This window comes from Saccoglossus kowalevskii, chromosome 11 (genome assembly GCF_978046115.1).
Source record: "Saccoglossus kowalevskii chromosome 11, keSacKowa6.1, whole genome shotgun sequence".
Lineage (NCBI taxonomy): Eukaryota > Metazoa > Hemichordata > Enteropneusta > Harrimaniidae > Saccoglossus > Saccoglossus kowalevskii.
The window spans coordinates 6,872,857-6,998,475 of NC_140651.1; the positions used below are offsets into that span (position 1 = coordinate 6,872,857).

Genomic DNA, 125,619 nt, shown 5'->3' on the forward strand with positions numbered 1-125,619 from the left:
AACAGGATACGAAGTAATAAATACAGGGTGTGTAGCTGTATGGCGCCATAAAACAAGTTTTCACTAACGTTGCCTAATATCTCGTTATTATGTATCGCTCATATTTTCGAACTCGTTTACAATAAAAACGAGCGCAGTCGTCTCTTTCTTCGTCCGCATATGTCACACATTCGCATCATTTTCAAACGTTCGCATTATTGTAGTAAATGATGTATGTTGTTCAACAAAACTCTAATAAATCTCAAGTTCGGTCGTTCAGGAGACGACGGAAATCCCAAAACAACCGATTGCGTCAGACTCGTAGCATGAGGGCGGTTGCATGTGTCAACTTTGGCAGTCTCTCTATTTTACAAGACAATCGAAACAAACATCGCCCTCTGTGGCGACTCTGAATAAGTTACAGAATAGAATAGAGCCGAGATGCCTTACTGTACTTTCTGAATGAAATCATTTAAATATGCTTAAGCCAATTGTGATGATCCATATCATCACATCCTAACTGGCAATAAAATTAATTTTCGTCACAAGTCAGCAGAAAATGTACAAATATTCGCACAAGCGGCGAGTAAAACCGCAACTGAAGTGCGGAGGAAATGATTTAAGATTCGCTCTTTGTGAAATATTGGCCAAACATCGCAAACTTTCTGAAATATAAGCTTTCATAAAGCTCCAAAAGTGATTCTAGTTTGAAGCATTTGCTCAGTCTGGCTGCAGATAGAGCCGATCTACAGGAAAAATCATAATCAGCTTTTTTCATGAAAAACAAAACAAAAACAATAGTCAACTCAGCTCTGACCCATGCTTAAACAAGTAGGTCATGATTTGATTTTCGAACCGAGAGTTTAATTTTCCCTCAGGTCTATTGGCCTGCTTGCATAAAACATTATTGTCAATCATGCGATGTCTGTCAATATACAACACCCAACTTGAAGGGTAAGATTGGGAAGGTAACACTGAGTTCAATGCGACGTATTGGCTTGAGTCTATCACTGCTATCATTATTACCAAACGCTTCAGCGTGGTATTAAGAGTTTGTTTTCAGGGGTGGGTGATACCAAGGTGGGAAATGGATGCACATATGGGGTTAATTCCTTGAATTGCAATATAGAGGGTTCAGGCTGAAATACAATATATAGTGTTTTCATGTTTCGTCTGATATTTCTGTGGTATTCTGCTGCTGTAAGTAATGCACGATTTGTTCCGAAATTCAGTATATTGTGTGTATTCCAGGGTTATTCGTTTTTTGCTGAAAACACCCCTATTTTTTAGTGGCAGAGTTTGAATAGTCTCACTCCCACTGGGAAATCTGTATTGTTGCTTGAATGTGAGTTAATTAAACACATTTTCCAGACCGGCGAAAGAGTATGCAACAGCCAATTTTAACAGCCTGTCACGTGATTTTAGTCTGAATGTCAACATGAAGAGGCTAGTCCATTTTACGCAGGAGTAATTGGGAGTAGAATATGTGAGGAATAGTATTAACAGAGATGTGTATAGTGAAAAGTAATATCTATCCTTCATTTACATCTCTGAGCATTTCTGTTTTAGTATATTGGTTTGAAAATGTTGAACTTGCATGATTTGCAATGTGTTTTTTTAATGGGACTCCCCTATTGATCGAATCCCGGGTTTGAACGAGAACGGCACACCACGTGATTCGTTTGAATACAATGCTGATGGCAAACATGCCGTGTTACTGCGGTACTCCACTGACGGGATGACTTACTGCATGCTACAACTTCGCTTGTGATGTTGCTTGTTAGCCATGGATTACATGAATCTTGATTACCAGTCTAATGTTGCTCATTTGACGTTGGTAATCTTTATTTGGAACTGAGTAACTTCCTGGTACTTCGTACTATGATAAAAATCAGTCAACATACATCAAGTTCTCTCAATCGTAGTATTCCATGTGATGTACACCTAATATGCCAAAAATGTTGCTGAACGATTTGAACTGAATAAAAGTAGCAGACGAAAATTTGTTTACAAAATAAAAATACTTCGGTTGCCAATGACAACCGGTAAAAAACAAGCAATATGTTTTCGGCTGTTATCATGGAAGGGACATGAACGTGAAGCTAACGTCTGTTTATAACTAAAACCGGGCACCTTATACGAGGTTTGCAAAATAACATGGCAGTCATTAGAAGTCACTTTATTTTATTGTTAGGACGTATTCAGCCGTTAAATGTATAATTTCCAATCGTTTTGCGATAGTATTTTCTAGATTGGAAGCAGCATTTACATTTTATTCAAAGTTCAAAGCTGCGTTGGGATTCCGTTGACAGTGGTAACAATGTCGGCGCCGGTGATCTCTTACCAGTGCGCAACGTAGCCAAAATAAAAGGCATGATCATTTGGGCACTGCTATTACAAGACTTTGGCTGTTGCCATGGTAGCGGTGGGTCAGGATTGTTTTTCCAATTAGTGATGGTACGACCTGCCTGTCAAGTATGAACCGTGACAAAATCAGCCAAGCCAAAAAAAAATCACAGAAGAGTTAAAAAGCCATTCCTGCTGAACAGTTACTCTAACTTCGGGGTCAACTTTCTCATTAATGAAAAAAGATATCAAAAATTCAAATAGTAACTTTTTGCCCACACTCCAGCCGAGTACAATGAGCTATGTCTGAGATGTTGTATCACAGGGAGTTGGACAAACTTGTGTATTTTAATAAATTATTGAATAATAAAATGTTATATAACTTTTCTTTTACCCCCCTTCCCTTCCTGGTATCTATTTCAAGTATTTTTGTCAGGTTCAAATCGTTCACCAGCATTTTTGGCATGTTAGATGTACATCACATAGAATACTAGGATTGGGAGAACTTAATGTTTGTTGACCACCTGGAATCTGAGTTTTATAAATCTTGAAGGGCTCTCGGAAGATCCACCCGCTGCCTGGACCCGCAGTAAAATCTCCGATTAATATGGAGCCGCAACCATCAACATCGATATACCATGAGGTTTCTGCTGGCGACGTTGCGGCGTTACTCAGTTCCAAATAAAGATTACCAACGCCAAATTAGCAAAATTTAACCGGTAACCAAGACTCAGTCTATCCACGACAAGCAAGCAACATCACAAACGAGGTTGTAGTGTGCAGCTCACGAGTCAGCGACGACCGATTTCAACGAAAGTCATTCCGTCAGTGGAGTACCGCAGTTGCACGGCATGTTTGCCAATGCACAGATCTGTGGAGGAACTTTTAACTTCAACATCAACCGTGTATCGTAGTCGCCCAGTTTAAGTTCTGGTTCTGTCGTGGTCCCAACTAAAGGGCGACAGTCGTCGTGTCGCGTCCTGTTCGATATGGGACTCACAGCGACGTATACAACGCGTGTAAAATACATTGTTTATTTACATGAAATTCGAACACGCGCTGTGCTACGACCACCGCGCTTAAACATTCACGAGTTATTTATTCGGACAATGACTTAAATTAGACGTCTGATTATTTTATTTTCACACGTACAGCGACACGCGTTCTACACTGACAAGCGTTGCTAGGTCGCAGCACTGTCTTGGAGCATATTAATGGGCAATTGGGTTCCCCGATCTAAATTTCTATCCCGGTTTGTTGCACGTTCTTTTTTTAATATGAAATAATCAAATATGGGACATGTGTATAATAACAGAACCCCACACCCTCCCCGTGGCTTCGCTCGTGAAAGTACGGCAGCAGGATACACCGCATCACTCGTGAAAATAACTTCCATACGCAATGAAAGCCACGGGGAGGGTGTCTGTCATAATACTTCATTATCACTGAAAACATTTTTCCCCTGAAATAAATTCCAGTGAATATGCCATTTCCCTCATACTATATTGAGACACAGCGCAGTGAAAATTAGATTCACATGTAATGCTTGAAAACATGTCAGCAAAAATAAATTAAGTGAAATTCTACGTGACTTCATAATAGTTGGAAATGAACACATTACACCCGACCCTACCACTCCATATACAATGTAAACTACACCCCAAAACATCCTTTCACCCACAGTTACTACCGTGTTTCACCAGTGTATTCTATTTGACGTCAGGAGAAATTGAAATAAACAAATTAATTATAATTTCAGCCTCTAGTTTACCACTGATTAAATAAACTACCTAGTCTTTATGTCAACTTGCAGTTATTCGTTGCCTACATCAGTGACTTCAAAATATATGTTTCAATCCCAGGAATTTCACTCGCTGTTAATTGCATGGGAGTGGCAGTCTTTAATGAATTTCTATTGTCATGTCAATTTCTTGCGATTACTCGAACATTAAAATGTAACCACATACCGCCTAGGTGCTGTAATTAAATCCTGGTGTAAGCACCATATGAACTATGAACAATGCATGTGAAGCAGGCTGTGGGGTATATTCAATCCTATAGATTTCTCATTGTTTGGTAACTATTTGCTGCAAATGCAACAAAAATCAATATAAAAAATATTACCCACACAGTATTCTACAGGTTACTTGTATACTTATAGTTGTGGATTATGCGACCCGTTCTGGTGGTGGCCAATTCACTGGTGAACATTTAGTCATGTCAGGATTCCAGTTCAAGAACATGGCGATCAAAGCAATCTGTTTGTGGGCTATGTGATGGTGGGGAGTTATGTTATCAGTACTGGAGGTGTATTCACCTGGATTTAGGGTGGGAGTAATGCTCCTCAGACAGTTATTAACTGATCCCAAAAAAGATCGGCTCGGCCGTGAAAATGGGGGTCAAACAGCGGCGCATACCCACTGACTTCAACAATGGGAGGACATCCGTACAACATCTCGCCACCACACCATACCAAAATGTAACGGTTTATATGAATGCCTTAACGACTCCTAACGTCCATGCTGAAGTATATGTATAGCGAGAGACCCAAGGAGTAGCATAATTACATAGCTCCATTGTCATTTGCTTACAGGGAAGTGCCATAGGCGATTGTGAGTTTTTTCTGTGCAACCTATTGGTTAAATCGCCAGGGGTCTCATCTCCAATTTATGGCGGGAGAAACATACCATTTGTTTCAAACGTGAGCTTGCAAATTTCTTCCCAACTTAGCAGAAACTACTGTCTCTCTATATGGATTACAAACATGTTAATCCCATGAAAGTGATCTAGAAAACCCAGCACCAACATGCATTTTAAGAGCTTATTAACATACTGAGCAATACGCAATACTTCACCTTCCAAATTTTGACAGAAGCTTATGTTAACTTAACGGTAACACGGCATGACGCACTATGCTACAATTGAAAAGGAATACCTTGCCTTCTTATGATTAATCTCAGCCCTACTTATCTGGTAATATTCTGGATCAGGATTGATCACCAACATTTAAGTGAGTCGCATCATGTAGTGGTCATCATTTATGTAGTAGTTTTTTTTACCAGATTGTCAACATAAATGGAAGCGATAATTTGGGTGAAGATTATCTGAGCAGGAACAGAATCTCAACAAGTTAAGTATACGAGGGATATAATGTGTACATTTTGACACAACTCCAATCATATCATTTCATTACATTTTTTAAAACTTTTATGTACAAACACAAGAATTAATGTGTTTAAAGAACATGCTGATGTGTACTTTTAAACAGTTGCCTATAATGGTGTAAGCAGCGCGGAGTGTCTACATTATGTTCTCTACTGAATATATATATTCTCATTGTCTGAAGGAATTGTTCAATCGAGTCTGTCTATTACCTTGGGATTTTTGTGGTTTTACGATCCAAAGGTGATATATAAATGAAAAATGGCAGGGAGAAACCCATGTGAATGCCAAGAGAATACGATTGTTCCGAGGTCTCTGCTTGATTCTATCTTCACGTTAGAAGCAGGGGTTTCAATCACAGACCTGTAACAAGTGTCACATGTTCATGAAGACATGCTAAATTTATGTTACAATATTGGTTCAACATTTGCAAGATTGTGTCAAGGTCTATTCTCAGTCACAATATATTTCCGCGTCTGCAACTTTGAGAACAAAAACGAAGCCAAAAGGCCCCAGTGAAACAACATTTCGCTGAAAAAGCACCGTATTGAAGGTAGTCTGTGAATTTGTATGCGAGAATATGTTAAGTTGTGACAGTGATCAATTGAAATTTGCACGTTATTGGTGCACACAATTGTTTTCTGTAAATGTTTCATGATGTCACTACAAATTATTGTGGATAAGTAGACATTGATTTGATTAAATCAGTAATGATCTGCGATGTGATTCTATGTGATTCCATGTTGTGACTCCAACATATATTGGACAATTATTGATATTGATACATTTTTACACACTGGTGTGCCACAGTGCGCCCAATAATGTTACATACATTATTACAAATAGTGGGGATAAAGAACCCACACATAAGGAAGAGATTCTAGGTGAAGAGATTTCTAACGTTTCGCGACATTTTAGCCATTTTCAAAATCACTGACAAGAAAATGATGGTTAATTCTTGTCTATATGGGGCAATTGCCTTGTAGTTTGGTTACACATTGGCGGCAAAAGTGGGATTTTTATTGGTGATGAAAATAAAAAGCACAGCATATTTTTAATAAAACACAGTGAAACTTTAGAAGCCCTGCAAGAGAGTAAGTCTAAATACATAGGTAGCTTAAAACAGACACTGTATTGTACATAATAACTGTATTGAAAACGTAGATTTAATAAACATAGTGGAACTATTGAAGCCGTACAAGGGAGTAAGTCTAAATACATAGATAGCTTAAAAGGCGGCAGGCGTCGTACTGCGCATGTGCGACATTTGTGTTGAAAAACATTGGTTTGTGGTTAAAGTCATCTAATGGAAATCACAAGTATGAGGTTTGACCTGGACACAACTTCCACTAATTACCACCAGTGAGTCCTTCAATACCTTCCAAGCACCTAAAAAATACCTAATTAGTGCTTGGTAGCGTCTCAGTTTATATTCGTTGATCTGCATTGATCAGTCAAAGTCACCATCTTTGTTTATATGAAACCCATATATCTCGTGCATGCATGGCACGACGACTACCGCCCTTTAAAACAGGCACTGTATTATACATAATCATGTCTGAAAATATATATTTAATAAAATATAGTGAAAATATAAATGCTCTGCAAGTGAGCAACTCTTAATACATAGGTAGCTTAAAGCAGACATTGTATTAACATAATATGCTGAAACAGAAATTTAATAACACACAGCGGAACTATAAAAGCCCTGCAAAGAAGTAAGTCTAAATACATAGGTTAGCTTAAAACAGACACTTTATTATAAACAATCAAAGCTGAAAATATATGTTTAATAAAACATAGTCGAACAAAAGAAGTCCTGCAAGTCTAAATGCATAGCTTAAAACAGCTAAAATTCTATATCATAAAACTATCAGAATCCTAGCTCAACTACCATCATTTCATCATCATTCATACCATCATATGAATTCAAACATTTCACATCCATCTTTTCCCATCAGTTTCTTAAATGCATAGTTCTTATATGCAGGAATATAATAACAATCATGTGACACTATTTCCACTGAAAGTCCAGTATTTATACAGTTAGATTGGGAGTGTTTATTGCAAGATTCACTCGCAATATACTTGTAACAATTTTGTTTTCTTATATTATTTATATTTATCCCATCAAAACACCCTGTATTCACATGTTCCTCCAAAGCATCAGCATTATATTTGAGAGAATCATCACAATAGAATCCAGAGCTCATGGATGGATAACCTTCAACTTCTTCTGTTAACCTTTGATTCAAATCACCATTATATTCCTTTCCACCAAATAGTGACTTGGTTTCAGGCTCATCAGTAATTACCAGTTGGGGCTGTAGCATTGAAAAAGTAGCATATTTCCTTCTTTGGCTTTCCTCATTAATTTTGTTAGTGGTAAATCCATTTCTTTCTGATGATTCATGATGAATATGTACATAATTGAAGCTATTGCTAGATGGTAATATTTCATCATTTCCTGGTGGAACTATCTCTACAAACTCTGAATCATTGTTTAACTTACAACTCACAACATGTTTCCCACTAGGCATTACAGCTTCTTGTGTTGCCCAATTCTTCTCTTGTATGTCCTCCAATTTACTAAATTCATGATGAATATGTACATAGTTAAATTCACTTTGTTCCATTTGTTCTTCTCCTACTAAATAAGCTTTATTGAGAAGAGTATTAAAGCTTAGACATGGAGCATTTCCACTGCTGTTATCAATTTTTGCCTTAAACATTTGACTTTTATTAGTTTCCATAGATTTGGATTGATTACGGAACTGCAGGTTTTCTCTGATTTGTTGGGGCCTTTCTCGTCGAATATTTATTTGGCCTGCTTTGTTGAACTTTTCTTTGATCTGTCCTGTATAACTTTTCTTTGATCTGTTCTGTATAACTTTTCTTTGATCTGTCCTGTATAACTTTTCTTTGTCTTGCCTTGTTTACCTTTTTTTGGGTCTGCATCATTGAACTTTTTTTTGGCGTGTGCCAATGAACTTTTCTTATGCCTGGCTTGTTGAACTTTTCTTTCCCCTGACATATTAAACTTTTCATTGGCTGCCATCATTGAACTTTTCTTTGGCTTGCCCTGTTTAACTTTTGGTTGTCCTGCCTTGTTCAACTTTTCTTTATTATGAACCACTGAACTTTTCCGTCGTCTGCCTTGTTCAACTATTCTTTGCTGTTGGATATTCCTAATACTCTCTGAGTTGTCCATTACCATTATTTGAGTGAGCTGCTTGTTATTGGTAAATGTCTTTCTTCGACTTGCACTGCTTTCAACATACTTAAGTTTGTTATTTTCTGCAGTTGCATTTCTGCTGAAACTTTGTACTTTGACATTTGCTTTACTGACACTTCTAGTAACATGATGAACATTTGTTGTTGTTGTGCTTCTGTCAACTTGTGTAATGTTGCTGTTTGTTGCCACTAAATGACTGCTAATTGGCTGACATGCAGTCTTTGCATTCATTTTGGATTGTGCATCAATATTCATATTTAAATCACTCACAGGGGGGTGACTGTCTTCTGCATTCACCCTTCTGTCATCTGTAAAAAAAGAATAGTTAAGAATTGACACTCCAATCGGGTAGCTGAGCAATCAAACTACAGTTTGTGAATAATTCACAAAATAAAACAGCAAATGCCATCAATGAACATCAATGATATTTAAAATGGTAATGTTTGATTTGTATTTTGAGAGACTTTGGCGCAAATATGTATGCAAAGCTATTGACATATACTTGCTGTATACTCAAGTATGTCTCTAGCAGAAATCCAGCCCGATGGGGTTGCTGTATAAATAATAATGAATAATACTGAGATTGGTAACACAAGTACATTCCTTGGATTAAATTTAAATTTCATTTTTTTAATGTATGAAAGAAGGTATTTTACAATAAGGAAAAATATTAAATTAATTTATTGTTTTATTTAATAAAACAGTCCATAAATTTGTCTCCTGACATATATTCAAGCAATCCTTTCTAATGAATTCGGACAAATTACAAAATGGAAATGATGTCATTAAATAAAACAAGAAAAATAGAAAATAGTTAAAAATAAGTTATAAAACTATAAACTATACTTTGGCTATGAGTGGGAGTGACTTGGGTATCATCAGATACCATTTGGCAACAAACAAAGATGTGCTAATATCACTAAATCGACTGATGTAATTGTTTATATGGCACTTCCACATTATGTGACGACTAGGTCTAGTGTTCAACTTCTTCTCAAAAAATAACAATAGAACACTGGTCAGCAATATTTTTGTGGTGGTTGTTATATTTTAGTATGATGGGAGGTTGACCAGCTTGGTAAGATCCCTGCTCTAGTATACCCATTACACTACAATTTACAAAGCTGTACTTTACCCCAATTCTTTCCTGGTGTTTCTTGTTTCATATGTTTGGTTGTTTTAATATGTTTACTCCAGTTCCATTTCTTGACAAATATTTGACATATGTGACACCACTCATCCATAACATGTTCAGTATTCCTAGCATGTTTAGCTGTTGTTAAGTGATTACTCCAATGAGTACATAACATCTCTTCATCACAATGAGGACAATACAAAAGCTGTTCATCATTCATTGCTTGCATCTCTCAAGGAATTCCTCTGTAATTCAGTCAAGATCTGAGCTGATGAAGACATTACTAGAATATTGTTCCATAGACATACATGTAAACTAAATTTCACCCATTTTTTTTTGACCACCAGGTATTAATAATACTGAAAACTTTAAATCAGTGTTTTTATAGTTTTATTCATGATAGAGTAATTCTAAATGGATTCCAAATTTGTAAGTTTACGATCTCCATCGTCAGGCATTTACAGTCAATAGTTGTTTATTGAGTGCAGTTGCGCTATCAGCAATAGACTAATTATGATCAGAGAAATGGCGAAATTGAGAAATAATACAATTGAGATAATTAAAGAGTACATGTAGTAGTAGTATTCCAATGTAATCCCATATCCCATAATTTTCCCATATCAATAATATTAGCAAGATGGCGGACTGCTACTCGTACTTGTGCACTGTGCTTGTCTGATCAATCCTTGACTGACCAATGGTCTGTACCAGGAATGTGTGCTGAAGATAGATTATTGGATCAGAGATCCCAGTGTACATAGTTCTGTTATTTTATTTCTCTATTTTGCCATTTCTCCATTTCGCCATTTTTCTGATCATAATGCGCCTCAGCAATGCATGACAGGATTTTATGGGGTAAAGACAATAAATAATAAAACAACAAGTTGAAGATTTTGGTTTCTTGATAAAGTAACACATGGCCTGCTGGTGTTGATTTTCTCATTCATTTCAGCAAGATATGTGTTAATGCATATATACTTTCATGTACCATATTCCCCAGTGGCTGGGTGCTTGGTAAATTGTACCCATATATATGAAAAACAACCCCCACAAAACTTAAGAATTACAGAACATTACTCATTAGCATTTTTATTAAACTTTTCACAAGCATTTTAAATAGCCGTTAAAAGCATGGGCGACAAAAATTCAATGTAATTTATGCAACAGAAACATTGGTGGTGAGAACTATTTCTTACACAAACGTCTGGCATGGGACTGTCTGAGAAAACACTATCTACCTAAAGAATTATATGTGAACTTGTTCATAATCAACCAATTATTAACTTCAAAAACACTGTTGTTATCAGAAGTTTGCACATCATATATGTCATGCATTTGAATTAAAATAAACTAGTCTGTATATTGTTATTTGTTTATTTTCTTATTGCTATCATGTTCATTGTATTACACATAATTATTGTCATTTATTCAAGTTTCATTTGTGTTTATGTTCATTTCATAATTTACGGCCAATGATTAAAGTGATCGCCATTATAACCTGAGAATGACCACTTTATCATACGTGCAACTGCATGAAAATACAATGCGTGTACTCACTACTTGTTTTGGAAAATACATATATTTGATATGAGGATTACTGTCGAACATTAAACAATTTGATTTGTTGAATAATTACCGACTCGAACAATTAACTAGCAAATATTGAATATTTTTTGCAAAGTACATTTATTTGGAACAAATTTTAATGAGCACATGACAAGAATAACTACATTTTAGAATTTAAATCTCCAAAAGCATTGTTTCGTTGTAGAAAAACCAGTAAGTAATTATGTGATTCAGAATAGTTTCATTGTCCATATCAATAGTTATTACAAGAGTTTATACCAACACTGGCAAGGTTACAGAAAACATGATGTTATCTTGTTATTGTAAGGTCTGTGGCATCATTGTTGTGAAGAGATTGTACATAGTCGGCATTAGTAATTCCCATCTTCGCCAGCCAAGGACAATTTATTCGGCCAAAGTCTCAACATTAACCCTTGGCATATTTCACCACGATTTACTGTATGTCGCACGCCCTCAAACAATTATAAGATTCACTTGCATTATCCAATCAGAACTCATGATAGAAACGACACATTACTTGGTAAAAATTAAAATCTTGGAATATAGAAATCAACTTATTGAAACAATTTTGTAAAACCTTTGTAACATGATCGCGCATGGGTTCGTGGGCCGGTTATTAATGGTCAGGTTTAGCGAAACTGTGCGATTCGGACGATGAGTAATTCCCAATATTCGCTAGAGTTTTTATTGACTTTTGCTTAATTTCAGAATTCCTCACTCTTTTAATTTTTTAATAATACTGTTAAATTATGTGGTAATTTTGTTTAGCTATCTGATTATTTGGTTTCATTGATTCAATTTCGTTGCAATGTTTATTGTTCTACAGACTATATTGCAATTCCAAAAATATCATTAATAGAATGTGTAACATCATGTGAAACCAAGATCACATTGAGGATGAATTTTATTTTCTAATTGAATGTGATCAATATAAAACCAACCACAAAGAACTGTTTACATTAGTCAAAATTGGAATCCAACAATTTGAGCAAACCAATTCATTATGTTCAAGTAGCACAATTGATTAAAATAAGCTTTCTTTCATTATCAAGGCTTGAACTAAAAAAATGTATAGAATTATTTATCGTTTTTGACTGCTTGTTTTTTTTGGTAGCAGTTTGTGTTATTTCAGCATTTTTTTTTCTCTTTCTCTGATTCTACACCATTAGGTACTATTCTTATGTGTAATCACTCAAATCTCAAGGCACCCCTGCTCATTCAATCTTCAATTTTTATCTTTGTTTTTTTAATGCTTTTTTGTTCCCTTAATTTTTATGTAGTTATTTTTCTTTTACTAATATCTGATTTGTAACCCTTTTCATCCCCTCCTGGGGATGTTGTGTGTTAATAAATAAATAAAATAAATAGATAAACCTATCCCACAATGCATTGAAATTGTCAAAATCTATATTCCAAGAGATCTCTCAAACATTAACAGCTGCTTAGCCAGTCACATGACTATCTGATGTCTACGTTTGCGTTCTTGATTCCATCTTCTAACCTAACCGTGCGAGGTGGAGTCGATTTTTTTAGGTGTGCTCCAATTCACTGTTAATACATTCACGCTATGAGTAAACTACTAGTACATTAATTTATGCATAACCCAGAAACTTTGAGCAAATACATACTAAGACATGATATGCACATTGTCTTTAGGAGAAGTATTCTCTATAAGAAAAATAATGTATGTAAAAAGCAGCGCAATGAACTTTTCATTGCATTTCAAATCACAAATCATTTCACTAACCTGCATGCCTCGAGTCGAGTTGCCGGTCATTGACCCCGATATCAATACTGCCATCTACGAGCAATCTGACATTTTGAGCCATAACAACAACACAAAATGGCGGCTTAGATACGATTGCTTCGTCGTGTTGATCCGTTATAATTTTATTGGTGAGTATTTAAACTTCGTCATTTTTGCCCAGGAATTAGTTATGGTGCACATTGTATTTACGCTATACTAGTTTGTTTAATTTCAACGGCAACGGTGAGTTGAGCAACCTTGTTCCCCGGTATCAAATCGACTGTTTTCGTACGTAGGTTTTCGGTATCGGATTTGGATTGGAATCAGATCACTGGACACATTTCCACCGAGAAACCACTACATAAACTGTTTTCTCTAAGCTGTAATAACACTTCCACCAAAAGACCATCATGTTACACTAGGCAGAAGAAGTTTTCAATAACTAGAAAATATCTTCGGTGACGACAATTTCATTGTTGAGTCCACATTATGTAAAGGAACCAGGCTAGAGCCACTGAATTAATGGGCAGTCTAAGAAACAAAACATTTCATGAAAATTGCTGAAAATCTGTTCCACAAGTCCTTAGCCAAAAACTATAGGAATTACACTATGTTTTTTTAATTTTATTTCATTTCTTCATTTGTTGGTGTTTTTTTTTTTTAAGTTTTGGTAAATGCAAATTCAGATAAACATTGTCATTTATTCAACGCCAGAACCTGGTTGTTTTTAGCTCCGCTGTCATTGTAGATGACAGAGCGGAAAGGTTCATAATGATTGTCTATCACCGTCCGTCCGAATTAACTAAAAATGATCATGGATGTTAACTCATTTTATTCTGAAACTGTGGTATACTGTGGTTACTCACTGGAAACTATGAAAGTTTAGCTTAATATGAAATAAAACTCATCATATGATGTGTTATAGACATCCCTTGCATGCCTGGGCAGATTCTATTCAAACATAGTAATACATGTAATACATTGTGGTTAAATAATCAATGATTTTTTTCATAAGTGATTTTTCGGTCAGGGCTTACACTTAAATGTTGTAGAGAGATGGCAGGGCATTTTTAACAATTAGAAAACATGGAATATTTTATTGACAGTTTTTTAGTATTCCATCATTGTCTTTCTCTCCTTATCCAAGTGCGCAATGAATATTTTGATGCTAAATTATGCATGTAGATGTGATTGAAAGACCAAATGAGTGATGTACGGTACATCTTCAATCGAATGTCATTAACCCAAATCATTCTATTTGGTAAATGGTAAATTTAAAGATGCAATGAAAAACTTAAAAAGAAAAGGAATAAAAGCCTTATTCTCATTAAAGACCAAAATTGGATCTGGTAATCTGGACATGTCCATACTACTGTCACTATTTGATAAACTTATCAGACCAGTTATTGTGTATGGGAGTGACATTTGGGGAGAAGAAAGCTCTACAAAATCAATTGTAGAGGATGTTCAGCTTACATACTATCGGTACATTCTTGGTATCTCAAAAAATACACCAATCATGGCAATATATAGTGAATTGGGAAAATTACCTCTTGACTCTTTTATTAAGAAACAAATGATAAAATATGCCAATCGTATTGCAAATTCCACAAATACTCTACTTCAAGAAGCATACTATGTCAATAAAATTATTAAAAGTAAATGGTTTAAAAAACTTGATCTGATATTAAAAAATATTAACCATTCTTATCTTTTAAATGAAACAAATATTATCTCATTATCAAAATTAAAAACAATTGATGAGAAATTAAAAGAAGAGTTTACAACTGAGTGGAAAAATGAAATAAATAATGACAATAGGAAAAAATCAAATTCTAAAAATAAACTAAAAACCTACAAACTTTTTAAAACCAAAATAGAACAAGAAAACTACTTAACAATTATGAAAAACAGTGAACTTCGCAAATCCTTAACAAAATTTAGACTTGGCAACCACTGTCTGAAAATTGAAACAGGCCGGCATACAGGATTGGATTTTAAAGACAGAGTCTGCAATATGTGTGACAATGACCATGTTGAAGATGAACAACATTTTGTCACAAATTGTCCTCATTACAACGAAATAATAATAATAATAATAAAGATAATTTATTGCATCCTTAGAAATACAGTGTTTCCATCAGTTTATAGCAACAAAAGTAAGATATTAAAAAACAAAATAACAAAATAACTATAGCAAATAATAAATGATAGATTTTAGTGTTTTTGTTAAGTATCTTTCTCGTTTCTCATTAAGAACGAGCTGTGTATAAATTCTCCAACAAGTTTGATTACATTTGTGTTAGAATTTTTCATTAAGTATGTAAATTTCTGTTGGTCAGTTTTTGTTTCATCAGGAAACTGTATATTTGAGAATATATCCATTCGCAGTGTGTGATATTTTGGGCATTTGATGAGGAGATGCATTTCATCTTCTATGTCTGCTAAAGTACATTGTTTACAAATCCTGTTTTCCAAAGAAATTTTAGGTTGGGTATGTCTACCCTTTTCTATTGCTAGGCTGTGATTACTTGTTCGGAATCTAGAGACAGAAATTCTATGTTTTAGATTCAGTATAATTAAGTAACTTTCAAAGTTGTAGTTTGTTTTGAATTGAGTATATGTGTTTCAACTTAGGTTTATCCATAATTGTCTCCTTCCAGAATTCAATATATTTTTGTTTAATATTGTTTCCTATTCTCTTTATATTTTGTTTTGTTGCATTCAATTTGTCATTGATATTCTTTATATCTAATGTGTTATCTTCCTTATTTAACTCTTTGTAAATTGACATAATCCATGGGAGTTTGCAGTTTATCTGTTCATGGTATGCCTGTTTTGTTAAATTACATTCTGGAAGTTCTTTGATCCGTGCCAAATACTTTATAAGATTTATTTTGATGTCTACTAGTAATGGTAGTTCACCTATTTCTGCTCTACAAGCTAGATTTGATGAAAATTTATTCAATCCAAGCATTCTTTTACTAAATTTCAGATGGGTTTTCTCGATTGGTGTAATGTCCCATTTATTATTTTCTTGAATTTCGAAGCCCCATACATCTGATCCATATAATAGTATTGGTCTTATACATGTTTTGAATAGGTGTAACATTGTTTTGCAGTCAGTTTCTTTTGGCACAGAAGTCATCATTGCATATAAAGCTCTTGTGGCTTTGTCTGCCAAATTATTTCTTGTGTCGCTGAATTTACCATTCGACTGTAATGATACCCCAAGGTAGTTAGTTGTATGAAAATACACAACTAATATTTTGACCTTGATATGTAAATTTTTCAGTATTTCTCAAGTATCCTCTTTTAAATATTACAATTTTACTTTTTGACATATTCACTTGGAGTTTCCAATTTTGGCAATATTTCTCCAAATTATTGATTGATCTCTGTAGACCTTTATTTGTTTCTGATATTAAAACTAGATCATCTGCATAAAACAGTGAGCTAATTTTGATGTTATTAAGTTGAACTTGATCTTTGTCATTGTTTTGTATTGGACTATTTAAGTCATTGACGTATAGATTGAAAAGCATTGGACTCATAACACATCCCTGTCTTACACCTGTGATAGTTTCAAATATCGGAGATATCTTATCACCGAAACGAATGCATGCCTTTGTATTCTGGTACATATTTTGAATTAATTTGTAGATATTTCCAGTAATACCATTATTTAGCAGTTTATAGAATAATCCTTCTCTCCACACTTTGTCAAACGCTTTTTTAAAATCGATGAAGCAAGTATAAATTTTTTTGTTTTGTTTCAGATATTTATGAACTATTGTTTTTAAGACAAAAATGTGATCAGTTGTCCGGTACCCTTTTCTGAATCCTGCCTGATTGTTGTTTATGATATTCTTGCTTTCTATGAATTGGCATAGCCTAATATTTATTATTGTGCAAAATGTTTTGCCTATACAACTTGAAACTGCGACTCCCCTGTAATTATCTGGTTCAGATCTGTCTCCTTTTTTATAAATATGAGAAATTATACTGATATTCCATATATCTGGGTAAATAGCAGAATGTAATATATTATTAAATAATTTTTTCAGAGGTTTAATTAAATAATCTGAGCTGTCTTTCAATAATTCAGGGCAATACCCATCATATCCTGCTGCCTTTCTGGGTTTAAGTTTACTAATTGCTATTTTTATTTCCTTATCTGTTATTTCTTTGTTTAGTATGCATGAATTATTTATGTGTTCTATATTTTCTGTTGATTTAATTGTAGATGTCAAGTCATTTGGTAAATTTGTGTTTAAATTGTCGTTATTTAATTGTTTATAATATTTGATCCATTCTTCTGGTGAAATTGGGTTTGACCTATTTTTGTTTCAATCCCTAAGTTGGTTGATCAATTTCCAAAACTGTTGAGAATTTGCATTTTTTAAGTTTGCCAATTTTGTAACTAATGAATTTTGTTCTTGTAATCTCTTTTTCTTAACTAATTTCTTATATTTTTTTTTCTTGGCATAAAATATTTCTCTAACTTTAGCATCAAATGGGTACTTACTGAGTAAGCGTGCTGTGTTGGAGAGGTCCTTTTTAAGAATTACACATTCTCTATCATACCATTTCCTCCTATATTTTAGTTCAGTTTTCCTTTTATTAATGTTTCTTTTTCTTTTGAAAACCTGACTAGCGGAATTGTCAATTAATTTGTTAAAATCATTCACTGCCTCATTTATTCCATTTTTATCCATAGCATAACTATTATTTAAGAAGCATTTGATCTGTTCCTGACTTGTTTTAGATGCTAAAAGATAAGATCAAAAGAAAAAATGCTAAATGCTTTTAGATGCTAAAAAATAAGATCAAAACTTTACATTGTAGCTAATAAACGTATACCAAATTTTGACAAATTTAGTAATGAAAATAAATTCATATCATTACTAAGTGACGAGAAAATGTCTATTCCTTTAGCGCAATATTTAAAAAACTGTTTTAATACAAGACAGCAGCACCTACATAAACTAAGCCAGTAATACATTCCTTGTATTCAAATTATCTTTTTTTTTTTTTATGCCTTTTTGTTCCCTTACTTTTTATGTGGTTATTTTTCTTTTACTAATATCTGATTTGTAACCCTTTTCATCCCCTCCGGGGGATGTTGTGTGTTAATAAATAAATAAATAAATAAATTTCTTTTTCTTTTCTATTCCTCGTTCCCTAACTCTTTCTGTATTCCTATTTTGTCCGACTATGTTTCCATTTCTGCCTAACTCTGTGGGTTTTTTTCAATGTAGTCCCAATCACACACAAAATGGGAAAGAAAGGAAAGAAAAAAAGTGGGGGAGGAGGAGGTAAGAAAGGAGGCAAGAAGAAGAGTGGTAAGAAGAAGACAGCATCAGATCAGATGACATTCAAAGAAGCTATGTTAGGATATCAGTAAGTTGTATGTTCATATGAATGACTGTATTGTCTCCCAATTAAAGCATACATACGTAGCACAGTACATGTATAAGTCTATCTGTGTAAATGTGAAAAAAAAAACATTAGTTTTTGGGAAAAAAAGTCATAAAATTTTTTTATGTACATCATTCTTCACAATTTGGCGTACAATTTTTTGTCAGCCTGTCTCAATGACGGCCAGAAAATGGCAATGTTGGCAAGTTGTGTTATATATTTGGGCAGTCTCACACAACTTGAATAATACGCTAGTTTTGATTTGCAGATATGACATTCAATTGATTTATTCTACTATTTATCATCTAATAATAGTTCATGGCAAAACTTATACCGATTGTAAATGAATTACAAACGAACAAAAGAAAATCTAACTTAAAAGAGAACAGTGTCAGTGCTCACCCTCACAAATATACAAAATGACCAGAGAAAATGCTATATGGCAATCTGAAAAATAATATACTAATAATATGTATTTTCACCTGCACTAACAGAATCAGTATCAAAGAAAAAGCTGTTGAAGAATTTATGTTTGAAATTAAACAGCTTGAAGAAAAAAATCAAAGACATAAAGAAAGAGTGAGTATGAGAAGAGTGTTATCCTGCAGAGCTGCTGTGGTGTCACTAGGGGTAGCTGTATATAGCTATACTTTATATACACTTGAATTTTTTCACAAAATATGTTATATTACATATTACAAGATATGCAAATACACAATGATATTCCATTACACTCACTAGTTACCGGTACTCACTCAATTACAGTTCACTCGCTACTAACTATATTTCTGCTCAATAACTACTCGCTCATTACCCACTCACCACTCTACTCACTCCTTCACTACTCCCCCTCTACTTGCTCACTCACTCACTCACCCACCCCAACTCACACACTATTCACTCTGTCACAACTCACTCCACTCATGCACACATTCACTACTCACTTAATCAGTCACCATTATTACGCACACTCAATCACCACTCACACACTACACACTGTCACTACTTATTATACTCACTCACTACTCATTGACAATTATCTTAGAATGAAAGACTGAAGGAAGAACAGATGTATCATATTAAAACATTGCTAAAACAAGCCAAGGAAAGAGAGAAAGAATTAGAACAAGCCACCGTGGTTGGTAAAGAACAAGTAGAAATGACTATGAAAGAAAAATGGAGAATTGCTAGGGAGGAGGAACAAAAACTAGTTGGTGAGTCTATTCAAACTGCATTATTACGAGGAATATAAACTAGTTGGTGAATAACAGGTGGTCTATTCAAACTGCATTATTAGGAGGAATATAAACTAGTTGGTGAGTCTATTCAAACTGCATTATTAGGAATTTCTAAATAGTATATTCCAAACTTCTTTAATGAAATGTTACATTCTGACATACAATACAACGATCATGTTTTTTCTACATAAACTTCCACGTCTTATAGACAACCCCTAGTGCTACCATTACATACCAACTTTCACTAATATATATCATCCATCCCTTTTATATTCAATGAACCATTGATTTACAAATTAGATTTGAATTGAACTAGCTAATTTTGGTGAAAGAAGATTTGTCTGCAGACACACAGACAATTTTTAAATTATCTTTTTTCCCAGCCTTAAAAGAAGACATTGTTGTCGCAGAAATAAAAGTAGAAGACACAAGCAAAGAAGTGGTTATTTGGGAAGATTATAAAAATACCGGCCAGCACAGACATGCTAAAGTAATCAAGATATTAGAACAGGAATTGGTTGACATGCAAAACAGCTTTGATGAAATGAAAGGTAAGAACTTGATTCATGTTGTCAACACATAATGATTTTGATAAGAAACAGGAGTTCTTGTGCAAAATATCTAGATGGTATGATACAATCCATGTTGTTTGTCCTAATTATTGCAAAATTAAATTAAGATTCACACCCTTTATTTTTAGCTCTGCTGTCGACTTTGTCCAGCGGAGCTTATCATATGAGTGATTGTCCGTCGTCGTCCGTGTCAATGTTTTACTTTTTCGACCTCTTCTTGAAAACTACAAGCCTGAATGCTTTCAATTGCTTTGATATTATCGTAAAATCTGTATGAGAAGCCGCATCTCTAATATAAGTCGCACCCATTCTTTTTGAATAACTGAGAACGAAAACTTCACCATTTCTCATATGTGTAGATGCTCTAATAGAAGCTGCATCCCCTTTGTTGCATTGTACCATTTTAATAGAAGCCTCAGCTTCTAATACAGATTTTACAGTACATATATAGGTACTACATGTGGAGCTCTCTCAGATTTGTTCATTTTGTGATGATATCTTCAATTCACTAATTTTGGTTAATATTTTTGTCATTTTTGGTAAAAAGTTATATCTTTGACTTCTTTTTAAAAAAACGCAAGTCTGATTGCTTTGCTATTATATATATAGGTACTACAGGTAGACCTCTCTCAGATTTGTTCATTCGATGATGATATCTTCAATTCTCTAATTTTAAATGATTATTTTTGTCTTTTTTGGTAAAAAGTGATATTTTTGAATTCTTGTTGAAAACAGTCCGATTGCTTTGATACTATACATATTGTTCCTTTTCTAATGATATCTTCAGTTCTTTAATTGAAATGTTCATTGCTAACGAGATCTCAACCGACAGGCTGCTTGTGTTATTATCCTTAGCTTTTTATTACTTGTTAGCAAAAATGCAAATTTTCATGTATACACAATGTAGAATGTTGTACAATTTGTGACATCCCCATCTGACACTTGCTTGTCCTATGTGGCATGTATGCTGCATCTATAGCAGTATATAAATGTTAGTAAAAATAAATGTATAATATGTGCATGATATGGCAGTCATTGTATTAACTTGTTATAAACTATACCAGGGTTTTTTCTAAACCGGGGAACAGGGGTGCAGCGCCCTGATACTCTCGGCTGGCGCCCTCTTACTGAATTGCCTATTGAACTTTCAAGTTATAAATATATTTCTTGAGCTGCGCACTTCTGTGCTGCCGTACAACATGAAATCTTTCTCAAAAATTAAATATATTTTTCTCCTCAAAACTTCCCAGCAACACTACTGAAATGTGTCTGGACACCAAATACACTAAAATTACAAATACACCGTTAAAACGGTGCAGAAACCTTCCGATATGGCGTTTCCAGGTCGACCCGCTATGTTGTTTGTTTGCTCACTACTCTCGCTCCGCTCGTCGCCTGTGTGTGCTCCCTCTTGTTAATTTTTACTAGAAAAAACCCTGTATACCGTATTTGTTTTATCAGTAGCATATGCAGTTACGTGGTCAAACTAAAGCAGTAATGATCTAGTATACAATAAGAGCAATAATTTGGTTTATATATGTTTCTATTGGAGATGTTCTTCTAAAAGTGCAAATACAAAAGACTAGTAGCATCTAGTGACATTGTTAACTAAAGATAGTAAAAATATAGCAATAACAAATATGTCTATGTATGTCAAATATATATTTTCATAGCTCATTTAGAGAAAACGCTGGATAAAGCTAAAGATGAAATCAAGTCAACAACAGATGAAAAATTAAATTCACAGAAGGAAATAGCATCAGAGGTAGGTAACACTATAGTGGAAAGTGGAGTGTAAAGTAATCTAGGGTCAGCATAGTGTCATTTTGCAGAATTCTGATGATGATCTGAACATATTGTGCTTAAACTGAGACTGTCTTGTTCTATACTATATCCAGAAAACACATTTCCAGCAATCAGCTGTGGTTTTGCAAAACAGCTATGATGTCATTCATGGAAATAACCAATCAGCTCTGGTTATGCAAAACAGTTATGATGTCATTAATGGAAAGAGCCAAACAGATGTGTTTATGCAAAACATTTATGATGTCATTCATGATACTAACCAATCAGTGATGTGAAGAGCCATGGAAAGGTTTAGATTTTAATACAAGAGATCATCAAGTTCTTTTATTTATTATTCAGAAAGCAATGAAGACTCTTGATAAATGGAGTGCACAGGAAGTGATGGATAATGACTGGCTGAAAAAAGAGGTTAGTTATTGCTGGATTTGAAATGAAATTTGAAATGTATCCGTTGGGAACTGCATTTTGCCATCATAAATGTTGTGTTTTTATTTCATAGGCTGTAATTCATAGGGAAGAAACCATCAATCTCAAGGAACTTGTTGAACGACTTGAAAAAGAAAATTTAGAAATTATGAGTGAGTTGTTTGATTGTCGGATAGAAGATCTTAAAATATCTAGGTAAGATTATTCATTATAATATATATACTATGCATAAACAAGCACCCTAACTAGCAGTTTTGCACTGTTTTGCTAACAGAGTAGCAATATTGATATCAGCTTTCAGATGTTACATTTGAAATATCAATATTGCTATTTTGTTTGTAAAACAGTGAGCTATATTGCAATACTATTGGTTGTTTTTTTGTTCACTAGTAAGGGTTATCATTTTACATGTAGTGATACGTCATATTTACAATTGACTTTGGGTCAAGGTGTATGTGTGTGGTTTTCCTGACAGTGTCAAGTATGCTTGCTTGACATTGACATTGCAAAACATGTAGATGTTTATCATTGTGATGCTATGGTTCTGGTCAGTCCTGTGTCTACTAGATAGATTTAACATATTCAACTTTCCCAACTTGTTGACAGGAATTTTTATCTGACACAATTTGAAGACAATGAGAATATAGAAGAGACTGGTATTTTGGAAATGGATTTATCTCAAATTGATTTCAAAAAAGATGCAGCAATGTTAGCTATTGAAGCGCCATCTACCTACAGATCAGGTAAGTTACTTTGTTTCCAGTATTGTATTGTTACTCTTATAGACACATACATAATGTCATTGTTTGTACACATTGCTAGTACCGGTATAGGCAAGCTGAGATAAAAGAATAAATAATCCCTACCAGTAGTGTTTAAATCAAATTTTAGAACATGCTGGCCCAACAACAGTCTGTCTGATATTGTTGTTGACAGGAGCACTTCTAATCCTTCTGATGACAGGTGAGAATAACACTGACATCACTCTCGTCTTGTCAATCAACAAGTTCTTCTAGTTAGGGCAGATGCACTTGTGATCTCTTGGGTGAGCCAAACTTGGCCATTTATACAATTTTACTGATCTGCTTTATGCAACATGAGCTCATGGTTGGCGATTGCTGACATGTTCTGACAGTCTTGCTGCCTTTATTACAGAAGATTCAGGTGAGAAAAAAAGCCGTCCTAAAAGTGCAACGCAGTTAGCTGTTGAACGCAAGGTCTTCTCTATAAGTACTCTTGAAGAGGAAGATGAAGATGGGTTAGAAGACTTCATTAAAGAGGATCTTGGTTCTAATGATGATGATGATCTCAGTGCAAATGAGAGAGAACAAGCAGATGCATATTTAGATAATTATTTTAGTTTAGAAGATGATGACTATGATGTAAGTATGATGAATGTAAAATGATTATCTATTGGGTGATGAATGTAACATGCTTAGCTATTGGTTGATGCATGTCTTGTAAATATGATGAATGTAACATGCTTAGTTATTGGTTGATGACTGCTATGTAAATATGATGAATGTAACATGCTTAGTTATTGGTTGATGACTGCTATGTAAATATGATGAATGTAACATGCTTAGTTATTGGTTGATGACTGCTATGTTAATATGATGAATGTAACATGCTTAGCTATTGGTTGATAACTCTGTAAATATGATAAATGTAACATGCTTAGTTATTGGTTGATGACTGCTCTGTTAATATGATGAATGTAACAGGCTTAGCTATTGGTTGATGTATGTCTTGTAAATATGATGAATGTAACATGCTTAGCTATTGGTTGATAACTATGTAAATATGATGAATGTAACATGCTTAGCTATTGGTTGATAACTATGTAAATATGATGAATGTAACATGCTTAGCTATTGGTTGATGACTGCTATGTAAATATGATGAATGTAACATGCTTAACTATTGGTTGATTACTGCTATGTAAATATGATGAATGTAACATGCTTAACTATTGGTTGATGACTGCTATGTAAATATGATGAATGTCACATGCTTAGCTAATGATTGATGACTACTATGTAAACATGATGAATGTAACATGTTTAGCTATTGGTTGATGCATGTCTTGTAAATATGATGAATGTAACACGCTTAGCTATTGGTTGATAACTATGTAAATATGATGAATGTAACATGCTTAGCTATTGGTTGATGACTGCTATGTAAATATTATGAATGTAACATGCTTAGCTAATGATTGATGACTGCTATGTAAATATGATGAATGTAACATGTTTAGCTATTGGTTGATGCATGTCTTGTAAATATGATGAATGTAACATGCTTAACTATTGGTTGATAACTATGTAAATTTGATGAATGTAACATGCTTAGCTATTGGTTGATGACTGCTATGTAAACATGATGAATGTAACATGTTTAGCTATTGGTTGATGCATGTCTTGTAAATATGATGAATGTAAAATGCTTAACTATTGGTTGATAACTATGTAAATATGATGAATGTAACATGCTTAACTATTGGTTGATGACTGCTATGTAAATATGATGAATGTAACATGCTTAGTTTGTATATACATGTTGTAGTACATATGATGCCTGATCAACCAATCATTACATACAAGTGTGTTTTGGATATCTGTCCAAAAATGCAAATGCAAATTTGATTTCCCTTTATTCAGTGAAATTTTCCATGTCATTTAATTTTTCCTTTACATTTACAGGAATTTTTAAAGCTTGGGCCACTAGAGTTGAAGCTTTTGAGCATATCTGGCACATCTAAACCTTTACATGTACAAAAGAAAATCACAGCAGAAGAAGAAGATGCCAAGGCATCGGCACCAGATGAATGGCCTGTGACTAAAGAAATGTTGTACCAAACAGTTGTCTCACAGTAGCCCATTTACATGGCGGCGTTGTCTCCATTGAACACTATTCCAATGAAAGCTGTTTGAAAATAAAAATACTATTACCCTATTCTTAATTGTCTCCAGAAAGCTTACATTCTCAACCAAGTAACACCCATGGTTTGGGTTCACATTGTGAATGGTTCCTCATCACTGGTATATACACTTTTTTGTAATGACTAGTGTTCAACATTGCCATACATGATTCTGTCACTCATAAGAATATAGAAACTAAATCAAGATTATACATGACTCATTTACTGCTGTGTTTATTTGTCTTAATTCATACACCACAAGGATATTTGAAATATAATTTATAGACAATTGATTTATATAATACAGTTATAAACTCAATGAAAAATTGGTGTAGCCTTTATTTTTCTCATTTTTCTGACACTGTAACTGACACTATCTACTATACACTTGTTAACAGTGTCTTTGCATAATGTACATTTCTTGATGTGTATATATTAAAATTTGTATTAGTTAACGCACTGTGAATTATTTTAAATAAACATGTTTTTGAAAATACTGGTGTGTACTAGTATTCTACTACAAGTAATGGTTATTGCTGGAATCACCTCTGCTCACTTTCCTCAAACTTACATGTGACATGCGTTCAGAAATCAGATTCAAATTTTAATGGAGATTATTGTATTCCCTATATACAGCTTGCGCCACAATGTTTATATCCCATGATGCATTGCCAAGTTGATTTCCAATCTGCCACTACCTCTCAAACAAAATAACCAATTCACAGTGATTTGTATGGGGAAACATATCAACGGGAACAGCCTTGATTGGGGTGAAAGGTCGACCATATAGCTTCTTTATTGGTGGACAGCACAGACTGAAAAATACAACATGCACACGATGAATATACATATTGATGTTAAAAACAGACTGACGAAATTGTCTGATGTGTTTCTGTTACTGGCATGTGTTTTGATATTTCTATAGCTGTCTGTCCTAAACGATACACCTTATGTATTTGATTTATTTTATACAGTTGGTCTAAAGTATAGATTAGCTGTCACTGAGATACATCACTGAGATACATTTTACTTGTCACAGTTTGGGCTCAAGTAAGTTTTTCTCTACGGTATACAGTAAAATTCTTGTATCAGCGTATATACAATCATTTTCCCATGTTAATGGAAGATAATTAAAATGGCCGTTTTTTAAAACGTGATCAATGTCACTTATTTGTGACACAAGTCACAAATCCAATATTGTGCTTAATCTAAAATATGAATAATGACTAAACCACTGCTGTGGCATTGAATCTAATCTTCCAACAAGTGTATTAATGTGGAGAAGCGTGTGACAGTATCTTGAGGACCAATTTGAGGTTCTCTGTCTACAAAATAGATGTCTGTAATTACTTACTCTGTGAAGTTTTTCATTGCTTCACCTTGTGGTTTACAAGACACATAAACCAATCGTTTAATAAACTCACAATTACGCAAGGTTCTGATAACTTTAGAGTCTGGAAGGTGATAATTTGACAATTTATAGGATGTAGTAAGAAGACGAGATGCAATTCATGGAGACCTTTTTTGCCATCATTCTATTTACATAGATTATAGAAACAAACCAGGATCATGACATGACTCAAGACACAGAGTAATTATTCCTTTGGTGCTATATGCGTCTCTGCTGTAATCAAAGATGATAGAGCATACATTGTAGCTACTAGTAATAATATTACTGATTTATCATATACCTCATATTGCCCGACCTTGTAAAGCTATGGGAATTGCGCCCTTTCATCATTCAAAACAAAACTCACCATTCTAAATTAAGTTGCGTTGAGGTCATGCCATGGTAAAATTGTAATTACATAAGGTATATGATAAAACTTTTATGGACTGGATATGTTTTTTGCTGCCCTCGGTCAAACAGCTTTCGCGCCCTCACTCAGGCGCTTCCACCACACAAACCTTGGGTCGAAAAGCCGTATCCAGTCCATAAAGAGTATTAGCTGCCTTAACAATCTTCCATCAACTATTACATTTTCAAATTCTTCTTGAAAACTTTAAGCCAGATTGCTTTCATAATTCTTTTTGTGACTTGATCACATTTGTAAATAAAGTAATTTCATTTTTTATTTACAATGAAATTTTTTTTTTCATAAATGTTATTTTTGAATTCTTCCTGATAATACTACCAGTCTCCTTCTACATTTACATTGTATCTGTACTTGAAGAGGTTCCCTCAGATTTTCCATTATCCGGAAATGTTTTTGCTTATTAGGTTATTGCTTTTATTGCTTTCCTAGGCCACCTGCCCATATACAAACACTTCAAAACAATACTTAAAATGTAACAGCTACAAGTAGAATATGATAATATTCTTAGTTTTAAATCACACAGAATTAAATAATTAATTTGTTAACAATTGTTTCCTGGCTTCAAATGCTTACATACAAACATTTCGTAGAATATCACCATTTGTTGATTGTACAAGCCTTTGAAATTTATCAACGGATGGTTGCTTATTTACGACTTCACAAAATCCTTAAACTAGGCCGACTCTCTGATCATTCTTGGCAGATCTTATGATCATGCATACATTTGTGTAAATGTCAAGAATTACATTAAAATAGGTCATTAACTTTTTAACCGCCATACTTCCTCGCGCAAATTTTTTCTAATATTCTTCAAATAAACCCTAATTTTAGAGCCAACAGACCAAATTTGAGTCAACTTTCAGTTTTTACTCCAAAAATTTGACTAATTTTGTCCTAATCTTCTGAAGGAAAGTGCAGATTATAAACAGGACTAGTTTGTGAATTTTTGATGAAAAGAGAGAACTGGTGGTAAAAAGCTTAATATAGACTATAATTTGAAAATCATCGAGTAATATACTGGGCAAATTGTTATCTATGCACATACTTACGTAAGCCAGCTCTACCAGGATTCACTACAGCTACTATGTCAGTTTCATTCACCAAAGTTGGCATCAAGTCTGGGATGATTCTCTCAGCACGCCCACATAAGTATTCTGAATTTGTTACATCTACAAAAAGTGTATTACCAGTAAATTAATCAAGGTTTCATGTCGTGTAGCACATAATCCAGGTCATGGGGTGGGACGGGGGCTTCCATAGACCATCAGGAATATTTTGTTTATTTTCAATAAAAATAAGGCACTGTAGGCGAGGGTTTGTAAACCAATTCAAGTAAGGGTTGGACATAATATGTTGTTTGATTACCGGTATTATGTAATGTAAACAATAGGGAATTTGATGAATTTTGAATGCCCTTTTTATTTCCCCTCTTGTTCAGACAATCCTCTGGACAAGTGTTCTGACTAATTTATTTTTCATGATTTTGACCACAAATTCTGTTTTTGAACATTCAAACCCATTCTGTGAATCAAAAAATTAACCACATTTTAGATAAGCCACTTTAGTCAGATTTACGAATAAACATGACATGTCTTATGTCATCTTCATCATCTATTACCTCATTTAAAAACATGTTAAACAGGTCATTGATAATGACACAGTCCACGTTAAATTTTTGAAAGTTCTCTTTGTGCTCGTCATATTAAAGCGGAAGGGTTGTCGCGAGCGTGTCCTTGAAACTTGAGTTCCAAGTGGCATATACAACAGATTGTTTATTTACATCAAAACACGTGTTCCGTGTAGTAGTAATATGGCCAAAAATAAAAACAGCCGTTATTCGGCCATCTTTGATCTGATTATGAAACACACTGATATGTATGTGCCAAATACGAATGAAAATGGTACATAAATTGTGGAAATATAGTAGTAAGGCCAAAAAGTCAGATGGCTGTCAATCGGCCATCCTTGACCAGATCTTGAAACAAATTGTCATGGACATGCATCCTAACATGTATAAAGTACATGTATGTGCCAAATTTGAATGAAAACTGACAGCACGGTGTCCAAGATACCGCATAAAAAAAAAAAGATGCCTGCCAGTCGACCATCTTTGATCCAATTGCGAAATAAATCGTCATAGACATGTATCCTAACATGTATAATCTATGTACCAAGTTTGAATGACAACTGACAAAGCATGTCCAAAATACAATATTTTCAAAAAACAAGATGGCTGCCAGTCGGCCATTTTGAATCGAATCACTAAACCACTGCATGTGCACATGTCCCACATAAGGTACTAGGCACATGCAAAGAATGAACAGAATCGGTCCACAGGATTCTGAAATATGACTCTGGACAGACTGACACACGGACGGACACACGGACGGACACACGGACGGACGGACGGACAGACGAACAGACTCAGGAATTCACGGACGGTCGGGGACATGTATCCTAACATGTATGATCTATGTACTAAATTTGAATGAAAACTGACAAAGCATGTCCAAAATACAACATTTTCAAAAAACAAGATGGCTGCCAGTCAGCCATCTTTGATCCAATTGTGAAATAAATCGTCATGGACATGTATCCTAACATGTATAATCTATGTACCAAGTTTGAATGAAAACTGACAAAGCATGTCCAAAATACAACATTTTCAAAAAACAAGATGGCTGCCAGTCGGCCATTTTGAATCGAATCACTAAACCACTGCATGTGCATATGTCCCACATAAGGTACTAGGCACATGCAAAGAATGAACAGAATCGGTCCACAGGATTCTGAAATATGACTCTGGACAGACTGACACACGGACGGACACACGGACGGACAGACGAACAGACAGACGAACAGACTCAGGAATTCACGGACGGTCGGGGACATGTATCCTAACATGTATGATCTATGTACTAAATTTGAATGAAAACTGACAAAGCATGTCCAAAATACATCATTTTCAAAAAACAAGATGGCTGCCAGTCAGCCATCTTTGATCCAATTGTGAAATAAATCGTCATGGACATGTATCCTAACATGTATAATCTATGTACCAAGTTTGAATGAAAACTGACAAAGCATGTCCAAAATACAACATTTTCAAAAAACAAGATGGCTGCCAGTCGGCCATTTTGAATCGAATCGCTAAACCACTGCATGTGCATATGTCCCACATAAAGTACTAGGCACATGCAAAGAATGAACGGAATCGGTCCAAGGGATTCTGAGATATGACTCCACACTGACGCACGGACGCACAGACGGACGGAGACCGAATTATAAGTCCCCGTTTTTGGACTTCGTTCGAACGGGGACTAATAAGGTACATCTCATTTTTAATCCTTTTCATTAATGCAAACAGCAAATACGGTACCTCACAAGTGTTAAGTTTATAACATGCGCTCTAGTGGTCAATTACAAGTTTACTTTTGTTTTTAAAGGCATACTTTCACTTTGTACAGTAATTAAAATGAATATTTACAGAAACAAAACTACTAAACATGTTGTACATACAGAATCACTGTTTTATTGGCAAAATCACAGTATACATTATGTTTTGCATAAAGTCATTCACATCTGCAAATAAATAGAAAGAATTTTATAGACAATATATAAACAGCAAGGAATGTACTCTAATTGTACTTTGTAAATCTTAATGTAAGCCGACTATAAATACAGATACCACATGACTAGCATGAATTAAACATGGAATGTTACAAAGCAGGTGAGAATCCGTTAATGTTAACGTTAGAACACCACACAAGAATGATACTGTGCAGATTCAAGTCTGATAATTTAACTAATTCTAGGTTGGTAGTATAAATATCTGTTTGAAACTAAGACAGCACAGGACTGCAGTTGAATCAAAGCATATATACAAGGCAGAATTTTTTATGTCAAAAAAACCTGTCAGCTTCTCTCCGATTTGTCTGACTGTTAAGTGGCATAATCTTGTAAGTACCTTCGCACTGACCTCGGCAGGGACAACACAGGTATTAAAATTGTTTTTACTTTAAAATTATTTTAAAATTTGATGGTGATTCCACACCCTTAAAGGCCTTTGTGATGCACTGTGGACATGAAGGTGTGGCTATTCAAATTTTGGGTCATTAACTGCTTCTAAACAGATAACATTTAAAATCCGAAGTTTGAAAAAAATGGGAAGTTTAAGGTCAAAGATTTCATAGTTCTCTGGTTAAGGCACACCTTACATGTAGTTAAGAAACCATGACGATATCAATGTTAGCAATTAAATCCAAATTTGTATAGTGGATTTATTGTGGTCAATCCATTTTAGCAAATGTCACAAACTATATTACTAATATTTTGACCGCAGGACATCCAGGTATCATAAAATGAACAATTAAACAACAAAATGTTAGTTATGATATGATTACACAAATCATGTTCATTTCATTCCACAGAATTCATAAATACTGCAAACAAATTTCAAAGACTAAAACTTGAATATACAAAGTGAGCAAAGAGTAAATAAACCACTTGTATTACACCCATGTATTTCACTGTGAACACTCTATAGATTTCCATAGAAAAGTTTACCTCAATCTGCAGTCAAGAATAATAGTCAAGAAGAGCTAGGCATTAAGAACCATGTAAGTCCAGAGCAATTTTAACCCTTTACATACCATATTTACTCTATTGGAAGTGCATATATAAATCAACAGTTGCTTGTATTGCATACTGGATTGTTGAAAATATGACTTTTTGGAACCATAGACACCCCCCTATCAATTAGGTCATGCCCTACTAATAGAGAAAATACTGTACACCATACAATGTATATTAAGCAATTGACTCACAAAAAATGTTGAATCTCACTTAAAATAAATGTGTCACTAATTCATTACTAATAATATAACATCATGTACATGGTGGATTATGTTATCACTACATTTACCAGTAATATTTAGCTTTTTTTTACACCGATGTAAAGAGATCATTACAAAATGTACTGTATTCACCAGTAAATTAAATATTGGTGCAAATATACTGTACATTATGTAATTTTAATATACACATATATTGTCATCCAAAGCTAAGGGTAAACAATCAGATAATATCTTACAAATAATTGTCATTATAATTTAAAAAGTGAATATAAATAGATGTTTGTCCAAATTTCTGATACAAATTGTATTCTAGTAAATTTGTGTAACCTTTGAAGCTGTTAAATACACACTAATTAACACTGACCCTGTACAAAAGATGAATCACTGTTAGATGACCATAGTAGATGGCCATCACATGTTGTCATGGAAATGAGGCACCTAATCACCATCTCTAGCATCAGTTATAAAACGAATGAATGAACGAATGAACAAACAACTAGGAAATAAATAAATAAATAAATAAATAAATAAATAAATAAATAAGTAAATAAATAAATATTTTTGGTATAAAATTGAAAATCTCATAAAATACTAATCATTTCCAAAGCAAAACCTCTAATTATGATAATTTGGTTGTAATAATGTTTCATACATATTTAATGTGAGTGGTCCGTCATATAAAACTTAAAAATATTTATCTTATTTTTAAACTGGATATAAAAATTATATCACTCGGAAGGACACCAACAAGGCAATAAGCATCGAGTATGTATTGGTTGGCTCTTTTTGAATTATAAAAACAAATTTTGATACGTCTCAAAAAGCGACATAGTTATGGAGAGCCACAATAAAAATTTCATATTGTGAGGAGCCAGGATTACAAAGATCCAGAATTTGTTAGAACCAGGATTGATGGGTGTCATGATTGTGGAATGCCAAAATTGGTATGTGTCTGAATTTCAGAAAGAGAGGTTTGGTAACGGCTAGGATTGTAGGCAAGGGTTGAAGAGAGCCAGGATTTGGACAGTTAGGATTGGTGCCAAGATTGTGGAGATCCAGGATTACAAAAATCTAGGGTTGTTTACAGCCAGGCTTGGTTAGATAGGTGCCATGAACGTGGAATGCCAAGTGTTATGATTTGTAGGTGCCAATATTATTGAAAGCCAGGACTGGTAAGTGCTGAGTTTATGGATTGCAAGGATATGTGAGTTTCAGGATTGTGGACTGAGGTTGTAGAGAGCAAGGTTTGGTGTCAGAATCAGTAAGTGTCAGGACTGATAAGTGTCAGGATTGATAAGTGTCAGAATTGATAAGTGTCAGGATTAATAAGTGTCAGATTTGATAACTGCTAGGATTAATAAGTGTCAGGATTGATAAGTGTCAGGATTGATAAGTGTCGGGATTGATAAGTGTCGGGATTGGTAAGTGCCTGGATTAGTAAGTGTCAAGATTGGTAAGGCTCAGAATTAATAACTGCCAGAATTGGTTAGTGTCAGTATTGATTAGTGCAAGGATTAGTTAGTGACAGGATTGCTAAGTGTCAGGATTGGTAAGTTTCAGAATTGATAACTACCCTGATTAGTAAGTGTCAGGTTGGAAAGTGCCTGGATTGGTTAGTGTCCAAGGTTGGTAAGGGCCAGGATTGGTAAGTGCCTGAATTGGTTAGTGTGGGGTTTGTAAGTGTCAGAATTGGTTAGTGTTAGTGTTGGAATTGGTAAGTGTCAGGATTGAGCAGAATCTTCTTCCATAGTCCACTAAGTATATATTTACAGACTGCCATAATAAGTAATCTGTGACACCGTGGAAACTGGGCGTGATTTTCTCTTATCTTTGCTGTTTCCCCAATTGTAGTAGACATATCTTGGTGTGAATTCCATCTGTCCATGTGTGTATTCATCATCATCTTTATCACGGATATTAGTTTTACCAGAAAACAACGCTTCATAAGATGGTGGAGGAACTACGGGGGAAAAAAACTGACAGTTTACTAAATGTATTCACAATCATGTATTGAATGTGCTGCACTAATGACCTTCTGATCTTGCCAAGTTTGATTGAAATCAGAAATAATATATGACTCAGAATAATAGTTTATTTAGAGTTAATTTAAGAATAGATTGTTCTCACCATTGACTGCAGTGTTTTCAGTACCCTCTTCAGCTGAAGGTGCTGCAGATCTAACAGGAATATTACCAATAATTATTGGTAACTTACAGAATAAATGAAACACAGTGCCAACTACCACTGCTTCCACCTACAGATAAAACACAACAGGTGTTAGTAAACCATTGTTACCCATGTTAGAACAAGAACTGCATTCATTAAAACAAAATGGCTGCCAGTCGGACATTTTAACAAAATGACATGCATCAAATTCCCTAATGTCCAACTTATGTACCAAGTTTAATTTTGATGATTTTTCAAGCACAAAAATGGCCGACATTCGCCATCTTGAATCAGATCATGAAAAGAATTAATGTGCATATGTATAATATTATGTATGATGTATGTGTGAAGTTTGAATGTAATCAGTCCAGGCACGTTTAAGATATAGGTCCAGACGCACGGAAACACAGAAACACAGAGGCCAATCCATAAGTTCCCGTTTTCAGACTGCCTCGGAAGAGGGACTAATAATGTCACCATGGAAACAACAGTGATAAACAATAAGCGTTTCACAACATAAATATAAGCCTTTAATTTATTCACTAACATGTCAAATTCTTGTAAGTAGGTTTACGTATGTAGATAATATACAAATTTAAATCAAAGAAAGCTTAGAAAGAACTCCCGTGTGCTGAGAGTTTTGGAGACACATTAAAAATTAATTCAAAATTACTTATACTTGAGATATTGATGGAATAGCTGAAAACTAATTATGCAAATAAGGTAACTAATATGAATAGATTTAGGTGTAAAACTAATAAGGTCTGCACAATGTACCAAGTTTCATTGGAATGTGATTAGAACCCAAAAAATATTAATTATTATGCTAATTAGAGAATTAATATGAACAGATTTTAACCCAAAATTAATCAGGCTGTCTATTGTCCTAGAGCATTTATGTACCAAGTTTTATTCAAATGTGATAATCAATACTTGAGATATTAGTATTAATTAATTATGTTAATTAGGTGATTAAGAAGCATAAATATTTACCAAAAACTAATATGGTGCATAGTCTTAGGTTCATTGAAACGTGATGGGTACTCTTTAAAAGTTTCATTGAAATCCAATGAGTGATTTTTAGACATCAGTGCAACAGCCATAGAACAGCAAAAAATTAACTAATTATGCAAATTAGGTAATTAATAGGCACAATTTTTTATCTCAAAATTAATCAGGTCTCTGCATAGTCCTAGAATATCGATGTCGCAAGTCTCATTGAAATGTGATGATTAGTACTTGAGATATCAGGTGAAAAGCTGAAAATTAACTAATTATGCTAATAAGGTGATTAATATGCACAAATATTTACCAAAAAACTAATTAGGTCTCTGCACAGTCCTCAAGTAACTATGTACCAAGTTTCATTGAAACGTGATCATTACTACTCGAAATATCAAAAGCTGAAAGTTAATTAATTATGCAAATTAGGTAATTAATATGTACTGATATTACCCTAAAAAACATCAGGTCTGTGCAGTGTCATAGGACACCTATGTACCAAGTTTTATTGAAATATTATGATTAGTACTTGAGATATCAGTGGAAAAGCCGAAAATTGATTAATCATTATGTAAATTAGGTAACAGATTTTTACCCAAAACTAATCAAATCTGTGCATTAGTTCAGAGCATCCATGTGCCAAGTTTCATTGAAATCCAATGAGTGGTTCTTCAAAAATCAGTGGAAAAGTCATAGAACAGCTTAAAATCAGTTAATTATCATGCAAATTAGGTAATTAATATTCATAGATTTTTACCCAAAACTAATCAAATCTGCGCACTAGTTCAGAGCATCCATGTGCCAAATTTCATCAAAATCCAATGAGTGGTTCTTCAGATATCAGTGGAACAGTCTTGGAACAGCTAAAAATCAGCTAATTATCATGCAAATTAGGTAATTAATATTCATAGATTTTTACCAAAACCTAATCAACTCTGCGCATTACTGTAAAATGACTAATTTTCACTGGGTTTAAATTTCACTGATTTACCATTTCGGGCATATTCAGTGGGTTTTAAATTCACGGTTTCATCATTTAGATAATGTGTTCTATGCTAAATTTTACATATTCACTGTGTTTTAATTTAGCGCATTTTTCCAGTCAGCGAAATAAGCTAAATTAAAACCCAGTGAATAATTACCCCCTTTACAGTATCCCAGAGCATCTATGTACCAAATTTCATCAAAATTTGATTAGTGGTTCTTGAGATAATGGTGGAACAAAAAAAGTGACATACATACATACATACATACATACATACATACATACATACATACATTTTCTGATTTTTATTCCTCAATAAAAAATAAAAAACGTATTTACAAATTAAAACTCGCTAAACTCGCGAGTGGAAAATTAGCTAAAATCGATAAAGAAGATAAACGAACGATTACGAATTAAAAGGTAAGGTAGGTAACGATTATACAGTAAAAGTTGAAGTTAACACAGCGGAATAACATGATACGAGTAAACAAAATAACGAGTTGTATAAATGAATAATTAGCAAAATAGTAATAATAGCGTTTAATAACTGAGTTAACTAAAGTTCATATGAAAATAATAACGGTCTTCTTTATCGATTTGAGGTAGTCTTTTCCATTGTAATATGGTTGGCATGTGGTCATCTCGGTACGTTGTAGCACTGTATACGGGTTCCATCTTCAGGTGATTCCGTCTGCTATTTCCAGCTGTTTGTCAGTTACTATGGCGATGGCATTGTTGATGCAGTATAGATCGGTGAATAATTGAATGGAATTGCTGAGCAGATAGTAGTTAAACTCATTTTTCAACCGATTTCTAATCCTAGTTTTAAAGCACAGTAATGCATCAGTTTGGTCAAGATCTTTAAGCTTGTTATAGCGCGTAACGTGTATGGCCACCTTGGCCGTTGTAAATAGGTAGCATAACAATCTGTGCTCGTTGGTTATTCGTCTTGGTGTGGGCGGGCCAAATAAATACCACGTAAGAGGGATACCGTTTTGGTGGTCTTGTAATATGTTTATGATATTCTTAAGGGTACCGTGTAGAGGAGCTAATCTGTCGCATTCTAGAAATATATGGGAGAGGTCATCGACCTCGCCACAGAATGGACACTTGTTTGAGTCCCTTATACCTGACCGTAGCAAAAACACACCAGTAGGATAGCAGCCACGCGTTATCCGCCACTGCAAATCCCCATCCTTCTTTAGTGTGGGTGACAAATAGCTGTTTCCAAAGTTGGATTTCGTATCAGACGGGAGGGACAGGACATCATGCCACTCAGTGGTTACCTGTATATTTGGATGCTTGATATATTGTAAAAAAACTAAAAATTTGTAAAGTGTTCCTTTTTCGATTTTGTACAGAGGATAATTCAGGAGGACATCGTTTTCTTCATCTTCATGTACAATGTCGAACGAATACCTGGGGTCACCAGTACTGGCAGGTGTACTCGGGTCTTGACTGTTTTTAATTATTTTTTTCCACTGTGTGGGAATGGCTTTCATTATTACATCGAGTGCTAAATTTAGCACCCGCTTTGAGTATATAGATATTTTATTGTGAAGGATATCAGTGTCTAGCCATACACCATTATTGAGCAATTGGCCAACTTTAGTTATGCCGGCCTCTATAAAGTGGCGCAAGTGTAATGGTTGTTTTCGCAGATAATGCTGTACAAGTGGGTTGAAAAACAAAGGTTCCTGAAGAATATCACAATAACTAGACGGACATGTCTTTCTCTTACATGGAAGTGAGAACCATAGGTTGAGAAGTTCTCGGTAAAAGACAGGCGTGTTACGGTTGATTTGTGGGTATGTTGTTACAAATATTTGTTTACTGTAATTTAAATTTTGAATTTTCTGCAGGAAGTAATCAGTGAAAATAAAAGATGGATGATCAGAGTTTGAATACAGGTACCGTTGTATGTATTGAAGCCGGAAAGTGGAAACACGTGTTAACAAGTCTATCAGTCCTTGCCCGCCTTCATTCACAGGTAAGTAAAGTGTTTCTTTCTTTGTCCAGTGGCGACCTTGCCACAAAAAGTTTAAAAAAAGGTTCTGTAGCTTTTGTATCAATGATTTGGGCGGACACAATGATACGAATTTGTATAACAGCTTTGGCATGATTATACTATTAACAACTAAAGTGCGCCCCCTATAAGACATGTATGGCGCGTATTTATTGTACCTTTCAAGCTTGGCTTCCACCTTTTCAGTTATTCCTATCCAGTTGTTGTTTTCAAAGTCGGATGTATTGCCAAAGTATATACCAAGGATCTTTAAGCCATCGCTGTTCCATTTTATGTTGAGTGGCTTATCGTCACGGAACCTCCATTTCCCAAGCCACAGACCTTGTGATTTTGTAAAATTAATACATGCATTACTTGCGTTTTCGTATATATTTAACCAGTATTCTAGTTTGTCAAAGTCGTGGTTGTCCGTCAGAAACAAGCTGACATCATCTGCATAAGCAGAAAGGTTAACTTGCCTTTCACATATTTTAATACCTTGTATCCCACTCTGTGTTCTTATTTTATGCAAAAGAGTTTCAATCACAATGGTATATAATTGCCCACTGAGGCTACAGCCCTGTCGTATACCACGTAAGAAGCCGACTGGATTGGTAAGTGATGCGTTTATTCTAATTAGGCTCTGTGTGCCTGAGTATATGAGGCGGATGTAATTAATAAAAGTTTCACCGAAGCCAAAAGCGTCTAGGGTCCTGAAAAGATAGTCGTGGTGGACCCGGTCGAAAGCCTTCCGCTGGTCCAATGAAACCAACGCCAGCGGACTGTTATTGAATTTTGTATAATCAATGATATCGCGTATCAAATTAATATTATCGTGTATTTGCCTTCCCGGAACACAATAGGACTGGTCCACGTGGATTATGTCACTGAGAACAGAGCGGAGCCTGATAGATAACGATTTTGTAAGTATCTTGTAGTCAGCACAAAGAAGGCTGACTGGCCTCCAGTTGCTTAACAAATTATTGTTACCAGTTTTGGGTAGTAGTGTGATCTGTGCTCTGCGACAAGATGTTGGTAGAACGCCTTCTTCAAGTGAGGTACTAAGAACTTCAAACAAGTCAGGCCCTAACACTTGCCAGAAATGTTTGTAAAACTCCCCTGGCAGGCCATCGATGCCAGGGGTTTTACCATTTGCCAGGAGTTTTACACCTTTAGTAAGTTCATCATAGGTTAGTAGTGAGTCACATTTGTCTTTGTTTTCAGTGGAAAGTTGCGGAAGCCCCTCTAACATAACGTTCTGACAGTGGGTGGAAACAGGGTCTGGTGAAAAGAGATCTGTATAGAATTGTTTAGCAATTTTGCACATTTTTGGGGGGTCATCAGTAACAGTGCCATCTTGATTTTGGAGTTGGGAAATGACCTTTTTGCCGCCTTTATGTTTTTCAAGGTCAAAGAAAAAGGACGACGGGGTGTCATTTTCGTTTAACACTTGGTGGCGCGCTCTGATCGCCGCGCCTTTTGTTTCATACCGGACCATATTTTCCAACAATTCTTTCTTTTCATTTAACGCCCGTTCAAGTACAGGGTTATTATTTGCGTTTTTTTCCAGATCTGCAATTTCATTGAGTAAGTTATGTTTAACTGTACGGTGATTACAACTAAGTTTTGAAGTGTATTGTTTTGTAAGTAGCTGAATGTTACGTTTGCCTGTATCCCACCATAACTGAAATGACTGGAATCGAGACTTTTGCTTACGCCATGACAACCAGTATTGTTGGAGTATATCACAATATTCTTCATCGTCCAGAAGACTAACATTGAAGGACCACACTGGGTTTCGGTTTGATATGTTTTTGAGTGATAGTGTGAGAGTTACAGGACAGTGATCAGAAAACTGGTAATGTGACTGAATTGTTGCTTGGCTTATTCTAGACGCCACTGATTTCGACACGAAAAACATATCTAATCTGGAGTGCGTGTCATTACGGCTCCATGTATATTGTTTTGAACCTGTATTGGCGTGCCTCCATGCATCAGTCAGTTTAAATGCTTTTATAACATTGCACAGAAATTCTGAAGAAGGTCGGTGTGGCTCTGGATTATTACACCTGTCCATAGTGGGATCCACAGTACAGTTAAAATCACCTGCCATGATGACAGTGTCCGTGTTCAAACCATTTAATAAAGTTTTGAGCAACCTGAAACATTCCAACCTTTCAGTCCCACTAGTTGGTGCGTACATATTTATTAGGTGAACAGAATTACCATCAAGCTCCGCATGAACATGCAATAAATGACCAGCCAATAAATTATTCACAGAGAAGACTTCGACCTTTGACCTTGGATTAATCAAGATTACGACACCAGAAGAGTGTGAATTGTCATGGGAAAAAAACATTGGCCCTCGCCATACAACTTGCCATCTACCTTCATCGGAAGGTAATGTATGCGTCTCCTGCAGAAAGTAGACATTGCTTGGATGGTTTAATTTAAGAAAGTTAAAGACTTGATAGCGTTTGTACGCATCACGACAACCTCTTATATTCCAGGTAGTTGCTTTGATATTAGCCATTAGAGATAGTAAGATAATGCACACATAGATACTACCCATTATATATTTACAATGTATTTTATTAGTGAGACAATGATATATCGTTTAATTGTGTTTAACTCGTTGTTTCTTTCCTCGTGCAGTGGAAAGACCACGTTTCGTATTTATTACGTTAGTCCTTCCACTTTCAGGTGAGTCAATTTCATTATTTTCACAATTTTTTTTACCATCCTTAATATATTTCCACAGCCTGGCCGTCAGTCGCTGTACACGTATTTTCTCCCTCGAAGGGATATCTTTGTTTTTACGGAAATGATTGAGTGAGCGCACTAGGAGGCGCAGATCAGGACAGAACTTTGTAGCATCCTCCACCAGTCGTTTTGAGTTATATGAATCTTTTAGAAAGGACGTGATTTTATCGTCCTCTAATAATCTGTCTTCGTCACCCTCAAACAACTGTGACAGATCAGACATTTCAGAGGAGACTGATCCGACTTCGTCTGTATCGTCCTGTGTTTCAGTTGTAGAGGCATGACCCTTATTAAAAACGTCAAGTGAGACAGCCTCCGCGAAAGAAAAAGGAAAAGAGGAGGTTGAGGGGCGGGGTCGTACCACCTCCTCACCAGTAATACATGTAGACATGGATTGAGTTTCTGATAAAGGAGTTGAGCACTCAACACTAGTGCATTGACCTGATTGCGTTTCCATAGCAGCGCCATTGTCTTCCGTTGAGAAGGTGTCTGTGACATTCACGTTTCCATTGTTTTCGGTTTCTTTGTTTGTTTTTGCCTGCTCAGCTGCTTCAACGGATTTTTGTTTACTGTTTATAGTAGTTATTATTTCATTAGAATCTCCGATTTCATTTTGTACGTCATCGGAATTTTTATTACCATTTTCAGTAGTGGTCATTTCATTTATTGTACCGATTTTATGTTGTACACCGTTTTCCGTGATCTGTGTTTCCATATCGTTTTTATTACCATTATTTGTTTCAGACTCATTAATTAAATGCGTTCCTGTTTCAGAACGGTTTTGCGTTACAGAGATTGTATTTTGATTTACAGATGGTGGATTTTCTTGCAACGTGGTGCGGTCAATATTGTTTGGACAATTCCGCTGAATATGTCCTTTACGAAGGCATTTATGGCATATCGGCTCATCAGTAGAAAGGTAAATTCTATAGGTCCGTTCATTATGAACAACAAGAAACATACCTTCAAGCTTGCTTTGATCAGTGATGACGTAAACCTGTCTTCGAAAAGACAAAATGTGACGATGCTCAGGTTTCTTCAGACCCAGTGGTATCAATCGTATAGAGCTTACAATTTTACCATATTTTTTCAACTGCTCTTCAAGTAAAGTATTTGGAATAAATGGCGGTACTCCAGAAAGTACAACCTTAGTCGCTGGTTTCATCAGCGGTTCTACATAAACAAAAGTGTCACCAATGTCTGTAATCCCAGACGCACACACCTGTTCCACTGTTTGAACAGAATCCAAAAAAACAATAACATTACCATTAGCTCTCGAGGCAGCAAGAATTTTTTCTGTCCCTACTATTTTGGAAATTGAGTCAACGTAGGTTTCAATTGGAACCCCGCTCACCGACTCGCATTTGACACCATGATTTCGAGTCAAACTCAAAAGCGGTTTTACCCTGCGGGCAGCCATCTTGCTTGTTGACGTGGCAGACCACGACACCAGCACCAAAAAATATAAAACGCAAAGTAAGAGGCAGACTTATGCCTAAAACGCCCAAAACGATAACCAAAGTAACAACAAGATATTTACAAATAACTATGTATAGAAATAAAAACTCACTGACTTTGTAAAAACGGTGTTTTCAGCGATTTTCCAGGAGCTCGGTGTACGTACGTCTGGAGTAGAGAACATACATACATACATACATACATACATACAGACATACATACATACAGACATACAGACAGGGTAACTGCAAAGACTCCCTTTTGTGCTTCGCACACGGGAGTCAAAAAGAACAGAAAATGTTGATATGTTTTGTCATTTACATTACAATCAAACGATTTTAGTGTTTCAGAACTTACCTCAATTCTATAACTAACATCAATATAAGGAGAGCCTTCCAGACCAGTTGCTGGTAATGGAGGAATTAATAATAAATGTTTGCCCCAACTGATAGAATCATGAGGTTCACAGCTACCATGTTTTATTTCACTAACACACATCACTTCGCGTCTAGTTTTTTTATTCCCAGTTCCATCTTTGTATGCAGTGAAGCTGACTTCCTGAGGAAAAAATCAAATCCAGAGACTAAGTAACTGGCGGGCAAATGAACGAGTGGGAGTGAGAGTCAGGGAAGGGAAACGTTTTTGTTGTCTTCATTTCCAGTCCTTATTATTCTTTCTTTTTCACATTCATTTATTATTACATGAACTAAAATAACACTCTGAATAATAAACATTAATGAATGCATTTATTTCTTGGCATCCAGGTTTATACCTTCTCGTAGTCTATATAATTATTTGAATTTTTTTTGCGCAATATTTAATTGTTTGATCATTTATGTTTACTTTAATTTTACTGTGAAAGTAAATTTTGTATTTTCTATTCCACTATCCACACCCTTAGAGACACCTAACATAAATCAAGTAGTTACTTAGTTGCCACATGGACAATTGAACAAAACACAGTAATTGTATTATAAGATAATTCCATTTGCATTTGACTGTCACTGTGCATGCTAGCGTGTCTAGCATTGAATAGGACACTGAACTTATATTAAAAAGGTTTTTAGAATCAATTCACATTTAAGTAGTATATGTCTATGTACATTATTAACATCATATCAAGTATATATTTGATAGATGCTGTTTCAGAGTCAGAAAATATCACCAAAATTTACATTTTATCCAAAATTATTTATCACAGATTTCTATTTTCTTTTAGGACAGTAATCCAGATCTAGATATTTATGAGTTTATGATCAGGATTAAGTAGACAATAAAAATGAAACAATCTGACAGAGTACATGTAGATGTAAATCTTTCATTTTTTGTTTCAATGAAAATTATTAGCAGTGTGATATTTGTGTGATTTTTCATATTCATTTTGACTTTAATTTTTATCAACAGAAACCTTTATATCCACTCCATGATATTGTGAATATTGGTTAGTTAATCTCTAATCCCTTGACACATAGCTTAGGTTTAGAGAATTATAATAGTTGTATTACAGTACAAAGCTCTTTTTTGAGCTCCATGGTTACAGACACCTATAAAAGCTAAGAATATACTTCAATGGATTAATTTCTTAAAAGTACCAGAATTACAGTTGTGCTTATATCTCAACAGTTAATTGAAAGCCCACAAGAAATTGATAACCCAGTAAAATATCTGATGTTGTTTGATATAAACAGTGGAATAGAACAGTTGCTAGCCAAGACTTCATGACGTTCTACCGGTAATTACATAACAAAGCAATAAAGCTATTAAATAATGATAGACATTATTTTTTAAAATAAACTGACTCAACGCCGATGTTATTTTGTTTTATATACTATAAAGGGTTTTTAACAAATTTGGGAAATTAATCCTTGTGTTGCTCAGCGAAGTGGATGTTGATGTGATTTTGTACCGCCTGAGTGCATACTTTGCGATATTCTTGTAACAACCTTATTATTATACATCTTTTCCTGCGTGTAGTAGAAATATAATCCTCTTTCCCCCAATGCTAATAAGCGATTACGGCCAAAAATGGCAACGAAAAATATTTTGCGTTTTTCAGATGTTTGTATTCGGTGACTTGATTTGATTGCCATGTCTCACATTTTTTGCATCCAGCATAGACAAAGTAGAGTGTTCGAATATAACGTCAATATCTAGAACATGTCAATGTTGGTGACATAGTTACAATGTACATGATATGTTTTGGAACAAATGCTGATGCAGCTTTTTACGAAATGATAAATTCTATTCTTTATGGTACTGGATGTATAATAATGCATTTTTATCAAATTAAATAATTTTATATAAATATAAACCACAATGGCAGTCTTATAATTTTGCTAAAATTACAATTTTCAAATCACTTAAGAATTGACCTACCTGAATGAAAGATGATTTAGTTATTATTTCTCTTTCTGTAATGTTTTCTAGACTCAGTGTAATTGATACATGTTCCCCAGATGTATATCCCTTCTTATCTGTGCAGACATCCAACAGAATAGGCCCACTAGCACAGCACAGACAACAAATGCTTTTATCATCATGACCATGCACTGGATTCTAGAACAAAACATTTAGCTTGGGTCATATTGAGGCTAAATCACAAGTACTGTAGACGACTTTATTTCCGCTTTGAATTTATTTTTGCTATTTTCGCTGAAGGAATGCTTCAGTGAAAATTAAATCCAGGGAATATACTTTTTTTCTTCTGTCTCACATTCAAATCAGTGAAAATAAATTCCATACAAAACACCCGAAAATCTTTTTCAGTGAAAATTAATTCTAGCTATTAAAAATAAAGTATTTCTCAGTAAATACATGCATATAATAGTACATTGTAGATAGATAAATATTATGCTATTATGTATGCACAATATACATTATCTTATTTGGTCAAAAATACAATAAGATATGGTGGTCATATTTTTGTGGGTGGGTTTTTCAGAGTGTGCAGAATATGTGATGGTTGGATTGGCTGCAAGTAGGTCGGTAGGTATATTGATCATGTTTTGGTGGGTGGGTTGTGTTTCAGTGAGTGAGTGGGTAGGTTTGGTGGTGGTGGATTGGTGGGTTTCAAGTAGGTTTGTGGATGTATGTTGATCATTTTTTCGCAAATGAGTTGTTTTACAGTGAGTGGGTGGAATAGGTGGAGTTTGGCAGGTGGACAAATGAGTCAGGCAAGAGTCTATTTATGTAGCTGTTGTGTTTGGTGAGGTTAATAGTCAGGCAGAAAGTTCAGCAATCTACAAATTTGGCAAATTATCAGCTCATATGGCAGATAGCAATAAAACTATAGAACTGAAAAATTAAAAGCACTAAAACATCACTAATAGCTCTGATACATACCTGTATATAGTTTAATTTATTCAAATCCAGTGGAATTCCGGATACAGTGAAAGCTCTTTTGGTTGCTGGATCAAATTTCCATGGAATATCGATGTATGCTTTGATAAAATATCGGATGTATCCATAAGGTTGTCCCTCAAATGAGCAGGGAAGTCCTTCCGATGGAAGTTGGAATTTGAATGGAATTTCATGATCCCCAGCACATAATTCTGGATCTTCTCCTTCATTGTCATTCTTATCTGAAAATACAAGATACAAGACGATTTATAGAGTCAGTAAAATAGCTAAATGGTAATAAGAACAGTTTAAGTGCCTGAATCCTTAACAAAACATGCTCAGAATTACATATAAATTAATAACCCTGGTAAGAGCAATACTAAATATCATAATTGGTTTAAGTTGAACAACTAGATCATCTCAACTCCCTACAGAGCATACATCCTCATTGCCATATAGACAGTCACAAGGGTCCCTATTTACTACTGGATAATGAGAAGCAGTGGGAATCACTTACGCAAGGATGACATTACCATTGCTTTGCATTCCAAGGACTATGAAAACTTACAATCCTGTGATTGCTACTATAGAAATATGGCCCGGGAAATATTATTTTTTCATCTAAAAATTTATGATTTGAATCAGAATATGAATACAAAACATGAGAAATTAAAAGTAATGTTTCCCAAATTTCATCAAAAAATGTTGTCTCTTCACTGAGGAAAATTCACAAAAATAAGTTTTAAGAAACACTGGTAAAAATACTATTATATACATCTGCCACTCTATTACAGCAAGTTACAACACATCATAATTATGTGGTATTTCCAAGAACAAATGTTTTCAGAAACAAAGTTCCAATAATTTTCTTCATTTTTCTCAGTTCAAGGCTCCATATACCAAGCAGTTAGATTACAAAGATGTATAATAATAAAGTTATTGTTAAATATGCACCCAGAGCCCAGATAAGGTCATCGACCTATGCTACACGTTGATTGATCCTCCTATTGTACCTCATGTCTTCATGCATACTTTGCAGTACTCCCAATATTGTCAGGGAGGGGCGAATCTAGGATTCTGGAATGGGGGGGAGGGGGCGATAAGTTGGCCGAAGGCCAAGTTCGCGGGGGCTGATAAGTTGGCCGAAGACCAAGTTCGCGAGCGCGAAGCCCTGTTGGTTGTTAAAAATAGGAGGTGGGCCTCTAAATCTGCCCATGATTGTGAACTTACCTTTTCCCCAAATTGTGCATTTTTCTTCAAAATACATTTTTTCTGCTTTATAAATTTTCTCATCTTTTTCTTCTTTCCACTCTACTCTTGATTTGCCAATAAAATGAGCTCTGACACCTGAAACAAACAGCAAATCCTTGTATAAATATCAGGCATATTACCAGATTAATACTGCACAAAAAGTATGAAAGGTACAATAACTTTGTATAATGTATAAACTGCATGTATTGTTGATTCAGTACACGTATTGCCCATGGGGATACTGTGATACATGTTTTGTCTATGTAAATATTCTGATACACGTTTGCCTATGGGGATATACTTTGGTACATGTATTGTCTGTGAGGATACTGTGTACACATATTGTCTATCAAGACATCTTAATAGGTACATGTATTGTCTATGGAGATATCTAGGTACATGTGCATGTATTGTCTATGGAGATATCTAGGTACATGTGCATGTATTGTCTATGGAAATATCTAGGTACATGTGCATGTATTGTCTATGGAAATATCTAGGTTCATGTATTGTCTATGGAAATATCTAGGTACATGTTTTGTCTATGGAAATATCTAAATGCATGTATTGTCTATGGAAATATCTCGGTTCATGTATTGTCTATGGAAATATCTAGGTACATGTATTGTCTATGAAGATATCTAGGTACATGTATTGTCTATGGAAATATCTAGGTACATGTTTTGTCTATGGAAATATCTAGAAGCATGTATTGTCTATGAAGGTATCTAGGTACTTGTATTGCCTATGAAAATATCTAGGTACAAGTATTGTCTATGGAAATATCTATAGGTACATGTATTGTCTATGGAGATATCTTAAACACTTAAAAGATGCTATTCTCTTGGATAGGAATTAGAATGCAGAAAAATATTGTTAATAATAGAAATTTATACTGCGAACAAGGCAATAAAATACTTGTGTGAATTCAACATTTAATATACTGTGGAATACTTTATTTTCGCTTGGAATTCATTTTCGCTATTTTCACTGAACGAATGTTTCAGTGAAAATAAAATCCAGCGAGTACACCTTTTTTTCCTATATTTCAAATTAAACTTGTCCAAAAATCAGTGAAAATAAATTTCATACAAAACACCAAAAAAAGTCTATTCAGTGAAAATTAAATCCAGCTAAAATAAAGTATTTTACAGTAAACATTAATTTTTTTAAAGAATAAATCCACATGCAATATCTAAGTTGTGAAGAATTCTCATGGGTGTTATCTTAGGAGAAATAATCTACACAAATATATATGAAGATAAGAAGTCATTTTGATCTCCCTTGAGAAGACATACATCATACGGTCATTGACACCGCAGTTAGTTGATACATGTGTGAGTGGCATTCATTTTATAAATACTGCCTTCTAAAAAAAAACATCTGAACACTTGTTTTATTAACAATTGATATATTTGAATTTTATAAAAATATTGCTTTGAAGTAGAAATTTGTTTATTCTAGCTTCCAAAAATGATTTAGTTATAAAGAATTGAGCACAAGTTTAAAAAATGCAAATTATTGACTTTCATCTATCAAACTCCTTTTTTTTTCTCATAAATCACAGTCACATAAATAACCAATAAAGTGCAGATATTTCAGTTGATTTTGTATGCATGACACAAAATGATAATAAAAATATAATTTGTTGGTCATTTCACTTACTGAAGCTATATGCAAATACTAATTAGTGTAATTATCAAAAAAAAATGAAAACTAATAAAAACCCAATTCATATCAATTATTTATGTAAAACCCTCTACACAATACAATATACTTATAAATATGCATACAAGGTCAGAAGGCAGATGGGTTTTTAATGTGTTCTACTGGAATATAACCTTGGACTTATTCAGAGTGCAAGACAATTTTCACTCATTATTCACCTTTACTACCTCAGGACCAATGTCCTTGATTAATCATATAGTAGTAAAAAAAGATGACATCAATAAATGAAAGTAAATTTAGACTAATTCAACTTACTATGATCACAGGAGTGGCTGTATTCATTAAAAATATTACAATTGACAGACATAGCGTATGCATAATTATATATACAAACAGAAAGGTATTCAATATTAAACTCAAATTGATTTTTATTTTCACATTTAAAGAGTTTATTAAATTGGCAGGTATTTAGCAGACATTCCTAAGAATAGCATTAATTTAAATATTCCCCCCCTCCCCCCGGGTACCTTCAGTATTGAAGGTGGCTAGGTTGCTGGATTTTATACAGGGAGGTTGCTACTTGGATTTCAGTTAATGTATACAGTCAACTCATCAGTTGGGTTTAACAGTTTGTTGGCTAAGCAAATTCAGAAAACTGGCAATCCTGTTTCTAATTTAATAAATCTATTAGGATCTGTCAATGTATATTAACACAACATATTTATAATTTTCATTTTAATCTGTATTTATTAAAATATTCACCTGCACTAAACCAATCAATATAAGTATTTTACTAGGTCAAAGTTCATTAAAACAATGTGACTATTAAATCTCTTTTTTTATTGCAAGGTAATTCCTTTTTCATGAATAAAAGCATTTCAATAATGATCTCATATTCACTTTATAGATGAAGAGCTGCATGTTTTAATTTTATCAGTAAAAATTGGAAAATGTTGTAACAGTGCATGAAGTAATATAGTCACAGCGACATTCATAAAATGTTGTTCTTGATCACAAACACCATTAAACAATCATGTTGTGAGCAGCGTAAATTTAATGGTGTTTAAACCACACAGGTAGATTTAGAGGGAAATTAAACAACTTTAGTCCATTAAGAATTCCACTAAAAATTTGTATTTCTCGCAGCAAATTTTTCCCTCTCCTCCATTGCAATTTTTTTTTATCTTCAAATCCAATTTTTTTTCTTCACACTCCTCATTTTCAAATGGTTAACCCCTTCACTGTTAAAAAGGAAGATCATTTGAAATAATGAGTGAATAATTTAAAAGGTCAAATGTCATGTCAACTTATTAGCTTTTTGATAGTGTTATGTTGTCAGTTTGAGTCACCTTGAGTCTTTATCTAGGATCTCATCTCGTTTAGTAGTTATCCTTTCATTGCACATTATGGTAAAAAATAAATGAAAAAACAGAAAAGGTCAATTTTGTAAAATAACGCTCTGAATCATTACCCTTATGAATACAAAGTAGCAGACAGTAACAATTTCCGTTGACACAAAAAATTATTCAGAATTTAGTAGCCTCAGGAATATAGAATGTGACATTTCTATCTCACTACTTTTTAAAATGAATGTAGATAACAAATAATTGTGTCACAAATGTCATAAAAGTACGCACAAGTCTTTGGAAATTAAAACAAATAAAAATGTGTCAATTTGAAAAACAAAATTACAAATTCCTATTCATAGTAGTAAAAACCTGTTTATTTCAACAGTTCATAAACATCTTATCATCTTAATCTGTGTTAGAATAAGATATTCAACTACTTTCCATAAAAGTGAAATAAAGACTACCCGTCCATTCCTCAGAGTGTTCTCATTTATCAACGTATTAAGCTAGTCAGCCGTTGATGACATCAAAGCTATCACCGCCACTACATACTGAGTCATTATCTCAGCTTTACATCCATCTAATCACAGATAGCAGACAATCTGGCGTCGAGAACTGAAAATGGACAAATCTTCAACACAAAACTTATATCACAACTTGAATGAAAACACCCTTATTATTTTTATTTCGCTCTAATAGTCTAATAGTTACTGTCACCAAAACCACAAATTGTAATCACATATTTTTACAAGGTGAATGTAATGACATTTATATATAGAACAACAAATAAAACATATGTTGTGAATAGTTAAATGATGGATATGGTCAGACAATCTCTGATACTATCATGGTGATAAATCTACTCATCTACAATTGTATGTATAACTCATTTTTGCAATACAAACAAACAAACAAACAACAATTTTGACAGAAACTAAAGTATGTAATTATAATATCTCTTTGAACACCTTAATATCTGCAAAAACATTTTGGTTTTATTTTATTTCATATTCCCACTAATAGGAGTATTGATCAACTTTATTTTTAAAAAAAGGAGCATTTATTTTGTAAAAGCTGACTGTTTATTTCAGTATTCAAAGTGTGAAAAATGAAAGGGTTCAAAATCAAATGGGGATAACCAAATAATGTACCTATAGGCCAGTGCAAGGATATAACACCAAATAGTGTACCTATAGGCCAGTGCAGGGTTATACCACCAAATAATGTACCTTTAGGCCAGTGGAGGGTGATATCACCAAATAATGTACCTTTAGGCCATACAGGGTGATATCACCAAACAATGTACTTATAGGCCAGTGCAGGGTTATACCACCAAATAATGTACCTTTAGGCCAGTGGAGGGTGATATCACCAAATAATGTACCTTTAGGCCATACAGGGTGATATCACCAAACAATGTACTTATAGGCAAGTGCAGGGTGATATCACCAAATAATGTACCTAAAGGCCAGTGCAGGGTGATATCACCAAATAATGTACCTTTGGGCCAGTGCAGGGTTATATCACCAAATAATGTACCTATAGGCCAGTGCAAGGATATAACACCAAATAATGTATCTTTAGGACAGTGCAGGGTTATATCACTAAATAATGTACCTATAGGCCAGTGGAGGGTGATATCACCAAATAATGTACCTATAGGCCAATGCAGGGTTATTTCACCAAATAATGTACCCTTAGCCCAGTGGAGGGTGATATCACCAAATAATGTACCTATAGGCCAGTGCAGGGTTATTTCACCAAATAATGTACCTATAGGCCAGTGCAGGGTTATTTCACCAAATAATGTACCTATAGGCCAGTGCAGCATTATATCACCAAATAATGTACATATAGGCCAGTGCAGGGTGATATCACCAAATAATGTACCTTTGGGCCAGTGCAGGGTGATATCACCAAATAATGTACCTATAGGCCAGTGCAGGGTGATATCACCAAATAATGTACCTATAGGCCAGTGCAAGGATATAACACCAAATAGTGTATCTTTAGGACAGTGCAGGGTTATATCACCAAATAGTGTATCTTTAGGACAGTGCAGGGTTATATTGCCAAATAATGTACCTATAAGCCAGTGGAGGGTGATATCACCAAATAATGTACCTATAGGCCAGTGCAGGGTTATTTCACCAAATAATGTACCCTTAGCCCAGTGCAGGGTAATATCACCACATATTGTACCTATAGGCCAGTGCAGGGTTATTTCACCAAATAATGTACCTATAGGCCAGTGCAGGGTTATTTCACCAAATAATGTACCTATAGGCCAGTGTAGGGTTATTTCACCAAATAGTGTATCTTTAGGACAGTGCAGGGTTATATCACCAAATAATGTACCTTTAGGCCAGTGCAGGGTTATATCACCAAATAATGTACCTATAGGCCAGTGCAGGGTTATATCACCAAATAATGTACCTATAGGCCAGTGCAGGGTTATACCACCAAATAATGTACCTTTAGGCCAGTGGAGGGTGATATCACCAAATAATGTACCTTTAGGCCAGTGCAGGGTTATATCACCAAATAATGTACCTATAGGCCAGTGCAGAGTTATACCACCAAATAATGTACCTTTAGGCCAGTGGAGGGTGATATCACCAAATAATGTACCTTTAGGCCATACAGGGTGATATCACCAAACAATGTACTTATAGGCCAGTGCAGGGTTATATCACCAAATAATGTACCTATAGGCCAGTGCAGGGTTATATCACCAAATAATGTACCTATAGGCCAGTGCAGGGTTATACCACCAAATAATGTACCTTTAGGCCAGTGGAGGGTGATATCACCAAATAATGTACCTTTAGGCCAGTGCAGGGTTATATCACCAAATAATGTACCTATAGGCCAGTGCAGGGTTATACCACCAAATAATGTACCTTTAGGCCAGTGGAGGGTGATATCACCAAATAATGTACCTTTAGGCCATACAGGGTGATATCACCAAACAATGTACTTATAGGCAAGTGCAGGGTGATATCACCAAATAATGTACCTATAGGCCATTGCAGGGTGATATCACCAAATAATGTACCTATAGGCCAGTGCAGGGTTATATCACCAAATAATGTACCTATAGGCCAGTGCAGGGTTATACCACCAAATAATGTACCTTTAGGCCAGTGGAGGGTGATATCACCAAATAATGTACCTTTAGGCCATACAGGGTGATATAACCAAACAATGTACTTATAGGCAAGTGCAGGGTTATATCACCAAATAATGTACCTATAGGCCAGTACAAGGATATAACACCAAATAGTGTACCTTTAGGCCAGTGCAGGGTTATATCACCAAATAATGTATCTGTAGGCCAGTGCAGGGTTTTATCACCAAATAATGTACCTTTGGGCCATTGTAGGGTGATATCACCAAATGATGTATATTTAGGCCAGTGCAGGGTGATATCACCAAATAATGTACCTTTAGGCCATACAGGGTGATATCACCAAACAATGTACTTATAGGCCAGTGCAGGGTTATATCACCAAATAATGTACCTATAGGCCAGTACAAGGATATAACACCAAATAGTGTACCTTTAGGCCAGTGGAGGGTGATATCACCAAATATTGTACCTATAGGCCATTGCAGGGTTATTTCACCAAATAATGTACCTATAGGTCAGTGCAGGGTAATATCACAAAATAATGCACCTATGGCCAGTGCAGAGTGATATCAACAAATAATGTACCTATAGGCCTGTGCAGGGTTATTTCACCAAAATATGTACCTTTAGGCCTGTGCAGGGTGATATCACCAAATAATGTACCTATAGGCCAGTGGGGGGGTGATATCACCAAATAATGTACCTATAACCCATTACAGGGTGATATCACCAAATAATGTACCTATAGGCCAGTGCAGGGTGATATCACCAAATAATGTACCTATAGGTCAGTGCAGGGTAATATCACCAAATAATGTACCTATAGGTCAGTGCAGGGTAATATCACCAAATAATGTACCTATGGCCAGTGCAGAGTGATATCACCAAATAATGTACATGTACCTTTAGGCCAGTGCAGGGTAATATCACCTAAAATATACATGACAGTTAACATAATATATGCTACACTAAAACATTTTAGATTATATAGTTACTGAGATATATATATAATTTTTGTAACATTTAGACCCCCCCCCCTTGTAGGCTTAAAAAATACTTAATTATTTCATAGAAGATGATTAAGGAGTAAGAATTTTTACTAGTTCAATAATCAAACTGTACAGATTATGAATTCTCAAAGATATTAAATTTTGATAATTATTCTGGAGTATGAAAAGTGTACCCAGTGATTAAACACAAAAATAAATACATCAAAATGTTTGAAAGAAACTTGTTAAAAAAAAAAAGAACATTATAAAAATTGACTACTGGTAATTACATATTCAGGTAAATGAGATGTTTGAAATAATCCTTTAATGAAACCTACATAGAAAGGTTTATAAAATGCATATAGGAAGATTAAAACAAAAGATCAATCTTAATCAGAGTGACATATATAGCCATGAATCAATTCTCATAGTATTAAAAATATTCACGAAGGGAAAATAAGATATTAGCCTCTGATTACTAAATTGATGTCACCCACTGAGACGGCAACAAAATGAATGGAGCTGATGGAAATTGTTAGTCTTCCTTTAATAATTTATAAATTATTGGCAAATATATAAAAAGGCAATGTGGCTAACATTTGGACTAGTTTAATTGATTGATAAATACAGTAAGATATGATTTATTGCAAACAAAAAATTACATTGCTTTGATAAAGAATTTGGTCAAGGAATTAATGAAAACACTTTTAAACGTGCATGTTCTTTGCATTACCTGTATGTCTAGTTAAATGGACACAGGATGCGCACATATCAGCCGTTTTCATTAAGTCGCCTTTAACGAATACATCCTTAGGCGTCTAGCATGGATACAAATTGGAGTTATATGTATACACAGTACTTATTAACAAAATTGAGAGGTATACATGTACCTACAGCCATGTAATGGTTATTCTATTAGATTGTTTATCATTTATCATGTATTTTTCAGTGTATTCAACACAAAAGTAGTCTAAAACACAGACACAAAACTACAATGTGGTAAGTGGGGGTAATGATTTGAGGCTATGATATTTGGTTTTATAGTTATTTGCATAATGATATTGATACATTGTCATGGAACATCTTTTGAGTATTTAGACTCAATTCCAGGGTTAGCAGTTGAGCAATAAACACCTTGGCTACAAGCGCTCCTTTCCAGTGCAACATTATCCTCCCGGATTTGGTGACCAATACTCACTTGGTTCACTCTACTTTGAGAAGTCTCAGTTTACAGTGGGGTGTTTATGGTTAAATTTAAGAGTAACCCTGGTAATAGACCATTTTCTATTCACTACGAAATCCTGCATTATGCATATAATCAATCGTAAAAACAGGGAAATAAAGGTCACAGTGGTGTCAAAACTTTATGTGAGACTCATAAATGCTAAAGTAATAATTGGGTATTCCCATGCTTAATAATGTGGTGAACACATTTGATGATTTGGAAGAAATAAGGATATCTAAACGTAATATTCCCCTTTTTTAGAAAAAAAATTCAAAATCAATTCATTCAATTTTTGCAGCAGATGTTTAGTTCGCGCCATCGTAGCAGTATGTGGGATCTTGATGAAAAATCACCTATTATTGTTCTATTAATCATAATCATAATCTAGCTGTTCTTAGATTCATGGTGTATCTACTATAAATCTCATATATTTTCTAGCCATACAACAAGTTTCTAAATGATTTCTTAATAATACTGTATGTTATTCATATTGCAGGGCTTAGATATACACACTATTACCATAATTCAGCTGTATATAGTTTGCAAGGGTCTAAAAAGATTGTCAGCCAATCACAGTGATACAAATTGTTATTCATATTGCAGGGTTTTGATGTACACACTTTAACCACAATGTGTATCATTTCAGCATTACGAATTGCATGTGTCCAAAATTGTCAGCCAATCACAGCGACATTATATATAATGTTTGTTGGATCACTTGTTTTCTTCTTAAAATTATTATTATTATTTTCACTGATTCAATACTATCCTTCCATTTAATTAATAAATCTTGTATATCTATATTTGCATATTATCAATTAGGTTTGCCAAGTAGTTGTTGCCTATAGCCGGTATGAAATAAATCTACTGTACCCAAGAATACATCGTAATCAAGAAACATAGCTACCATAAATACTTGCGGTTTAATTTACCATAGCTGATAGAAATTAATTACAAAATCACTCTAAGGTACAATAAACCTACAACATTTTAATACCAGCCGTGACCTTGAAACGACCCCTGAATGAAGCCTCAGGAAATGCGGGAATTGTGCGATAAGGAAATATACCTTTTTAGTGACTTTGCACAGTGATTCATTGTCACAGTGATGAAGCAAGGCAGTTTACAGACTACTATTATGGGATATTGGGCACCATGGCGACTTTAGTCATCAGTCTTAGGTGAAAACAATGATAAGAAACATCTGGATTCAGTTTGGTTCTGATATCAATTATGAATTCAGACGAAAGATAACAAGTAAATCAGGGCACACTAAATTATGCATCTTTTACAATGTATATGTCTGATTAATTTTTTTAGATCGTATTTTCATTCTATGAAATCTACATACAGAATATAGTTTGAGAATCTTATTGCAAACAGTTAATAGAGAGTAAATAAAACAAACAATTTCATAATTAAAATAATGACATGCTTTATACCTCTAGCAAAGTTTCTAAATAAAGCAAAACAAAAATTAAGTATATGAAAGCTATTGGGAGAATCCTGTAATTAGCATTAAATTTTTTCCTATTAAGTTTTTAGCATCTCTTAATATAGTTTAGTTTATTTAGCTGCTGTATTTTTTATGATTTGTATTATTTTACATTATTTACCATACTGCGCCCTCTGATGGCATAGTAGTGTAATAAAGTTATTATTACTACAGTGTATTATTATTATTATTAGTAGTAGTAGTAGTAGTAGTATAAGCAATCAATGCCTACTATATAATAAATACTGGCAGGAGAGAGGAAGACTGAGGATAATAACATAGCACAATTATTACAACCTTGCCCATTAAGAATCTAGATAGAATAACAAATGGATGGATACAAGCTAATGGTGCATTCGCCATTCAATGCAATCTTTACGTTGCATGGCAAAATTGAGTATAAAAGTCCTGAAACAATGCTAGTATATATCAAAACATTTTGCAAAAAATACTTGCTAAATGTCAATGACTCGTTTGAAGCAACAATTATCACCGTCCCTCAACACTATATGGTGTTGAGGGACGGTGCAATTATGTATCACTTTCGAAAAACAAAAAGTTGTAAAAACTTATTTGTTTGTTCTTATTCAATAGTTGAATACCCACTAATGATCTAGTGTTGTGGACATTGTGGACGTTACCAACAACTTCTGCCAGAAAAATATTCAATGTTCATATTTTATTTTAAATGGAATAAATTTGAAATAAAAATGAAAACAATGTGACAATTAGCCTTCATTCAACACATACCGATAATACTATATTCAGTGAGCCACAGCTTATATGCAAAGACTGCAAAATATGGTATATTTCTACTGCAGATAAATAATACAGTGTTGTTTTAGCATATATCAGTAGTAATGAAAATAATAATAATTTTATTATACATGTATGACTGAATCATCAATGAACAGCTATGGTAAAAAATACAGTAAACAATGAATTCCAAATTCTGACCTGTTCACCTTTGACCTTTGAACACCAATATCAATTTCTGTCATTGTTCACAAAATAAACGTGCATATATTTTTTTTAATGATTTCTTGATAAATTTTTTTTTAGCTTTTTTGAAATTATGTCCAATTGGTCCATAATTATAACAAAAAAAGATGTTGATCTAAAATTATAGAGGGAAAAATGATGGCATTCAAAGGGTTAATACAGAAAGTCAGTGTAAGTCAATATTTTAATAGAAACTTAAACTAAGGTGATTGCAGATCATCTTTGGAGGTGAATGCCCTTTACTAAACTCTGTTTACTATTACAGTCTTCAATTACAGTTATGTCAATATAATAATAATATATATATTGCTTTTTGGAGAGCAATCAGATTTCAATTAGAGCTATGCGTCAATACATGCATATCAGATTTGGCTTGTGAATCTCTATTTCAAACTACTTTGTGCCGTTTCCATGGATACACTTGCACATTATGTATGAAAATTAGTTTAATATTGAAAAAATATTGTTGAAGAATAAGTTATTTATTTGTTTTATAATTTAATTGAAGAAATAATTTGAATTGAAGGAACTACAATTATATATTTTCTATTTATTTTTGATCGATTTGTAAACTAAACAAAATATTTTGCAGGGATTTTGTATTTTGCAGTTTGGTGGGAAAACACATGTTGGGTATGTGAATAGAATAATACTGTAATAATACAGTACAGGAAATCATTCAGTCTCAATGTGTTACTGTAAAATATAAAATATCAGATTTAAATTTGATTCAAATATATATTATATTGTTTATGTGTAATATTATTTGATTATTTACTGTTCTCTTTGCCAGCGTGTCAGTGTGGCGGTTAAACTATGGTGGTACACACACAATGTGGAATTAAATTGGTAATTTGAAATACATGTCAGTGCAGTACAACTACCATATTGTCTGTCGGTCACATGAAAGATTCCTAGAAGACCATATGTCACTTATAGCATATTCGCATTTATGTATCCCCTGAATGCAGATTTCAGCATTTGTATGATTCGTGTGCTGTTTTTTTTATTCACACTGGGGTTGTATTACTTTGTCAATTCACCTCAGATTGTCAATAGATGCATGGTTTCAATTTCCAGTTCATCAGATATCTCATTTTACACTGTTTGCATGTATTATTATACATTTTGTTTTACTGTCACGATTCAGTTTACAGTGAACTATAAGTAGCCAGAAAACAATATCGATATAACTTTTGTGTACGTGCTGCAATGTTTCATGTTGTACAATGAGAACCACCTTTAGGAAATATTTTCTCAAGAACCACAATTTTTTTGGTGTTAATGAACTACTTATAATAACATTTTTTGAAAAAAGAAAAAAAAATGCTATCAGTTTTGATTCATATCCGACAGATTGATTGATTGATTGATTGATTTCTTGTTTAGAAAAAAATGATTTTGTCAAAAAAAAAATATCAACCAATCAGATTATAGATGTCTGCTTATAGACAATAATCTTGATTTTTAGAAAAAGGAAATCACTGATCAGAATTTCATTAAATATAGCCACTAGCAGATAATAACATAGATTCATGAAATACAGCGTTACAATACAAGTCTCTGAGAAAGCCGACAACTCTATGATCTAATCAATACACACAATACAGAACATACGAACATACAAGACTTTGCACAAATCTACACACAGTGGTAATCATTAGCATACTACTCAAATGCACCTGTTAAGATTCAGACAATTTAATTCTTTCTCAACCATTATAACTGGTTTAACGGAATTGAATATATCGCTAAGGCTGTAAAACTTGTGCACAGTAAACATTTACTATACAAATATGATGAATACCTTCAAGGAAGCAATAACATTTATCTTGTCGGGGTTAGCACACTATGAATTTTTTATTTTATGCTGAGACATTAGTATTAACCCCTTGACCACTAAGTCATCTGTTTTTATTGTCACCATACACTCACAAAATATAATCCACATAAATTTTGTCATATTTTTCCAAAATTTGAATCAAGACCTATAAGAAATAGGACATTATGTCTATTTAGTCCAAAATTATTCAACAAATTATAGAAAAATACATAAAAATGGCAAAATGTTACACTCAAATTTTGGCGAGAAAAACAATGACACCCAAAATGTTACACTCAAATTTTGGCGGGAAAAACAATGACACCTAAAATGTTATATTATGGATTATGATGATATGCAAATGTGTGATATGAGGATAATGAATGAAATCAAAATTTTAAACTTATTGGAATCTAGAATTTAGTTTAGATTTAGTTTTCTCAAAAATAATTAAATGATACAATATTGTAAAACTATTTGAATTATCTATGCTACATTATATACTATGAATTGGACATTATGCAAGTTTTAACTATTTTTTGTTTAAATAATCGTGAATCTACATGAAACAGTCATTATTTATCACAAAATTAAAAAAAAAAGATTTTTTGGAGGGACAAAAAATAGCATTAATAGTTTGATAAAATAATGGAAATGTTAAGTGAAAATGTATCTGTTTAGATAAATCTATAGCCAATATTTGGGTAACCTTGTTAGAAGTACAAGTAGCTCTAATTTTGGAACAAATATCATTCATTCAGGTACAAATATTCCTTATTTATCAAGTAACCTTTTTAATTTTCTTTTTATATGTAGATTTGAAGACTTATATTTTCAACCTTGCAATGTGTCAAATAATCGATCATCCCAGCCTATCTATGCTTTAAAATCAAGTCATGTAAGAATATAAATAAGTGAGGCAATTAAAAGTCTGTACAAGGGACACAATACTGCTCATTATTTCACTGTGGGAAAACACTGCCTGCACTGAGCGTGGCTGTATTGCCAATTTTAGATGGGCAGCAATATACAGAGCTCAATAATATTATCATTTTTAGTCATTTTTTAATTATTAAATAATTACTTAATTATCCAGTCATCATAGACTACAGTATACATGAATTAATGAAATATCAAAGTGAATAAACTAAAATCTACTCTTTGAATAGTTGTCACTATGCTGTATTCACCTTTTGATTTTCATATAACTACACTTGAGTACAATACAATAGGAAATAAAAACTACTGATACACACTTAAAAACCTGACATATAGGTTGGCATAATGACATAAGTGTTACTGTGAAATATATACGGTATTAAACACATATCAATTGTATGATTGTGTAAGAGTGTATTAGATTGCAACTCGTATAGCACAATTTGTTACTCCCAATGTCTGAGAAATTCTTACAAATTAAGTGAGTAAAATTGAAATGGTTGCAGAAGATTAATGAATCGCTTCAGAACCGACAGCTGAAACATTATTCACTCAACGCAGTGATGAATATTGCCAAAGCATAAAACGGTGATTTAAATTGGCTGTTGGTTTCCTACGCTAATTTGTATATATTGCAACAATACCAAGTTCATTGTTATTGTATCTCAAGTGATGATTGGACTAAACCATTCATAAATAGGGATAAATCAGAAAGATGTAAACTTTTCTTGAAATTTAGCGATAGATTAGTGTACTAGAATCATCTAGATGGAGCTGTATTATAACACATATTTCAATACTATAGGTACAAACTGGTCTTAAAACAAACCAAAATTAATAATATATAAAGTAGAAAGTGAATAAGAATTGTACTTACCCCTACAAAGCAGTGGATCACTCAACTCAATCCTAACTTGACCTGTCACAACATCCCCAGCATTATATACTTCGCGATTGTTCTCAAAGATGATGAAAAATTTCTTCAGTCTTCCCATTTTAAAAAAAAGATGAATCGGTGTTTGTAGATCATGCAGTCAATTAAACAAAAATCTCCAAAGTTAAAGCGTTCTTGCTGTAATTATTCTGTGTGGATTGAAATCTGGCCATCAATTACGCCATACACCCAAAGTGTATTAGCACAGAGTGTAGACTGCACCCAAGGCATATGCATTAATAGCCCCAGTATCAAACCTTCAGTTGTGTGACCACAATAAAAAAACACAGCTAATACACTACAATTTAGCAAGCAGAGTTTTCAAGTTTTCCAACCGATAAAATCTTGAAAAATACAATTTCAGCGATAACGTATACTATGAGATGTATTTCCACAGCCACCTTATACTGATTGCTATGGTAACGATAGCTCTCTGCAGTCTCCTTAAGCGATGTGGATCATCTCATTTTCAAGCACACATGCAAGGTATCATCCAGGTTAGTATGTATACAAGAGAACATGGAATATCAATACAGTCAGTCAATAAGGCTTCTTTTATCCCTGTCTTCTCTGCAGTGAGATGTCAGTTCCTCCAATATACTAGACTACAGTCTTCATCTGGTAAACACGCACAATCTCCTTGAGTAGTTGCAGCAAGGTAATAGACTACACTCACTATGTAGAAATCAATACTTGGCACAATAAGACAGGATTGGCTCCTTGGTTACAACAACAAGGTGAAATGATCTGTTTTGGCAACCTTAGACATCCAACATCAATGAACATAGTTCTGTCGGCTTTGACAATTCTGTATAGTATGCATAGTCAAAAGAAGTGACTAGTACGGAATACCAAAGCATTGACTTTTATTAAATTATCATCATTCAATTGAAAACATCAATATTGAGTAGATATTATAAGAATAACATGAATATTAATCAGACAAAACCATATTTGGGTAAGCATTCATGAATATTAATCAGACAGCACCATATTTGGGTAAGCATTCATGAATATTAATCAGACAGCACCATATTTGGGAAAGCATATCATGAATATTAATCAGACAGCACCATATTTGGAGTATAAGCCTCATTTATATTCATGTTCTGACCTTACAAGCACACTACTGCTTGGTTTCAAAATTAACACTTATATACAGACTGTATTTGTATACAGTTTTCACTGTATTTTTTTTATCATTCACAACACAACAGTATAGAAGATATTTTTGCAGTAGATATTTTATCATACTAACGAAACACAATTTATTTTAATGTTATAAATGTTTACTCCCGATATAGATCTGATAATTCAAGAACTATCAATTACTGTCAGTCTGAGCTACAATTAGTTTTACAGTAATTTGACCTACTGTTGAATTAAAATAAAAATATTGAACATACATTTTCAAAATTCTACATGAAATGAAACCTGATTGAAATTTGAATGAAATTTGGCAGTACTGACATTTAGCCAAGTATTTTCCTCATGTTGATGGTGGGATTACCCATAATGCACTAGCCACAGTACATTTGTAAATTCCAAATTCTTTCTTTTTAAGATTTCTGCTTTAAAGGGACAGCCATTAGGCTGTACAGCTGTTAGATTTGTGTCCTTTCCAAATTCTTTATCTTTTAAGATTTTTGGTTAGAGAGGCAGATATTAGGGTTGTACAGATCATGAGATGTTAGCCTTTTCCTCAATTATATTTTCAAGATTTATGTTTTGAATAGACAGTCACTAGTCTGTGAAGCTGTCAGATTTGTGTATTTTCCTAATTTGTTTTTGAGATTTGGGCTTTAAAGGGCCAGGCATCATACTGTACAGCTCTCAGGTTTGTGAATTTTTTCAATTCTTTTTTTTAAAGATTTTTCTTTGAAGGGGCAGTCATTTTGGTAGTACAGCTGTCAAATTTGTGTATTTGTTCTTTAGAGATTTATGCTTTAAAGGTGCATATATAGTATGCACAGATTTGTGTAGTGTTCATGTTGTAAGTCAACCAGAAAACTGTTGAATGAGCACATGTGAAGTGCTGATAACAGTGTCCCCTTAAAAGTATATTTTAACAAATCAATTTCTCTCACACTGAGATATTTGCTCACTTGACCATACTAAAAATATTTTATGTCAAGTAACTACTTGATACTGATTTTAATAATTAACATAATGTCATGAATATGTTGCCAACCCATCGTCATGTACATGTATGTCTTGCTGCTACAATGTCACCATCAATGTCCATTTTGAGATAAATTTAAATGCTCTATGATCTCCCCAAACCAATAAAATACTTATATTCAGAAATTTTCCAAAAGATGAATATGCTAGTTACATGTATTATAAAGCCTGGCCTTAATTGTTGCACATTTTACCACTAGAGGGCAGTATATACAAATATTGAATACACCGATTCATTGAAAGATGCAATGTTAATTAGAGAACAATTTTTGTGCAAAGATTTTAGCCATGACAATTAATCACTACTAAATGTGAAAATAAGTTGTATGATAGACCCTACAGTTGTAGGTCTATGGTTATAAGTGTCAACTCGGTAAAGTATACGATTATACATGTATCATGAATTCCAAGATATCCCTTGTGATATAGGTATGGGTTGTCAAGATACCAGTTATTCACTATGATTATATCAATACAATTGTATAACACATTACATAATTTCATTTTTACTTCCATTCGCAGATTGTTCCCATGTTTGTACAGTATGTACATTTCAATGAATCTCCCGTAAATTGCAAAAATACAATAAACACTCTGTATTGCATTTTTGGCTATGCAATGAATTTAGCATATTCCACCACTAGAGGGCAGTAAATCTTGCATATAATGATTGGAATCCTCGGGGGCAGAGCTACGTCACAAAACATTCCACGTTGCTACGATGCGCACCATCGTACATGCATTTCTATGGGCTCTGTGCGCGCTGCTGTGAAACGCCAGCCGAGCCGATGAAACACAAACTCAACTTTGAAGTAATCCTGAACAACCAAATTTATTTATGTTACACACGTAGGGCTAATCGTGTTACACTGTTCAGAGAAGTCTCAACATGCAATCATTCTAAAGTACCGTTTTCTGCGAGTTTTGGGCCTTTGTTTTCACCGCGAGGGTTGCCAGGCGATGAAAATGCCCGGATGTTCGCCCCCGAGGATAGACAAATTTCTCGAAAGTAGCCAGACTGGGGGTGCAGAAATACGTCTGCTTTGTCATGGGGGAAAATACAAACACGTCAGTTTGCTGATAGTCGATTGAGGGTAAATTTTTTTTTTGACGTTGATAGGTACGCCCAGAAGCACAATATCACGTGTACAAGTTTACGTTAGACCACTAAACGGTATGCGCGTATATGCGGAACGCCGTATCTTCGACTTCAGTTTATTATATTTGACCTCTAGAGGGCAGTACATACTTACTATTGAGTTTTGCATTGAGTTTAGCATCGTCTACTGCCTGGCTGATCAATTCAATACCAATAACTTTCTTGACAGACTCCGCCATTACAATCCCAATAGTGCCAGTACCACAGCATATGTCAACTAATGTAGTGTCATTTGTGACTTGACACAAGTCTTTTATAGTCTTATATAAAACATTAGCTGCGAGTGTATTGGTCTGGAAGAATGAATCCGGTGAAATCCTGAACTTGAACTTGTTAAGTATCTTCTCATATATGTATGGTTCCCCGTAGAGTAATTCATATGGACATGATTCATGAGTTTCTCTCATATGAATGCTATTCAAAAAATAAAAATATATAAATTTTATAAATCAAAATGACTGGTAGAATTCAAAATGACCAATCCAGAAAACATATGGTGAACTCATCAAGAGTTCTAATTAATATTAATTGGTATCAGCAAAACCTTCCTTTTGAATAAATGGGAGGTGACAGATGCAATGTCACTTGCTTGTGCATGCATTATGAGCATAAACAAGGTGGAGCTGTTGAGCCAATCATTATTAAATATTTTAATTTTAATAAAAGCTGATGATTGGTATTTACAAATATTAAATAAATATGTTTATAAACTAAACTAAATTACATTGTAATGTAAGTTCTCATAGATGTGAATTTCTAACGAAAATTACTGAAAAATACTTTATTTTGGCTGGAATTAATTTTCGCTGAAAAGGCTGTTTTAGTGTTATGTATATAATTTATTTTCTCTGATTTTTGATGAGTTGAATGTGGAATATAGGAAAAAAGGTATATTCGCTGGATTTTATTTTTACTCAATCATCCCTTCAGCAAAAATAAATTCCAAGTGAAAATAAAGTATTTTACAGCATTTTTTATTGATTTGCAAATTGTTCAGCATGTTAAGATTGTTCTTTAAGGTAGAGATGCAGGTTCGTGGGCATTTTTCGTGAATTTTTTTTTTTTTGCTTTTTCTCACTAGATAGTCGGAGCATTGTCATTGTTGGAACATACTCAAAAATCAATTTTTAAATATAGGAAACCGAGGCACGCGTATGTGATTAAAAGTCCCGAAAGTTTGTTTGCGTTGCTCTTTGATTGACAAGTCACTGTTGATGTTATATGCAAATGATTGCTGGCCCCAGTTACGGAGCAGCCGGTGTGCGACTTTCTGTCCTGGCTCTCTGTTTACTTACCTCAAGCGCGATCAACTAGCAAACTACAAAAAACAGACAAGACGTAGACGCTTCCAGCATGCAAGCGGAATGAAACAAAACATACACTTGTAACTGATAAGTAAACTTTTTCACCCTTAAATAAATGGGTTTTTCATTTATTTTCATGTAGGAGGTAGCGTCGATAGGGCGATTTAATTTTCACGCAAAACAAGGCCACAATTTTTCTTGTTTTCTTGGTGCATAGATTTCAAGCTTTTTCGCATTGTGAGCGAAACTAAAAAATGTTTCCACAAATTTTTACTCAATGTGTTTAGGTACAGTCTAGTGTTTCAAAAATATAATAGATGCCAGTGGAACTCAAATATATATAAATGTACTCATTCTAACCTTTTCACCACCAGTTCTCCCTTTTCATCACAAATTCATAGTTCTGTTTATAGTCTGAACTGTACTTCTAAAGATTGGGACAACACAAGCCAAATTTTGTGAGTAAAAACAGGAAAATGACTCAAATTTTCTCTGTTGGCTCAAAAACAAGGGTTCGATTCCAGAATTATGAAGAATATAATTAAAAAGCACAGATAAATTTTGGCAAGAAAGTCCGTTGGAGAAAAGATTAAACCAAACTGTACAAAACAGACATGCAAAATATAAAAAATTTGCAGACTAGTCAAGAAAATAGAGTCAATTCTGAAATAAAGTATACATGTACCTTTCCTGAATATACAATGATGTGATATCATTTTTAAGACTGTGAAGGAAATGGTTTTTCAGTTCATCTTTATGCTTCCTTAGTTCATCCTACAATAAGAGATAACACTGGGAATATAGAAGAGTCCAATTCAGTTTATACAGTGTAAAAATATTAGACATTATCACTTTGTTCACTCTTACTGAGCATCCACTGGTGAAAATCAACTCCACTTGTATTTGAACAAATCTATATAATGCCATGATTTTTTTTATAGGTTACGTTAGCAGACACAAGTGATTACTTGAGTTTTCTTATAAATCTGAGCCGCATGCGATTCAACTCATTAAAATTTGCTCCAATTTTGTCATGATTTTTTTGCTATTTAAATTTTTTGAGCTTGCCAAAATGAAACATTATTACTACAACTTGTAGTTATCATGCCGTATATAAACCTGGAAGCTCCTTCAGTTTGGCAGTATGTGATGTCACACTATAAAAAGGTCATATGGAATTTTGCTCTGCCCTGAGTTACATCACCTACTATGACTATTAAAAAACTTAAGATGAGTTTTTATTTTTTATTTTCATCTTTGTATACAATAATTAACCTGTTTCAATAGATGGTTTTCCATGTACAAAATGTAGTTATTCCAGAAGGTGGTAATTTCATGACAACATGTGTTCAAAAGATGTACAAATATACGCATGTCATGTGAGTTTGATGGTGATAGATCTGTGCTAAACTGATTGAAATGTACATGTTTTAATCATTTAAGAATGTTGGATATATAACTCTTTTGTTGGACATTTTCTGTCACTAAACAAGTTTGCTTTTCCATACACACTATAGAGCTTGGAATTTTTTAAAATCAAGCCAGCCAACATGTACTGAGAACTAATTTCTAGAATAAAATCACAATATATTTGATAAAGATTCAAAGATGGAAAAAGTCTGGTGATAAAAACCCACCTTTGATAAATTCTGTGGATGTATTTTGACAACAACCATGACATCACCTTTAAGGTTGGTTCGTACAGTACAATGCCTCCAAAATCCACCATCTTGGAAATCTAACATTACATCCAGCGATGAACTTCTAAGAAATTTTTCATAAACCTGAATGATAATATAAAAGAAAGTTGCACAATGCTATACATCCTGTTACAATCCTTTTATAAGTGGAGTAAAGAAAAGCACGCTAATATACATCATAGAACAATTGAAAATAGAATTGACAGTTAGTCATGAGGTCAGTGATAATTTTAATCTGAAAAAAAATATTATTCTGTTTATTTCAGAGTGATGGTCGCATTTGAATGAATTACTTTGGAATCATTGGTCCAATCAGGGAACATACCCACTATGAGTGATCTTCTGATTGGTTGTAATGTGTTGCTCTAATTTGAATATCGATCATGCTATGTATTCTGGTGAACTTGTGAAATAATTAAACTATTATCTTGAATGGCATCATTTTAGTTCTTGCTGACCAAGATAAATTACTAATATCATTTTTTTTTTTTTTTGTCATTATTTGTTGTTTGTATTTCATCTTTATTGCTATAATCTGATACTGTATTTCTAAGGTTGCAATAAAGTTATATGACAGAACCCCACACCCTCCCTGTGGCTTTCGTTGCGTATGGAAGTTATTTTCACGAGTGATGCAGTGTATCCTGCGGCCGTACTTTCACGAGCGAAGCGAGTGAAAGTACAGCAGAATACACCGCATCTTGAGTGAAAATAACTTCCATATGCAGCGAAAGCCACGGGGAGGGTGTGGGGTTCTGTTATTATTACATATGTTCCATACTTGATTATTTCGTATTAAAGAAAGAATGTGCAAACCGGGATGGAATTTAGGTCGGGGAACCCCCTTGCCCATTAATATGTTCCAATATAAGTGTTACGCCCTAGCAGCGCGTGTCAGTGTAGAACGCGCCCGGAGAACGCGTGTCACTGTTTGTTTGAAATTAAAATAATCAGACATCTAATCTGAGTCACTGTCCGAATAAATAACTCGTTGACGTTTAGTTGGGACCACGGCAGAACCAGAACTTGAACTGGACGACTATGATACACAGTTTATGTTGAAGTTAAAAGTTCCGCCACAGAATTGTGCATTGACAAACATGCCGTGCAACTGCGGTACTCCACTGACATCCCGTTGACAGCGGTTGTCGCTGAGCTGCACGCTACAACTTCGTGTGTGATGTTGCTTGCTGGTCGTGGATTGACTGAGTCTTGATTACCGGTTAAAATGTTGCTCTTTTGGCGTTGGTATTTTTTATTTGGAACTGAGTAACGCCGCAACGTCGCCAGCAGAAACCTGGTATCTCGATGCTGATGGTTGCGGCTGCATAGTAATCGCTGATTTTACTGCTGGTGGATCTTCTGAGAGCCCTTCAAGGTTTATAAAACTCAGTTTCCAGGTGGTCAACATACATTAAGTTCTCCCAATCGTAGTATTCCATGTGATGTACATCTGACATGCCAAAAATGTTGTTGAACGATTTGAACTGGATAAAAATAGCAGACGAAAATGTGTTTACAAAATAAAAATAGTTCGGAAGCCAATGAAAATACCATGTTCATTTGCATATCGACCGTGAAAATACCGAAAACATTATTGCATGGGTGATATGCAAATTAGTTTGGGCCAAAATAAGTGACTGTCTAAAAGTACCGTTACTGTTGTTCAAATTTCATTTCACTCGGCAAGTATATTCATGTACCCCAAGGGGAAAATATCATACTTCTAAATATTGTTTATTTCGAAAAACTGTACTCCTGAAGGAACTACTTTGTTTGCTCTCAGACCTCATTTGCATATGGGTTGTGGAAATACCGATTTTGATTTCAGGGACGAATCAAAATAAACTGTAGTACATATGTAATAATTATTATTATTATTATTATTATTATTATTATGCGTGTACTTACTTTGGCAACCATTTTGTGTTTTTCATTGACATTGATGCACCTATCTGGTGAAACGCAAAGCACATTTCCTTCTGAAAAGTAAAAAATATAAGTAACATAACCAAGGATAATAAAGTTCTCTGTTTGCTACAGTAGGGGGAGAGTAAAGGGCGTCTATGTTACTATGGTTTTTCGAAAATTACCTGGCTGTTGCCATTTATGCTACATGTAATGTATAGTAATGTTAACAAATTCAACTACATGCATCTAGATGTGGTATTTGCTCAAATGGAAAATTTTAAAGAGGCCATGAGAAACTCGAAGAAAGGCCAAAAAGCATTTATTTACTTCTACTCAAAGAGAAAATTGGTTACAAACAAAATATAGGAACTACAAATTTTTCCTCTCTATCTGACAAACTCATTAGCCCAATTTTAATGTCTGGTGGTGAATTATGGGGTCACTCATGAGAGTGCCTACAAAACATCCGTAGAAGAGGTGCACCTCAACTACTGTTGGTTCCTTCTAAGAGTGTCTACAAAACATCCATAGAAGAGGTGCACCTCAACTACTGTTGGTTCCTTCTAAGAGTGTCTAAAAATACATCCAAAAATACTGTTTTCCATCGTAAATGGTCTTCTAGGCTCGACAAATAATTTGAATGCGTTGCCGATTCACGATAACAAAATAAATTTAGCGAATCGTTTTAGCATGTTTTTCGTGGATAAGATTAAGAAAATCAATCAAGGACTAAATCTAAATTTATTGAATGGAAACCGTTTTAACGAACTGCACAAGTTCTCTGGTGATGAATTGAAATGTTTTGAACCAGCCACGGAGGATGAAATAATTAAAATTATAAAAAAATCGTCGTCGGTTTCGTGCGATTTGGACTGTTTACCCACTAATATATTAAAAGATGAAAAGATCCTTTCTATCCTGCTTTCACCTATAACAGATATCATAAATGAATCACTTCGCACTGGAAGTGTTCCTGAGAAAATGAAATGTGCGCTGATTAAACCTCTGCTCAAGAAAGCATCGTTGGATTCAAACATGCTGAAAAATTATCGACCGATTTCTAATTTGTCTTTTATATCTAAAGTCCTTGAACGTGTCGTTGCATCCAGAGTGAAACAACATTTAGAGAATTATTCGTTGTATGAAGAGTTTCAATCAGCGTATCGGACCGCACATAGCACTGAAACGGCTCTTTTGCGGGTCGCTAACGATGTACTATGCAGTATTGATAATTCTAAGAATTCAGTTGCTCTCGTACTTTTGGATCTTTCAGCCGCTTTTGATACTGTGAATCACAGGATTCTCATCGATAGGTTGAGATCAAATTTTGGTTTAAATGGTCTCATCATCAAATGGTTTGAGTCGTATTTGAGTAACCGCATTCAAAAAGTGAAAATTGGAAATGTATTTTCTGATATGACGTCTATATTAGAAACCGGTGTTCCACAGGGCTCCGTCTTAGGGCCATTATTGTTCTCAATGTACATGCGTCCATTGGGCGAGTTATTGCGACGTCACGGCGTAAAATATCATTTTTACGCCGATGACACACAGATTTATTTATCGGTTTCTGAAGATGATCAAATTCGCGCCCGGGTGATACTTCAGACATGTATTCAAGACGTTAGCGATTGGATGTCTTGTAATTTCCTACTTTTGAATGTGTCGAAAACTGAATTTGTGTGCATGTCGTCTCGGAGATTCTCACAAGACTCGTGTCCTTTGTCTAGTATCGCAATTGGTGAAGAATTGGTTAGTGCTTCGTCAAGTGCTAGAAACTTAGGTGTCTTGTTTGATTCGCAGCTATCTATGGAAACACACATTTCTACTATTTGTAGATCTGGATATTCCCATCTAAGAAATATTAATCGTATTCGTAAATCATTATCCCAATCTGATACTGAAAAGTTGGTACATGCATTCATATCTTCTCGCTTAGACAGCTGTAATTCATTATTGTCTGGTCTCCCTGTAACTAAGATAAAACCTCTTATTCGTGTACAAAATGCAGCAGCCCGCCTTGTCACTCGTGCTCGAAAATATGACCACATTACAGACATTTTTATTAAACTTCATTGGTTACCAGTTGTACAAAGAATCAATTTCAAATTACTTTTACTAGTGTATAAATCTTTGTATGGTTTTGCCCCAAATTATCTATGTGAATTAATCGAATTTTATGTACCTAGTCGTAGTTTAAGATCTGAATCAAAGTTTCTTATTAAAACTCGTCAGGTGTGTAGTAAAAAGTCCAAGGTGTTATACAAAGACCGTGCTTTTGAAAATTTAGGTCCTAAACTTTTTAATGAATTACCTCTGTCTGTTCGTTCTAGTCCTTCAGTAGACATTTTTAAATCCAGACTGAAAACGCACTTATTTAAATGTGCTTTTAATATTTGACTGATTGTTTATTGTATCAGCGCCTTTGATCTTCATATGTTGGAATTGTTGCGCTTAATTAAATAAAGTTATTATTATTATTATTATTATTATCCATAGAAGAGGTGCACCTCAACTACTGTTGGTTCCTTCTAAGAGTGTCTAAAAATACATCCATAGAAGAGGTGCACCTCAACTACTGTTGGTTCCTTCTAGGAGTGTGTAAAAATACATCCATAATGGGTATCTATGGGGAGCCGGGCAGATTTCCACCAGATATTTGCATTAAAAGACTACTATGTAAACACCAAAATCTCATATTAAATATTAATAACTCTCTTCTAAGAGATGCTGTGCTAATAAATAAACAATTACCAATAATGTTCAGGGCTGCAATTTACTGGTAAGATTTCTTACCAGTCTATCATTTTATCGTGGTCAATTGTGAAAAAGGCCAGGGATTGCTAGATACCAGGACTGCCCACGACACTTTCCCCAGCAGACAAATTATTCAATAATAATAGCAGTTTTTGATATCATGACACAAACAAATGCATTATAAAGCTGGAACATTTAGACTACCATGATATTTCTTGCAAAGTATACTAGTACCAGCGAGACACTATCGCAAACTACACAGAGGGGATAGATGTGTTCATCAGCGTACCATGTTGATATTCGTCTTGTCAAAAAGAACTCGTTTCGAAACCAGGGATCCCCCACTTTCAGGAAAATGTCTGCAACCGTTCCAATAATTTTCGCTTAGTTTGTTAAAATTTCTTCCTGAACTCATCCATGTTTTTATGCAGAGTCGATGCTCACAGCCCTGATTTTCTGCACCGGTACAAACCAGCAAGCTGTAAATCGATCATCTCTGTCACAACAAATTTGATTTTTTTGCATGTTGTAGTTCAGTTGATCCCACGAAACAGTCTCCTCTGGTTTTCTATATTTTTTATTTGACTGCCTCAAACAATGCAATTTAATAGTTTTCTTTGTTGTTTTGGTTGGAGTGACTGTATTTGTTGTGTTCATAACGTGAACAACCAACGCGTTCAGGAGGTCAGTCACATTTAGAATAAATTTGCATACATTATGTTAATATAATTTATTTCGTTACGTCAGCATCAACTATGAATTATAAATATCAACTAGAAGCCTGCAGACGGGAATGTCTAGGATACACAATTACATTAGGCACGAGGACTGTTGACAGTCTAACCAAACGGTACGATGCAATGGAATCACAACTGACAACACCAACCAAGCTCACATTAAAAATACTATTACAGGTGCACAGATAAGAGAGACAATAACTATCCAGAGAAACAGTTCACTATATACTTGAAACAGAAATACTCTAGTAATTAATGGCAATAACAAATATTAACAAAATATTCAGGCAGCAAGTATAAATTAAGAACCTACAGAAATTTCAATTATGACATTAAACTAGAAAAATACCTTACCAAGTTAGAAAATATTGAATTACGTGAACAATTAAGTAAACTTTGATTAGATAACCATTTTTGAAGACTGAAACAGGTAGTCACACAAAACAAAAAACTCCAGCTTAAAACAGAATTTATGAATTACCTGTTATGTGATGAAAGGGAAACAGAAAATGAATTCCACTTCATTATACATTGTATTTTGTTCTATTTGTAAACAACAAAGTCAATGACTATATGAAGAAGCTTAAAAATCCATCCCTAGCTTCTTGAATCAAGACAATAAAACTAAATAATAATTAACAAAAACATAATTATTGAAAAAGCTAAATTTATTTTTTCTAATTTTTTTAGGTCATGTGATCTGGACATAATATCCTGCATTTACTCATTTGATGCAAAAATGTTTATTTAGTGATTTTTTTTTTTAGGTTCTATAAAATCATTTGCTGGCATCAAATTAGTCCTACGATTAGAGAAGTAATGCGTCACTGTAAAAGTAACAAAATGAACTACTTTGTATAAAAATGAAACCACAATATTAGTCTTGTTTTTGATGCAGATGACACTGTTCGGAAAACCTTTCTTGTCGGACAGCACTTATGTGGTTTTTGGTACTGATCTGTACCACTGTGTGCAAACAAATATGGTTTAATTGCTCCAGGGTTTTAAATATACAAATTGATTTTTGACCATTTCTGTATGGTCAAAATGGCTCCATGTCATGCCTGACAAGATGGACAATAATAACATGTTACATATGTGAAATTATTGCTTAAACTTCTGTGTTATTAAATAATTTATAGGCAACTTTTTCTGTGTCTATTTATTATGTGCATGAAGAGCCACTGTCATACTGACTAGAAGTTAATTAGAAAAACTTGGATTTCAATCTCAATGGAGAGGTTAATGTTTTGAAATCTGATAGGCCTCTGGCAATATATATTTGGACTGCACTGAACATCATTTTTCTTGTCAGTCTTGTAAAAAGAAAACTTGACAACATAACACTCACTTCGCATTTGTCCAATAAAGAAACCAACTGTCTTCCTGTCACCATGGTAACCTACTCCAACTGAAAGTTCACACTTGTTCCTAGTGCTTTCTGTTTGTGGCTGAAAGTAAAAATAAATAATTAGATAACACAGTATTTTGTACGGTCAATGAATGATTGACAACAAATATTGATCTTGGCCAGGGTAATGTTGATATTGTTGTCTTGCATCGCAATAATGTGCCTGTGGAATGCTCACTTACACATTTATGTTATTTTGTTTCAGTTGCTCTAAAATGATAATTTATATAAAAAAAATTATATATATAAAAAAAAATTCTGAGTTGCAGCCACACCCCTTCCACCTGCAGTTGTCACTGTGGGCTAGTAATTCTCAATATTGTCAGCAAAAGCCAAAGTATAAATTACAGAATTTACAGAAGTGCACATGAAAAAAAAAATGTATTTATCATATCTGTCATTTATATAAAGCATGTCTGCAACTAATATTGCTACATGTAGCACAATAACTTATATATTATAAAATTCCAACTGTTTTAGACGCCTATTTTAGAACCAAATTGATCTTTCACTCCTGCCTGATACCTATATTACCTAATATTTATGGTATACCTGGTAAATACTTACAGATGGTTTTGTATTTTCAATAACACAAGGTAGTCCATCATTCTTATTGGAAAATTGGATAAAGTCCAAATGTTCGCTATCACCAATGTAATGAGTTCTCTGAGTCAAAAGTCTGAGAATATCTTGATTCACACTGTATTTTAATTGTAGTTGTTGTTGATATGGTAATCTCCATAATGGCGTGACAGCATCTGAAAGTATTTTGAATAAATCCTCTTCACTGTACTGGCTCCATGCCTGCTGGTTGAAACAGGATTGTCGTTTGAAGTTTCCTTTTCCATGGTGATGTTGAACACACTGCACAGTGATCACATACATGTATATTGGTTGCTTCATGCCATATGCAGTTTTTCTAATGAAATGCAGCAGAAAATATACCAAGGTTGTATTACAAACCAAATTCATTATCCCCACTACCTTCAGCTCCATGATTCTAGCAACCTATAGCAACTTCAATAACCAAAAGAAGTAAATTTAACATTTTTTTAATTATATATATAATGCTTTGGTGCAAAGATTTTATGACTGTAACATTCATCAATCATTTGTTCAAATTTCAGCATTTCTGTTTTTACTATGAAAGTATTCCAACAATAGGAAAATGTGGAACTAAAGAAGTTAAAAGTTTGTTAAAAAAAGATTCCACATACAAAATGATACGAGCAAGCCCAAAACTTCTACATACACCTATGGAAATACATAATCATCATTAAACTAATCTAGCCCAAATAAAATCATTGATCAGACAATGAAAAAAAAAATATCAGATGGGGACTGGTACACAACGTTACATCGCCCACACCCAACTCTCACCACTCCCACTTTACTTTCTTAGTAAAAACAGAAATGCTGAAATTTGAACAAATGATTGATGAATGTTACAGTCTGCATCGTAAACTGTTTGCACCAAAGCATTATATAATTAAGAAAATGTTTAAAACCAAAATAGAACAAGAAAACTACTTAACAATTATGAAAAAGGCACAGATCTAGAAGCAGTACCTACACACGAATTGGTGACGTCATAAAATACATGACCTTCAATCGGGGTCGTTTCCTCGGTATATACGAATTGGTATATACAAATTACAATAAAGATACTTAAGACATTACACATAAGGTAAAACAAATCACGTGACAATATAATGATAATAACGGTAATAAATCCTAGCTTAACAGTTGAACAGAACGCTCATATAGTCAGTCGGGTGACGCCGAGGGTCACGAACTGTGTTGCAAAATGGCCGTGTGGTTGAAACTGGGTCATGGCGTGACGGGTGAGGAAGACATCATTAAACACTCAAAATCACAATAAAACGGGGAAGTGGTTGCATATTACGGCGTAGCTAACATGGAAAATAAAAAAACGCCCAATACAAACGACATGGGTTCGAATCACACTAGATACACACTCACCAGAACCGAAGCAATCAGAAACCAGCAATCGTTTTGGCTTTTCCGTTCAACTCATCGGAACACTGGAGTAGTTAGAAAAATGAACACCACTTAACGACCAACGTCGTGGCGTGGTACACAAGCGTGCCATCAAAATAAAACAAAATCAGCTTGAAAAGACAGTGGGTTCGAGTCCCGCTCAGAGCTACCGTAAAAACGTAAATCGAATAAACTGAAATCTTTCAAACCGTAAACAAGTAAACAAAGAACGTCGCAAAAAAATAATAAACCTCACAAAACTCCACCATACAAAACTGAATGAATAAATAATAAAATAACTAACGTCTTAAACTGGACGACGCGCAATTTGTTCAACAGTTTCCAGATTGTGACATGAGATGAGCAAGACCCAAGTCAAGGTAAGTTTTGTTAAAGTGTCGATGGCGTTCCCTATATTACGAAAACAATTCAGGCAACAGACGAATATCTTCTGTGGTGTTGTGGAATTTATACCGTGTCTGCGGAATTGTTGATTGAGGGTTCGAAGCCAGCAGTTAACATTTTGTTAGAAAGTTTCACAATTAAATCAAATATCCAATGATACCAGTATATTTATTTCATTATTTTAACAACTTGCAATGGTGGAAGTTGGTCAAACACGAGTTCTTACACCTAAATAAGTATCAAATATTTGTCGACACATTTATTCTCTCAACCTTGTAGAGGTGGAAATTAATTAAACAACAGGTATTTACTCACAAATATAATGGTCAATATTTGTCCATACATTCATTCTGTCAATTTAAGAACTTGTAATTGTTGGAATTAATCAAATGAGAGCTGTCTACACCAAAATAAGTTTCAAATACTTGTCCATACATTTATTCTCTCAATTTAACAACTTGTAATGGTGTAAAATAATTAAACGAGAGTTGTCTACACCAAAATAAGTCTAAAATATTTGTCCGCACATTTATTCTCTCAATTTAACAACTTGTAATGGTGTAAAATAATTAAACGAGAGCTGTCTACACCAAAATAAGTCTAAAATATTTGTCCGCACATTTATTCTCTTAATTTAACAACTTGTAATGGTGTAAAATAATTAAACGAGAGCTGTCTACACCAAAATAAGTCTAAAATATTTGTCCATACATTTATTCTCTCACGTTAACAACTTGTAATGGTGTAAAATAATTAAACGAGAGTTGTCTACACCAAAATAAGTCTAAAATATTTGTCCGCACATTTATTCTCTCAATTTAACAACTTGTAATGGTGTAAAATAATTAAACGATAGCTGTCTACACCAAAATAAGTCTAAAATATTTGTCCGTACATTTATTCTCTCAATTTAACAACTTGTAATTGTGGGAATTAATCAAATGAGAGCTGTCTACACCAAAATAAGTCTAAAATATTTGTTTGCACACTTATTCTCTCAATTTAACAACTTGTAATGGTGTAAAATAATTAAACGAGAGCTGTCTACACCAAAATAAGTCTAAAATATTTGTCCATACATTTATTCTCTCAATTTAACAACTTGGAATTGTGTAAAATAATTAAACGAGAGCTGTCTACACCAAAATAAGTCTAAAATATTTGTCCGCACATTTATTCTTTCAATTTAACAACCTGTAATTGTGGGAATTAATCAAACGTGAGTTGTTTACATCAAACTAAGTATTTAATATTTGTTGAGACATTTATTCTCTCAATTTAACAACTTGTAATGGTGTAAAATAATTAAACGAGAGTTGTCTACACCAAAAATAATCTCAAATATTTGTCCACACATTTATTGTCACAATTTAACCACTTGTTAATAGTGGAAATTACTTAAATGCGACTTGTTTAATCAGTTGACATCAATGCAACTTACTGTAAATGGGGTAATTATTCACTGGGTTTTAATTTAGCTTATTTCGCTGACTGGAAAATGCGCTAAATTAAAACACAGTGAATATGTACAATTTAGCATAGAACACATTATCTAAATGACGAAACCGTGAATTTAAAACCCACTTAATATGCCTGAAATTGTAAATCAGTGAAAATTACACCCAATGAAAATTTGTCATTTTACAGTACCCGCAGACAGTGCACAACAGAGTATCATTATTGAGCAATTATAAACAGGAACGTGTCTTGGCATTAGGGTTAGGGTCGGGTCAGGTATGGGCAACGGAATTATTAACAGGAACGTGTCTTGACATTAGGGTTAGGGTCGGGTCAGGTATGGGCAACGCAAATGGCAAACACCCAATTGGCAAGATGTACACTAACGGGTTATGGCATGCATGTAGTTTACACAAGTAAAAACACAAAATTGGCAATTTTTTGGACAATTGTAACTCAATAATAGAAATATGTTGTATTTCTATATATATACACACTATATAGTCTTATCAAATGCAAACAGATCCAGTTAATCCATTGTGGTCTTGTGGGTCAGTTCTCTACATAGTGATCAGGAGGACCTGGGTTCAATTCCCTTGCCTGCCCATCTTTTTCTCGCAAACACCATTTGGCAATAAAGCTAAATATGACAACAAATTATTTAATTTGCATGACCACCCACATAGCTCAGTTGATTTGTACTATGACAGCAATGTGAGCGATCGCTGGTTCTATCCAGTATGTTTAGTTAGATTTTTGAATGCTAGTGAAGACAGTGCTCCTATGAATAGGACTTAAATCCTAACTCCTGTGTGAAGACACTCGTGGTACAGTGGACAAGACAGTGCGCTGGGAACTAAAAGATCGCAAGTTCGAATCACGGATTGGACACTCCTACAAAAGACATGAAAGACGTTAAAAACATAAACAGCGGATTCAAAAACTCAAGTCAGGAAAACAGAACACAAGAATACTACCCCACGTGGAAGCCAGCCGAAGTCGTCGAAGAACGAACACAGTCGAAGAACGAACACAGTTGACAGCTGTAGGTCGCGTGCAACAACAGACACGAGGAGCATGGCTGCTCTCCAAATGGGTCCCTTCTTTTGTATTGACCCCCTAAGGATTGCTAATCCCCCTTTCTAACTCTTCCCCCAAAAATAATATATCGCCCCTTTTAAAATGTATTGAGCCACAAATTAATGAATATTCATGAGCACAGAAACTGCTACGTCATGAATAAATTAGCATAATTTTAAAAAAATTTGCATAAAGTGTAGGTACTCCTTCTGGAGCTCTGCCATGAAAAACAGTAAACTTCGCAAATCCTTAACTAAATTTAGACTTGGCAACCACTGTCTGAAAATTGAAACAGGCCGGCATACAGGATTGGATTTTAAAGACAGAGTCTGCAATATGTGTGACAATGACCATGTTGAAGATGAACAACATTTTGTCACAAATTGTCCTCATTTCAATGAAAACTTTACATTTAAGCTAATAAATGTATACCAAATTTTGACAAATTTAGTAATGCAAAAATAAATTCATATCATTACTAAGTGACGAGAAAATGTCAATTCCTTAAGCACAATATTTAAAAAACAGCAGCACCTTCATAAACCAAAGACATTAGACATTTCTAATTTTTATATTTTTTTTTCTTTATGGTTTTTGTTTCTTCACTTTTTATGTAGTTATTTTTTGTTTTACTAATATCTGATTTGTAACCCTTTTCATTCCCTCCGGATGATGTTGTGTGTTAATAAATAAATCTAAATCCCACTCGACATCGACTTCTGTAAAACGTAGGAAGGATGTACTTTAACTTTAGAAATACATAAAATCAGGTGTGACCTTTACCTTAGCAACATACTGCTGCATTTAGTGACATCTACAAAAACAGTGAACTCAAGTCGTGCGATCTACAGTTTAAACTTCGACATAAAAAACAAAACATGTATCCTCACGGGCGCAGACATATTTGTTGCAGCGCATGCGCTGTATTCTTCCTCCCAAGTACCAACAATGTTGATTGGTTAAAAGTACATCAGCAATAATTTTAACCAAACTGAATTGAATTTGCCTTGGCGGAGTATACTTGTCAAAATTTTGATTTATATTTGACAAGTTATATTATTTGCAGTTGTATTGAATGAAATTTTACGAATTCCCCAATATGTTTTGCCCGCACTGGAATTCAGTATGCTAATTTATAAGTCCGAGGATGACCAATAGCAGGCATTCTTTTAAAGACGACACATTGACATCCGGGTGTGTACGTTTCACACCTATGAAAAACGATGAAAATGGCCGCGAAACAACCTTCTCAAATGTCAGATACGAGGGCTGAGCTCGCCGAGTTGGTAAAAAGAAGAGCTGAAATTGGGGTGAGTGCAACTCTTGTGCACGTTTATGAGGGTCGCGGTGTGTTTTGTATCTCACAAGCTCAGTTTTACTTGAATAAATGCCGCATTTTTCGACGTGATCGGAAAAATTGGGAGTTGAGTTTCGGCGCGATCCGTATTGGGCAATAAAGTTGGCGAGTTGTCCGCATTTATCTCATCAGAATCCAATATATAGCAATATATTTACGTGTTCGAACAACTAAATACATGCGAGGTTGTTCAGATATTAATTAATTTGAGGTTTTGTCAACCGAACAATTTTGAATTAACAATAAAAATGGCGGATGCGCACAATGCTTCAGAATTTGTTGCATTTGCGCAGATTGTTTTCATGTTTAACAACGCAACGTGGGCGAAGTTACATTTCTTGTTGCGAGTTGTGCAATTAAAAAAAAATGTTCCGTTTTGTATTCTTGTAATTTATTTTGATTATATGTATATTTTCATTATACTTTTTTTTTTTTCTAGGAAACTTTAGCAAATTTAGAACGGCAAATTTATGCTTTTGAAGGCAGTTACTTGGAAGACACTGCTTTGTATGGTAATATTATTAGAGGTTGGGATAGGTATCTTACGAACAAGTAAGTTGTGTTATTTTCTTTGAGTTAAATGGTTGTAGATTTAGGACTATTGATGAATATTCAGTTTCTTTCCATCATTGCAGTCACTTCGTATTTTTCGCGGAACATACTGAATTTCAACTTTGTTTTATTTCACAGGAACACAAATAGTAAAGCAGATAAAAGAAATAGAAAATTTAAAGAGGCTGATAGATTATTTTCTAAATCATCAATTACATCACATGTGGTAAGTGATAAGTCTGTGTTGTATACTGTAATGGGACTTTACTATCACTGCACATAACTTTCAAACACCAATGCAGTGCATTAAGCTATCAAATTTACTAATTTTTTGTCAGTTAGCAATGCTTTCAGACAAGCATACAGTACTTTGACTGTGGTGTAGACAAGGTTGTTTATGAACATGATAATTAAGCCAGTGCAGTTGGTTGATAATGTGTCCAATATCTTTCATTGACTGCTATCTCCTGTGGCAGGTTAAAAACAGTAAAATTTATGCGTCTGTCTCTTGGGGTGTTTACCCCATGTTACCAATCTTGAAATTTCAGAATGAAACATGATTCATATGTGTGGAACAACTTTTTTATTGTACAATAAAAACACAAACATGGCATACTGTTACTTATGAATGATTATCAGAAGGCTGAAGGTTTACATCTCAAAATAATAGACCACAATGTTACTATTCTGCTTGTCTGACTAGCAAATTTGCACGCTAACTAGCATTGGTGTTTGAATGCTACATGCGACAGTAGTAAATTATGCAACAAGCGAGGATGACAATTGATTTCTTTGAAGTTGCTTGGCGCGTCACCTGCCACACACACACATCCCATAAAATCGATGCAGACTATTCCAACTTGCGTACACATACCCTAAGAAGGTAGTGTTTTTAAATGTATACACATCATTTTACACAAAATAAGCGAGAGGATGATTTGTGTTTTTATCGGCAAGTTAGTTAGTGCGTCACAGTTCCACTACACACACAGACTACCATTAAAAAAAGGAAAGGGCGCTCCAAAAAATATTTTTTTTAAGAGCACACAAAGTGTAGTTGGTGGAAAATCGTGCATCCTAGAGTAAACACTGTAGGGGTAACTTGTATTTGAGCTGATAAATAAAACTTGCATGCCCAGTAGAAATTAATTCATGGTTTGCTTTGATTAGAATTTTGAACATGCACTTTTACTAAATAATATTATTCAGGGATAAGAATGAGAATTTTTTAATTTTCAGCTGAAAGTAAAGTAGCCAGGGTCCAAGAACTGTAGTTAATTAGATCTTTACAATACAGACACTGCGCCTTTCCCGGGACCTCGCACTTGCCGACGAAGTCACTCAATTTTTCAGTTACCACTTCATCTTTCTTCCCGATTCGCACGGTCAAAGTCGCTTCCTTGTCAAGCCATGCCTAATGAAATTTGTTCCTAATGTCTTTATCGATCTCTCGAACAGCTGACTCGATGTCTTTTGTAACCAATTTCACCATTATCACTGCATAAAACTTGTAAACAACGATTCAACGCAGCTAACAATTGAAACAATAAAATGGCGCCGTTGGTGAAAAGAAAAAGGAAAGCTCTTCACTGATTGGCCCGTCAGAGCAAACCCAGCTAATCATGTTAATCGTTACATATTACTTCAAAACCACTTCGGATTTTACTATTGCACTGATGAAAAGTCACGAGCATTCCACATTGGAGACACCGCGAGTTGTCTCCCTTCGACCATACACTGATACAGGCCTCTTGCAGCCGACAACAATGACCCAACAGCGTGTTTACTTCCGGTGAATGAACAAGACTTGGAATTGGAATAGGAATACAATAGGGTGGCAATTCACATACAATTTATATATAATTTGCATGTAATTAGTATATCAATCACAAACATTTAAAATGGAAAATCTAAGCATTTTTATTCTGTCGATTTATAAGAGGTCACTAAATAACATTGTTGAGACATCTTCCAGGACAGTCTTCTACTATTTATAGCGCCCACTTGACTTCATAGCCTGTGTAAAAGCATTTTGACTGCGATAACTGTATTATTTCTTATCTTTTATTCTGTTGTAATTTACATGTAGGCATGCAGTGGACTAGCAGAACCTATACATGAAAAAAGTAAGTACCAGTAGATTCCTAAATACTGTGTCATGTATGTACTACAGATTATGTGCTAATTAATCGTAATCGGGCATAATGTCTAGGCTTGTTGGTGAACAGTCGTAGTTGCCAATGGGTTTTTGTAATCAACAGAAATATTCTTCTTCTTAACGATATCCTTTTAAAATACACTTCCAGTCACCATTATTAAGAGTTATTGTTATTGCATATCATATTGCAGCATTAAAATCAGTACTCTTGCAAGTCTGGATTATCTTGGTGTACAGTACACAGACTAATGACGTTTATCATGCCCTATTACCATGTACATGTATAATGTATCAGTGTTCTCCCCAGACTTCATGTCAAGCATCACGGCCAATTTGCATAACAATGCATCTAATTTGCATAATTTTTATTTGCATAGTAATCAGTTTTTCCCAACAAATATTGTCAATCTACAATTAATTAAAGACAAGATATTTTTATATCTGATAAATTTTATATCATTTTACTGCATTGTATTTTATGTTTTTGTATCAAGTAAAATAAAGTTTGAAATGGAACATCATAAAAAGGAAAAAAAATTGAAAAACTTGTGTTATAGCCAGTCAGTGAATATACTGTTATCCATGGATGTAACTGGTTCATCATTGTGTACAAGTTTTTAGAGCCCATGTCAATGTCGGTTCATATAAACGTCGGGGAATACATTTTTTGGTTAAATTTATAAGATCGGCATAATATCGAAATATGTTGAAATTAATAAATCAATAATTAAAAAAAAATTCTACAATGGCAGTTCGGCGATTTTTCACTGCAATATACCTTGTGAGTACAACGCTACGATCACCGTAACATTGTCAGCTGGCGGCATTGCGTTGGACGGGTATTCACCGCTGCTATTGCGATCATCGGTATCTGACTTTTTGGTGTGAAATACACAAATTGTTTATTAAAACGATTCATTGACGATTATCATAGGCATTACATCAAAATCGCCAACGAGATGTTGTTTTTAAACATCGCGGAAACTCATGCATTCTACGCCGCCATCTTTGTTACCTCGATCAGAACCCCTGGTAACCCAGCATGCACCGGTCACAATGTTGCAACGTGCATTATGTCGCCTTAGGGCGGCGTTTTTCTGTACTAAGGCACCCTATGAATGGGGTATTTCCAGAGGTCAGAGTTCGTTTTTTCTCAACCCGTCTCGTCTGCTGTTGAATTATTCATACTTTTCTTTCCAATGCGACATAATTTCACTTTTTTTTTTTTTTAATTTTGGGGTAATTAATGTCACCGGCGATCGAGTGATAACAAATCAGAGTGCAGCAAAAATGGGGTTGATCTTCCCGACGTACGCCGTGACTTGTTTTGTCACATTGTTGCCGTTGCGTGCAATGGGCAAATTATTGCTACTCTAGTTAATTTTTTTTTTTGATTTGGAGGCTCTGCACCTTTGAAAGACTTCGCAACATATTGCAGACTTCCGTTTTTATCACTGTCTTTGTATGGCTAACAAAAGCGGGATTACCTAAATCGATCAATACATGTTATTGTTTTAAATACTTGCAAGACGAGACTGACACTTGTAAACAAAAACATAAGCATCACTGGCGAGTGACCAAGCGTCACGGACAAAGGGCAAGCATCACGACCGAGTCTCCAAGCGTCACGGTACCGTGTCGCTTCAGAGGCCTGGGGAGAACACTGATGTATAATATCAGTAATACACGTATTCCACACAAATCTCACCACTGTGAATGATATTCACTTTTGTCGTGTGATAATGTATCTTGTAATTTTAGAGAAAGGCAATGAATGGACATAAAAGTAATGTTATTCAATGTCGGTATGTAAACATCTAGACTTATCAAGTGTTTCTAAGGGTACCTATAAATCTGAATTTGTTTATTCCCTGTGTACTTGTATTGACAGGAGAAACTGCAAGTCCCACTACAGAAGCCCTCCCACTTATTAATGGGCCAACAACAGCTATGCAGAGTAATAGTCATTCAGTGGCATCACACAATTTAGGCAGTAGTGTTGGCAGTAATGGTAATCTTCACGTATCTCACAGTTCACATGTAGGAAAAATTCATAAAAATTCACATGGTCACAAGAAAAGGAAAAATAAAAGCAGGCACAGGTATGGTGTTTTTTTATATCACTCAATTGTAACTGGAATAAAGTTGGATAAAGTGATAATGCTCTTCGATAGAGCTTTATTGAGGTTATGGGTCTATTGTGTAAAATATTTCATGGTGTGCATTTCTGCACACTGCAAGGAAAAAGTTGCATTCATTCTTGTTTTGAATTACTGCAACATTAGAAGGAAATTTGAACAAAAAATGTGACGTGCTAAAAAGCATAAAATTTGTACATTTATATTTCCCAATACACTAATAAAGCTCTGAATGCAGTAAAGAGTGCAACTTATAACAAGTGTGTCTATGGTCATAATTATTTATATTTTGATAATTCAGTATAGAATGATTTTTGGTTTTGATAAACTGGAAATGTGCTGTGTAAAGCAAGTACAAAATATTAGTTCCAAAATTTCACACAAAATAAAAACAGTATTAGGTCATGTTCAGCAACTGCATCATTTTAACACTTCATGTTGTCATGTGTTCTGGGAGAAATGTTTTGTATATTTGAAAAGTAGGAATGCAACTTTATAACATTCTCAATTTGCCCATATTGAATTTATTGCAGTACTCGTAAAGCCCCAGGCTTGATGTCAGTTGACAAAAGTTGTGTTTTTATTTGAGCTTTCGGCAAGGATTTCTTCCATTCTTCTGATAGTCATCAAAACTAAAGAACAATATCATAATATACATTTATTTCATATTGGAAAAAATGTTGCTTTGTTAAACGTTCTTGAGCAAATGCTAATACCGTTAAAGTCCTAATATAAACTGCATACGTAATAGTAACCACACCCCCAATTCCGGCTTCGGGGTTAAAGAGTTCTTAACAAAAATTGAAAACTTGAAAAGTACCTATTACTAACCGCACCCCCAATTCATCAAGACCGTGACTGTCTTCATTGTTTCAACCAGCTGTTCCAAAACGGCATTGTTCCTAATCCTATTCTTTGTTTCGACAACATGCCTAAAATTATTCACACCTATTTATTGTTCAGCGGTGATAAGATGTCAGACAGGCAATGAAACTGCTTTTGTTCTGGCGGCGACCTCTGTCAATACTCTTTCTGAATACGTCTGTGTTTCGTAAGTTTTAGACAATGAGCTTTTATCACCGTAAAAGTATTAAACTGAGCATTGAAGAATAATTTATCTTTCGAAAACATATAATTTCTTGATTTAAAAAAAAAATCATGCCGTTTTCCCATGGAAATCAAAGGCAAAAGATCGCACTACATTATCGGTAAATCTCTTCCGTGTTGCGTTCACCATGAGGTCGCTGAACTGTCATTAACATATTTAAATGAGCTATGTAATTTAGACACGTGGGCACCATCCAGCATTTTGATTGGTTAATTAGCGACTTGACCTATCCGGTCAATAAAACGTCACATGAGCATTCAAAAGCATGGCGGATATCGTATCGGCTGTTTACATGTGACTGAAATCATTCGCTTACGGGGAAACTAAGTTGAATTTTACTTGCATTTTATAACAATTCAACGAATTTATTTTTCGTGCGTTATTGTAATCACCAATATCAACACTTCGAAAACAAGTAAGTTATTCACTTGAGACCAGCAGCATGGCCGGATCGAGCTACCGTTGTGTGATCATTTGCTACTAAGCAGTGCATTCGTGTTTTTATTTGAAACTTCTGTTAGAATATACTTTTCGTTACCAAGAAAATTAAAAAAAATAAATGCATATTACATTAAAAATACTGAGTATTTTTTGTATCATGTAGAATTTTTTTTTGATCGTAATTTTTCAACATTTCGTAACGCCTATTTTAGAACCAAAATAAGGCCTTTCACTCTTCCCCGACGCCTATTCAAGAGATTGTACGGTGTATTGTTTGTTTTGTGCATGTGTTGTGGACAAAAAATGACCACGCCCATTTAGTGATTGCAATATGTACGTAATAGAAACTGCACCCCGAACTTGAGCTTTTGATCCCAATTTTTAAATTGATACATTGTAATATAAACCGCGGTTTATAATAGGACTTTAACGGTATTTGCAGCAAAAAAAAATACTTCCATTCACTAAAACCCCTCTAGTGTATCCCTTCTGAAGAATATCGATTGTGGAAACCAAATTACATACAATGTTTGTATTTTTTCTCTCTCTCTTGTCAGGCCTGAAGTCAAATCTAAAAAAGGAAAATTAATGGGAGACTACTGATGAAGAAAGAGTGTGCATTTTTTTTTTAGTTGCTCCTGCTTGAAATACATTTGAAGTACTCATTTTGCTGAATTTTAGTTTTTATATAGTGTTGTGTACATGTAGACTTAAACCTAAAAATATCAATGTCTACTTTATCGTCTGTGATCATGTATCACTCAGAGCAGTCTGTTCTTGTATCACTCAGAGTGAGTGGTCTATAATAATGTTTTCTTGTCGCAAGTTTCTCAAGACTTGCGTGACTGCACTTGAATACTTTTATTATTGCATTGAATGAATGTCTTGTATGTATGTATTTATTGATTGGTCATCCTAGTCTATGTAAACACTGCATGATCTGTATATAGTAATGGCATTATTTAAATGACTAAAAAATGATTTACTAGACAAATGCCTTTTTGCCATCATCTTTGGACAGAACACTAGAATCTGAATATTGCTAAATTGGAACATTTTCAACATTGCATTGTATGTATACAAGGATATTTAAATACTTCTAGTGATGCATGTAGATCAGAACACAAAGTAATATTTCATGACCGTAGTGTTCAATTTGTCCAGAGATATTTGTAGGATATTTATTCATTTTAATGGTTTGAGTACATCGATTCATAACATTCCATGTGAAGCATTGTTTTATTTTTTGCATATTTCACCGTGGTTTATACTCTTCAATGACCTGTCAGAGACATGTAGTTATAGTAAGTTAGATTACTGTTTGTATAATCCCACCTGAAGTGGGTCTTATTTATGTAAATAGAAATAAATTTTGTATCTTATTTCCTTTTATGTGTTTGTCTTCATTAGCATGGGTAAAACAATTGGGGGTGATAATTCCATAATTTGATGGCCTGACTTGAAGAAACTTTTGAGATTGGAAACATGAAATTTAGATTAGCTGGTACAAGAGACAAGGAGTCATCGGCTGATATTTCTTGTATATTACAGTAGTGCAATATCTGTTGAATTAGAAAGTTTAGGTAACTGACTTCAATCTTGATCTGTGGAATATTTCAGAGTGCCTATGCACCAAGCAAGTTTGGTTTATTAATATTCAGATTTCCACCAAGAACTAGTTGGATCTGCATGTTATTAAAGAATTAAAGCATATGTACCAACTTTTCATTGAAAGCTGTCTATTGGTTGATGTATTGGTGAAATCAAAATTGGGTAATACCTACATTCTTTTGATTTTGCTCAAAGGCAAATTAATGCCTGTTCGGAGAAATGACTCTGCCCATTAACATAGATTCAAGATGGCAGCGATATTACTGCTATTATAAACATCAATTTAAAATGCAGTTTGTTACCTCTGCCAATAATTTAGAAACTTGTGTATAAAGTTCTCAACATTTGATAATTGTACAATCCAAAAGTGGTCTTCATGTTCTTTGATTATAGCTATTTTTACACCACTGCTCATAAAGCGGTACAATTAGAGATATTTTGATTCAGTTGGATTTTAATAATTGGTGCTAGCTCCTTGCTGTGTCTACACTTGCATTTCATAATGAACCTTGAGGTAATAAATTGTTTTTCAAATGCATCATTAAGGAAAGCCAAGCTTTCTCTTTCCAGGTTAAATTACTATCAGAAGATCGATTTAAAACCCATTGAAATCAAGAATGAACTTTTTAGCTAAATAAAGAACAAATATCCAAGCATTGTTATTTTATTAATAAAATACATATAAATTGCCAAAAAATACTGTACAGTCAGATTTTTGTTTCAATGAACAAAATCAGTGATAAATGCTTAACATTCAATACTACTTTCTCAAAGTGAGCTGGTTGAAAAGTAGAACTCTTATACGAATGTACTGATGACACCTTGTGGTGACTACATGCGATGATGTATCACTCTCTTTCTTGAGCACATGAAAACTACCATGCTTAAAGATGGCTGTGAAAAACACTGGATGACGTGATCTATTACAACATGTATATTAGTGGCAATGTACAAAATAAACAAAACGGTAAGGTTTCAAGATTGTGGTGATCAAAACACCAACTAACAAGTACCTATATTGGATGAATGGTGCATGTCCACCCAATACACGACTGGTGGGATCAAAACAATGGTCAAACAGGAGTAGACTTTAAATGACGAGTCACACTTCATTCTATGATATCCAAAAGATGCGTCTCTAGATAAATAGTTGACAACATTCTAGATTCTTGATACATTCTAGATTCAGCTACTGTATCCACTATAAACCAATTTAGGCCACAAAAACAGGTTTTACTTCTTGTCATGCGCATGTCAGTTTGAAACCTGCGCCTCACGCATAATGTTTGCTATTTTGCACTACATATGCTAGAATGCAAAATGTTTTCCGTTTCAGAGGATGTTTTGTTTCGCAAAAATCAACCTTTATGTATGCATTCAAAAGCATTATTTACAAAATGTTAAACATGGAACTTGTATATCTTGTGTATTAAATAATCTTAATACAAAAAAATAATTAAACCATGTCACTACACATCATTTTTCAATCTTCCTTAGGACGACAACCAAAATCTATTATTTTTTGGGTGGCCTTAAAGGCAGGATGAATGGGTATGGGAAATTGTATTCAGTGTAATAAGCGTGTCCAAATCATATGCACCAGATACTGAACAAATATTAACTTCAAGCTATCTATTTCCTGGCATTTAGGTAATACCATTAACCTTTTCACCACCACCTCTCTCTCTTTTCATCACAAATTCACAAAATAGTTCCGTTTATAGTCTGCACTTTTTTTTCATAAAATTGGGTACTAAAATAGCTAAATTTGTTGAGAAAAAACTGGAAATTTACTCAAATTTAGTTTTTTTGGCTCTAAAATTAGAATTCATTTCCAAATATATTGTAGAATATAAGAAGATAGTGCAAACAAATTGAGACGAGAAAGTCTGGTGGTGAAACTGCACTACTAGAGTCACTCCATATGTCAGACTATTTTGACAGATACAAATGTACTGTAGACTATGGCAGCAATGATACACTGACTCCACAGTGGTTCATTATTGACAATGTTACACTCAGTCTCCTTGCATCCAGATCATAAAGGACCAGAATAAATATTTAACTGTCTCTGTCTATGCTTGTCATATCTCTCAGTTGCTTCTCTGTAAAAAAAAAAAATAAAAAAAAAATATAACAGCAGTTAGTAAGTTATTTTGAAGACAAGAGTACCAGCACCTGTTGGTTCAACTTAAATAATTCAGCTATTTTCAACCAATGCATGATGTTACATGTATAATGTAGTCATAAAGTTTGATAACAATCAGTCAAGGAATGTCAGAGATAACATTTCTGTCATTTGGCTATTTTGAATCTTATCTGAAAAACAAAATGATGTGCATCACAGCGCCATAATGTCCAATGTATGTACTAAGTTTGGACAAAATCCATTAATACATTACCAGAATGGCAGAAATGCTTGATTTTGATAACATTCAGCTATAATTGAATATGATCATCAAACGAATACATGTGCTTATGTGGGACACGATGTATATATCAAGTTTAAACAAGATCAGTCAAGCCATATTCAGAATCGAAATAACAAGCATCAATGTTCGATGTTTGTACTAAGCTTTGACAAAATTCATCCATACATGACCAAGATCTGGTTCCGGAATGGCAGAAATACTATGATGAATTCCTTACACAAAAATGGCTGCCATTCAGCCATCTTGAATGGAACAATGAAAGGAATGGATGTGCATACAAATATGTATCCCAAGATGTATGTGTGAAATTTGAATGTGATTGGCTTAGGCATGTCTGAGATAAAAATGGACATTCATGAATGCACGGATGGATGGATGGATGAACAGTTGGATAAAGGTTAATCAGTAGGTCCCTGTTTTTCAGGATTTGGGACTGTGTCTACCGTAATCAAGGACTAAAGCACTATTGTCATTTTACATGTGTTGAATTTGTCACATAGGACACATATTGAAAACATTCATAACCGAATTAACATACATGTATGAGAGAAAAAAAAACTTTCTGTAGCCAAACACATAGAAGATCATATGGTAATAGACTAGCAGTGAAAATCAAAGCTAACTTTAACTCACCATAACTGAGGGAGTTGACAGGGACTTACGTTTTACCAATTTACGTTCCTTTTTAACGGTATGTATTCTTGATCCACCATAAAAGATTACTGGAAGAATACAGAAAAATACTGACAATGCAATAATCAGGATAGGTTCTTTTACTGGTCTTCTACAATCAAACTGTTTACTCCACAAGTACTGTGTGTAGTTCATCTATAAAACACAATAGAAATAAATGAATTTCAATCCAGATGACCTCTAACCTAATTCCAAGCTACATTTCAAAGTAGCATGTGTCTATTATTACAAAATAAAACAAGCAGCCTCTTGGCTAAGATATCTCCACTGTTAGCAATGCACATTTCAATCAAAGAATTGAAGATTTCATCACAAAATGAACAAATCTGAGAGAGGACCACCTGGAATACCTATATGTATAATATCAAAGCAATTGAACTTACAGTTTTTAACAAGTCGAAAATATCACTTTTTACCGAAAATGACACAAATATTCATTAAATTAAGAGAATCGAAGATATCCAGAATTAAACAAATCTAAGAGAGGTCTACTAAGCAATCAGGCAAGTCTAAGCAATCAGGCTTCTAGTTTTCAAGAAGAAGTCAAAAAAGTTGAAACTGACAACGAATGCCGAACAATCACTCATATGATAAGCTCCAATGGACAAAGTCATAGAGGTCCACCCAATTAATACATCTACAAATCAACTATCAAAACAATTAGCTTGTAGTTTTCATGAAGAAGGTAATAACTTACATAAATCGCTCTGCTCAGTCTTCGACGACAGGAGAGCTAGCAGTGAGCCCATACTTTAAGTTGACTCTTACCACACAATTGTGAAATACTAGTTTTTTAACTACACAATAATAAATATTGCTAACATACAACTCACAGAATCAACAATGTCCATACAGATTTCTTCCTCCGAACCAAGACTCAAGAAAAACGTTGTCAGATTGCGATAAACACTTTGACAAAGATGACAAACTGTGTTGTTTGCAGGAGATGTTGTTGATTCAACCTCTGAGTGGTGGACCTACAAACAAAAAAGATCATCGATAATAATTATTATTGATAATACAATAAACACAATCTACTCTATGCAAGCTTTATAACATAACCGAACAGTTACATGTAATTACCAGTTACCTGAATAGCAAATTACTCGTCAGGTTATCTCAAACTGAATCCACATGTCTGACACTACAGTATTACTGTATAGGGCTAATTCTTTAGGTAGATTTTATTTTTGCTTATTTTGCCGATAGCTAAATTAAATAAAACCCAGTGATTATACAAAGTTAACTATAGAATGTATTCATTCCTGCACAGTGAATTGGACATTATCAAATCTGCTAAAACAAAAGCCAGTGAATAGCTCCCTCTTTACAGTGAAACTTTCCCTGCTGTACGATTTTCACCAGGGAAAACCAAGGGTTCACCACGACAAACACAGTAGCAAGAAGCTCACCTATAAGTACAGAGTGAGAACAGACCAAGTTAGATTTGGCACAAAGATGATACTTACCATTGTAGAGTTAAAAAAGCAATCAGTAGTCTTGACAAAAATAGACTCAAACTGAAGCATGTCAGCAGAAACTTCATACACTGTTGTTTGGTTTACGCTTTTTATAGTAAAACAACCTGTCAATAAAATAAATTTTTTTAACTGACATCGAGACAAATGAAGATCTGCATACAGATATTTAATGAAAGTTTTTGATAGAATTACATTTAAATAAACAAACAAGCATAACCATGTCTGCCTGGGAGTAAATCTTTATTTATATACTGCTCCAGGTTATGTAATTTTTCATTGGTCAATTTTTATTGTAAATTATATTATTATATAACAATAATATACTATTAGTGTGAAATTTCAAATAGAAGCACAAATCATGGCCCATGATCAGCAAATCACTTGACCAATATAAGACTAAATTGGAAAAGTTTGAATATCAGCTTTTTGCCATCGCAAAAAAATTAATGTTTCTGGTCAGAAAAAAGTGCATGTTGATCTTTTCTTTATCTAACTTATCTTACTAATAAATAGCACCCTCTGTTGACGAATTGATTAAACTTGCAACATTTGTGCACCATAAAATAATTGCAGCACCTGTCACATTTTTGAAAAAAAAATCAAACCAGAAAAAGGTCATCAGAAACTCCATCATGTGAAGTATTCATATAATGTAATGTAATGAGATGGTTAATAATGACCAGTAGGTCAAACATATTGAATCAAAAAACAATTTGATTAGAATATGTATACAGGGCTTAAACTTTCTAGTTGAGAAGGCTCCCATATTCAAAGCCAAAATTGCTAAATTGCCTTGACAATTTGAGAATTGATAAAGGCAATATTGAAGGGCACCAAAGCAAACTCATTAGACATCAAGACAATTGCCTTCAATGTCTGAGAAATGGTTCACGACAGTTGAGATCTTGTGTCCCTAGAATGACCATGGAAGGTACTAAGGGAAGGAGCCACAACGCTATTGTTTTTGCTTTACCCTATGATCGTTTGTCAGTGTATTTTCACAAACATTGTTCTTGTTAGCTTTCAGCACCTTCGTACAATGGGTTACGCTAATCTTGAGCATTTGGTAATATTCGGAGCATGTTCGGAAGCGATAGTAGAACCTCGCATGTACAATATTAAAAAAGGGCGTCTAGTTTGAATGCTGTTGTTTCTTGGCGAGCTTTAATGGAAAATTGTTAGATATAACAAAGATTGAAGAAGAACTGATGAAATATCGTGAATTTTGTATTTGTAATGGTAATGAGACTAAATCAATGATTGTTTGTGACGATTGCATTATTCAATGGTACCATTGTCAGTGCGTGGGTTTAGCGCCCGAAACTGTAAAAATTTTTGACCACCGAACACCAGCGAACACCAACAGAAAAGATAGTATCGAAAGAAGAGCATGCCTAGACACTTTCTCTGTGATAATATTTCTTAGGAGTCCTTAGGAATTGTTGTTGTATGCACTCGAAATCTTGCTAATAATTAAAACATGTGAAATTTGTGAAGTCAAACGTTCATCCGTTGACTTTCCGGTTGTGAAATACGTATTTTGACCTTGCACACCTAAACAAACCCAGTGCGCATGTGTGATGACCGTAGTTTCATAATGCGCATATATTTTATAGTCACATTAAAAAAATGGTGGGGTTGTATCATACTCCGCTAACTTGTTACTTGTGTAAACAATCGCAAACTATCATTGACATCAAAGATGAGCTAGACAATGGCCTTATCAGGATTAATTTGGGTTGAAACAAAAGGAAATAAGCCAGTTAAGAGGCTTAATTGGCCACTTGATAGCCTTCCATGGTTACTAGTAACCGTGGTACCTTCTATGGAATGACTAATCATTTGATTATGTCATCAAAACAAATATAATGTGCATCTGTAAAATACATGTATCAACACTGAACATAATCCTCCCAAGGCAGGTCTTTGACACAGATAGAGTGAACTTATAACACAAGTCTGCTTTCAAGGCTACCACCGGAATGTTGCCTTATGTAAACAAAAACAAACACCAGATATGAACTGTACTTTTCTATATTGACATTTCATTCATAACTTACCATCACAGTTTGACTGTTCCCACACATCAACAACAAATTCATACATCTTATCAGTAATCATGATCTTATCCTTTCTCAATAAGATAACATCACATCTGGCTTTATCCTAATAACACAAAGAAATTAAATACTGTAAAGGGGGTAATTATTCACTGGGTTTTAATTTTGCTTATTTCGTTGACTGGAAAATGCGCTAAATTAAAACCCAGTGAATATGTAAAATTTAGCATAGAACACATTATCTAAATGACGAAACCGTGAATTTAAAACCCACTGAATATGCCTGAAATGGTAAATCAGTGAAATTTAAACCCAGTGAAAAATAGGTATTTTACAGTATTGTGAAAGCATGTAGCTCAATGGAACAGTATATGAGAAGACAAGAAAGAATTAGAGTGGCTCTCTTGCTCTCAATGAGATCTAGGAGGCCATGTTCGACTAAAAAGTGTTTTATTTTTGCTTTCAACTTGGCTTCACACTGTAAAAATGTTGAAGCTCTACCAAGAGTCAAATATGTTTATATTTTGTTTTTTACATTTTTACACCATTGTTTTCTTAATTGTAGCAAATCTCAGCATCAAAATGTTCTAAGATCTGAGAAATGAACTCGCACTCCAAGATCATTCATAAATATTAATTGGGATCATTGTAAACTATGGGAAATATGTGCTAAATAAAAAAGTTTAATTCTCAGCACATCCAAATCCGTGTTTAAATTCATACCATCAAATATTTAACATAATATTTGTCTGTAGTATTCTTGTCGTTCACTAATGTTGAATTCTTTTTAAATCAATTTTTATATTTCATGTACTTTTACTATTTACTTTATTAATCTGAAAACCTAAAAGGAAATGTTAACTCTTTCTTTACGGTATTAATAAAGCATTATTCTATTCTATTCTATTCTAATTTGAGACCCGAGGACTTTTTATGAAAGATCTAAGAATACTAGTACAACTTTTATAATAACAATAATAACTCCACTGCTTTAATATTTATTATACTCACCACTAAAATATCATTAAATGTCTTTTTCACATCAAGATATTGGTTAACACAGTCAACACAGAAATGCAACGGTCTAGAATGCAACACTGCACAGTTTGTGAATTTCGAAGCAGCCTGTCCAAAATTTTGAAGAAGCTCAGTACACCTATGAGTTGAAGGTTGAAGAGTCACGGGGGTAAATTCTGTAATTAGATTTGAAGATGGGTTTACAGTTATTAAGGGAACGTCCATCTTGCCATTGTTTAGTCTATACATAGTATTGTCTACACCTGTGTTTTGCATAAGACTGTGATAGGCATCGGAGAATCCGGAAGTGCCGTTGGAGTCCGAACCTCTTGCCATATCTATCGCCGAGTTATGTGTCAGATTGTGAGAAGGCACCGTCGACAAATGTTCAGTAGTTCGACAGAAATGTATACAGGTAAATAAAATCAATATTGATAACCTATATCCCACAAATGTCGCCGAACTAGAAAATATCGACGTCTCTAAGCCGACGGCCATGTTGAGCGTGTGATTGTTTGTTGTTGCTTGTCTCCTATATACGAGTTAAACATACCGGTTTATTGCAATTTTGTATAAGACCAGTAGGATTTCGATCCATATTGACACTTGCAATGAAGTAAACGTACATACACGAGTATCTTGCATATTGGTAGTTGAAAAAATTGACAGCGCATGTTGGAGTAAAGTGTGACCCTAACACTGCCAAACAGCTGAAAGGTCGCAGGTCACAGGGTATCTAATTTACTCCACATGTTTTGGGTGAATGTTTCGGAGATCGTTAGCAATGGAGAAGCTGACATTCTACAAACTGATGACACGTTTAATAAGCAGGTAAATATATATATTTTTCGAACTAGAGTTGTTCAAATTTCTAGCAGTGATTTTGCAGCTGGGGGGTCATATACTTGTACGATCGGGATAATCAAATAACCGGTGCACAGCGAATCCAACTGCTTTAAAGAATGATAGAAATACTATGACAATTTCTCTCATGTAAATTATCTTCAATGCTACACTACGCTAATTAATTAATCTTCAGTGTAATTACTTATCTTCTTTATTAGCCGTTTCATGCCAGTTTTTGTCTTCATTTTACCTTCTATCTGAGGATTTGAAAATCAATAAGTCATGGATAGAAAGTCGAAAACTGAACAAAACCGATAATAAAGAAGAATTGTTGAGTTAAAACTTTTACTGAATAATTATCAGGATATAGACCTGTTATTAAATTAAATATACTTATTAAATATTTTATTATTCAACTAAAGAATGATCATGGCATGTTAGTCAACATTGGAAATAATATTGTTGTAAACCATAGAATATATACAGATGAACAAATGGGGGACGGTCGATTCGTCCCAAATCACATTCATCCCAAGTCGATTTGTCCCAAATCACATTCGTCCCAAGTCGATTTGTCCCACAAGTCGATTCGTCCCAAATCACATTCGTCCCAAGTCGATTCGTTCCACAAGTCGATTCGTCCCAAGTCGATTCGTCCCACAAGTTAATTCGTCCCAAGTCGATTCGTCCCACAAGTCGATTCGTCCCAAGTCGATTCATCCCACAAGTTAATTCGTCCCACAAGTTAATTCGTTCCAAAGTCAATTCGTCCCACAAGTTGATTCGTCCCAAGTCGATTTGTCCCACGTCGATTCGTCCCACAAGTTAATTCGTCCCAAAGTCGATTCGTCCCACAAGTTGATTCGTCCCAAAGTCGATTCGTCCCACAAGTCGATTAGTCAGATTTAAGGTTAGCCCACTACTAACTCGCCAAATAAGCAAAAACAAATCCAAACAACGAACTGCTCACGTATACGTCATGCACTGGCATACGTAATTGTTTGTTGCACCATTTTGTTTTTGCCGACGTTATATACAAATACACCTTACGTGCAACGTAGAGTTATTAGTTAATAAATACAAATACACCTTACATGCAACGTACAAGTTATTAGTTAATAAATAAATAAATAAATACAAATACACCGTACAAGTTATTAGTTAATAAATACAAATACACCGTTCACGCAACATGTAGTTATTAGTTAGCGTGTCAGTAGCAGTTGGCAAAGAAATTGACCCTGTTCACGATCGTAATGCTGACTAAAAATTAAAAAAATTGGACGAATGTGAATTGGAACGAATGTGAATTGGGACGAATGTGAAATAGGACAAATGTGAATTGGGACGAACCAACTCGTGGGACGAATGTGAATTGGGACGAATCGACTTGTGGGACGAAAGTGAATTGGGACGAATTGACTGCAAATCGAACAAATGTGTGATGAGAAATTAAAAGTGAAATAAATTTTAATGAATAAGCGATATTTGTAATAGTAAGGGGAAAGACAGTTTTCTCTCTAAACTTTGTATCAAGAATGTTTGCAATACACATGCAGAGTCCTCTTTCCCTAGGAATATTTTCTGCCCTACCCGTCTTGATGCACAATCTGTGACTAGAAACACAAAATTTGCATAGGAACTTCTAGGGAAATCTTTATCAATAGAACAGATTTTTTCTAAAGCCAGTTTATTTTTACATAGGTGATACATGTATGTGTGTAAAGGGATTGCAAACTGATTGGCCATCGTTACACAGCAAATGATTTTTGTTTAAAGGCTGACACAATCATATTTAAATTTCTAACTCCTTGCATATTCCAGGCCATTTGTAATGTATTAAACTGCACAAATACACCTGCTAGACAGTTTTTAGACATTTTATAAATGCTGTCGTATACGACTTATGTACCACTTCCGTGTCACTGTGAATGTTCTAGAACCGTACTGTGTCTGGGTGGAATATTCTAGATTTTGTTCAGAAACTGGTTGAATAGGTAATAGAACACTGTAGGAGGCAATAGAAGGTAATGGAACATTCTAGAAATTGGTAGTAAGTTCCAGACTCATTATGTATGCTGATGTAATGGTCTATTTATAGACAGTGTGGGTATATATAGGGGAGTTGTTCAGTTCAGATCGGAGATCTCGTTGAATTGTATTGGAGGTTAATTATCTAGTTATTGGAGTAGTGGAGTTTTACCGCGTTATTGTACTTGATGTTTGCAGAGTATAATAATACCAGTACCAGTTGAAACCTCATCTGTTGGCTCCGTGTTCGTATTTTATCATCGCCGCCAGGGAAGTCTTTCTGTTAATGTTGCCATTTTGGTATTTGAACCATCACACCTGTACTATACCAATTACGGTAATATTACGTTGCGTGTGACAAATGCATACATGTTATGTAGAAGAGCGGTTAGTGCTTTTCTTATGGTTCGATCACAGTAAAAAAACAATTGTTCTCAGGCTCAATTTGCGTCAGTGGAGTATGGTGATTTACCGATAAAATCGATTATGAAAATTTCAAATATGGCACTGATATCGTCTGGTGGCAAACTAGTTACTGTGAAATACTTGATTTTAGCTGGAATTAATTTTCGCTGAAAAGACTTTTTGCGTGTTTTGTATGGAATCTATTTTCACTGATTTTTGATGAGTTTAATGTAAAATATAGGAAAAAAGGTATATTCGCTGGATTGTATTTTCACTGAATCATTCCTTCAGCGACAGTTAATTCCAAGCAAAAATAAAGTATTCTACAGTATAATTTAACAGACCATTTTTTTCCAGTGTCTTCTTTTTTCAAAATGTCATTTAAAAATTCTTTAATGATACCATATTTGTTCCATTAGAAGCTATAAATCGCTATCCATACTGAATCATTAAAATTTCTACCATAGAAAAATCGGTCAGTACATATGCTACCAATAGAGCAAATACAGTATTCATTAAAATGGGCCATACATACATTTGTACATGTATAAAATAAATATGTTTGAACTTTTTGAAATATTTTGCCAGAGTAAGTAATATTGACAAATTATATTGTCAACTTGACTTTGGCAGGAGAAGGCTGTATCCCCAATATATCAGAACCATACAAACATCTCAAGTTCAGAGGAACGATGAATCTGACAATGATGCACAAAAAAAGGAAAGTTTGGCATCTCTTCTTGGTGGGATGAAGATTGTTAAGGCACCAGGGAAGTCTAGACCATCCCCCATGCCTGAGAGAATCAAGAAAACAGGACAGAGTATTAGGGAGGCAGATGATGATGAATCTATAACAAGAAAAGACAAAGTAAGCTTGAAAAGGATGTTCTTGGAAGCAAAACAAGAAATCAATGATAAAGATGAACTGTAAGAATATTTTTTTGTAATTTTATAAATTTGCCAAAAAAATACAAAAACAAGGTTACCTCTTTGCTGAACATTGTAAAATTGGTTAAAAATAACCTAGGTGCCATGTATAAACACTATTGGTAGTGTGAAAAAGTGGTCGAGAACTATTTTAGCAAAAATTGGCTAGTACCGTAAGTAAAATGCCTATTAAGACCTGTAGTCAATAGGAAATTATGTCCAATTGGTTCAAAAATATCAACAAATTACGCTCCTGAACAAAGTACAGTGGTTAGAAGATTGTGTTTGATTTGATTTGATTGTTTGATCTCAAGCTCTTACTAAAACATGGTACAAAGCTATTCATTAATTAATCATTAATTAATTAATTTGGGACCTTCAGGTTGTCTATGGGATTTAAGTTTACTCATGGACATCATAATAGCAAGTATTTATCTCTAATTTGCTAAAATTATCATTGAAACACTTAATTATTGTTTCTTAGGCCAGAAATAGTAGTAGAACCCGCGTTACTTAATGCTGCCCAGTCAGTAGCAGAATCCCTGCCAGGTGATGCAAGAAAAACAAAGTCTGATCTTTTAAAACAGTTGCAAAGACATGAAGATGCAACAGAGGCCGGACAACGAGGAGAGAAAACACAAATCAGGTTTGTTTCAATATGGATTAATACTGAAATCCAAATTACATTTTTTTGTATTTTCTATTTATGATGCAAAGCATATACTATGTGTATCTATCAAACAAGTATAAAATATTTACTGATCTGAAGCGGATAGTGAATTGCAACAGTAGTGGCAACTCAAGTATACAGCATGGCAACTGAAATTGGTTGTGATAATGATGATTTCATTGATTTGATTGTGATAATGGTGATGTCACTGATTTGAATTGATTGTGATAATGATGATTTCAGTGATTTGATGTCTGGACTTAAAGTGGAGAAGCAGGCACCTGCAAAACCAGATTGGGAAAGTCAGAAGAGAGAGTTTGGCATCCACGAAGTGATGGATTTAGACTCGGATGATGTAATGGGCAGAGATCATGGGAATGTCAGATCACATGTACAAGATAACGTAGATGAAGAGACAACAAAACATCCATACAGAAGACAAAGAAGGTGGGAAATTTTTATAATATCCAGACCAATATACATTTAACTACCGTAAAAACTCGATTAATTCGCAGTTTCTATTAGTTTGCGCACCCATTTTATTTTCGAACGCTAATTTTTAAATGTATCCTTTTAATTCGCGGCATTCAAAAACATGTTTAAAATTGTATCCTATTAATTCGCGGGCCAGAATAAAGTGGATAACTCAGAATATATTGCATGAAGACATTAAAAATATACATATAATGTTATGTTATCAGTACTTGGTGTCGCCACAATCGCAGATGATCTCCGTCATCACAGCCTTTCAGTTAGCAAGCAGTTTAGGTTCGGTAAAGATTTGACGTGAAAAAAATCATTCCCCCACAACACTACAGATGTTGGGCAAGATTATTACTTAGTCGATAAATATCCATCGGTCAGCACATCGATTAAGAATTTCCGTGATGGAAAGCTTAGTATAGGGCTGGTCCACAGGGTTGCATCTACCATGTGCCCGCCATTATTCTATTACGTCATTTAAGTGAACCGCCCTATGGTGCGTAAATTGACATTTTTGTTTGGTCGGGCGATCGACCTCGTGTTAAATTTTCATTATACCGGATTCGGTAAAAAACACAGAGTTAAGTGGTCATGTACCTTCTATAAATCTAACCTTGCACACATAATCTTGTACTGATATGTTTTTTGTCCAAGAAAGACGTTCCCTTTCATTTAACCCCTAGTTAACTCTTTGTGTCCATGGTATTTGTGAGAGTAAAAAGATTTTTCGAACAAATGACAATAACTATATTGATTTGCGTCAAGCTGGGTGGCCCGAATTTAAATATCAGTGCATGAACCAAACGCGTGGTTATTAGAGTTCAGTCAAAATGTACGTGAATAATGCGATCGAAGTCCACTGCCCAGAGTTTATTATATTATAGTAAAATTTAATTTGACGTAATTATTATGAATGCAACGCATTATCAAGTCGGTGATATTGAAATATTCACAGACCCAATACCCCGGGTCAGTGTCCTAACAATAGTTAAAAAAAAAACTAATTATCATGAAAGCAATACATAACGAAGTACAGAGCCGGTACAATATTGTAAACAAATTTGCGTAATTAGAAAAGCAGTGCACTAAGTAAACGACGTTCAAGTTGATATATTCAAGCCAGTGCAGAGTTGCATACAAGTTGCGTAATTACAGTACCGTCGGATATAATAACAATTTTACTAGTTTGACGCGCGGGACACGAAAGAAAAAAAGGTTGCTAAGGTAACGCGCCAGTTCAGTGCGTGACTTGGGGTCAAACTTCGGTCAACACACACTTGATGTCAGCATCGCCGCGCAACAAATTTCGCAAAAAAGTACTTGAAGTTCAATTGCGTCCCAAAATGATGTCGCTGATCACTCAGTTGTCGCAGCATGTGTTGTGTCATATCCACAATGCACCCCGTTTCGACTTTGGCTTGCTTTTCCTTCTTAGTGATGCGACCTCTCACCAATGTATTAAAACACTTTGAATTTATACTTTGCATGATTATATTTGGTCAACGCGAAACATTATTTTTTCTAAACATTTTCTGAGACCATTTTTATCAACGCAGGGTTATTTTTCCCGACAAGATGGGCTTTGTAATATCTGCCATAATGCCTAGAAAAATAAAAAAAGGCAGTGCAGCCGGACGGCTACTTTGTAGCCACGTGTTCATTGTTTGTGTACAGAGTGACCTTTGCCATTTCACTGTTTCATTTCAAGTGTAACATGGTGTGTGGTCCTTGACGCAGTGCGTGTTCTCTGCCCGACTATACGCCATGAATGTCGCTAGCCACAAATCTCAGAGGCACTAAAAAAACGTCCTGTAATCATGTTCATTGGAAAACAAAACAAATCACTAATAAATTTATGAAAACAGCTCCTTTTTGAATCGATCAAAAAGTACTCTTTTAATTCGCGCACCAAAAACCAATAATTTCCGTTTTTACGCTATTAATTCGTGCACTTGAAAAAATAATTATTTTTACTACCACGAATTAATAGAGTTTTTACGGTATGTTGGAAATGTAAGATTATATAAATCAGTGCAACGCATCTGTCATTTTACATCCATGAACACATGTCATTGCTTGAACACATCTGTCATTTTATGAACACATCTGTCATTTATGAACAAATCTGTCATTTATGAACACAGCTGTCATTTATGAACACAACTGTCATTTACGAACACATCTGTCATCTATGAACACATCTGTCATTTATGAACACATCTGTCATTGCATGAACACATCTGTCATTTTATGAACACATTTGTCATTTATAAACACATGTCATTTCTTGAACACATCTGTCATTTCTTGAACACATCTGTCATTTATGAACACATCTGTCATTTATGAACACATCTGTCATTTATGAACACATCTGTCATTGCATGAACACATCTGTCATTTTATGAACACATTTGTCATTTATAAACACATGTCATTGCTTGAACACATCTGTCATTTTATGAACATATCTGTCATTTATGAACACATCTGACATTTGTGAACACATCTGTCATTTTATGAACACATCTGTCATTTTATGAACACATCTGTCATTTATGAACACATCTGTCATTGCATGAACACATCTGTCATTTTATGAACACATCTGTCATTTTATGAACACATCTGTCAATATATAAATACATGTAACATTACATGAACTCTAACATTAGGCAAAATAAAAAAATAATGCATTTCTGGTAATAATAATCCATTTTCGACTTTGCCTAGATTTTTCAGGCTGACCCTGTATCTTTTTATAGTCAAATTGGCAAATGTGCACTTGCAGGTACAGTGTACACCTTTCAGCTCTAACAGAAATTCTTCAACCTGTACATGCAAGATGTGTCATATAACAGTATGGGTCAAGTAGCACTGCAGATTAATAAATTGAAAATAATTAACAATTTTTATAAAATAAGTTATGATAGGATACCAAATTATTCCTACCTACCGGTACCTAGCCTACTTTTGTTTTCAATGTTCCCGGAAACACACTTATTTCATTGACATAAACCCATCACACATCATTTGATTACATTAAGCACTATACATATACAAACTTAAATAACATTGCAACTCATTATCTAATGTTACATGAGTACATCTACTATTATACAAGCTCATACAACATGATATAGACCTTCTAACATTTACTTGAACATAACATGAACACGTCTGACATAATGAAGACGCATGAAGACGAAGTTGACACATTTTTTTCAACATTCTGCATTATTATTCCTTCCCATGTTGGGAATTAATTAATAATAAATGATTTTTTTTTTCAACAGAAGAACATTATTTGATCGAAAGAGATTGAATATTTTTAATCCTGTATTAGATAAAATTGAAGACCAAGGTATGATGCTAATAACAATTAATCATCAACTAATTTAATGTTTCTTACACCATCCTGACAATTGATGAGTACCTGGGTATATGCAACATTCATAATCATGTACAATGAGTAACAAATCAATATCAAATGTTCACAATACTATTTAATACAAAACAAAAACATGTTACAAATCCCATTCAATTACGTGAAGCAGCAAAGTGTAATTTGGCTATGCCTGACTCAAAATAACTCTATGCATTAATGTGTGAATACGCAGCTCAACAAAACAATGTTATATTACCGGTAATCTAATGAAACAAATGATCACTACTATTTCCAATGAACTCACAAAATTACAAGTAATTGTTCTGTTCTGCATCCACTATCCATCAATTTCTTTCTGACTTTTTCCATGTCAGGATCTATACCTAGACTCCTCATTCCCTTACGATGGTGTACACCACCAGTTACTCAGTAGTTGACATTACTCGGTAGTTGACTAAACACAATGTAACAATGTGCTCAAGTAATCTTTGTTGACACCACTATACCATGTTCAAAGTGTGCTCCACACTACACAGTTGTTTATGGTCAAATAAATAAATGGTAATAGCAAATTAATTTACTACACTACACAATTAGATGCATTTCAGGCTTATGATATTGTGTATGCAAATAACAGCTATCAAATTCTATCTCGTCATGATTCAACGACTCGCTCACGCTTTGACTATTGACACAAGGTCAAGACTTCATATAATAAACATGGTAACTTGGACCAGTCAGTCAATTCAGAAACCATTAAAATTAAATTTCACTCACAAGAACTTTACTTTAAACCAGGGTTTTGATTGTAACTCAACTCACAGTGAGCATGAACACAGTCGACTCAAACTGACAGCGACCAATACACAGCAACAATGTGCTGTCTTGCAAAGCATGGAAGGTAGTACGAATACCTTCCAAGTGACACACACGTGTGAAGTTTAAAATATTTTAATTAATTGAAGTGACCAATCACAGCCTGTATTGGCAACATGCTTAATTATGCTACAAAACATATCACCCAATTATGTATACTATAATCTAATGTATATGCAATAAGATTAACACTTGCGACTAAACACCACTACAAAATGAATACAAAAGGTGACAGTATTTGATATTTTGTTACAGTTGATGAGAAGCCTATATCAATATGGGATGTTGAGGCAGAGAAACAATTACATGCTTTGGAGACTTCACCTATAAGAAATGGCTTTGATGAAATGATACAATGGACAAAGGAAGGAAAATTATGGAGATATCCCATTGATAATGAACAAGGTATTGGCTATTGGTATTGACATGTTAACTAGCGTAAATTACTTTATTTTCACTCGGAATTAATTGTCGCTATTTTTGCTGAAGGGATGATTCAGTGAAAATAAAATCCAGTGACTATACCAATTTTCCCATATTTTACATTCAACTCGTCAAAAACCCATACAAATTCCATACAAAACACCTAAAAAGTCTTTTCAGGGAAATTATTTCCAGCTAGAATAAAGTATTTTACAGTAGTATATTTCTCTGTTCTTTTTTTACTCACACATTCATAAATTACAGAACGCAACAGGATTAGATCTCAGTTTGCATTGATCATGTTTCATCAAGGCAATTCTCACTAAGACCAGCCTGGCCAGTGATTTTATCTTATTGAGGTCACTAATATATCTACCTAGATAGATTCCAGTCTGTGCCGCCCCCCTACGTAAACCTAATAGATTTTTCAAGTGATTATCCCAGGTAGCCCAGTCATTTCTTCCTAGGTACCCCAGCTGGCCCAGTCATTTCTTCCTAGGTACCCCAGCTGGCCCAGTCATTTCTCCTCAGTAAACAAGCCAGCCTAGTCAATGCTACCTCGGCCCATTAATTTCTCTCAATGTAACCCAGCTTGCCCATTCATTTCTCTCCATGTAACCCAGCTTGCCCATTCATTTCTCTCTATGTAACCCAGCTTGCCCATTCATTTCTCTCCATGTAACCCAGCTTGCCCATTCAGTTCTCTCCATGTAACCCAGCTTGCCCATTCATTTCTCTCTATGCAACCCAGCTTGCCCATTCATTTCTTTCAATGTAACCCAGCTTGCCCATTCAGTTCTCTCAATGTAACCCAGCTTGCCCAGACATTTCTCTCTAGGTAACCCAGCTTTTCCAGTCATTTCTTTCTAGGTAACCAATCTGTCCAGTCATTTCTTCTTATGAATCCATCTTGCCCAGTCATTTGTCCCTAGATACCCCAGCTGGCTCAGTCATTTCTCCTCAGTAAACAAGCCAGCCTAGTCAATGCTACCTCGGCCCATTCATTTCTCTCAATGTAACCCAGCTTGCCCATTCATTTCTCTTCATGTAACCCAGCTTTCCCATTCATTTCTCTCCATGTAACCCAGCTTGCCCATTCATTTCTCTCTATGTAACCCAGCTTGCCCATTCATTTCTCTCAATGTAACCCAGCTTGCCCAGACATTTCTCTCTAGGTAACCCAGCTTTTCCAGTCATTTCTTTCTAGGTAACCAATCTGTCCAGTCATTTCTTCTTATGAATCCATCTTGCCCAGTCATTTGTCCCTAGGTAACCCACCTTGCTATGTCATTTCTCTCTTGGTGATCCTAGCTTGCTCAATCATTTATTTTTTGTTAATCCAGCTTCCCCATTCATTTCTTCCAGGGTAACCCAGCTTGCCCAATCATTTACAGTGTTACATCTTATTCTGTTATTACTATTTTCATTACAGGTCTTGAAGAAGAGCAAAATGTTGGATTTCATGAACATGTTTTCCTAGATCATGAATTGAAGACCGGATTCCCCAAAAAAGGGCCAGTTAAACATTTTATGGAACTTGTAATTACCGGACTTTCTAAGAATGCTTATCTAACAGTCCAACAGAAGAAAGACCATATTGATTGGTTTAGAGTATACTTCAAAGACAAGAAAGCTGTTTTAAAAGAAGCTGGAGCTCTGTTGGAAGAAGATAATAGGAATCAAATAAAAAACTGAAAAAAGACAAAATTTAAACCCAAATTCCTCGCCATCCTATTGTGCAAATGTCTGACTAAAAGCAATGAGAAAAATGGAACACCTTGTTGATACAAATCAGACTTTGTATCCAGTCATACAAGTATGGACAGACAAACTGAAGCATATTACTATTAAATCATTGGCAATGCCATTAAGTACAGTTTCTTATCCTGTTTTTAAATTGATCTGATTTTTTTCCCCCACTTCATCGTTGATGTTGCATAGCGCCCTCTAGTGTTGGAATATGTATGCTGTGTGTAGGCGGTAACCTACTGGAGATGAGATAATTATAATATTTTATAATTCTGTAGACTGAAGAGAATTATGTGAATAAACAAAATCAATTTGCTTATTGATAAATGAAGAGTGGTTTATTTTAAATCTACTATAAGTGGAATGGAGAAGATGATGGGGATTGTCAAATACAATGTTTTGATAAATGTGCATATTATGAGGTTATTACGAGGATACCTCAAAGTATGTACGAAGACAGTACAGCTGGAGTAATGGTCGACACGCAGCGGAGGTCGATGCGACGGTGTACTGTCTGAGCAAAATCTTTGTGTACTGTCTAAGCGAACATGTGGAGTCCGGTCAGACCCTGATGGCAGCCATGTTTGTTTTTACTATTAGAGGACACTTATGCGTGTAATCATTCCATATTTGGAATTCGCATTTCCTGATACGGGAGGATGAAAATACCCTGTTAAATACCGCAAAACTACAGCACCCTGTAGCTTATGGAGTGACACATGTATAATAATGTCAAATATGACTAGCAACACATTTACAAGTTTTGTAATTGCATATTGATAGCTATCTTCTGTATGGGATATTCCCCTTCATTGTTTTTATTTTGCATACAGTGATTGATTGGTAAGAGTTATTTGCACCCTAAAGATACAGTTACTGTGTTGGCTAGCACTGCTGCTATTATTAAATAGTTAAAAAAAAGGTATCAAAGTGGAGGTCAATATTCAGTTTTAATGACCTGAAGAGGAAATTATAGACTTACTGGGGGTAGGTGCAGCTTTTTATTAGATAATAATGTATGCTAATGATATTACAGTGCTGTAACCTATAGTAATATACGACTGGTGATTATTCACTTTCACTAGTAAAACAATTTGAAGAAAACGAGACAATGTGATATAAATTATTTGGTAGGTAATTAAATTCTGCAACTTTGTCAGTGATGTTGATTGCTCTAGAATTGACATAACCTTAGCCGAGGTTCTGTAGCTGCTGCTTTCGATTTGGTTCGTCTGTGAGCGTTTTATTATAATCGGTAAGGACTTTTTTCAGTTCTTCGTCATAAACGCGAAAAGGTTTCATGACGAAGAACTGATAAAAAAAAACCTTACCGATTATAATAAAACGCTCACAGACGAACTAAAGCGAAAGCAGCAGCTACAGAACTGCAGCTAACATAACCTCCATTTAGCTTCAAGCAAGTCATACTGCAAGAGAGCTGCTAATTTGTAATTTATTTTAATTGCGTGTTTCTTTTGCGTGTAGTTAATAAGATCAGGCTACAACTTGCAGTGAAATGGCAAAGAAACAGGGAGAAATGGGACGACGAAATAACACTAAATCGTCCATATCGAAACGAATATTATTTATATTTATTAAATCGGACGTTGGTGGTGCTCTTCTTGGAACATCGTTTATGTTAGTTTTAGTGACTAAGCAAAATGAATCATTCTGCCTTGTATAGTTTTATTTTGTACTTGAACGACCATGCGTCTCAAAATAATGTGATCCGTGTGTTTTTCACAGAGACTCCATATCACGCTGGAATTGAAGCGACATGCTCAGTTGTTATCCCCGTCAGACCATTACGTCGCATATCGGGTTTCGATTCCGGGGTACACTGAATGTAAAATCCTCTATTGTGCTTGGTGCCTGGTGTCATCTTATTGGGATTTCAAGTCGTTTCAAAACAATCCGTTTTAGTGACTCTGTTTCAAGTACTTACATTATGATTGTGTATACTACTTTGGTTTGACCCCCCAGGCGAAAAAGTGCATTAACCAATGACCTTTGGCTGTAAACAAAAAATAACTACTTTTGAGTCGAGTGACCACATGGCCGCACTCATGATCGTCTCTATCAAATCCATGTATTCATCAGTGAACTTGGGAAATAATAATGCATTTTATTTAATATGGATGATTTTAGAAACAGTTAAAATTGGCGTGTATACTATGTGGTGAGGATCGACTATTTATATGTATAGTCTCGGCACTGTCTCTTTACATCGGTGTGATAAACATACGGAGAAAAGGCTTCTCAAAAAGACTATTCTGAAAAAGTTGTAATAGAGTCGAATGCCGCCACGATGCCAAAAACGATCAAACGAACTCAATAGATTGTGAAAGAAAACTTAAGACGGCTTGACATTTCCGATCTCTAAAACGCCAATCACTGTAAGCGACCTACGCACCCCCGCCTACTGCCCCCCCCCCCAATCAACAAACACGCACAAACATACGCGACACTGGAATTCGAGGGAATGCCCTTTCGTAATAACTAATAAAATTTCACTAACACAATTCTAAAATATCAAAACCAAGTTTAGCCACGGTACGAGGGTTAAACTTGCCACTCAGGAGAATATTTATATTAATTATTTCTCTTCCATATTATCGCGTTTTGTAGTTACATGGTTTGAATCGATGTGTGTCATTATGTGTTGATTACTATAGGTGAGAACGATCGATTAGCAAGTGCACTGCTGTGTGGAATATACACAGCGATAATGGGGGGGGGGTAGCACGTGTTTAGTCATATACATGTATATTGGTTCAAAGATTCAATAAAGTAGTATGTGATGAAGGATAATCTCATCTACTTGAGAAACCAGGTGGTTGAAATGATGTATTTGCTTCCTCTTATACCACCACGTAGGTTCTTTGATAGATTGATACCAATAGACGCATACAAATCGCACAGGTACTGATCTTTTCTGTAAACTTCGTTCTGTCTTTTTGACTTCCTGTATATGGCCTTAAAGTCAACTGCGATTTAAACACCGACAAACGCCCACTTCATGCAGGTGTCCATACCATACCGGTTTAGTGCCACTATTAATGGACTTTTCGCTGCTTGAGATCGTTGCTTCTGTAAACAGTTAACAACAAACTTCCTATTCTCGAATCGGTATTGAATTACTCCTACTTGAAATAACTCTTCGTAAGTTTACTATTGGTGTTATCGCACATGTCTGCATCATATTGAGTTCACGTGTGTTCGTATCTCTTTCCAATGATAAAACAAACGTTATTCGTTTTTTGTGTAAGTGCAGTAAACCAAACTTGGGGAAAAGAACTGATGTTTAACAATAATAAAGTCCGTATTATTACGTTCAATGGGAAACGGTCATTATCGCTTGCCCCCACTGCATGAGAGAAGGTAAAATACATTGGTTTTGTGGATATGTGAATACAAGGTGGTTATATACAATTACATTAGATACGAGCTGGTATCCATATTTATTCGAGGCATATATCGAGGTATATTGATCTGATTAAATTTTCGATTAAATTATTCACATACTTTTTATTTGTACCTTTTAAACTATTCAGGATCTCATCATATCCTCTGTCCCCACTGTTATCATCTAAGTCGGCACTGGTTTAATACCTCGTCATGTGTATTCGGTATAGTTGGTTGCATAACTTAAGAAATGTTTCGTGTCCGTATTCCATATCTCTAAACTCTCATTGATGAATTTAACATGAAAAGATAAATAATACATAGACAAGACAAAAAGGAAACCTAAAACATATGCGTACATACTTTCTAGTGTATTATTATTACCACGACACCGCCACCAAAACTGTCTACACTTCGATTAATTAAACGAATGACATGTCATGATCATGGTATTTTCATTAAGTGTATCTACAGTTAACCTAATTATGTATGTATGAGTACAGCACCTGGTAATTTTCCTAGGCAGAAATGGAATCATATTCATTGTGAGAGTGGTGCTTTGTTTGGCCAATTGAGAGACAAAACTAAACTTACTAGTACAAAAGGACGAGAAATTCGATACAGTGTGAAACTGCGTAGAGAGTGTGTCAAACTATGGCCGAGTTTGTAACTGATACCATCCACAAGTCAATATGAAAATAACCCGCAGTAGAGATTATGAATTTGAAGGTAATAACAAATTGATATGTAAGGACACCGTATTAATGTAACATCTTTTGTCTGTCTATTTACATGGCCATAGAAATACACACATCGATTTCACACGCTTGCAATGATATCCATGGTCTTAGTTTTGACCTTGTCATTGATGGACTGATTGGCCAATTTTGACTCTTGGGATCATTACACTCCATTCAAACTGTCCTACTTTCCTTAAGCTGGTCATCCTTCGATGCACTCATCTAAAAACTCCCACGGATTCATTACGAGGCACACGGCATAGAGGGCGCTATATATATAGAAAGCTTCACAAAATATATAATAAGGATCGTATACTTTATACATTCAAGTGTCCCGTGTTGTGCTTGCTCAGAATGCCAAAATGTTTAATTTATTAGAGAATCCGTTGGATGCGTGGTAATTATGTTGCCATTTGTATATTATACCCTTTTTAAGAACGCATATTTCGATTACTGTCAGAATCATTTAGAGAATAGTGGTAAATGGTATATATAAGGGACACGTATCCAGTTACTCGATATTCTTTTCACTATTTCACGATTTTATTATTTTCATTTACACATCACGTATAAATCTGTAAGATCCATGTCCTATCATCATTAGTCATTTGTTAAATCTGTAAGATCCATGTCCTATCATCATTAGTCATTTGTTAAATCTGTAAGATCCATGTCCTATCATCATTAGTCATTTGTCAAATCCGTAAGATTCATGTCCTATCATCATCATTAGTCATTTGTTAAATCTGTAAGATTCGTGTCCTATCATCATCATTAGTCATTTGTTAAATCTGTAAGATCCATATCCTATCATCATTAGTCATTTGTTAAATCTGTAAGATTCATGTCCTATCATCATTAGTCATTTGTTAAATCTTTAAGATTCATGTCCTATCATCATTAGTCATTTGTTAAATCTGTAATATCCATGTCCTATCATCATTAGTCATTTGTTAAACCTGTGAGATTCATGTCCTATCATCATTAGTCATTTGTTAAATCTGTAAGATCCATGTCCTATCATCATTAGTCATTTGTTAAATCTGTAAGATCCATGTCCTATCATCATTAGTCATTTGTTAAACCTGTAAGATTCATGTCCTATCATCATTAGTCATTTGTTTTATACATATTTTATACATCAAGTGTCATGATTCTCTTCATTTGTTGTTATTAGACGTTAGAACACCACTATGACGTAGCCTACTTTAGCACAATGAGTATACTAGTATCATGGACTAATAATATTATGCTGTATATTATTGTTTGACGTGAAATCGGCATGTGTGTATTTAACCTTGTATAACATGTACGTACGTTGATTGTATTTGCCTGTTACATCCCTGTGGAATATAGCAATGAGCACTTGGAGATGGTATGCAAGTTCTAAGTATTAAGGTGAAATAATTTGTAAGGTAGAGTCAAATAAATAAATCATTGTGTGCGATGACAGTTTTATCATCGGATCGAGTATCGTGCGGTTTCATGTATATGACTGCACCGAATCTCCACAATGAAATTAATTGTTTCGATATACTAGTATATTTGGAAAAATGGCATCCCACTGCCCTGAAAACAAATTCATCGACCCAGCGGAAGATATTTTACACCGGCATTTATCGTAGTTACTTCGGTATCGGTAACTAGTGTAACCAGTAATTTACACCCCCTCACTGTATACTAGTATCTACTAAATTATTGATAGCAACTAAATCTACTACTTACTGATAGCAAATATATATACTACCGTACTGAAAGCTACTGTATGTACTGTTCAGTGGTAGCTTTTATATTTACTACTTCATATATATATATATATATATTATCTTGTTAGCCTGTTGTATGCTCTTTCATGTAGCTATCATATCTAATATCATTTTGACCATCTGTTTTATATACCTCCTTACAGCTATAGCTTCTACTATTTTGCTGGTCATCTGCTGTGTGAACCGTCTACAGATATCATGTCTACTATCTTGCTGGTCATCTGTTCTATGATCAGCCTTACAGGTATCGTGTCTACTATCTTGCTGGCCATCTGTTGTGTGAACCGTCTACAGATATCATGTCTACTATCTTGCTGGTCATCTGTTGTGTGAACCGTCTACAGCTATTGTGTCTACTATCCTGCTGGTCATCTGTTGTATGATCAGCTTTACAGGTATCATGTCTACTATCTTGCTGGCCATCTGTTGTGTGAACCGTCTACAGCTATCGTGTCTACTATCCTGCTGGTCATTTATTGTATGAACTGCCTTACAACTATCGTGTATAACCTATCTGATGTCTTACATCGCATCTGTTGTGAGCACTGCTTAAAGCTATAGTGTCTACTATTGTGATTTTGTACTTGAAATGTATTTAATGAAACTAAAATGGTTCGATCGTCGAGTTCTCTTCTGATTCTATGATGCTGTCCTTCGGAGTTGTGTGCATGTCTTCTTAGCTGAACTATCAGTAGATGAGGATGGCCGATACAGCAGGACACTACTGTGACGTCCTTGGCCGATTCTAATAAAAACAAATATACAAGTTAGTTTAAAGACATCCCACGATGGATAAGCATAACTGGCAGTCTTAGTTTTTGTTGTTGTTTTTTTCATTTCGTGAATATTTTGTTTAGCTGTCATACTGTGCCGGGATTAGGCTGTGATCATTGTAGAAAATGGTAATCAACCTGACAAGACTAACTGAACTGGCTTTTGTGTTTGTATTAGAAAGTCTTAAAAACAGAATGAGTGTAAAAGTAACCAGCAAACCTTTCCCTCTTCGTTGGTAGAGAACAAGAAACGGATTACTGTGGAGATGATGAGAACGTTTTGTTTGCTCCTCCTTCGGAATACTCCGTGAAATGGTCGAATGCTGCCAAGAAAAACAAAAGACATGAGTCTATTGAAAGGCAGTGGCACAGAAGGATTTTTATTCCCGGGAGACGATAGAAAACCGAAATGAAACAGAATCAAGAATGAAAAGATTTCATTCATTCCACAAGTTACTTGTCGGCTTTTTTATGCTGATCTTTCAGAGTGTTGATTCACTTGGTAGAGCACAGACATAGCACAACACGCAGAATAACATCCATTTTGCTGCAGGCCTATTCCGCTATCCACTGAGTAGTCAAAAACACGGGCTTTGTAATTTAGCTGGTCTCGCTATTCGATTCGTTTTCAATATAAATCGAAAAGTAAATACGTTTTTTGTCAACCGGATTCGTTTCTTCACACTTTAAAATGTCATTGTGTGTAAAACTTGAATGGACAAGAAAAATATCTGGTAGCTGCAGCCCGGAGATTATTAAGCTCGGCCATGCCCGATTTGTTTGCTCCCTTTCATTCGCCTTTACCTCATTATAACTATTTTTGGAATTCACAAGTTGTTGTTCTTTTGATTTCACCAAAGTAATTTGTATGCTTTGATACATTGGCTACACATCCTTGCATTAATTACCAGTCGTTAGAAAGATACAGGTATGCTATAGAATAAAGACACCACGAACTCTACAACTCCCAAGTGAGTTTGCTTTCCGACTCAAAAGAAAACTTGTATTTCATAGTCTTTTTTCTTTGTACTGTACATTTGTTAGGGCGGGCAAGTCGCGTCAGTCTCGTTAAGAAGTAATGAAAACGTGCCATGAAAGCTAAAAGTTGAAAAAGAATCTTATACTTACCGTTAGGATAACGATCCGACCAGGTTTCTGTATTGTATAGTTTTGCCACCCAAGACACTAAGACACTGTCAAGCCTGGTCTACGTAGGCAAACTAATCTAATATTCTGTTGTATATATTTTAATTGTTTATATCTGAAAGACGTCGATGACCAAATCATAAATGTCTTCTGTGAGACTGTGTAAGATGACGTATAACTATTACTAATTATATTTTAGATTTGTGTGGTATATCTTTTTGGCATTGAACATTAACTTGACATGTTATAAAATGATTCTAGCGGGTACACGTGAACAAATAATTGCTTGATAGAGGGACATCATATTGGCCACCAGGTACTTACCATGAAAATTGTTTTTACATGCGTCACTTGCTTTAAACAATGTAGCACGCATAGTAAATCACCAGCTGTTCCATTACAACATACATCAAAAACTATGTTTTTAAATAAAAAAAAATACTTTTTGACGTCGCTTATTTAGCTGTGCAATACTACTTTAATGTTAACGGAGTGTAAGCAATACTACCCAAGGCACTTTTATCCTATCCTAACTGCACATACCCGTTCGGTGATCTGGTGTGTTTGTTTTCTTAGCAAGAGCTACGTAAATGTATCTTCCTTGACAAAACAATTGCGGATGACTGCACCACAATTAACAACATGCTTTTAATTATTGTCGCCCCAAATTGGCTCCTCCACGGCTCTCCTCCTCCTTTGGACTTTATTATTAAACCTATTCAGCCCCTCATTATATCAATCTCTTGTTTATGTTAAATTTGACTGTTAACATTTAGTTCGATCGAGGTGCTAATCAGTCACGTGATGGACCTTTGTTAATTTGAAACTATCTACATTGTTCAACTATTGTTTAATTGAGAAGGTGTTGCAACACTTGCAGTATGGCTAATTATCTCATGTCAACAAAGGTCTCTTAGAAAGTATTAACATATCCCAAGATGCATTTACTCAATTAATAATGTTATTCTAAAAGGTTAAAATGTCAATGGTGGTCATTTACTTTTGTTTTAGAAGTGCTCGGAGGACACCATCAGAAACTATTGATTAAACGATTCGGAAGTCTGCATAATTCATTTTCTATTCTTAATGCGATTCGTCACTCACCCATGCACGTCACAGTCTTGCCTATTTCGGGGACTTTAATACTGAAATGGAAACTGTATTATCCATTTCATCGCAGAATATTGCGTTCATTTCCGGCTTATTAACTTATTAACGTTTCAAATTGCTATGATAATACTTACTCGTTTGGAGTATTGTCGGGCGGTATGGAAGGGTGTTGATTTAATAAAGCTCACAATTCCTGTAATGAATTTTTCAGTAAATATGCCGACTCCCGCAACAAACACACCATTTCTTCAAATAATGTAATTCTATGTCAGAGGATAGTATTAGTATTTCTGTAGCGAAGCAGCGAATAACAAACAAGCTTTCATTTTTAGCTTGTATATAAGAAGTGTTACGTTTAATTTAATGCGTATAGCAATTTGGTACACTACACCTATTTGAAACAGTTACCTCGATCAATCAAATAATTAAAATAGCTGTCCCAACAAATCAGATAGTTGAATGCATGGGCACATCACACCCGTATAACCATTATTTACTTTATACACATTTGCTATGTTAGTTATGTAGTTACACCTTGTAACATTGTAAAGTACAATGTTTGTTTACATGGAATTCGAAGGCGAGCTGATCGGTGATAATTGCCTTTCAAACCCCTCGGGAATATCGCATCGTTCAACGCTCCCCTCCAATGTGTGAAAAATCGACATTCACCAAGAACGTGACGGGAAACGGAAACCAAGAAATGCAGCCCGTGAAGAGGCTGGCTGTATGGAATAACGGTGGAATAACCAATATTTGACATTCCACACCCGTCAAAGATCGGTACTTAGTTGCAAACATACATACAAGTACGCAATTCACACGACATAACCAATCTGATTAACCTATTTATAAAAAGGAAAGTATATAAATAAATAAAGCTGAAACTAAGATCTTAGTTTAAAGCGGGAGGGATTTACGTTACGTTAGTTCTGATAAATATTAGTATTTTAATTGAACATCATCCAATCCGCCAGCTCCTCATTTTGAATAAATAGGCGGTACGAGTTACTATATCACTTGAAGGAATGCTCGCATATTTGCCTTTCAATCAAAACTGTTGTTCGATATTTACAAAATGTTATAAAAATGTTTATAAACTACAGCTTTCGGCCTTTGACTGTAATCAGACTGATAAAATACCTAAGATATTAGTCAACAATTTCAAACTCTTTATATAACCATGGTTACGTATAAAAGAAAACCATCAACTAAAAGATATATCATGGTTATACACACACACAATGAATTTAAATAATAAATTTTCTGATAAAAGGAAAGTGTCAGATTTTTTCACATTTCTTCCATGCGGATGAAATTAATTCGTGGTTACATATAAGAGAAAGTTGACATATCATGGGAGAATATACCATGGTCACATTGAGAAGGAAACTGATGTATACTGGACGAGAGTGGACCATGGTTACAGGCGAAATGGAATCGGACATATGAGAATAAACCATGGTCACATTGAGAAGGAAACTGATGCATGATGGATGAGAGTAGACCATGGTTACAGGTGAGATGGAATTGGACATGTGAGAATAGACCATGATCACATTAAAAAGGAAACTGATGCATGATGGATGGATGAGAGTGGACCATAATTACAGGTGAGATGGAATCGGACATATGAGAATAGACCATGATCACATTAAGAAGGAAACTGATGCATGATGGATGAGAGTAGACCATGGTTACAGGTGAGATGGAATCGGACATATGAGAATAGAGCATGGTCACATTAAGAAGGAAACTGATGCATGATGGATGAGAGTGGACCATGGTTACAGGTGAGATGGAATCGGACATATGAGAATAGAGCATGGTCACATTAAGAAGGAAACTGATGCATGATGGATGAGAGTGGACCATGGTTACAGGTGAGATGGAATCAGACATATGAGAATAGAACATGGTCACATTAAGAAGGAAACTGATGCATGATGGATGAGAGTAGACCATGGTTACAGGTGAGATGGAATCGGACATATGAGAATAGACCATGATCACATTAAGAAGGAAACTGATGCATGATGGATGAGAGTGGACCATGGTTACAGGTGAGATGGAATCGGACATATGAGAATAGACCATGATCACATTAAGAAGGAAACTGATGTATGATGGATGAGAGTGGAAAATAAATAGAGGTAAGATTGAATTGGTCATATGAGGATAGAACTTGGTCACATTAAGAGGGAAACTGGTGCATGATGGATGAGAGTGGACCATGGTTACAGGTGAGATGGAATCGGACATATGAGAATAGACCATGATCACATTAAGAAGGAAACTGATGCATGATGGATGAGAGTGGACCATGGTTACAGGTGAGATGGAATCGGACATATGAGAATAGACCATGGTCACATTAAGAGGGAAACTGATACATGATGGATGAGAGTGGACCATGGTTACAGGTGAGATGGAATCGGACATATGAGAATAGAACATGGTCACATTAAGAAGGAAACTGGTGTATGATGGATGAGAGTGGACCATGGTTACAGGTGAGATGGAATCAGACATATGAGAATAGAACATGGTCACATTAAGAAGGAAACTGATGCATGATGGATGAGAGTAGACCATGGTTACAGGTGAGATGGAATCGGACATATGAGAATAGACCATGATCACATTAAGAAGGAAACTGATGCATGATGGATGAGAGTGGACCATGGTTACAGGTGAGATGGAATCGGACATATGAGAATAGACCATGATCACATTAAGAAGGAAACTGATGTATGATGGATGAGAGTGGAAAATAAATAGAGGTAAGATTGAATTGGTCATATGAGGATAGAACTTGGTCACATTAAGAGGGAAACTGGTGCATGATGGATGAGAGTGGACCATGGTTACAGGTGAGATGGAATCGGACATATGAGAATAGACCATGGTCACATTAAGAGGGAAACTGATACATGATGGATGAGAGTGGACCATGGTTACAGGTGAGATGGAATCGGACATATGAGAATAGAACATGGTCACATTAAGAAGGAAACTGGTGTATGATGGATGAGAGTGGACCATGGTTACAGGTGAGATGGAATCGGACATATGAGAATAGAACATGGTCACATTAAGAAGGAAACTGATGCATGATGGATGAGAGTGGACCATGGTTACAGGTGAGATGGAATCGGACATATGAGAATAGAACATGGTCACATTAAGAAGGAAACTGATGCATGATGGATGAGAGTGGACCATGGTTACAGGTGAGATGGAATCGGTCATATGAGAATAGACCATGGTCACATTAAGAAGGAAACTGATGCATGATGGATGAGAGTGGACCATGGTTACAGGTGAGATGGAATCGGACATATGAGAATAGACCATGGTCACATTAAGAAGGAAACTGGTGTATGATGGATGAGAGTAGAAAATAAATAGAGGTAAGATTGAATTGTCATATGAGAATAGAACATGGTCACATTAAGAGGGAAACTGGTGCATGATGGATGAGAGTGGACCATGGTTACAGGTGAGATGGAATCGGACATATGAGAATAGAACATGGTCACATTAAGAAGGAAACTGATGCATGATGGATGAGAGTGGACCATGGTTACAGGTGAGATGGAATCGGACATATGAGAATAAACATGGTCACATTAAGAAGGAAACTGATGCATGATGGATGAGAGTGGACCATGGTTACAGGTGAGATGGAATCGGTCATATGAGAATAGACCATGATCACATTAAGAAGGAAACTGATGTATGATGGATGAGAGTGGACCCTGGTTACAGGTGAGATGGAATCGGACATATGAGAATAGACCATGGTCACATTAAGAAGGAAACTGGTGTATGATGGATGAGAGTAGAAAATAAATAGAGGTAAGATTGAATTGTCATATGAGAATAGAACATGGTCACATTAAGAGGGAAACTGGTGCATGATGGATGAGAGTGGACCATGGTTACAGGTGAGATGGAATCGGACATATGAGAATAGAACATGGTCACATTAAGAAGGAAACTGATGCATGATGGATGAGAGTGGACCATGGTTACAGGTGAGATGGAATCGGACATATGAGAATAGACCATGGTCACATTAAGAAGGAAACTGATGTATGATGGATGAGAGTGGAAAATAAATAGAGGTAAGATTGAATTGGTCATATGAGGATAGAACTTGGTCACATTAAGAGGGAAACTGGTGCATGATGGATGAGAGTGGACCATGGTTACAGGTGAGATGGAATCGGACATATGAGAATAGACCATGATCACATTAAGAAGGAAACTGATGCATGATGGATGAGAGTGGACCATGGTTACAGGTGAGATGGAATCGGACATATGAGAATAGACCATGGTCACATTAAGAGGGAAACTGGTGTATGATGGATGAGAGTAGAAAATAAATAGAGGTAAGATTAAATTGTCATATGAGAATAGAACATGGTCACATTAAGAGGGAAACTGGTGCATGATGGATGAGAGTGGACCATGGTTACAGGTGAGATGGAATCGGACATATGAGAATAGACCATGGTCACATTAAGAAGGAGATTGACGTATTATGGATGAGAGGAGATCATGGTTACAGATGAGATTGAATTGGTCATATGAGGATAGAACATGGTCACATTAAGAAGGAAACTGATGTATGTTGGATGAGAGTGGTCATTGGTTACAGGTGAGATGGAATCGGACAGATGAGAATAGACCATTGTCACATTAAGAAGGAGATTGATGTATGATGGATGAGAGGAGATCATGGTTACAGGTGACATTGAATTGGTCATATGAGGATAGACCATGATCACATTAAGAAGGAAACTGATGCATGATGGATAAGAGTGGACCATGGTTACAGGTGAGATGGAATCGGACATATGAGAATAGACCATGGCATATTAAAAAGGAAACTGATGCATGATGGATGAGAGTGGACCATGGTTACAGGTGAGATGGAATCGGACATATGAGAATAGACCATGATCACATTAAGAAGGAAACTGATGTATGATGGATGAGAGTGGACCATGGTTACAGGTGAGATGGAATCGGACATATGAGAATAGACCATGATCACATTAAGAAGGAAACTGATGCATGATGGATGAGAGTGGACCATGGTTACAGGTGAGATGGAATCGGACATATGAGAAGAGACCATGGCATATTAAGAAGGAAACTGATGCATGATGAATGAGAGTGGACTATGGTTACAGGTGAGATGGAATCGGACATATGAGAAGAGACCATGGCATATTAAGAAGGAAACTGATGCATGATGGATGAGAGTGGACCATGGTTACAGGTGAGATGGAATCGGACATATGAGAATAGACCATGATTACATTAAGAAGGATATTGATGTATGATGGATGAGAGTGGACCATGGTTACAGGTGAGATGGAATCGGACATATGAGAATAGACCATGATTACATTAAGAAGGATATTGATGTATGATGGATGAGAGTGGACCATGGTTACAGGTGAGATGGAATCGGACATATGAGAAGAGACCATGGCATATTAAGAAGGAAACTGATGCATGATGGATGAGAGTGGACCATGGTTACAGGTGAGATGGAATCGGACATATGAGAATAGACCATGATTACATTAAGAAGGATATTGATGTATGATGGATGAGAGTGGACCATGGTTACAGGTGAGATTGAATTGGTCATATGAGGATAGAACATGGTCACATTAAGAAGGAGATCGATGTATGATGGACGAAAGTGGTTCATGGTTACAGGTGAGATGGAATCGGTCATATGAGAATAGACCATGGTTAAAAATAAGGGGAAATAAGACTTGTGAACAATGAGATTAAAAATGGTTACAGTTAAATGGTTATTGTGATATCATCGTTAGTTACATTGTTATGAAACTCGCTATAGTGTTGTAAATACAGGTCACCTATGAACCTAATATTAGTGACCAATAAGAGCCACCTGTGTTATAAAATACAGGACATGAACTCTATTCGGCTGGACATAACAGATCACCTTTACATCCTATAGTGTTTTGAAATACTGGGCATTTATGAAATCTATACATAAGTCAATACCGATCAACAAGGCATCTAATAGTAAGGTAAAATACTGGTCTTTTATGAACTTTATACTGAGGTCAATACTGAGCACCAAGATATCAGGTATAGTAGAAAATACTGATATGATGACCAATACTGTCTCCATTACATCCTGCAGTTTTGTAAACTACTGGTCAACTATGAACTCTATATTAAGGTCAATACTGGTCAGTTCGACATTATATAGTGTAAATAAAAATACTGGTCATCTGTTTTGTTGACCAATACAGCTCGCCATTATAACCAATAGTTTTGTAAAATACTGGTCATTCATGACATTCACACTCCATAACGAGTCAATAATGAGTGCACAGACACACTACAGTTATGTAAAATACTGGACATGTAATAAATGTCACCTATACACCATATAGTTGGTTAAAATACATTGATCATCAATACCCCTATGTTGCGGTCAACTCTCATGTTATGGTCCAACATTAGTCATCGATACCTCCATGTTGTGGTACAATATTGCTTACAGATCTCCCATGTTGAGGTCCAATATTCGTCATCGATAGCCCAAACATGTAATGGTCACTTATAACCCATGTTGTGGTCAACGATTCCCTATATTGTGGTCAAAAATTGGTCACCAATAACCAATGTTGCGGTCTATTATTGTTCACGGATATCTCCATCATGTGGTCCAATATTGGTCATTGGTAGCCCCCATGTTGTGGTCCAATATTGGACACCGATAACCCATGTTGTGGTGCAGAATTGGTCACCAATATTCCATGTTGTGGTCAAATATTGGTGACCGATATCCACATGTTGTGGTCCAATATTTGTCACTGATATCCCATGTTGTGGTCCAATATTGGTCACTGATATCCCATGTTGTGGTCCAATATTGGTCACTGATATCCCATGTTGTGGTCCAATATTGGTCACTGATATCCCATGTTGTGGTCCAATATTGGTCACTGATATCCCATGTTGTGGTCCAATATTGGACACCGATATCCCATGTTGTGGTCCAATATTGGTCACTGATATCCCATGTTGTGGTCCAATATTGGTCACTGATATCCCATGTTGTGGTCCAATATTGGACACCGATATCCCATGTTGTGGTACAGATTTGATCACCGATATCCCATGTTGTGGTCAAATATTGGTCACTGATATCCCATGTTGTGGTCCAATATTGTTCACTGATAACCCATATCTTGTGGTATAATATTGTTCACCGATATCTCCATGTTGTGATCCAATATTTTTCACTGATAACCCATATCTTGTGGTCCAATATTGGTCACAGATATCCCCATGTTGTGATCCAATAATGGTCACTGATATCCCATATCTTGTGGTATAATATTGGTCACCGATACCCCATGTTGTGGTCCAAGATTGTTCACTGATAACCCGTATCTTGTGGTATAATATTGGTCACTGATAACTCCCATGTTGTGGTCCAATAATGGTCATTGATATCCCATATCTTGTGTCCAATATTGATCACCGATATCCAATGTTGTGGTCTAATATTGTTCACCGATATCCCATGCTGTGATCCATTATTGTTCACTGATAACCCATATCTTGTGGTCTAATATCGGTCACAGATATTCCATGTTGTGGTCCAGTATTGGTCATCTATAACTAAAACTAGAGATGCGTTGTCTTCAAATATCCACGATGAAGAGCTATGTGAAACAATCAAATGAGTCTACTGTAAGTTCAAAATGACGGTTCTTGTTTTTATTTACTTTTTGAAATTTAAAAATTTAAATAGTTGAATGTTAAATTAGCAAAACTTATTTTCGTTTGTTTGCTGAATAGTTGGTGCATATATTGCTTACTTCAGTCATTTTTGCCCAGAGGCTGAAAATCATGTTTATAAATATTTAAAGTGTCTATA

The 125,619-nt window shown here is 34.8% G+C and overlaps 5 protein-coding genes across 6 annotated transcripts; 3 read left to right on the forward strand and 2 right to left on the reverse strand.

Moving 5' to 3' along the window:
• Positions 1–13,234: 13,234 nt before the first annotated feature.
• On the forward strand, positions 13,235–26,073 carry LOC144349662 (coiled-coil domain-containing protein 83-like). The gene is made up of 11 exons (XM_085505690.1): positions 13,235–13,340; positions 18,453–18,594; positions 19,107–19,191; positions 19,658–19,826; positions 20,234–20,401; positions 22,096–22,187; positions 22,568–22,636; positions 22,728–22,849; positions 23,261–23,397; positions 23,810–24,036; positions 25,360–26,073. The coding sequence occupies exons 2-11, from the start codon at positions 18,470–18,472 to the stop codon at positions 25,531–25,533; spliced, it is 1,368 nt and encodes a 455-aa protein (XP_085361816.1). The 5' UTR covers positions 13,235–13,340; positions 18,453–18,469; the 3' UTR covers positions 25,534–26,073.
• Positions 26,074–30,903: 4,830 nt separating this feature from the next.
• On the reverse strand, positions 30,904–80,775 carry LOC102808143 (uncharacterized). The gene is made up of 13 exons (XM_085505691.1): positions 80,663–80,775; positions 75,503–75,854; positions 74,876–74,975; positions 70,031–70,101; positions 68,057–68,203; positions 67,105–67,193; positions 65,210–65,529; positions 47,199–47,315; positions 45,972–46,210; positions 45,006–45,185; positions 42,987–43,187; positions 34,378–34,504; positions 30,904–34,210 (listed from the first exon to the last, which is right to left on the reverse strand). Exons 1-13 carry the CDS (start codon positions 80,671–80,673, stop codon positions 34,017–34,019), a joined length of 2,148 nt encoding a protein of 715 aa, XP_085361817.1. The 5' UTR covers positions 80,674–80,775; the 3' UTR covers positions 30,904–34,016.
• Positions 80,776–81,043: 268 nt separating this feature from the next.
• Positions 81,044–89,025, forward strand: LOC100367678 (chromatin modification-related protein MEAF6-like). The gene is made up of 6 exons (XM_002736063.4): positions 81,044–81,189; positions 81,676–81,788; positions 81,927–82,014; positions 83,878–83,914; positions 85,838–86,048; positions 88,191–89,025. Exons 1-6 carry the CDS (start codon positions 81,103–81,105, stop codon positions 88,234–88,236), a joined length of 582 nt encoding a protein of 193 aa, XP_002736109.1. The 5' UTR covers positions 81,044–81,102; the 3' UTR covers positions 88,237–89,025.
• An 842-nt stretch (positions 89,026–89,867) lies between these two features.
• On the reverse strand, positions 89,868–97,430 carry LOC102808270 (osteopetrosis-associated transmembrane protein 1-like). Of its 2 annotated transcripts, none has more exons than XM_006818145.3 (6): positions 96,922–97,430; positions 95,911–96,016; positions 93,839–93,954; positions 93,203–93,346; positions 92,339–92,504; positions 89,868–91,349 (listed from the first exon to the last, which is right to left on the reverse strand). In XM_006818145.3, exons 1-6 carry the CDS (start codon positions 97,423–97,425, stop codon positions 91,306–91,308), a joined length of 1,080 nt encoding a protein of 359 aa, XP_006818208.1. In that variant the 5' UTR covers positions 97,426–97,430; the 3' UTR covers positions 89,868–91,305. The 2 variants fall into 2 exon arrangements, with proteins under 2 accessions (XP_006818208.1, XP_085361818.1); XM_085505692.1 differs by having other exon boundaries at positions 92,310–92,504.
• Positions 97,431–97,631: 201 nt separating this feature from the next.
• Positions 97,632–109,052, forward strand: LOC100367985 (small ribosomal subunit protein mS31-like). The gene is made up of 7 exons (XM_006818142.3): positions 97,632–97,758; positions 100,843–101,136; positions 101,621–101,782; positions 102,050–102,253; positions 105,586–105,653; positions 106,809–106,958; positions 108,409–109,052. Exons 1-7 carry the CDS (start codon positions 97,691–97,693, stop codon positions 108,669–108,671), a joined length of 1,209 nt encoding a protein of 402 aa, XP_006818205.1. The 5' UTR covers positions 97,632–97,690; the 3' UTR covers positions 108,672–109,052.
• Positions 109,053–125,619: the final 16,567 nt, after the last annotated feature.

Coding starts and splice junctions, on each gene's coding strand:
- LOC144349662 (XM_085505690.1), top strand. CDS start 18,470: ATGGGAAAGAAAGGAAAGAAAAAAAGTGGGGGAGGAGGAGGTAAGAAA. Junction 18,595..19,106: donor GAAGCTATGTTAGGATATCA/GTAAGTTGTATG, acceptor CTGCACTAACAG/AATCAGTATCAAAGAAAAAG. Junction 24,037..25,359: donor TAGAAGATGATGACTATGAT/GTAAGTATGATG, acceptor TTACATTTACAG/GAATTTTTAAAGCTTGGGCC.
- LOC102808143 (XM_085505691.1), bottom strand. Junction 46,211..47,198: donor ATGCACAATTTGGGGAAAAG/GTAAGTTCACAA, acceptor TTGTATTTTCAG/ATAAGAATGACAATGAAGGA. Junction 34,211..34,377: donor TGAAAACACTGCAGTCAATG/GTGAGAACAATC, acceptor TTTCCCCCGTAG/TTCCTCCACCATCTTATGAA.
- LOC100367678 (XM_002736063.4), top strand. CDS start 81,103: ATGAAAATGGCCGCGAAACAACCTTCTCAAATGTCAGATACGAGGGCT. Junction 81,789..81,926: donor GATAGGTATCTTACGAACAA/GTAAGTTGTGTT, acceptor TTTATTTCACAG/GAACACAAATAGTAAAGCAG. Junction 82,015..83,877: donor CATCAATTACATCACATGTG/GTAAGTGATAAG, acceptor ATTTACATGTAG/GCATGCAGTGGACTAGCAGA.
- LOC102808270 (XM_006818145.3), bottom strand. CDS start 97,425: ATGGCCGTCGGCTTAGAGACGTCGATATTTTCTAGTTCGGCGACATTT. Junction 96,017..96,921: donor CATTTAATGATATTTTAGTG/GTGAGTATAATA, acceptor TTGTGTTATTAG/GATAAAGCCAGATGTGATGT. Junction 92,505..93,202: donor GTATGGACATTGTTGATTCT/GTGAGTTGTATG, acceptor TGTGTTTTATAG/ATGAACTACACACAGTACTT.
- LOC100367985 (XM_006818142.3), top strand. CDS start 97,691: ATGTTTCGGAGATCGTTAGCAATGGAGAAGCTGACATTCTACAAACTG. Junction 101,783..102,049: donor GGAGAGAAAACACAAATCAG/GTTTGTTTCAAT, acceptor TGATGATTTCAG/TGATTTGATGTCTGGACTTA. Junction 105,654..106,808: donor AGATAAAATTGAAGACCAAG/GTATGATGCTAA, acceptor ATTTTGTTACAG/TTGATGAGAAGCCTATATCA.